The sequence below is a fragment of the Lonchura striata genome, chromosome 9, assembly GCF_046129695.1.
Source record: "Lonchura striata isolate bLonStr1 chromosome 9, bLonStr1.mat, whole genome shotgun sequence".
NCBI lineage: Eukaryota > Metazoa > Chordata > Aves > Passeriformes > Estrildidae > Lonchura > Lonchura striata.
Genome location: NC_134611.1, coordinates 8,709,156 through 8,816,768, shown reverse-complemented (window position 1 = coordinate 8,816,768; position 107,613 = coordinate 8,709,156). Strand labels below are relative to the sequence as shown.

The 107,613-nt window shown below is 44.9% G+C and overlaps 4 protein-coding genes and 1 non-coding gene across 9 annotated transcripts; 4 read left to right on the top strand and 1 right to left on the bottom strand.

Moving 5' to 3' along the window:
- The first annotated feature begins 7,036 nt into the window (after window positions 1-7,036).
- Window positions 7,037-19,219, top strand: TMEM61 (transmembrane protein 61). Of its 3 annotated transcripts, XM_077785339.1 has the most exons (4): window positions 12,324-12,348; window positions 12,840-13,259; window positions 15,302-15,705; window positions 18,131-19,219. In XM_077785339.1, the coding sequence occupies exons 2-4, from the start codon at window positions 13,236-13,238 to the stop codon at window positions 18,414-18,416; spliced, it is 714 nt and encodes a 237-aa protein (XP_077641465.1). In that variant the 5' UTR covers window positions 12,324-12,348; window positions 12,840-13,235; the 3' UTR covers window positions 18,417-19,219. The 3 variants fall into 3 exon arrangements, with proteins under 3 accessions (XP_021398635.3, XP_077641465.1, XP_077641466.1); XM_021542960.3 differs by lacking the exons at window positions 12,324-12,348; window positions 12,840-13,259 and adding an exon at window positions 7,037-7,184; XM_077785340.1 differs by lacking the exon at window positions 12,324-12,348 and having other exon boundaries at window positions 12,715-13,259.
- Window positions 19,220-19,954: 735 nt separating this feature from the next.
- Window positions 19,955-22,770, top strand: BSND (barttin CLCNK type accessory subunit beta). The gene is made up of 4 exons (XM_077785338.1): window positions 19,955-20,131; window positions 21,144-21,223; window positions 21,542-21,775; window positions 22,485-22,770. Exons 1-4 carry the CDS (start codon window positions 19,955-19,957, stop codon window positions 22,768-22,770), a joined length of 777 nt encoding a protein of 258 aa, XP_077641464.1.
- Window positions 22,771-25,012: 2,242 nt separating this feature from the next.
- On the top strand, window positions 25,013-25,083 carry TRNAG-CCC (transfer RNA glycine (anticodon CCC)). Its single transcript has one exon. It is a non-coding gene; the product is annotated as a tRNA-Gly (tRNA).
- A 2,416-nt stretch (window positions 25,084-27,499) lies between these two features.
- On the top strand, window positions 27,500-32,008 carry PCSK9 (proprotein convertase subtilisin/kexin type 9). Its single transcript, XM_031505491.2, has 11 exons — window positions 27,500-27,595; window positions 27,709-27,832; window positions 28,012-28,145; window positions 28,514-28,655; window positions 28,729-28,925; window positions 29,017-29,200; window positions 29,471-29,641; window positions 29,929-30,077; window positions 30,172-30,337; window positions 30,583-30,764; window positions 31,000-32,008. Exons 1-11 carry the CDS (start codon window positions 27,572-27,574, stop codon window positions 31,165-31,167), a joined length of 1,641 nt encoding a protein of 546 aa, XP_031361351.2. The 5' UTR covers window positions 27,500-27,571; the 3' UTR covers window positions 31,168-32,008.
- Window positions 32,009-33,767: 1,759 nt separating this feature from the next.
- Window positions 33,768-95,210, bottom strand: USP24 (ubiquitin specific peptidase 24). 3 transcript variants are annotated; one of them, XM_021542075.2, is made up of 68 exons: window positions 94,718-95,210; window positions 82,635-82,800; window positions 81,591-81,658; window positions 79,991-80,134; window positions 79,367-79,489; window positions 78,445-78,480; window positions 77,811-77,876; window positions 76,256-76,321; window positions 75,352-75,426; window positions 74,477-74,635; window positions 73,271-73,385; window positions 72,660-72,763; window positions 71,403-71,510; window positions 70,834-70,929; window positions 70,571-70,732; window positions 69,328-69,372; window positions 68,652-68,759; window positions 67,910-68,059; window positions 67,132-67,263; window positions 66,480-66,591; window positions 66,138-66,214; window positions 65,162-65,302; window positions 64,956-65,009; window positions 64,655-64,770; window positions 63,895-63,961; window positions 63,625-63,735; window positions 63,170-63,268; window positions 62,921-63,091; window positions 62,249-62,334; window positions 62,012-62,105; window positions 61,588-61,743; window positions 59,200-59,297; window positions 58,393-58,488; window positions 57,796-58,024; window positions 56,817-56,976; window positions 56,397-56,552; window positions 55,786-55,856; window positions 54,905-55,065; window positions 54,429-54,490; window positions 53,881-54,072; window positions 53,517-53,634; window positions 52,087-52,231; window positions 51,285-51,404; window positions 50,931-51,056; window positions 50,631-50,729; window positions 50,335-50,417; window positions 49,982-50,123; window positions 49,567-49,686; window positions 48,938-49,170; window positions 48,398-48,522; window positions 47,691-47,832; window positions 46,653-46,803; window positions 45,564-45,659; window positions 44,819-44,922; window positions 44,622-44,735; window positions 43,785-43,881; window positions 43,442-43,558; window positions 42,726-42,818; window positions 42,322-42,424; window positions 41,344-41,465; window positions 40,760-40,873; window positions 40,450-40,515; window positions 40,117-40,183; window positions 38,426-38,504; window positions 37,771-37,846; window positions 36,958-37,044; window positions 36,382-36,492; window positions 33,768-36,248 (listed from the first exon to the last, which is right to left on the bottom strand). In XM_021542075.2, the coding sequence occupies exons 1-68, from the start codon at window positions 95,021-95,023 to the stop codon at window positions 36,186-36,188; spliced, it is 7,851 nt and encodes a 2,616-aa protein (XP_021397750.1). In that variant the 5' UTR covers window positions 95,024-95,210; the 3' UTR covers window positions 33,768-36,185. The 3 variants fall into 3 exon arrangements, 2 of the variants coding, with proteins under 2 accessions (XP_021397750.1, XP_077641463.1); XM_077785337.1 differs by lacking the exon at window positions 69,328-69,372; XR_013340430.1 differs by lacking the exon at window positions 33,768-36,248 and having other exon boundaries at window positions 36,468-36,492; window positions 40,113-40,183.
- Between the last annotated feature and the right edge of the window lie 12,403 nt (window positions 95,211-107,613).

Here is a 107,613-nt window from a genome sequence, read left to right as displayed (position 1 = left end):
GCTGAATGGGATGCAGGGTGGAGGACAAGGGCTGAGGCAGAGGGGATCCCTCAGTCAGGGCTGGGGACAGGCCCTTGGTGGTGCTGTGATGCCCGGTGTCCCCTGAGCAAGGGATGCATCCTGGTGCCTTTGGGTTGGGGTCTGGAGCAAAACACCTCCGCATCTCTCACCTGTGCATCCCTCACTTGTGCACCTCTCTGGAGGTGTAGGCACCACAGGACCCGGCGGTGCAGTTGTCTCCAAAGTGCCATGCAGCTCCATTTCTAGAATAAAGAAGGGGGCACCTCCCTCCAAAACATGGCTTGCTCTCTAAAACCCTGGCAGAAAACTTCTGTCCGTTATGGACCCATGTGACAGAAGATAAATAAAGTCTGTGAGAAAGAAGAAGCTTTGTTTTTTGAGGTTAAAATCCCTCAAGGGATGTGCTGCTTGAGAGGACAGTGACAGAGGTCCAATGACAGCCCCAGGAGGTCCTGGCACAGCCAGTGCTGTCAGGGACCCTGGAATGGCAGAGACTTTGCCATGGCACCGCTGGCTCAGAGAGGAACATGGAATCAAGGTGTTCCATGTGGACACAGCTGTGGTGTGACACGAGTTCCAGCAGGAGAAATGCTGACCTTGTGCTTTTAGATGATTGATAGCTGGGAGATGGAAACTTCAGACAGGGAGGGATGGAGTTTCAGAGCTCAGCTGTGGCCTGCCAGCCACACCTTTCAGCCCTCTTCAGACACGTGGAAGGCTTTGTTTTGAAGCCCACTTCAGGATTTCATGGAATCATTCACTGAATGGTTTGGGTTGGAAGTACCTCAAAGATCACCTAGTCCCAGCCCTTCAGCCACGGGCAGAGCCACCTTCCATTAGAACAGTTTGCTCAAGTCCCCATGCAACCTGGCCAGGAACAATTCCAGGAATGAAAATTTTAGCACACTGCTTTTTTGGGTTTTGTCCCACTGTTTTTATTGAAGGGCTAGACTGTAAAGACCCATATTTGGAAAGGGTCTCCTAATTTCCAGACTAAATTTATTTATAGCCAAATTATATTTGTTGCATTTGTGCCTCATCTGCTCACTAGCTCTTACATCTGAGCTGATTGATGTTATCTGCTTTTATTTATCAGTTCATCTGCTGACAGAAATTATTCATGCAAAAGAAGGTTCCTATGTTCTAAGAGAGGTTATTTTAACCTCTCTGAAGGACCTAAATAATTATTCCTGCCCTGAATGTGATCAAGCACTAGGCTTATTGAATAAAAGCATCATTTATTCACAAGGGGATATTTATGCCTTCAGCGTAAATACTATTTTGAAACAGTTTTTATGAAGAACAATTACAAGTGTTTATAATGTTTTTCATGTTTTGCTCTTGTTTTTGTAAGGCCCTGGGCAACAGGAAGGTGGTAGGTGACCTCAAAGATCTTGATGTGAAACTCCTTTAAAGCAGAGGAGTGAACCACGTTCAGATTATGGTCAAATTGCTCATGCAGGCACTGATGCCAGGCATAGAAAACACAGGAATGAGAAGGGGACGAGGGAAGGGGAGATAGATATTAGAAACGCTGCTGGTTTTCAATTTTTTTAACTTATTTAGGCAAAACATCATCCAATGATCTATGTAGGCTTAGGAAGACATCATCTGCAAATCTGGCTGGAAGAGCTAAGGTTCTCTTGGTAGCTTGGTGAGATGAAAATCCTTGATTTCTTCAATTAAATTAACATTTTAACTGTGTTTAAGCTGTTAGTGCTTCTTTAAAAAGCAGTCCTTTTCCCTTCTTCTCCTCCCTGCCTCCCTCTCCTGCCATCCCATCCGCCCACTCATGCTGTTCTGGGCATGCTGTGCAGTTACAAGTGCTTCTGCTGTCACTCAGTAAAACAGGTTGGAGAACTGATCTGACTGAAGAATTAAACATTTTCTTTTCAAATCAGTTTTTTTTTTCTGCCTGGATCAGCTCCCTGGTGGAGCTCACCCCATGCACGCTTGTGCTGGGAGCAGAGCTGGGGCCTGGCATTGACCTGGCAGAGCTCCCCATGCTGTAGGGGACAGCTCATCCCAGACTGCCCTGCCAGCCCTGCACAGGACTCTGTTCCTTACCCAGCAGGGCTTGGTGGTAACCATGCAAAGGCTTTTGGATAAAAGATGCAGCTGAACAGGGAGAAGGGACACTGAGTCATGGATTCATAGAATTGTTTAGGCTGGAAAAGCCCTTTAAGATCATCAAGACCAGCTGTGTCCCCCAGCAATGCCAAGGCCACCACCCCAAGTGCCCCATCCACACAGCTTTTAAACCCCTCTAGGGATGATAATTCCACCACTGCCATGTGCAACCTGTTCCAGTGTTTGATAACCCTTTATGTGAAGAAATTGTTCCTGATGAACAGTCCAAAGCTCCCTGGCACAACTCGAGGCTGTTTCCTCTTGTCCTGTCCCTTGTTCCCTGGGAGAAGACCCTGACCCCCACCTGGCTCCAATCTCATTTCAGGGAGTTTGTAGAGACTGAGATGGTCCCCTCTGAGCCTCCTTGTCTCCAGGCTGAGCCCCACCACTCCCTCAACCTCAGACTTGTGCACCAGCCCTTTTCCCACTCTGCTGCCCTTCTCTGAACACACCTCAGCCCCTCAATGTCTTTCTTGTCATGAGAGGCCCCAAAACGCACACAGGATTCCAGGTGTGGCTTCATCAGCACCAAGCACAGGGGGACAATCTCTGTCCTGATCCTGCTGGCCACACTGCATGGTCATAACATACAGAGCATTTGAGCTGCACACAAAAGTAGGCTGAAGGCTTTTCTTCTTTCCATTAGAAAAATATCAAGAGGCCTTCAGTGGCACCAAAGGAAGACATTGAAAAGCATTAAAAAAGCCCATTTTTTCCTTGCAAACTCTCACAGCCCTGGCACTGACTGCCCCAGAGCCACTGCTGAGCTGTACTGGGATGTTGAAAGGACAGGCATTTAATAGGAATAGTTATGAAAACTTATAAAGAATTTTGGAAAGACTGCTTAAATCAATAAACAAACCAGCCGATGGTTACTTGGGGTTAGGAGTCAGCTGCCTTCGGTTTTCCTGCACGTTGGTTTGGTGCAAAGCTTGTTTGAAACGGGAGCGTTTCTGAGGGTTGGAGGGAGGTGGTGCTCAAACTGCTTGTGAGAAGCTCCCTCTGCTGAGAAATCCAAAGTATGTTCAGTCATCCTGAAGGAAAAGCCTGTAGGGGAGCGTGGTGTCCCCGTGTTTACCTGATAGTGCTCAATTGACCAGTTTCCAGATGGGTTTTTGTTGAAAGATATTTATCAATGGGATTTCTATTGCCCAGGACCTGTTTCTCAGGTTTCACAAATGTTTCATGTGAGGGAGTAGAGACATGTGGTGGCTTGAAGAGGAGGAGGGCAGAGGGTACAGCAGCTGTAGCTGCGGTGGCCCTTGGGAAATCAGTCAGAAAGGGAAAATGAATTTTTAGTTACTTTAGAAACTCCCAGATAGCTCTCAGGGGAAGTGGAACACCAACTGAAGGCTTAGGCAAGGTTAGATTGGTAAGACTATTTTAGGTGTAGGTGGACATAGTGTGGAAGGACTTCTTTAACATCCCTGGTGGGGAAAGCTCTCCATGTGGATTGGTCCACCCTGCCCAGCACACTGAGTCCTTGGGGTGACTTTGCTCTTCTTCCTTGCCTTCCTCTGTCCTCTCAAGGCTGCAGCCACCCTGTTCACACTGGAAAGGGCTTCACCAAGAGAAGGAGTAACCGGTGCTGCAGGAATCAAGGATACCTGGGCTGTATCCCATGTGCTCTGACACCAATAATGTCACAAGGCCTCACTCCTCTGATGGAGAGCTACTGTAGGTGGCTGGTGGGATCCATCACCACCTTGGGCGGAAAGAGATGCAGGGTGTGTAGTGAAATTGGGAATACTGACGATGGCAGAGCGTGTCTTGTCCTTCAGTGGCTGTGCTCTGCATCAGGAGGAAAGGTCAGCTGCTGGTCAGCACGTTCACAGAGCCACCAAAAAACCCCCAGTGCTGCAGAATGTACTAGAGCTTTCGTGTATTCTCTGTGATGTGCATTAAATCCAGCTTTACAATTGCCTCTGAAGGGATACCCTGTCTGGGATTTATAAAAAGAATCACTTGTCAAAACAGAGAGCCAGCCTGGGAAAGGAATTCAGCCCTCCCTTCACTGTCACTGTCACCAGGGTAGTGACAATGCTCTGTGGTGGAAATGAAATGGCTGTGGCATGGCAGTGGGTGTGGAGAGGTGGTTACTGAAGAACTTGGGGTTCCAGCACTCAAACTACAGGCTGAGGGAGGTCACACTCCTCTGGGTGAGCAGCGGGGACAGTGAGCTCATGGCAACCATCAGTTGGCTTTACAGCCATGAGAGTGAGGAGGAGAAGTGGGTGAAGAAGGTGTGATGCTCCCCTGTCTCCTTCTGTCGGTGAGATCCTGGGGACACCAACTGTGCTGGGCATCAGAAATGAGCTGCAGTCACTGAAAGGCAATACATGCATTATTCCAGACTCATGGCAACATGGACACAAGTGCCAGTGGCTTCCAGGATGCTCAGGGTGAACTCTGCCACAAAGGCACTCCCCACAGCTGGTGGGGAGCAACTGCAGGGTACTCTCTCCCCCCACTTGCCCCTGGAATCTTCTTGCTTGGAGTGGTAAATGCTGTGGGAACATGCAGGAATCATTTGGTGATGGTGAAGGCTTGCCAATGTCACCAGAGGAAAGCACTACAAGTTGTTTTTCTGTACAGGCCAAATTTTTCTCCCATTTTCAGCTCCCAGAAAACCTGCCTGTGTGTTTAGCCTCCCAGTACTAGATGTAGTTGCAGGCCCTTTTACTCCAAATAAAGCTAAGGCTTGCACTGCCTTGGCTGTGGCCATTCTCTCTGTCTGGTGCTGTCACTCTATCACCTGTCTGCTTTCATTTATTTCAACATTTTAAACATTTCATGGGCCCACTCCCATATAATGTAAACTGATAAAACTCCAGGCCATGCTCCAAAAACATCATTGCAACTGTAGGATCTCTCCCTTTGGGTTTACTTACTGATGCCAAAGAAAAATAGGAAAGCTGTGAGGAAAGCGAAAAAAAAAGGAAAAGGATGGCTGGAAAAAAAGTGTTTAAGATGTTGGTTATGTAAGAGCTGTATAGCTGTTAAAGTTACCTTGCATATTCTTTTAATAAATGAAGAAATTGCAGCCAGATAGTTTAATAATTAAGGGTGACAAAAATATACCATTGTTCCAATAATAAGGAACTGTATTGGTCTTACTGAAGATAAATGGAGGCGTATTTAATGTGGTTCAGTGCTATGCTGATAGACTACAAATGTCCTTTTTTTTTTTTTTCACTAGAAAACTCAGTATGAAATCAGGTCGAAAGCTGATTGCCAGTATTTGTTCCCTCCATGTTGCTCAGCTCCTTTCAACAGCAGATGTGCCTTGGAAGCGACTCCCACGTGTATGGAAGTGAGCAGAAGGAAGCTGGAGGCTTTGAGAAGAGGTTCCTGCCCCTTTCTGTGGAGAAGAACAAGATGTGCTCCCATGTGTGGATCATCTCATGGAGATACAGAACGATTTTCAGGCTGAGGATTGGAGGAACTGACTGGTCCTCAGCTCTGCAAATCAGTGGCTGGAAGAGGTGTCTGCACCAAAGGTGATGAGGATGTGATTGCTCAGTTTCCTTTAACACAGGAAATTTCTGTAGAATCCAGCTTGGCAGACTTGGTTGCAGCCATACCTAGTAAAATGAGTCAGCAATTTCAGTACCTTCTAACACAACCAAACCACAATTTTTTTTGTACTTCCAGTAAGCATCAAAATATGATTGCTGCAGCACCCTGTCCATAGGGAAGAGTGGTCTTTTAATACCCACTCACAAAAACCCTGTGACTCACAAATAAATCTGAGAATGGGTAAATGCACTGATCCTGCCCCCAGCTCATGGTAAACTCCAGGTGCACTTCCAAGCCCCTCATGTGCTGAGCTGCAGACTCAGCTACTTTCTGTCTCCTCCTGCCCTCTCCATCCTTGGCAAGGCCCATTTTCTTTTTAACAGATTGCTTAAGGAAAACATTGAGAAATCAGCCAACAATAAACCACTGTCATCCCAGAGCAGCTAATTACCATTATCTATGGTATCAGCCCAGAGTCTGTAATAAGCTCTGAACTTTTATTGCACTGAGATGTCTGCTTAAATCCAGGCTAATGAAAGTTATAGGGCTGGGATGGATTTCCCTCATGCTGGAACTGGCAGAGGGAATCAGGACAGGAGAGTTTCATCCCTGTGTGAAACAATCAAGAGCTGATACTTCTCTGGCACAGGAGAATTGCCAGGGGAGGAAAACTGCACCTTTTCAAATAAGATGGGTAGACAAAGAAAAGGACAGGATACATTTTGGGGAGACAGATTAACTCTCTGTATCCTGGGTGGCTTCCCAGGGAGGTTGAGCAGGGAAGCCTGTGTTCTCCATGTGGGATGGCAGGTCTCTGTCTCAGGGATGCTGCTCATGGGTGCTTTCTGTGAGGTCCTGTCGCAGCCTGAGGTGCTGATCTAAGTCAGCTGCATATGGTAGATGGAGACCTCTCTTTTCAGTCTGAAGGTAACTAACTTAGGCAATGTCTTCCAGCAGTTTCTTCCCATGCATCTTTGCAAATGCCTGTTACTCACATTCACATCCCCCACTTTCTTCCAAGTCAGTACTGAATCAGTTTTTCTCTTACAGACTGAGGGAGCAACCTGCTCATAAACCTCCATAGGAGAAATCTCCTGCTGGTGCTGCTCCTTTCAGGCAGAAATCAGGAGAACATCATCAGGAGAACATCAGGAGCGGGGTCTCCTCAGAGCCTCACACCACAGAGCTAACCAGTGCGAGGCAAATTCCCCACTGAGGGAGCTGTGGCACTGGAGATGAGTGTTGATATCCGCTGACTCTTTTAATGCCACTACAGAGAAGCTGCAGCCTGTTATTTCCCAAACTCACCTCCTGTCAGTTCTTGCAGAGTTCCAAATTATCTTCAGTTACCTAGAAACCTGTGTAAGGAGATGTAAATGTTCTGGGTTAAAGCAAGGCAAGCTGTGCGGGTAGGAATCACAGAGCTCTTACTGGGTCAACAGCAGATGTTGCAGATGAGCTGTGAAGAAAGCAGACAGGCTTTTGGGCACAGCAGGGCACCAAAGGCATCCCAGGTGAGTATTTCACTGAATTAGAAGGGAATTCCTTACAGGTATCTTGTACAGACTCTTGATGTCAGTGTGCATGCAAGTGTGCGTCTGCTGCATCAAATGTCCTGGGAATGCTGCTCTCCTGGATCCTTAAGTACTTTAGATTTGGAAGGAAGTTAGGCCTGTAGGTAAGTTACTTTTGTGATATAGTAAATCCTCTATGAATCCTTTGCTGTATTGTTTGGCTTAACTGACAACATAAGTTAAATCTCTTAGGTTTAAGTGCTGTTAAGTTTAAGTGCTGTTTATTGAAGAACTGCTGTGCCTTTAGGATATATTCCTTTTTATCCTTACTGTCTCCTGTCGTTTTGTCTCCCCCTCCCCAGCCCAGCCTTCACATAGATAATGTTGTGTTTCTATCAGTTTGGATTGATTGACATTGGATTTTTTGTTTGCTTTTTTTCCTCTCTGTGCTTTAACCTTTAATAACTAATAGAGTGAACCTTGCCAACAAATTTCGTTGTGCTGCTGCTTTTATATTAAATCTGTTTTTGCTGATACCTTAGCTGGTGATTCTTTAAGAAACCTTGTAACCCTCCTCCTCTCAGCCATTCCTTGTGTCTCTCCCCAGGCTGTCATGCTTCCAACAAGATGTTTGCAAGGTTTGCTGGCAGCATTTTAATCCTCAGCCACCTCCCAGCACAGCACACTGATGTGAACAAGTGCTTGTGGGCAGCCCAATGCCAAGGCAGGCAGTGGGATAATGCAGGGGCACTGGGAAAGGAAAACAGCTGTGGAACATCTGGGACAGATGTGTGTTGGACACCAAGGGCTTCACATGTGGTGGCAACCAGAAGAGCTAGATGGCTGCTCCACCCTTTTTCTCTAAAATTTATAATTAATGCTGCTTTGAGCTTCTCTTTTGCATTTTTGGGCTGAAAAATAAACAAAGCCCAACCCAATCCCTGCTCCCTGGAGAGCTCTGTAATGGCTGCATGCAGCAGACATGAAGAAGCACCAGGTCTTGGGGATGTCAGCATAACTGTAGTTCATCTCACACCTCATGCTGAGTTCACTGGGAAGCAAATTTAGCCAGTTTTGTGTTTAATCAAAGTTCTTGCTGCTCCTTTGAACATCAGCATTTGGAATCAAGGATACACAGGAGCTCAGATATCTGATGTGTGGAGTAAAGCAAGCAGCTGCTGTGTTTCAGCAGCCAGGGCATGTCTCCATAGCTCTCTCTGCTCAAGTGTGATAGATGTGACTGACATCAGGCTTGACTGAGGAGCCTACAGGGCTGGAAATCAATGTTTCCTCACTGCAGCTCACACTCCAGCAGAGCTGCAGCAGCTGTGGCATGTAAAACACGCTGCATGGTGGGTTACCCACGTGTAACACAACCGTGCTGCCTCTTCATGGAGAAAGAAAGAAGCTCAGACACGGGGCTTCCCTGAAGCAAAAATCTCCAGGAGCTCAGGAAAGGTTTTGTCTGCCTAAAGGCTGAGCTGAGGCATCAGGATTTAACTATTTTCTTCCCCCAGCCCTTGTTGGGCAAATTTCAAATCCTTTTCAGATTTTGTTGGAAAGCTCCTAAAAAGTTCCTTCTGTCCTCATCTGCAACACAGACATTTCTCTTATGGAAACCCAAAGCTTTATCATACCCATTTCTCTACACAACAGCCCCAAGAGGAGGTGGCACCTCAGCCAGGTGCTCCTGTACAGACACAAGTCTCAGAGAAGGAGCTGGAGGAATTTGAGAGCATTGCTTGTCCATAAAGCCCTCTGTGGATGATGCTATCTGTACTTTCAAAGTCCCTTTCCAAAACTTTCCACCACAGCTGTTCTCCTCAGTGTGGTGCAGATTTACAGGCTGTTGGTTGGCACATCATTACAGCTGAGTAAGCAAAATTTAAGCTTTAAAACACTCAGAGGTTTTGGGTCTAGTGGCTTGCTAGATGATGGACATAGCTAGTGGAGGAACCACAAGAGAAACTGATATTAAACAACTTCATACACATCTTGTTCTCCTGTTATAATTCAAACTCAGTAAAGCCATTGGAACTTAATAATAAGATATATTACAAAGTAAATATTATGGTATGAAAAGGACTTTGGCATTCAATAAAGTCTTGGGTCAAAAACACAGCTGATCTGAAGGAGGAATACTTCTAGGTGAACTAGCCAAAAAATCCACACACCACTTTGAGGTCAGGGGGCTGATCTCCTTTCACATCCAAATGCTTGGCATTTCCTGATGGAGACCACAAAGGAGGGCTCCCAAACCCTCCAGCTGCCCATGCAGCAAGACCTCCACAGGGAGATCCATGTCCAGCTGCAGGTTCAACCCCAAAGGACACCAGTGAATGTTGCCTCATGTGAAGATGTAGGGCAAATATTTTCAAAGCTCGGGTTTGCTGACTGGATTAAGTAGGAGTGCCTGAGCCAGTATATCAACTTGCACGACTAATTAGGCATTTTAAGAAGATGCAAATTAAGGCAAAGATAAACAGCAGGAGATTTCTCCTTTGCTTTCCACGTGCTGGATGCCAGAACTCTCTCCCATCTGCACATCCTCATGGCATCCTCATGCTGCAGCCCCTTGTCAGCCTGGCAGGCTGCACCCAGAGTCTGGGAAAACATGAGGTGTGCCAGCCTCTGGGAATGGCTTCTCCATGGATCTGGACAACATGGACACCTCATGCCTGCAGAGATGTGACCCCTGAAGACACATCAGTGGATCTTTTGCGACTCTGTCACAGGGGATGTGACTAGAGGTTCTTGCTGGGGGCAGCTGGGCATGGGGTGAGTGTCCTCTGTGCCAAATCACTGATGGACACCTGTGGCCTGGCCCAGGTGCCATAAATGAGGATTCTGTCAGGGAGCCTGTGCTCTGGACTTGGTGCATCCAAATTCATTCTTGGCTTGCACACCGACACCCCTAATGAAAAAGCTGGCTTATTTATCTTGATTATACAGGGAAATGTACTATTTTACATGTGATTTGCTGCAGCAGCAAAATTAGGTGAACAATGAATCAAAAAGCAGCATTTTTTTGTGCCAGCAGTGTTGCTCAGGCTCAGCATCCTTACCTGGGGGAGGCAATTACTGGAACAATCTCCTTCCCCGTTCCTCCTTTGTTCTTGTTCTTGCAGGGGCTGTAACTGTCTTTTATATCTCCTTGTTTTCTCCACTGCAGTTTCACCATACATGGGATGTTTCACATATTTTGCACAGATATTCTGTCTTTATTCTGGAGAAGCCTTTTCCCTGTGCCCCATATTGCAGCACCTTCTCCACCTGCAGGAAAGTTCTTAGAGGGGTAAAATGCATTTTGGCCAAGGTGCTGGTAAGCAGACAGAGGTGCTGGTACCACTGACCACTTCCAGCCTCTACCTTGTGGTGGAATATTTGCCCAGACCCCTGGGCAAGGCAGAAGGTTATGGATGGCTATGGGGCTGAAAAACCAGTGTGCTGGCACAAAGCCATCTCACTCTGCAGCCCTGTGCTGGGAATAGCATGGAGCCATGCACTGACACCACCTTAAAGTGCTTCAGATGCTGTTTGACAATCACATTTCAGGTAAGGAACAGAAAAAGTTGTCTTATTGTCCTTTGATAGGGTGACTGCTGATTCACAGTGCCTCCACATCACTAAGTGCTGGCCTTGGGGACTTCTGCCCCATGCTCCTCTAGGATGGAGACCCAACCTGCTGCAGGGCCACTCCTGTGTGAACCAGCCCCCTGTGTGCCTCAGTTTGCCATTTGTGACACTCCACAGTGGCTACAGGTAAATGGAGCTCTACACCCACACGTTCTCAGGTGGGCTAAGTGACTTCTAATCATGTATGAAGCAGATAGGAATTCCACAGTGGGGCTTTGCATCAGTCCCTGTGGCATGCGCAGGTAAACCTTGAGCTGGTTTTGAGCTGGTGAGATGAGAAGCTCCAAGCAGTGCGGGAACAGCAGCCCAGGGTATCCATAGAAATGGCTCTGCCTGCCAGTGATGCTCAGCTGTAGCCCAAGGGCAGCGTGGTGCATCTGTGGATGTGTGGATGTGAGAGTTGAACAGCCATAGCACAGCACGGTACAGCAGCTCTTGATCAAATCTCCCTCCAGCTCCGTGATGAGGAATTGTGCCTGGATCCAGATGCTGTCATACCGACCATCCTGAAATTCAGATCACAGCACCCTCAGCTTGTTTAATATCCAGATGTCCTGAGTGCTGCAGGGTAATGGTTTTAAACTAAAAAAACCAAGTTGACTTATATTAGCTATAAAGAAATATTTTTTTTACAGTGAAGTTGATGAAACACTGGCACGGAGAGGTGGTGAATGCCCTATTCCTGGAAACATTGAAGGCCAGGTGATATGGGGCTCTGAGCAGCCTGATCTAGTGGAAGATCAGGTTGCAGGGGGGTTGGACTACATGGCCCTTAAAAAGTCGTTCCAAACCCTAACCGTTCTATTCCACGAATAAGGAAAAGGGACAATACTAGCGCTTGACACAGAGGTGAGGAGGACCGAAGTGGTCACAGAGCAAGGCTGGGGCAGAGACGCTGCTGTGCGCACACAGGACCGCAGCGATGTCCCAGCCGCAGGGGACCCTGCCGGGCTCTGCATCCTGAACTCCCGCCCCGACGGGACGGGAACGGGCTGCGGGGAGCCGGGAGCCGCCGTGCCGTGCCGTGCCGTGCCGTGCCGTGCCGGGAAGGAGCGGCGGTCCCTGCCCGCCCCGAGCCGCCGCCGCCCCCCGCCCGCCCCCGGCCCCGCCCGCCCCGCGGGCCGGGCTCGGCGGAGCCGCCTCGGCCGGAGCGCGGCTGCCGGCGCGGTGAGTACGGGGGGACCGGGAGCGGGGGACACGGGCACCCCCGGCCGGGCGGACAGAGCCCGCGGGGCCGGGCAGCGCCGGAGAGGGGACGCGGGGCGCTGAGGGGACGCCGGGGCTCTGCTCTGTCCTCGGGAGGCTGAGCGCGCCGGAGTTCTTGGGAGCTCTTCCAAAGCATCGCTGTTACTTTGCTTTGAGTGGGGGCCAAACGCTCCGTGGTGATTAGCACAACAAAATAGCGATTTTGGATGGAGGCAGGAAGGGATCTCCCTAAAGACACGCTCACGCTTTGTTTGGTGCATCTCTGCCCGCCGTTCTGCTGTGATTAAAAAAAGGTCTCCAGCCCCGTACGGAAGGACGGTCTGTAAGTGCCGTGGAGGGACGGGTGTGGAGGTGGATTTCTGCTTGATGGCGGTGGGAGAGGTTCAAAACTCTTTTCTCTTCCCGTGTTGCTTGAAAAGAGCGTTTTTCTGAGTAATGCTTAGTAGACCCTATGAATCACCATCTGCATAACTTTATATGGGGGCTGCTATTCTCAGCGGCTCACTGGAACTATGTAAACTATCAACATTATCTGTTTGTACATGCAACGTGCAAATCTATTCCCCGGAAAACTATTTCAGAGCAGGTCAGAGAAGGAGACAGGGCAGAACAAAATGTCAGGGGCGCTCGGAAAGTGGGGAAAGGCATTGGAGAGCCGACAATTGCTGTGGCTCCGTGAAAACGTGTGCTGGGAATGCTCATGGGGAGGGAGAACTGCTGTGCAGATGCTGAGAGCCCCGGGAGAGGCTGCGGGAGCCTCGGGTCCTGCCCCAGCCTCGCACCTCGCTCCCTGCTCCTTCACTCTTCTTCCAGCGCTTGGTGTGCTGAGAAAACACCGCGAGTCTTTCGGAGAGGCTCAGGAGAGCTGTGGCAGCCCCAGAAGGGGCTTGGCAAGGGGACGGCGCGGTGGCATTGTCACCCAGCGGTGGCAGTGCCACCAGCGCGGGGGAGCTCCCCGCGCTGCGCTGGGCTCGTCAAGAGACAGAAGAGTTTATTCTTTCGAGCTGTCAATCCATCTCCTCCCAGAGGCTTCTCCATCGGAGGCTTCTCCACCTTCCCTCCGCCTCCTCCTCGTTGCCAGCTCTCCCAGATGTGCTCAGTGCTGGAGGCTGCAAAATTCCCCGTGCCCAGGCAGGGGAATCACAGCATCTCCTAAATCTTACCTGGGAATTCAGAGCGTCTCCCAAACCTCACCAGACTGACCCCAGAATGAGGAGAGTGTTTGTGCAGGAGGTGAGCATTTAAACTCTTGGTGCAGGTTCAGTCCAGTGTTTCAGTTTGGAGTGCCCTGACATTTCCACGCAGCTGGATTGAGAGCTTTGCTGTAGGAGTTTTTTTGGGTGACTTTTTTTTTTTTTTTTTTTCTGCTAAACAATACGCTGAAATTTCTACTTGAAAAGAGGCTGCATTCACAGGTCAGTGGCGTTCTTGTTCTCTCCTGAGCATCTCCTGCTGCAAGGCAACCTGAGTCCAGCTCTTCTGCTGTGTCCTGTTCATGTTCAGTGGTGGTTTGGGGATGCTGATCCCTGACAGCATCTGATACCATCTCCAACAGTCTCTGCTCCATCCCAGCTCAGCCAAGCCCCTGCCATTCAGGAGGGAGCATCCAAACATGCCCCCCATAACAGAGGGAAGCTCTGCCTTTTCTCAGCCCAGGAGCATGACTGCCTGCCCAGCAGGTGGCCACAGCTGATGACCACTGGCCACAGCCAGCCCAGGTGGCATTTTGGGCTTGTGACCCTGGGACAAAAGCTGGAGTGAGCTGTTGGGACTCCCACTCCTTCAGCTGTCCTAAATCTCACTTCTCATCAGATTCCTTCATTAAATGTCGGTTAGATCAGATAGTGTTTCTTTCAGTACAAGGTAATTTGGTTTTCCATTTAGTGGGCCCATCTGATAAATACCAGCTTGAAATAATATAATTCCACCTGACCTTGATGGCAACGAGTCCATGCTGGACTTCTGCTCCCTGCCTGGCTCTGGCTCTGCACTTCCAGATCTCAGGGTACAATTTAAGACCCCTCTGTAGGAGATGAGCCCTGCCTGGAGGAGTGGAGACCAAAGCCAGCACATGATGGTCCTGTTACTGACACAGAGGCACAGTGATGAAGGCAAAGGTGACAGCTAAGTGGGTCATCCATCTGTCCACCAACCTCTGCTGGAGCTCCTCCCCTGTCCTGGCAGCTCATGTGCAGCTCTCTGCTGGCACTGCCACCATGACAAACCTTGGAGTCACCCAGGACTGAATCTCTTTGGGGGTGTTAGTGCTTAATTCCCACATGGTCCAAAGCTTTTTGTCCACTGAGAAGTGGGAGCTGAACCTGCATCTTCCTGCTGGGCAGGGAGCAGAGGGCATGGGAGGGACCACTCTGCCTCCCTGGTTAGTTGGTTAGGTGGGAGCTGGGGATGCACAAGCTGAGGGAGCAGATGTTTGCTGTTTGCTGAAGAAAGCAATGGGGACTGAGATCAGCAACCGTTTCTCCCTCCCCAAGTTTTCCAGCACCAAGGAATCTCTCTGCATGTGACATATAGCTGAGAAGGGACACCCAGCAAGAATATGTGGCATTACTTCACCTGTTTGGTTGTCAAACCAACCCCAAACCACCCCGATAGGGAGGGTGAAGATGCTAATAACACCTGCAGGATCAATCTTGACAGGAACTTGAGAACATTTGCACTGGAGCTGACCCAGGCAAGCAAAGTTCTGTGTGCCAAACTTCATGTGGATAAAGATTGAGAAGATTTTTCCAATGTCATCGGTTCTGGAGGAGAAAACAGGCACACTGAGATACACTGATAATTTGGAAGTGATGACATCTTAAATTTATGTTCCTCTCCCCGACCTCTTCCATAAGCCATGCTTAGAAAACCCAGAAAACCCAACTGGCATTACTCCAAGTCTGGGAGGAAGTTTGGAATAAAACCCAAAGCCAAGAGCTATGAAAGTGCCTGGAGCTGGGGTGTCCATCCTGCCTTTGTGCTGCTCCTTGAAAACTGGGATGTTTTTACCAGGCTGTTGGGAAGTTTATGGGTCCAACCTGGTGCTGACTTTGCTCTTCCCAAGGGCTTCCCATCTGAGATGGAAATGCAATTTCCACCTTTTGATGGAATTGTTATCCACCAAATGGATGGAAATGCCCCTTTTGATGGATAACAATAATGGCTAAAGGGGCTGCAAGCCCCGAGGACCTCCTCACTCAGTCTTCCATGAGCTTCTCCCGCAGGTCTTCCATGAGCTTGTCCCTCTCCAACCTGGCACCTTTCTTGTCTTACAGGCTCTCTCATGCCTTGCCTCGCTCTTCTCCCTTCCTAAACCCTTCTCCCGAAGGATGGCAGCCGCCTCTTTCCGCTACGGCCTGACCATCACGGGGGCCGTGCTGCTGGTGACGGGGACGCTGTGCTTTGCCTGGTGGAGCGATGGCGAGGTGGGCTCCGGCAGCGGGGCTCGCCTCCTGCCTCCCCGGGAAGCCGAGGCCGTCCCCAGCTCCTCCTCCTCCTCCAGCGCCCTGCTCCGCTCCGTCAGCTTCTTCTGCTGCGGCATCGGCGGCATCCTCCTCATCTTCGGCCTCCTGTGGTCGGTGAAGGCCAACGCCAGGGTGGTGTCCCGGCGCTACCAGTACCATTTCCCCAGGGACCTGCAGTACTTCACGGCCGAGCCCCCGGAGAAGTGGAACTGCAGGTGGGAGCCTCGTCCCTGCCAGCGCCGGGGTGGGCAGAGGTGGAGGATGGGTCTGGCTGTCACTGCTCCCAGCCTTGTTAGCTGGTGGACTCACAGAGGCAGCAACAACTCTGCTCTGTGCTCTCCTCCTGCCCCCCGAGCAATGCTCCTGCTCATTAATGTCAACCCGAGCCCCACGGTCCCCTCCGTGCCCACCCCCTCCGTGCCCACCCCCTCCGTGCCCGCTCCAGCTCTCCTTGCCCTGCAGGGCCATCACGTGCCGAGGGACACATGTCCTTAGCAGGGCCACCAAGCAGAAGAACACATTGGTTTTCTGGCAGAAGGTTTGGATGTGGGGGTGGGAGGGGAGGGTCACTCAGAGCTCCAGTCCTGGTCTGCCAGGTCTGCAATGCTCTGTAAAGATGAGAGTGTTTATAACACCCTCAATGGAAGCAAAGTCTTTCTTACAAGGGAGTTAAATGGGGGAAAAAATAAGGAAAATAATCCTTAGGATGGCATCAAGATAGAAATGTAGGCAGAAGGTCCTTTATGAAGGCCATTTCAGGGTATAGAAAGACTCCTTACCCTGCCCTGAACACAACTGCTGCTTTTGAGGTTCCCTGAATCTTCCAGTGTGAGCCTGAGATTTGCTTCCACTTTTTCATTTAAAAGGTTTTTGATAAAATATGGGGGGTTTTTTTGGAGACTGCCATGGAAGCAGGGCCAGCCAGCCCTTCCCAGTGCTGCTTTATGGGGTCACAGCAAAGATCTTGGCTCCAGCATAAATCGGGCTCTGGGGAACAGCAGCACTAAGAGAAACTCTTCAGAACATTAAACCATAAAAACACTGTTGGAGTGGGAGGCACATTCCTGGCTCTCCAGGGGTTTCAGTGCCCATCTCTGGGTATCTGTAAGCTTGTGAACAGGTCTGGGTATCTGGGGCTGAGGTTCCTTGTCCCAGGGAGGGACTTTGCTGTGCCCCTGTGGGGAATATCCCTTTCCCTGAGCTCCCAGCTCCCCTGCTGGATGGGATGCAGCACCCTGGCAGTGCTGGTGCTGCAGCAGCTCCTCCAGCCCCAGCAAAGCATCCTGTGCTGGGATAAATCCCCCTCTCCACATTTCCAAGGTGGCATTCCTGTGCAAGCTGAGGCTGGCAAAATCCCTGGCAGAGAAGCCTGGGGCAGTGTGTCTGGGACAGAGATCTGCCAGGGTCAGGATGGAGGCATCTCTGTGGAGCACATGGCTTTTCCTTTGGACCCCCTGTGCCCTCCCATGCCTGCTGCCTCCCCAGCACACTGGGCTGGGTTTCACCTGCAATGATGAGTTGCTTTCAGAGCACCCCAGCTTTGGGGCTGCACCGTGCTGTAGGGTGCAAGCAAGGCCATGTGCAGAGGGCAAAGGTTGTCAGAGCTTTTAACTGTACACAAGCTGTGTTTGCTCAGGAAACCTCTGCTGGAAGTGGCACCAGGCTTGGCCAGAGCAGGGAGGGCTCTGGCTGGCATGGGAGTGGGGTGTGACCATGGTGACCTGGGGTGCCTGGTGCTTGTCCAGGTTCTTGTGCCAAACTGCTCTCTCAGCTGTCAGCAGCCTCTGTTCTTCAAGGGCTGAATTAGGGCTTAGGCATGATGAGGATGCTCTCCTGCCCATGGCACCCTCTTGCAAAACCTCTTGGATGCCAGGAAGCAGCTGGCGCAGTCACCCCGTGGCACATGACACCTCAGCAAAACCTGCCCATGTACTGTCCCCAGTACCAGTGTTAATTGTGCTCAGAGATGCTGCAGACAATGGGGTTGAGGGGATGTTGGGATGCTCCAGCTAATGGGGCACTGGGATGCTCCAGCTGGGTGCTGGGATGTTCCAGTTGGGTGCTGGGATGCTCCAGGGGTGCTGGGATGTTCCAGGGTGCTGGGATGTTTCAGGGTGCTGGGATGCTCCAGTTGGGTGCTGGGATGCTCCAGCCGGATGCTGGGATGTTTCAGGGTGCTGGGATGCTCCAGTTGGGTGCTGGGATGATCCAGTTGGGTGCTGGGATGATCCAGTTGGGTGCTAGGATGTTCCAGGGGTGCTGGAATGTTCCAGGGGTGCTGGGATGCTCCAGCTAATGGGGCACTGGGATGCTCCAGCTGGGTGCTGGGATGCTCCAGCTGGGTGCTGGGATGTTCCAGGGTGCTGGGATGTTTCAGGGTGCTGGGATGCTCCAGTTGGGTGCTGGGATGCTCCAGCCGGATGCTGGGATGTTTCAGGGTGCTGGGATACTCCAGTTGGGTGCTGGGATGATCCAGTTGGGTGCTGGGATGCTCCAGTTGGGTGCTAGGATGTTCCAGGGGTGCTGGAATGTTCCAGGGGTGCTGGGATGCTCCAGGGGTGCTGGGATGTTCCAGGGGTGCTGGGATGCTCCAGCTGGGTGCTGAGATGTTGATGGCGTGCGCTTCCTCTCCCCTCGCAGCACCTGGGACTCCAGTGCCATCCCCACCTACGAAGAAGCCCTGAGCTGCAGACCTGCCCACGCTGCCCCGGCCTTTGTGCAGCCGCCGGGGAGGAAGGAGGAGCTCACGCCGCCCCTGTACCGCTACCTGGAGGAGGACGAGGGCTGGCAGGGCGGCCGGCGGCGCAGCTCCTCCGACAGCGCCTTGTTCCGCCCCAGCCCGGCCCGGCTGGACGCGGCGCAGCCCCGGGAGCCGCGGGCGATGCCGCCGCCCAGCTACGAGAACATCATCGTGCGGGGGCTCTGAGCCGGGCCAGCCCGGCCGGGACTGCGGCTCCTGCCCGGCCCCTCGGCTTCAAACTCAGCCTCTCCCTGCCGGGGCTGGGAGCAGCCTGGGCGAGCAGTGGGAAGGCTCAGCCCGGCTTTCCCGGCCGGCCGAGCGCTGCCTCCGGCGCTGGGGGACCGTGGGCTCTGCGGGAGATGTGTTCAGAGCGTCGGGGGTAGCTGGCATGTTGGAAAGCTTTCATATTTTTAATAAAACCGCGGCTGGTTTCAGAGGCTTTGCATTCCCTGCTCACCCTGGGGAGCTCCTGTCAGGCTGGGAGCTGCCCACTCAATAATAAATCTGCAGCACAGACCGAGTAATTTGGGCAGAGAAAGCCCAGCTCTGTCTCCACCATTCACTTCTCTGCCTTTGCAATGCCCCTCCAGCCCTGTCTCCATCCCTTCCACCTCGCTTCCCTGAACACCGACTCCCCACGCCTCACTTCGTTGGGTGTCAGAGATGCTCAGCGGGTCGTGCCTGTGGTCAGAGCATCCAAGTGCACTCGGTGTGTCAGGCAGCCTCCTAGAAAAGCCATCCCGAGTGGCACAGCCCCTCCCTCCCTGCCCTCCACGGCTGGGGGTGCAGCCTGGCCCAGAGGAAAGGGCAGCTGTGGCAGGGGTTGCTGCCAGTTCCTGCATCCCACCGAAATTCAGCGCTGCCCTGGGCCCCTGTGGCCCCGCAGCACTGCAGAGTGGCTCCCCAGCCACTCTGACATACTGTTTATAATACAATTATTTGTCATAAACCAGGTGTATCAAGGGAATAAAATGAGGGAATAAAACCAATACTGTCTGTCTGTTGGATGTGTGGTGGGGAGGAGATGCATTTTAACACCCCAGCTCGAACTTAAGTGTGCACAGGGCACAGGGACGCTTTGTTTTTACTCTCCCTGGGTGGACCAACCTCACTTCATCCTTTTCTGGCTTTACTTCCTACTTCACAGCCCAGCGAGGCAGTCTAAGCACTCAGCCAGAGCAAGGCAGGGTCTGTTCCAAATCCCCCAGCCTCCAAAAAGAGCCCGGAGCACTCCCTCTTTTCCAGCTGCAGCCCTGCAGCCCTTGAGAACATGCTGGGCCCTGGCATCCCCCCTTGCTGGGGCTGTGCCAGCTCTGATTTATGACCAAGTCCAGCTCCAGTGCCCAGGGCTGGGAAAATCCCAACAGCACCAGCTGGGCCGTGGGTCCCCATCCCTGCAGCCGTGCTCCCTGTTCCCCCCGTCCCTTCCCAAGGTGTGGGGTCTGGCTGAGCGTGCCTGCAGGGAAGGTTACCCGGACACGTGCCGGGTGGCTCCACTGGAGTGTGAACGGTGGGGCAGTGTTTGCATTCATTACAAACCCATTAAAAACTGGCTGGCTCAGCCCTGGGCAGGACCAGCTCAACGTGCAGCTGATCCTCAGCTCCTGGCAGCCTCTGGAAAGAGAAACCACTCCTCTCCTTACGCCGCAGGTGTGTTCAGCAGGCAGCAGCCCAGGTGAACGACTTCCCAAAATCTCTCCTGCTGCCTCCCCCACCCGGAGCCCATGGCAGAGGAGAAGACCTTCCGCTATGGGTTCATCATCCTGGGCTTCTTCCTGGTGATGCTGGGGATGTTCATCATGAGCGTGGAAAAGCCCCAGTACTACATCACCTTCTGCGTCCTGGGTGTGCTGCTCGTAGCCGTGGGCATCACATGGAGCATGTGCCAGTGCTACCCAAAGGTAAGATCCTTCCTGCTGCTGAGCACTCTGCGGGGCTCAGCTGGGTTTGGGGGGCTTTGGCAGCTGTGGACGTGCAGCCTCAGGCTGTGCCTCAGTTTCCCCAGGGGAAGCCAGCTGCAGCAATCTGGAAGGGGAATTGTTTTGTGAGGCTTGTGCCCTGCTGATGCCTGCAGGATGTGCCCTGTGTGCTTCACCCCCTGAGCCTGGGGCTCTGCTTTCAAAGAGGCAGCAGGGAATAATCCCAAGGAAATAAACTTGTGTTCATCTCTCCCACGCAGCCCCTTCCTTGGGGTCCAGGGCTTGGCAGGCTCCCAGGACTGCCAGGAAGGGACTGTGGTGGCCCTGGAGGTTGGAGGGTCCTGGATCCCTGAGCCCAGCCCTGCCCTGGCAGTCTCCTTGGCAGAGGGCACGGCCGGCACGGAGCACAGCCACGCGTCCCTGCCCTGGGAAACGGGGCTGGCAGAAAAGGGCTTTTTCCAAGGAGAGGGCATCTGTAGGACTGATCTGGGCACTGCTGGGTGGCCTGTCAACAACCTGGCTGCCCTCCAAATTGTGGGGGAGCCACCTCAGGATCCAGGACTGGCTGGGGCCTCTGAGAGCAGCTGTGTTCTCTGGGACTGGGGTGGAGCAGAAACCAGCAGCACTCAAAGCCGAGCTCAGCCCCAGCTGGGAGGGAGATGTGGCTTTGCCACCATGCTTGAAGCTCAAGGATGGGACACCCTCAGTGGTCCCTGACCTCTTGACCTCCTGTGTGGGCCTTGGGACTCCCTCTGGGCTTGGGGACATGTGTGACTCCACAGGGGAGAGGCACTGAGAGCAGGGCTTTGCTGGATTCATTCATTCTTCTCTGATTTCCCTCAAAAAAGCCATTTCCAAGGAACACATCCAAATACGGTGGGAAAAGACCCCAAACCCAGCTGAAGGGACACTCTCGCCCCTTTCCCACTGTGAGGCCCGAGGGTCTCCATGATGCCCAGCACAGCCCCTGGGCTCTGCTCTCTTTTCCCCCCAGATAACCTTCATCCCTGCGGACCTCGAGGCCGAGCGGTTCCTGGACCACAAACCCATGGTGCTGCCACAGAAGGACACCGGGTGGGTCCCACAGCAGTGGTGTGTGTGCCCTGAGGGCAGGGTCTGGCACTGCAGCACGAAATGCCAAGCAGGGGTCAGGCTGGGAGAGGCAAAGGCTGCCTGAGCCCCTCCCAGGGCTGTGCCCGAGTGATGTAGAACATCCAGTGGTGTTCCTGCAGGCATCCCCTGGCTCTGCTGCTGGTGTGGGCAGTGACATGGCCTTGATGGCCTCTAAAGCCACTCCCTCAGGTGATGGAGCCCTGTGTGCATGTGCTTGAGCATCTCCCAGCTCCACAGGGTCCGGGTCTGCTCAGCACCCTGTTATCCCTTTGCCTGCAGCTCGATTGCCCCCTGCCCCAACCGAGAGGCCAGCAGCACCTACGAGAAGAGCCTGCCGTCCTACGAGCAGATTCAGAGGCAGGGGCTCAGCTCGGTGCCAGCCCCAGGCACGGCACAGCCCAGACCCTGCAGCTGCTCCCAGCCAGCCCTGCAAGCCAGAGCAGAGATCCACCGGGAGCTGGGAGAGCCCCTCCAGCAGCCGGCACCTCGCCTGGAAACCGCAGCAGGCAGCTGGTACGTGGGGCCTGCGGGATTGGGGTGAAAATGGGGGGACCAGACCCCCAGTATTGGGGGAGGGAGAGGGTGCAGAGGGGTTTTTGCTGCTCTCACAACACCGAGCCTCCACACCCTTGGCCCCGCTGAATGGTGGGATGGTGTCTCAACCCACGAGGATCCTCTGAGCCAAATTATTTCCCCGGAGGAAATGTAGATGGCCTTTGGTTGTAATTTGCATTTTGATGTTTGCATTTTGCTTTTATTTCATTTTATCAATACAAACGATGTCCCTCACAAGAATATCACCAAAGTTCCTGCTCAGACTTTGATAGAAATGAGATGCACAGCACATCATCCTCAAACCAAGTGCCACATATGATGCCCAAGCATTGATTTGGGAGGTCCCAAAGGGCTCTGCAGGTGACTGGGGTCACTGTTCAGGCTCAGGGCATAGGACTTGGGCACCTGCTGAAATGTAACTACAGCTGGGATGGGTGCAATGCTTTACCATCCCAGCTGTAGATTCAGGAAATGCAAGGACAGCCACTACTTCACCCCATGGGCAGCAGGAACCTGGCAGGCAGGTATCCCCAAAAAAGCAGGCACCGAGGGCTGGGGTAGGGACAGACATCCCAGGCCCCTCCAGCCACCCAGCGAGGGGACCGGTGATGCTCCGGGGGAGGGCAGCTCCTGCCCAGCCGTGTTTGGTGTCACCCTGTCCCCGCAGCCCCGCCCGGCCAGCCCCGGGGGATGCCCCGCTGGCATCCCTGCTGGAGGAGATGGACACGCCATCGCTGGAGGGCTCCGTGCCCGGCAGCCCCACGCCACAGAGCCGCACCCTGCCCTGCTCCACCCACCCCGGCCGCCCCCCGAGCAGCTCCCCGGGGCGGGGAGAGCAGCCCCGAGCCCCCTGGAAAGGCCCCGGGAAGGAGGATGATCTCTACTACGGGCTCCAGGAGGAGCCGGATGCTCTGCTCAAGGAGAGTGATGGCCTTTCTGAGCCTGAAAACTGATTTCCTGGAAAGAATGGCCACTTGGCACGGACTCACCTCATGGAGAAGATGCACAGGTCACAGCCTGGAGGAAAGGGGGCTGTCCCCAAAAGTGCAGTGGCCCCAGGATCCTGCCTGTCCCTGTGTTGTGCTGCACCCCTTGTGCAACCCAGCCACTAAGGAGGCTGTCATTTCCCCCAGACCCAAAGGGGGAACACCCTGCTCCTGAATTTAACAGAATATGGGATAAGGCCTCTTTGCCAGAGCCATTTGGGTGGGCATAGAGAAGCTGGGCTGGGCAGGGTCTGGGCTAAATACTGTGCTTGGGAAGGGAATGGATTGGCTGTGCTGTTCGGAACAGGATCAGGTTTAGGTAGGCAAAATCTGCTCAATGCAGGTGGGTTTTGTCAGGCAGGATGTCCTCAAAGTCTTTTTCCCACTTACCCAAGCTCTGCTGAAATTAAAATTTGATCCTGAGTCTCCTGCAGCAGGCAGCCTTCATATCTCCAGGCTGGGAGAGGGGTGATGGAGGTGACAGATGGTGCTGTCCCCTGCACAAGCACCAGCTTCCAGCACTCCTGGGGGCACAAGGAGGAGGACACAGCTGAGCCAAACCCCTGGTGATGGCACTTGAGGTGGTGGCTTTGCACACTGTCTGCTGGGTCAGTGTCAACAGCTGCAGGTGGCTTTGCTGGCTCCCATCGTCCCCAAACTTCCTGTGAATAAAAAGCGTTTGCGCCAAACCATGTGGATGGGTCTCAGCCTGTTTTGTCACCACGACAGGGACAGCACAGGGGCTCTCCACAGCCTGTCCCCAGCACACAGAGATGGCAGAGCTGGTGGCAGCCACAGCCTTTGGCTGCTCAGGACTGCAGGGATCTGTGAGGCTGAGCCCCCCCCCACCCCTGGTCTGGATCAAAGCACGAGTGCATCCAACAGCACGGGGATGCTGAGAGTCCCTTGCTCTGTTTTGGGAAAGCTGGGCTGGGTCTGCCTGTGCCTGGCCCCACCAGGAACCTTGGGAGCACATGTGTGCTGGCAGAGGAGACTTCAGCAAATTCCACAGAATCACAGAACTGAGCTGGAAGAGCTTAAAACCCCTGCAATTCCAACCCCCCGGCACAAAAGCGGGGGAAAGCTGTCCCCCAGCACCCCACAGGGATGTTCTGTGCTCCCTTCCCACCCAGGGAGTGCTGGGCTGGTAAGAGGGCAGGGTGTGCAAGAAAAGGCTGTACCTGAGGTGCCACACCCCTGTGACACTCCTGCACCCTTCACTCACCTTGTGTCACCAAAGCAGCCAGGCAGAAGGGCAGGGAGCACCTACACACTTGGGGTGTTTTTATGGCCAACAGGAGGGTGGGGAATGAAGGCTCCAGTGTTGGCTAAACATTGCCACAGGGTTGTGAGATGTTCTCTAGGGGAAGCATTACCAGACTGATTGCATGGACTCAGCTCCTGCCTGTCCTTCCCAGGCTGGGGGAGTGTGGTGGCTCTGGGAATGCTGTTTGGATGGGGCCACACATCATCCGAGGGCAGAATGTCACTGTGTCACTGCTCCCGTGGAGTGTGGGAATCTGGTGGAGACACAGAAGCTTTTACCTGTAGAACCACAGAATGTTTGGGCCGGGAAAGGACCTTGAAGATCATCTTGTTCTAAGTCCCCTGCCATGGGCAGGGACACCTTCCACTAGACCAGGTTGCTCCAAGACCCGTCCTTGAATGTGTCCAAGGATGGGACATCCACAGCTTCCCTGGGAAAATTGTGACAGTCCAAAGTCCCTCCCTGCTCCCCTGTAGTCTCTGTGCTGGAAAGGGCTCTAAGGTCTCTCTGGAGCCTTCTCTTCTCCAGGCTGAACCCTCTCCCAGAATTTCTTCACAGAAGAGATCCCTACTGCATGGCTTGGCGCTCACTTTCATTTTTGGCAAAAGAAATCTGTTTTTCAGAAGCATTTCTCCAGGCATAGGCAGGGAAGGGGGCTGACAGGGGGTCTGGACCCCGTGGAACCCTTCACGCAGCTGGGTGTGCATCCCCCCATCCCCGGCCAGCATCCCAGAGCCGCAGGACTCGGCTCCCGCGCCGGCCGCGGTTAAACATTGTGGGGCCGGGACATTCCTGCATGGCATTAAGCGCCGGCAGCGGCCCCGGCTCTGGCTCAGCTTGTGCAGGGGGTTCCGGCCGCTGCCCACGCGTGTCACCGTGCGTGGGACCCCGCGGGACGGGGCCGGGCCCAGCCTTGGCGGCCCGCGGGGAGGCGGTGGCAGCGCACCAGTGGTGTAGTGGTATCATGCAAGATTCCCATTCTTGCGACCCGGGTTCGATTCCCGGCTGGTGCAACGCAGGGCTCTCCCGAGACCTCTGGGTTGAATCATTGCAATGTTTAAGATGCTTAGATATGGAGAGGTTTCCCAAAATCTATGGAGAACTTTCGTTTTACCGACGGGATGCTCCATCTGTCCCCGCGCAGGAACGGCAGCAGGGATTTAGGAGCCATTCCCCTTGTTGAGGATTTAGGAGCCATTCCCCTTGTTGAGGATTTAGAAGCCCATCCCCCTTTTGAGGATTTAGCAGCCCTTCCCCCTTTTGAGGATTTCTCTGGTGCCTCCTCAGCCTCTCCTTCCTCCCTCCTCAGCACCAGCCCACCCTTTACACAGACACGCACGCTGGAAGCCCCGCAGAGAGCCAGGGCTGAAACAGAGCTCTGCTGCACAAGGTGCAAATTTTGGGCTACTTCTGAATAATTCTCAATTAAAAAAAAATTAACCTTTCTGCAGATACCCACTCCTGGAGTGTGAGAGCTGGGCTGGATCCCTTCCCAGGCTTGCAAGATCTCCGTGGGTTCCTCAGCACGTGGGGATGCACGTGGGACTGGGGGACCTCTGCCACCCCCTCCCTCCTCTTCGGGCTCCTTCCATCCCTCCCTGGGACACAGACTGTCCCCTGTGCAAAACGAAGGGAAAGGCTGCAGGGAGAGGGGGACTGTCCCCCTTGAGACAGGGTCCCCACGTGCTCAGCTGTCTCAGAAGCCTCCTGGGGCCCCAGTGGTTCACTGTGGGACTTAGGAGCACGGAGGAAGCTGAGCCAAAAATCAGGAGTGAGACCCGTCCCCATGATCAGTGTCCTGAACGCTGACCCCTTCCAGTGTCAGCTCTCTGCAGCAGAGTGGGTGACAAGAGGGGTCTGGTGTCCCTGCAGTTGCGTAAACCAGAGTTCAAGCACCCACTTGAGGTCTCATTACAAAAATCATAATTTCCCCTACAAACTGTTCACATCCATATTAAACACATGCATCCATATGAATCATGCACGCCCTTATAAAACATGCACACCTATGTAAAACAAAGTCCATGCAAACCATACATATAATTATAAAACATGTTCATCCATTTAAAACATATACACATCCATCTACACATCCATCTTCACATCAATCTACACATCCACACACATCCATATAAAACCTATATGTGCATACAAATCATACACATAATTATAATATGTACATAGTGTAAAACATATATTCATACAAACCATACACATCCACACGAATCACACACATCTGTATAAAACATGTGCATCCATGTAAACATTTAACCTCTGAGGAGCTTATAAATAACCAGCTAAAACCACAAATATGTTCCTATTTCCCTGAAAAGCCGGGAGCAGGGACGGGGTTTACCGAAGGTCGTGGGGATGCTGGGCAGTGTGGGATGCCGATGTTGCAGGAGGGCAGAGGTGGGAAGTGGTATGGAGACTCGCGGGAAAACGCCGATATCATCCCGCAAAAATGACATTTGCGATGTGTGACGACTCTGTAAAAAAATGCCCAAACAGGATTAGAGGATTTCACGGGAAATTATTCGTGGAGCGAGGCGGTAGGAGGCACATTAAAGCTTTCAGCCCTTTCTGAAAACAGTCCTTGAGCGGCTGCGCTTTGCTCGCCAGAGCCCCCAGCGATCCGCCGGGACTCGGGGTGAGCAGCGGCCCCATTCGCCCTCTCCCCGCGCCCCCACCGCCCCGCGGCCCCGTTAATGCTTAACCCGCCCGGCTTGCCCGATGGGGCCGGCGGCCGCGGCGTGATCCCCGCCCCGGCGCGACGGGCAGAGCCGCGCCCGCCGCCGCGCTCCGGGAGCTGCGCGGGTGCGCACCGGGGACACAGAGCCGCGGGTGCGCACCGGGGACACAGAGCCGCGGGTGCGCACCGGGAGCTGCGCGGGTGCGCTCCGGGGGCTGAGATCCGCGGGTGCGCTCCGGGAGCTGAGATCCGCGGGTGCGCTCCGGGGGCTCAGAGCCGCGGGTGCGCACCGGGAGCTGAGAGCCGCGGGTGCGCTCCGGGGGCTGCGATCCGCGGGTGCGCTCCGGCCCCTCGGCGGTCGCGCAGGGATCGCTGCCGGTGCCGTCCCCGGCGCCGCGGGTCCCGGCGTCTCCCGGCGCTGCCCGTCGGGTGCGGGATGTCCCTGCGGGCGCTGGCGCTGGTGCTGGCGCTGGCGGAGCTGGTTCTGGCCCTGGGCCCGGCCCAGGAGGGCGAAGCCGCCGTCGGGGCCGCCCCTCCGGGAGCCGCCGCTTTCCATCGCGCCGCCAAGGTGAGGAGCGTGGGGTGGGGGGCAGCCACGCTGCTGCGTGTGTCACCCGAACCCCGGCCCGCCGCTCGTGTCCCCGCAGGCGTCCTGGCGGCTGCCCGGGCACTACGTGGTGATGCTGCGGGCGGGCAGCGAGGCCGAGCTGCGAGGCACGGCCCGGCGGCTGCAGGCCCGGGCGGCTCGGCGGGGACGCCTGGCCGAGCTGCTGCACATCTTCCACCTCCTGCCCGCCTTCCTGGTGAGGATGAGCAGCGACGTTCTGGACACGGTACGTGGAGTGGAAGACAGGGTCGTGGCAGGGGACGGCAGCTGCGGTGGGCGCTGGTGGGAGTGGCAGCCTCAGATTTGGGGGGAAACAGGAGCTTTGTGTCCTCCCCGCAGGCGCTGAAGCTGCCGCACGTGAGGTACATTGAGGAGGATGCCTACGTCTTTGCCCAGAGCATTCCCTGGAACCTGGGCAGGATCGTGCCGCCGCAGCCCAGCTCGGGCACCTACCGCCCTCCCAGTAAGCGCTGGGGTGTGTGAGGGGGGCGACGCTTTGAGGAAGAGTCAGGACCCCTCTCCTTAACTTGAGGGATGGGAATATTCCTCTGCCTCGTGGTGCTGCGGGTCTGGAGCTGCATTTGGGAGCAGCACAGGTGGCCTGTTCTGACCGTGATGGTGGTTGCCTTTCTCCCCTGGCAGATAAAGGTGACCTGGCCGAGATTTACCTGCTGGACACCAGCGTGCAGAGCACCCACCGGGAGATCGAGGGCAGGGTGACTGTGACTGGCTTCGAGAGCATCCCTGAGGAGGATGCCACCCACTTCCATAGGCAGGTGAGTCCTGAGGTGCCACATGCTGCATCCTGGCCAGAGCACCCCCTTGCATCCACCAAATCCTGGCCAGGCTTGTGAGGCTGTCCAGGACAAGGGAGACACTTGGCCGGACCAAAATGGGTGGATGGCTGGATGCTGGGCAGGATGAGCAACAGGAGCTGTGGTCCTGGGGGATACTGAGACCCTCAAGGTGGTCTGTTTGGATACATGGCTGAGTCGGGCACTTTGCAGGAACGTGTTCTAGGGTAGCACGGGTCTGTGTCGGGTAAGAGGGCATCAAGGTGGGAAGGGGTGGGGGGGACGCTGTGGGATTGCAAACCTGCTTTGATGCCATGGGCTGGGGCACCAAACTGCGGTGCCCGTGCCAGGCCAGCCAGTGTGACAGCCACGGGACCCACGTGTCCGGGGTGCTGAGCGGGCGCGACGCCGGCGTGGCCAGGGGCGCCAGCATCCGCAGCCTCCGCGTGCTGAACTGCCAGGGGAAGGGCACCGTCAGCGGGACCCTCATGGGTGAGTGACCCCATGCTCCGAGAGGAGCAGGATCCCTCCCGGAGCTCCCTGCGACGGTGCCTTGTCCCTGCAGCGCTGGAGTTCATCGGCAGGACGCTGGCGGCTCGGCCGTACGCGCCGCGGGTGCTGCTGCTGCCCTTGGCGGGCGCGCAGAGCCCCGCGCTGAACGCGGGCTGCCGGCGGCTGGCACGGCTGGGAGCGGTGCCGGTGGCGGCTGCCGGCAACTACAAGGACGATGCCTGCCTCTACTCGCCTGCGTCCGAGCCGGAGGTACGGGCTGTGCGGGACTCTGCGGTGCCGCCTCATCGCCTGCAGCTCCGGGCCGGCGGCGAGCCCACCCCTGCTCCCCTGTCACTGTCAGGTCATCACGGTCGGTGCCACCGACAGCGAGGACCAGCCTGCCTCCATCGGCACCCTGGGCACCAACTTTGGCCGCTGCGTGGACCTGTTTGCCCCGGGGGACGACATCATCGGCGCGTCCAGCGACTGCAGCACGTGTTTCACAGCGCGGAGCGGCACCTCGCAGGCGGCCGCGCATGTGGCAGGCGAGCTGCGCTTCCAGGGGCAGGGAGGGCTGGCCCTCCGCTTGCTGATGCTGGCACGGGCCTCCAGGCATGCCTGAGCTGGGGGCATTTCTGTGTTCCGTGACTCACGGGTTTGGTTTGTCCCACCCGGGCGCTGCAGCCCGCACGGCGCTCTGTGGGCGATGGGCTGCTCAGAGATGCCTCCTGCCGTGTCTCCGGAGCCCCGCTGCCCACGGGAGCGCTGCGTAGGTGGCTGTGTCCCCTCTGGTTGTCACTCCCGGGCTCTTGCAGGCATCGCGGCCGTGCTGCTCAGCGCCGAGCCCCGGCTGAGCCTGGCCGAGCTCCGCCAGCGCCTCCTGAGCTTCTCCACCAAGAACGTCATGGACACAGCGTGGATCCCGGAGGAGCATCGCCTCCAGACACCCAACAGCGTGGCAAGGCTGCCCACCCGGCTGGCAGCGGGTGAGGACCTCGGCAGAGCTCTGCCCTTACCAGGAACGAAGTGCCGGGGTGAAAGCACGCTGTGCGGGCAGGGAATGTCCCCCGAGCTGTGCCGGGGACAGCAGAGCCTGGCTGCGGCCGCTTGCATGGATGGGCGAGATGGAGCCTGGTCGGTGTTGTGGGCGCTGGGTGGCACTGAGGGTGACACTGTGGGTGACACTGTGGGTGACACTGAGGGTGGCACTGTGGGTGACACTGAGGGTGACACTGTGGGTGCTCCCTGCCGTGACGCCCCGGCCCCGTTGCAGAGGAGCGGCTGCTCTGCCGCTCGGTGTGGTCGGCGCGCTCGGGGCTGGCCTGGCTCGCCACGGCCGTGGCTCGCTGCGCCAGCACTGAGGAGATGCTCAGCTGCTCCAGCTTCTCCCGCAGCGGCAGCCGGCTGGGGGAGCACATGGAGGTGAGCAGAGCGGGGCAGAGCTGCTGGCCCTGGAGTGCCCACTGGCCTCGCAGGGGTGTCCCCAAATGGTGACGCTGTGCTGGCCCATCCACAGGACAAGGACGGGCAGAAGCAGTGTGTGGCCCACAACGCCTTCCAGGGCCAGGGGGTTTATGCCATCGCCAGGTGCTGCACGTGGCCCGGGGCTGAATGCCGGATCCAGGCCAGTTCCCCGGCGGCCGAGGGGGCCAAGTGCTCCCCAGGAGACCATGTGCTGACTGGTAACACCCAGCACGGGCTTACAGACCTTTGAGCCTGATGGATAAGGGCGTTTCTTCCAGAAACACTCTGGGATTTGGGGTAAAGGGTGGGTGTGGTTGTTGGGGTGACACAAGGAAGGGGTGCATGTGCTGTGTGCATGGAGGGAGGAAGGTTCAGGGCTCTCTCGGGACATCCTTGGCACCAGTGCGTGTGCTGGGATGCTGCCATGGCTGCCCTGTGCCAATATCCCCTCTCCCCCGGGCAGGGTGCAGTTTCCACTCCCCATCCGTGGTGCTGGGTGCTGGTGGCAGGCCCGTGGTGGGGCTGGGGAGGGGGCCCAGCCGCTGTGCCAGCAGGAGAGAGGCGATGGCACACGCCTTGTGCTGCCCCACCGCCAGCCTCGAGTGCCGGCTGAAGGAGCACATGGCCCTGGGACATGAGGAGAAGGTAGGGGTGGGCCATACTCCTCTGCTGTGCTGGTGTCTTTGTCTCTGCCTGTCCCTCTGCCACCCTGATGGCTTTCGGGTGTGCTGTCCCAGCCCCGGCCTTCACTGCTGTCCCCACCTGTAATGGGACACCCCGTGCAGCTGGGTGAGAGCAGTCACCTCACCCCAAACTGTGGGGCCATGAGGGATGGGCAGGCCCTTTGCTGGCCCATGGGTGATGACCTCTCCTCTGTTAGGTGACAGTGTCCTGTGAGGATGGCTGGGTGCTGACGGGCTGTAACGCCCTTTCCCAGAGCCCTGGCTCCATGGGAGCCTACGCCGAGGACAATTCCTGCGTGGCAGCCGCTGGCCCTGGCAGCAGCTCGGCTGTGGCCATCGCCATTTGCTGCCGGGGCCGGCAGTAGGGACAGGCTGAGCTGGAGGGGTGGCTCCTGTGGCACAGCAGGGGTGGAGGCTTTGCTGGGCTGGACCAGTGTGTCCCTGGCTCGGTGCCTTTCCAGGCTTTCCAGAACAATCCATGCTCCGACGTGCAGCCGATGCTGTGGAGGATGAACTCGTCTCCCCCTCGCACACAGCGGGGTCAGGATCCAGGGCCACACCCAGGCTGGCTCTGCACCAACTCTCCGAGCATCCCCCATGCAGCTGCAGCCCTGTCCCATCGCTGGAGCCATCCCAGAATCCTTTCCTTGTCATGCACCAGGTCTTCCATAAACACCTCGACAGAACAAGCCATGGTGTTGTCACCCAACGTAGGAAAAATCCACCACTTTTTAAAAGAAAAAAGTATTCTGAGGATGGCTCCCTCCTTTCCTGCTCAGTACCTCATTAGTTGTCAGCTAATGCTGCTTAGCCCCTGGAAAATCTTAGTTTAGTCATTTTTGGGCAGTTTTATAATTGCCTAATCGTATTCCTAGGAGATTTCTTTACTTTTGAGTCAAGTGTAAGGGCTTTAGTTTAAACAGCCTGCTTGGTTAATTAGATTTTTATCTGCATTGCTACAGTCAGCTACTGCTTCATTAGTGCTTTTTTTGTTGTTGAGTCAAAGTTAATGATCTGCTGGTGTTATGTGTTAACAGTTTCAGGTCTTCCCAAGACACATAGAACTGTAGGAAGTTATAATTCCTTACCCCCCCCCCCCCCCCCCCCCCAGAATTAAGAAAAAGCTTTCATAGCACCTTAGTTTTTACATTTGTACCTTAAATATTTATTTGGAGTTTTATAAATAAATGTCTTTTTAAAATAAAATTCATAGCTCTGTGCTTTTGTGGTCCTTTTTCTGGCTTCATAGACATCCCCATGGGGAACTGGTCTGGAAAAGGGAAGGGGGACCCATCCAGCAGGGATTTTGCTTTATTAGTGAGCCAGGCCCCCATGTCGGATCTGATCCCTGTCTGGGATCCAAGGTGCTCCTGGATGGCACCTGGCACCTTTGGAAGCTGGCACAGACAGCACAGGCACCCTTGCCCACAGCTGGGTTGTGCTCTGGACTGTGTTGTCCCCACACACACAAGACCAGAAGTTTGTTTTAACAACAGTGGAGCAGGGGAAAAGCTTCCAGTTGTGGAAACAAACATCACCCAGCTCTGGGAACGTGCCCTTGAACTTGGGTTGCTGTTGTTCCTTCACTTAGGAGCCCCGGGAAGGAGACAAAGCTTGGCTCAGAGAGATGCCAACAGCAGGGAAAGGCTGAGAAGCACCAGCAGCCACCAAAGCTGGGTCTCACTTTTCTCTGTGTTTAGCAGCCTCCTGGTACTACAATATATAATTTTTGTGGTGTTATCTGAGGATAGATGAAAAAAAAAATGAAGTTTGATACCACAAGCTCCAGGTTAACCTGTCAGATTTGGCTGGGTTGGGTGTTTTTCCCAATCCAAAAGCCCCCTGCAGCTCTGTTACTCTGGCTTTAATTGGCAAGAGAAGACAAACCCAGCACAAAACAGCACTTTGAAAGGTTGAAACTAATTCTAACATGTTAACTAAAGCTGGCAAAAGCCCAACCCTAATCTAAACAAATAATTATATAACATGGACATAATTACAGGCCATAATTTCACTCAACTGGAACCTGATTTTTGCACAAAGAGGCAGACAAGAAAAAGGGATGTCAGCCCGAGAGCTCCTGGACAGCTCTGACACTGAGGGTGATTTTTCAGCAGACTCCTTGGGCTGTCACCTCTCAAAACACACATCAGGATTTCAGCTCTGCTGCCTTCCCTGTGAGAGGGGAGGATCCAGCACAAGGTGTGAGCATGTTCCATGTCTGATAAGCCAGACAGAGCTTCCCCAGCTCAGCTCAAGCCTTCATAAGCCTGGTGGTAGAAAACAATATTAAAAGATTAGCCCTTGCTTTGTGCCTTGTACGTGGGTAGGTGGAAAAGCCTCTCACATGCAGGAGAGCAGGGCTGAGCCCAGGGATGCTGATCCCAGGGATGCTGATCCCAGTCCTGGCAGCAGTTTGCAATGCCCAGTCCACGCTCCCAGGACCACCGGGGGGAGCAGAGGCTGGGTCAGGCTGGAAAAGTTCAAGTCCTTGTCCTTAGAGCAGGGAACAAAGGCAGAGTGGGGAGGGAGCTGCAGCTCCTGGATCCCAAATAAGTGAGGAATGGAGCACTAGCTCTGTGTGCACCTCTCTGGCCCTTGTCCCTGCAGGAGGCAGAATGAATTCACAGCCAGCTCGCCCACAAATCTCGGATCTGACACACAAAATCCTTTCTAATCTGCCACTGTGAGCGTGGCCGGGGTAAATCACCCTGCTGAGGTCAGGAGAAGCTGCACAGAGGTACAGATGTGACACAGCCCCAGCACACCCCATGGCATAAGGATATACAGCAGGGCAGCTCCAGGGCCACTCAGCTGCTTCCACTGACGGGACAGGAGGCAAAATAGCAATCAGGGCACCCTTGAGGAGCTCAGCATCTGCAGGGCTGGCCCAAGGAAGTTCAGGATAAGAGGATCAACAGGAGAAGGGTGTAGCAGTGTGTGCACAGTCTAAAGATTACACTAGTTTTCTGTGAAAGGAATAACTTTATTCCATTGACCAGGAATCCCAAGACTGCCTATTTTTCCAGTGCCAAATGTCTATGCATTAATTGGACAATATCTCCCCGAGTGCTCACAGGCAGGCTGTGGCTGCTCCTCACTGAACATTTTGTAAGCTGTATAAAAACATTTTCATCCAAAAAGATTGGCAGTAAAAATTACAACATATAAATGCATCACAATTTACACAAAAACTATTTTTTTTTTCTTTTTGTCGAACTCTATTTTCCAAAAAATAATCTTCAGCAGGTTCAAATGACAGCAGCTGGAAACAAAAATAAGTGACCAAGTATCATCTTATTGCAAATTATAACCACTGACTTTGTACAAGCGTGAGCAGAACTGTGAAAAAGTTTGTATTGGTTTCAAGTATACAGTGGTGATGAGCCATCCTGATGCAATTCCCACCAATGCTTCCCTGGGCCTGAGGCTATCGAGGATGTTGTTTCCATAGGAAATAACAGGAACCTGAAGTGACAAGTGGTGCCAACCCATGGGAACATGACCAGCTTCTCCTCCCATCACCATCACCGCTGTGTACTGACTGCTTGGGAAGATTCATGGCCCATTACCAAAGCATTTGGGGGTGGGGGAAGGAAGGAAGGAAGGGGGTGTCTGTAAGAAATGATTAGTTCAAAATTAATTTAAAATGTGTCACATTTAAAACGTCCCAGCACATCATCGTCAGAAACATTTACAAAATGCTAACTCTGCCCTGTGTCTGTGAAGACATTGTTTGGAAAAGGAAAGTGAGAGATTCACCACGGTGCCCCCCTGCCCCTGCAATCCATCCTACCCCACAATAAGTTATAAAGCTGTACAGCTGACATCACATCCCATGGTTCCTTCCAACAGTGAAATGACTGGTTACTCTCAATATTAGTGCACAACAGTGAAAAGCTGTCTGCTGCTCTGTGTTTTGGCAGCAGCGTGTGAAAAGAAACAAAAAAAGGCACTTTTTGGCTGGTTGTGCCTTTAACTTGGCAAATTTGTCTATTCTGGAGGTACCCAGGCACTCCTTAAGATGTCCCCCGTTTTCTGTGCATGTTTGTTTATATAATTTTCTAAAAGTAAGGCAGAATCCATAAATAAAGGCAAAAAGCAGTGCAGAAAATGTGACAAACACAAAATGTACAAAAGATGAAGTTAGTTGGCACAAAAGAAGCTTGAATCCAGAGCCAGAAATCACTGAACTGCACTTGACATAGAAAACAAAACTGTGCTCAAATCATCCCAACTGGTTTCCAGTTATTTGTGAGCAAATTAAAAGAGCTGTGATATTTTAAATGTTGCCTGGTCAAGTGAAAATATGAACAAAGCCAATTCTTTCTTTCCCTGTGTTAAAATTGCTCTAAAATCTGCACAACAGTGTTCCCAGCTCACTCAAGGAATTATTCATCATATACAACCAATACCAACTTTCTCAGTAATTTCAAAGCATAAGCAAGTGATTGCAGATCCATGACTGAGACTACATTTTTATTCAATATGTCTCCAAAGGTTAAAAAAAATTTAATGAGTAAAACTGCAACACAATTCCTTCTTAAAGTGCTTTTTTCTTTTAAACTACTCATTAACTTTTTCCTTTTTTTTTTTTTTTTTTTTTAATGCACCAACATCCTTGAATAATAAATGCTTGCATACCTAGAGAACAAAGCTTTTCTTTTACTGCCCTTCCCAGTTGTCTGAAGGGTTTTTGGAAGGGTACTGGGAAAGATGACTCATTCCAGAGCTCCTTTACCAAATCATTCAGTAAGGAATCACTCTTCCTATAGAACAATCCTGTTGATCTTTCTCATCAAGAGCTTTACAAATTAGCAGGGAGACATATTAAATACAGAAGTCCTTATGTAAACCCATTCTTTAACTAATATTTTACAATGAAATGTAGGTCATCACACATCTTTACAGAAATTTGAATATTCCTATTCAATATTATCAGAAAGATTAAAAATTTGCCCTCCATACATAAGGGCAATCTGTTTTTTTTTTCCTGTATAAAAACCAAAAGAATTTTTTTTTTTTGCAGCATCACAGAAAAGCAACAGTTTTACATTCACTCATTTAATGTTCACATAAAAATTCAACCACTAGCGTTTGTGTATTTGATAAAATCTTCTTGACAAACTTGGTTTCGGTGTTTTGGACTGTCACAAGCTACTGCAGGTGAAGATGCAGTTTTCTAGAGCATTTGTTGATCTGAAGCCTTCGTGGCTAAAAAATGCTTTTGTCTTTCAGGGAAACAACCTCCTCCAGCATCTCCTCTGGTCCTCTGAAGCCACTGCTCCCCCAGACTCCCAATGGCATCAGCAACACGACTCCAGTTCCAGCAGGGACCAGGCATTGAATGTTTGAGCTGCTTCTTGTGTTCACAGGATCTCCTCTAAGGGTCAACGTCATCAAGGTCACTTTTAGGCTCCCCAATCATCATAGGAGACTCTGAGCCCTTTCAAACACACAAGAGAAGGACACAGTCACTTTGGTAAGATGCACAGTTGTTCACAGTATGGTCAGTGATGGTTCTGACCCAGCTGCCCCACAGAGGCATGCACCAGGGGGTAAATCTGTCCTTGTTTTACCTGCTGCAGGTGCCTCTCTCCGTTCTCATTGGCAGGGCTGCTTTCGGACCCATTGCTGCTTCCAGACTGATCCTTCTCATTCAGCAGGGCTGTGGCATAGGCCAGAGTGTCCTGAGTTGCAAACAGTCCAAGAGAGTGTCAGGGGTCATGGTGATCCCTTCATTTCACAATCATTATTTTTAGAATTATTATTGTTTTATTATTATTGTTTTAAAACAATAGCTGCTGTAGTGAGACAGCCAAGTCACCACAGGTAATTGTGAGTATTGACTAATATCACTCAAGGGGTAATTTTTTCCAGGAACCACAGGGACTGAGCTTCTAAAGGAAAAACAGCCTGAAGTGCACTGAAATATCACAGAATCATTAAGGTTGGAAAAGACCTTTTAAGATCATCAAGTCCAACTGCCAAACCAGCACCAGCACCATGCTCATCACTAAACCATGGCCTCAAGTGCTGTATCCACATATTTTTCGAACACTTCCAGGGATGGTGACTAAAGTTGCCAAACCCAAAGATGCTTCCAAGAAAAGAAGTAAGCAAGTTTAACATCCTGTGCCAGGACTGACACATACCTGTGCTGAAATAGTGCGCTGGAAGGTTTTTGCAGTGGATGTTTCATTGGACACGTTACTCTGAGGAGCCCAGTAATGTTCAGACATCTGCATAAAAAGCCAAGAAAGCCATAAATTTTTCATTTGATTTTTACTTGTGTAAAGCCTCGACCACTTGTGATGGTGGTGAACTAAGACTGGAACAAGCTTCCTGAATCTTCTGGCAGTGAGCTGGAGATCTGGGGCACAGACACTTAAAATGCAGCCACAAAGGTTACTGTCCCTCAGCTGCAAACCAGCAACCAACTTCTGCTGAGCTCCAAGTTTCCAAAGTGTCCTTGGATATTTATGAAACATATGTTGGCCAAACTGTGTTGAGTTTAGAGGGAAGAACAAAAGCTACACGTGTGGGAGGAAAAGCTGTATCAGTCGACAGCTGTGCTTTGTGCAAAGCTGTGATGATTCTGTAAGGAATCCAATCATTTAAACATTCTCCTGCATCAACACACAGGCAATGGAAAACTGCTTTTTTAAAAAAGCTGAAGCCTCCCAACACGAATACAGTGGCACTGAAAGCTTCCCACATAGCAAAGAATAATCACTGCAACCATTCACACTTGGGTTTTATTCACTGTAAATGCATTTATGCCTGGAACACGTGGGGGCTACTGAAGTTCTGGCATTGCATCAGATTAGCTGCATCCAAGTAGTCCTTGTAAAAATGAAGTATTTTGTCTTTAGAGCCATCTCAGAGAGCCATGCAGAGGATGGAGATTATCCATCCATGATTATTGTTGTAAACAAGTGACAATTTCCCTGTTACAGCCAAATTACCTTTTTCTGTAGCCACTGCACAGCCCAACTCCAGTGGTGTGAATTCTCCTTGAAGTAATCTTTTGCAGTAGGGCACCTTGGGAATTGAAATTATATTCATTAGTCAGGAACAAGGCATTCTGGCTAACACAAAAAAAATGTTAGCCAGACTCCTCTCTCTTTGCACTGCTGCCCTCTGTGTGCACTGTTATCACTGCAAACTGACTTAAAACTCTACAGCCCTGTTGATAACAGTATTAGCAAGAGCAATAATGCCTAGTAAAATTTACTCAAAGCAGTTTACCCCACAGGTTCACATATTTCAGAATGATGCTTTATCTGGACATATGCCAAGATCTAAACAAAGAGAATTTAGGACTCATAATATTTAAAGTATCTGGAACAGTTTCCCTATGTTTATCTGGTGCTAATGTCAGACTCCTGCTGTGCAGAATGGCATTTTTCTTTACAAACAGCAGTTAATATTTGTTACCTGAGAAACCCCTTCAGGTACCAACCAGTAAAGATTTCACTTTCTATTGGCATGGGTACCACCAAGACCTTGCACCAGTAACAAAGGATAAAACTGATAAAAAACAGCAGTAGTAGGTTTTATAAAAGTCACAGAGGGACCTAAGGCAGGGTGAGGTTAAACCCTGAAACCTTCATTACTCACTTCTGAGCCAGAGTAACCAGGAACTTGACACACTGGTAGCAACGGCTGCTGTCCACGTGGTTGCTGTGGTGCATCAAGGCTGTGGGGAGAAACACATGGATGAGAAACCACAATCCAGATTTCCATGAACCAGCCAGCCTGGAAACAGAGGTGAAGCTAAAATTTTAAGTTAGGGAATAGAGATTTTGTTTCTACAGATGTAAGCATGAGTATCTGTGTTACACACACTGCTGTAAGTGCTGGTAGTCTCGAGTGCTTCCACAACTCTACTGGATTAAAAATAGAACTGCTGTATTTTCACTTTGATCTTTCAAATGCAGTACCTGAATTTTAAACAGCTCTAATGCAGTTATTCTTCCCCTATAATCCATTCTGTGTTAGATAATCACTATGGTTACATTTGTCTGAAGGAAAAAAAAATTTGTCTGAAACCCCTAAAAATGAAGCAGATCGCCAGCTTCCACCTGGATCAAAGTTTGCAAAGCCAGAGGAATGTTTAAAGCTTCTTCACATAAACAAGCATAGCAGAATTCAACAGCCATGAAACTGTTCCATGGGAGACTCAGGCAAAACCCCAGGCCATTCCTACTAGCAAGTTTTCTATACCATGAATTCCCACCTCTTTAACAAAATTCTTTGACTGAGGAGAAGCACAAAGATTTCCACGGAGCTGCCCCAATCAGATTTGCCACTCAAAAGTTGCTCTGCCCATAGCAGTCAGCGAAGAACACTGCAGTGAAACCTCCAAAGCTGGCAAAAAATTGTTTGGGAACTGCAAATTACCAGTTTTAATACTGTTGAAGCAGAGCAGATGATAAAAATTACAGCACTGCTGTACTACAAATTATGCACAAGCATCCTATTAAGGACCACCAAAACCTATTATGTGCTGATTTCCCTTTCCTGGATTAAAACCAGTCAATGTGAAGGATGCTGTTCAATGCTGTTGTGAGGAAACTTCAAGGAAAAACTACAACTTTCACTCCCAAACCTCAGGGCAGTTCTCAAAGCCTTCAACATAAAAATCCAATCAAACACTTGCACTTCTCTTCTGCAAAGGAAAAAGGTAATGTATTGCCCAAGTTACAGCACAGAATTGGTCCAACTGAGACCAATTTATCCAGAAATTAAAATAATCACTTAGCTATTTTCTTACACGGCTGCATATTTCCTTCTCTGCCATCAGCCATACATGGAAGCTACTAAACAGGGGAGCACTGATGAGAGAAATGAAGAACAAAGCTAAATACTCCTTCTCACTAAATCAGAATCAAAAATAACTGAAGGTGAAGGCCACAATCTGAAGCAGCTCCTCACCCAAACAGCCATGAAGGAGTTGCTCAAGCTGCACTAACCCATCAGAGGGGCTTTCTGTGCAAGCCCACATTTCATTTACACACAAAGATGCTTCTCCTGATGCACATGAAATAAATATACATCCTGATCTGCTCTTATTTAAATAAGTTAGCTTTCTTTCCCAGTTCAATTCCTTTCTAATTTGCCGTTACTCTAACATTCCAATACTTATTTTGGATTTTTTTAGAGCATTTTTGGAATGACAGTGGCTAAATCAAATGTGTCAAGTTTTTTATCCTGAGAAATAGAACAGTTTAGGAGGATTAGGAACCAGGAGATGGAGCGAACCATCACCACCATCAGGGTACAGGGTGTTCACCCACTGGCTTACTTGCCTATTAATCCATTTTCAGTTTCAAAGGCAAATTTGATGCGCTCTACTTGCAATGGGTCTTCAATAACCTGTTAGGAAAGAAAAATATCAACTTAGGTGTGTGTGATGCTGTATCTATTCTATTGAATGGTTTTACCCACCCCCACATGCAAAACAAGTAAGACTGAAGTTTCATGTGTCACTGGATTATCAAGACAGAAATTTAGGAAGTAATAAAACTTCACACTGAAGGATTAAAATATGTGTGGATGTTGGAATTACCAATGCAGTCCCAGCTTTTTTCATTACACACCAATACAGAATCTATCCTGTACAAGTTTTACCCTTCACCTACCAGGATCTCATGGAGTAACTGGAATATGTTTTTTAGTTCATGAGGTGGAGCAGTTTCCAGTTGGGTCTGTGTGTAAGAAACAAAGTTACTTAGATAGCAAAATACGCTGTTGAAGTAAAGAACTTCAAGACATCTTTACAGATTTTTTAAAATTTAATAATTTAAACAGTGAAGGCCTAAGAAAATCCAAACCCCAACAGCCCAGCAAACTGCACTGATTGTTCTGCGGTGCTGTTATAAGACAGACACAGGATGACCAAAGCCTGTGAGAAACATTTATGGGACAGGCTTGTCCTGGTTTTGGGTGTACCTTGATGAAGTGCAGCACAGTGAAGGAGAAGTGCTCGTTGCAGAAGCAGCAGTACACCACCATCTCCATGAGCACCGACAGCGACCCCGTGAGCTCCCGCAGCGCGTGCATCACCTGTGGGCAGAGCACACCCTTCACACACGGCTGCCTTCCAGAAAACAAGTCTGCAACACAATGTTTGTCCTTCCCAGCAAGGATGCAGCTCTTTTCCCCAGTGCCTGCATGGCCCAGGAGGCTGAACCCCTGCCCTCACTGCACTTCTTCAGCTCCTGATGCTCAGCTGCCAGGGTCAAGCATCATCCATTAAGTCAGATCAACTCAAGGCAGCACCTGCATTTGACATGGTAAAAAGCAGCATAGGCCCTTGCTAAATGTGCATAAAACCAGACTGTGCATAAAACCAGGCCCCAGAGCTTAGGGATATACTAGAATATGAAGTGGTCAAGAAACTAAAGGTGCCCTTTTGTTTAGGCTCAAAATAACCACTGTTTTTGCATATTCAGTGTTTTTTCATGAAAGGATTTTTCAAAGGAATACATCAAGTAATTTTTAGGTTCAAGCAGGGCAGAATTTAGAACAGATACCTCCATTAAGTAGGGCTTTCCCTCAGACAGGAATAGCAAGGCTTCCACTTCTTCATGGAGCACCAGAAGTGGCCCTGAAGTGGTGATGCTGAGAGGTGGACGCTGCTTAAAGAGACCAGGAGCTATAACAGCAAATACAAAAACAATCCACTCATAGATTAGTTTGTTCTAACACACTTTGAAGACACTGCTGCTCATCTGGCACCTTGAAATCCCTCATGACACTCAACTCAACTAGTTTATAGTTTGTGTGCTACCACTCCAAGTAACAGATCTCTTGCACACTGAAGTGTCACTTATTTTAGTAACAGCAGACAACAGAACTGCAGGAAGGTCAAAACCAAATGTCCACAGACTATCAGTAGTTTGAACTTTAGTTTTACTCCCAATCACTCTTGCACATTCATCATATCCAGAATATTTATATTCTCCTGTTACCTTCTGATTTATGACTGCTTTCCACCTCAGACAGAAATTAAGTTATTCTTTTAAAAGACAATATCAAATTCCTCCTTCAGGAAACGAAAGATTTTTAACTTATTCTTTTATTATCTTTATTTGGATATTTCTGCCTCTTGTAACAGGTAACTAGGAGAGTGTTTAATTGTTTGTTATTCAGTAGCTTAGTCTAAATACTCCCCTTTAGATTAGCAAAAGACAGCACAAGTCTAAATAAAATACTGCCTGTGAGTCTGTTCAGCCAACAACACAGCTCAATTCACTCACATGAGGAAACACCTTTTAGGCACATGGAGAAGGGAAGAAGGTATAAAACTGTTAGCATCAAGATTTTCATCCCTCCCAAAATACTATCTGTATGCCACAGCCTCTCAATACATTTACAGCAAAATCAGAAGTAATCAAACATATATTAACAATTTCCTTAAATTAAAAATTGTTGTATTTTCCTCAGTAAGTTACTCGCAATCAATGTAACTGAAATGCCAAGTCACCAAAGGACAAAACCACAATTCTTACCAACATTTCTTTGTGAGGAGACATCAGAGTGCAAGACAAGTAGTGCTACAGTGTTGTGAAGATATCCAAACTCACGTGCCTGTGCTGAACTCCACCTGCGGTTCTGCTTGAGTCAAAGACAGATTTAATTAACTTTGGTTTATTTAATCAACTTTGTTAAGCCAAAATAATCTTCTGACAGTCCACCACCATGGTCTTATATTTTGGAGTGGGTAAAAATTCTATTATTAATCAAAGCCATCATGCTCACTTCTGCCAAAACAGTTATTTCCACACTAACTACACATAGGTGGGCTCACATTTGTATGAAGTTTATAGAATAATTGAAGGATTTGTCTATTCTACCATATGAAAAGTCTTTATTCATAATTTAAACATCTTAAAAACATGGTGATGGCCTGTACCTGATTGCTCTGCCGGTTGGGGCCAAGGAGAAAGTTGACCATGTGCCTCAAGGCAGAGTGTCTGAGGAGAAGACTGCTAGCCCTTATTCCCTGCTGTGAAGACAAAAAACAACAAATTACCTTCCTGTGCAGGTGGAGAACTAGTGCTCAAAAGAACAAAAGCAAAATTCACAGGCTAAGACCTGCATTTTCCACTCTAAAACCCCCATAATATCCCAGCACAGATCAATAAGATAAACTGCTGAAGACGTGTCTCATTCTACACAGCACATGATACAAACCAGAGCAGAATCAGCAGATGCACAATAAATGTCTTACAAGAAAAAAAGAAGGCAAAAATAATAGAGAAATAGAAATAGCAAATTCAGTCAGTTATTCTGCTCTCCATGGAATAGAAATCCTGAATGCCTGATTTTTTAATATATATACATTTTTTTTAAACAACTACCCCATATAACCCTTTAAAACAGACAACCAATATTCAGATGCTGGAAATTACATCTTCCATTGCTATATTTTGCTGGTATATTTTTTGTGTGATTTTACCCTAATCCATTATTGAAAGCCATTTATTTAAAAAACAACACAAACCTGATTACTCCTAATAAAATTTTGGAGTTTCACTGTGCTGCAAACCCTTCTATGGATAAAGAACACTAGCTGCTTTATTAATGTCTTAAAATGTAAATAGCCATGAGAAAACAATGTTTTCTTACCTTCTGTACAAAGTTATTGAATAGCAAAAAGTACTGAGCACAGTTTTTACAGTTTTCAGGTACATCTTTATCCAATAAAGCAAGTAGCACCTCCAGTAACTGATGTAGAGTTTTTAACTGTGGGAAAAAAAAAATATTTTGGATGCAAAGAGCTGTCTACTGCTTAAAAACCCAAAGTGTTTCAAATCCCTCCTGGGCAGGAAGAGATGACCATTAAAACCTATTCCAGAAATGAAGAGCTACAGGCAGGATCAGCTCACACAGCTCTGCCTGCAAGCAGAGGAAGAGCCACCAGGGAGAGCCAAGCAAGGGGATGTCAGGAGAGGAGGTGACACTCACTGACCTTCTCCTGATAAAGCAAGGCACTGTCGAGGGTTTTTTCAAGGATAGTGGCCACAGCAACTCGCACCTCCCTCACACTGCATTCCAGGAGGAAAGTTCTGGAAGATAAAAGGTGATGCTGCAAAGAGAACTGGAATCAAAACACACACACACAGCTGCTGTGATTAAATGTGGTGTTTAGTATTTATTATTTTAACAGACCAGATGCATTTTGTATTGTAATTTTGTGGGTAAGTTTTAGCTTACATTCACACATTCCTGTTTGTAGTAAGGCCTGTAATATCCCTATTTTTATTCATTTAAATTAAAAAAAAAAGCTCTAAAAGCACTCATAAAATGTTGTTTTTCAATGCAAATTAAAAGGTAACATTTTCTTTACACTGACACACTTCCTTCAGCATGTCAGATCTTCAATAATTTGTTTTCAAAGTACCTATCAGCTGATCCTTAGCTTGGCAAGAACATCTTTCTAGTTCATCTGTGATCCTTGTCAGGTAAGTATTTAACTTACCCCAACACTTTCACCATATTCTCCCTTCCCACCACTTGTAGGCTGACCACACAAACTTCAGCACATTCCAAATCCCTTCACTGACTTCATCACCTGCATCCTCCTCCATGCACACTGCACCATCTAATTTGATTTTCAACATTCTCAGAAAGCTGCACAAAGAAAATACCAGAAATAAAACTCTAAGTCATTATCTAAAGTGTCTGCTTAAAGAATGTGCACAGTCAACTCTTTGGGAATACATCAGTCCAGACCTGATCATGTTCTGAGGAAGCTTTATCCACACTTGAGACACAAAACACCTCAGACAGAATTACCAGGACTTACTTTACCAGCTCCCGGCCCTCTGGCCCAACGAAATATTCCACCAGCCACTGACAAGCATCAATGCTTTTGGAGAGCAGTGCATCTATGGTGGCAATCCATTCTTCTGTATCAGCCCTTCAACAAAACAGGGACAACCATCAGTAATCCAGGAAGAAAAAACACCTCCCAAAATGAAACCATGTCTTCTGTGTGCATACCTGAGTTTCTTCTTGGTTCGGAGATAGGTTTGGAAGAGGAATTGGACTGCCAGCTGTAAGCTCACCTTTGCCATGCAGGGATAATAGGGATGCTTTACTTTAGTCTGAAAGAAATATCAAATTTACTCCAAAGCAGAAGGAGGCCTGCAGCACACATGCTGTCTCTTAAACACATCAACATGTTCTATTCAAGTTATTTGCTTTACTTGGAAAAAACAAACCACAGCATTTTTCTGTGCTAAGTCAGTCTCCAGTGCTGACTTTGCTACTTAATAAATATACTAAAACAGGAGCAAACTTGCTTTAAGGCCAACTAGGTCTGTGGATTTCAAAAATTTAATAAATGCTCATTGTTTATGACTCAATTTAGAAAAACTTAATTAAGAAACTATTACCAATTAAGCTCTATCAACTTTGAAGTAATTAACAACAACTTTTGGACCTTCCATATGGAGAGGGATTTCTGTCCCTCTAGAGGCTCAGTTTGCATCATTATTAAAGGTATGGTTTATTAAATAAATTTTACTGGGGCAAAATGATGTTTCTCCCAGTACTAGAAAGTTTGCTTTGAGGCAGATGTTATCAACAGCATCCAAAACTACTGGAGGTTAGGAATAGCTCGTCTGGAAAAGCAAAATCATGTCAACTCTTTTCTTTCAGTTTTCCTGGTTTGACCCAAATAGCTTTTGTGGCCATTCTACCCAACATGCTTTGAACATTCTAAGATTAAAATCCAGGTACTCACAGCATTCAGGGAAGCTAATGACAGAACAAAACTGAAGTAGTCACTACTGTATACATCTCTGTTCTTCATAAATTTCAAGTTTTCATCTCTCACCATCTATAAAAGTAAAAGAAGGCAAAAAAATTTTAAAATGTTGTCAAAATACACTTCTCTAACTAAAACTTCATCTTTTATGTAAATGTGTGGTGTTTAAAAATCAGTGCCAAACTTACTCTGTTTTCTTTTGACTCACTACTCCAGCAGAGGAAAAAATACATACTGATGTACTATTTAGAAGATCTTGTATAAAACCAGTGATTTTCTTTCAAAGATATTACAAAGCAACAGATGATGGATTTAATAATTTAGCCATTAAGGGAGAAAAGGAAGAAATTGCAGATAAATTCTATTTTTTGCTGGTTTTTAATAAACAAGCCAAGAGAACATCCCTCAAACCAGAAAGGCTTGCCTAACAAATTTAGATGCAGAGAGCAAGGAGTCCTGGTGTAATTACAAGCTGCAACCACAATAAGGTATTTAAATGCCAAGCCCTTCTTTTTTCAAATGAGATTTTGCTGAAAGACTCTCAATAAATTTGAGCCAAGCTCTGTTCATTGTAATAATACAATCCCAGATACAAGAATGCCCAAAGTGGCTGTTAATGCCTTGAAATGCCATATGGAGGGCCAGACACAGCCTGCAGAATTTATTCTCCCTGTGTGTGTGATGCAGGCTCTCTTCACTGCTCCTCCTCTTCCTACATTCTTGTGAACTCAAGAATTTGAGGATCACTGTAATTTGCCATCATCTCCATTACTCCTGGAGTGTACTCCAAATGAAGAACCTTCTCTGCTGTTGTCTCTCCCTGCCTGCATGCTGACTGCTGCCAGATCTCATGTGTGATTCTTCTGCCTGCAGTTTCTTCAAAGCAAAGAATCGATAGGCCAATTTTGTGAGAAGGTACAGTGAAACTTAAAATAAGTATCACTAAAGAGTTTGTTAATAACTTTATGTCAGAATCCAGAATTACTTTAAAAGTTACCATGTTTCTCTCACTATGCTAAAATGTTATGTGAGCAGAATTTAGCTGCCACTTTCAGTGTGCTCTACCTGATATATCCTCACAGGCATTTTCTCTACAAAGAGTCCCTTTTTTTCTCCTTTTCGAACCAGCTTGGTCAGGATGGAGAGACGGTCACTGTTGGGCCTGTGGGGTCGAGGTGATGACTGGGGTGAAATTTCTGGTGAAGAGGGAGCAGATCTGAAATATCAACAAGCTGAAGGTGAATAAAGAAATCCTATAACAAATCTATAGGTATAAAATACCACTGCAGTCAGAGTGATCTTATGGCAAATTTGAAGACAGCCTGAATATTTCTTGAGGCTGTCAGTCAGCTTGAACTTGCTGCAGTAATAGTATTAAACAAACAGCTTAAAAACCAACCCAAAAAACAGCAATACATTGCTTTGCTGAACAGGAATTACTCAATTCTTACTTGTGGAGAGATGTGGCTGAAAACTTCAAGCTTTCTGAATTTAAGGGTGCCAACCCTCAAGTAAACACCTTGTTTGACCTCAGACCTTGGAAAAGGCTTCAAAAATTGAGTGACAGCACAGAAACAGTGTGTGTCTAGTTTAGATAGCATTGTTGATCTCACAGGGTGAAAAAACTTAGATTTGGCATCTTAGTATATGGTGATATATGGGAGCCAAGATGGAGAATTTTGGGTGAGGGTTAGTTGTCTTTTTTGCACCTTCTTCTTCAAGAATCTGGGTGGTTTTCTCTAATTGGGTGAAAGGTGTCCACGTTGCAGGTTTTGGGCGATCATAATTGGGTTAGAAGCATAAATTATATAGATGAGAACTGTTATATATTATATAGATGATAACTGTTTATTAGATAATTGAGACTTAAATAGCCTTGAATAGACATCAGTTTAGCTCACTTTCTTGACTTGTTAGAGAGAGCTCACATCTCATGAGTTTTCAATAGATAAGGATAACAAACTTCAGAGTGAGACTTCAAAAACAACATCTCCTGAGTTTTATTCACCCTGACTTTGGAGCAAGAAAGAGCCTGGTATTCCGACAGAGGGAGGTCTAGATATCAATATGAGAGAAACCTGTATGGATACAAGAGGAGCTTACAAGGAGAGGTCCTCAGCCTCCTGACGCACGACGCTGACTCGGCTTTTCTTTGGCAGGACAGGGGAGTTCTGGTCGGACACTCTCTGGTAGAACAGCATGTAGGCGTTCCAGTAGCGCCGGCGTACGTCGGGGTAGGGATTTGCTGTGGGGACAAAAGGCAGCCCATGAAGGCCCTTGAAGGTTTAGTACCTTTCCCATTCCTGTATGGAAGCAAAACTGGGGGTACAAGTAATGTGAACTGCAGCAGTATAAATTTGTCAGATCTAAACAACAGTCTGTGTCAGTGATTAAAAGTGAAACAGGTGAATATTGGAAATGTACTTGGAATAAATTCCCTAAAGCATTGGGAACAACAATATGATGCCACACAGTGTTCTATGAAGTCATTCTCACTAGCCTAAAATAAGGGCTGGTTTATGTTTGGTTGTGGTTTTTTTTCCAAACTATACTAACAAGTTGCCATTTTGCTTTTCAACTTCTGCTATGAAGTCTACAAAGTGCTGAATAACAGTGAATATGGCTCAATTCATATTAGGCCATCCACAAGCTGTTCTGTACTTCAGTAAAGGGAAGGCTTTAGGGAAAAATGGTTCAGAAGGATTATTAGTCCAAGTAACTCAAAGTACCTATAATGGACTAAGCTCTACTGCTACTGAAATCAGTATGAAACATGAAGCTACTGTAAATCAGACTATACTTCTGCTTACATTGATCGTAGACTTTAGGTCTGTACTCTCCACCAAAACATTCATATTCCAGGGTTTCATCAGTCAAATCAAATTCTTCAACAACGGTGTCATTAAATTTATACCACTTTCCTTTTCCACATCCTCTGTGATCAAAACGGAACAGAAACACAACAGAAAAAGAATTAATTGATTGTCCCAGTTAAAAAACAAACCACCTTCAATAGCCTAGAAGTGACAAGCTTGAACTCACATTTGTTTTGACAGTAAAAAGAAAGCTTAGTTCAATTGATGTCAAAGTTGCATTTTAAAACATAACCTTGATTAAAACTGTGAGAGGCACATCACCTGCAAGTCAGGAAGCCCTCAAACTGCAATACAAGGAATTAATGAGAATTTTATTCTGTGATGTCCCATCTCACTGTGCCATTGCCTCATGATAGGTGTTGAGAAAGGGAAGAGTTGTTCCAGAGGAGCTCTGGATAGCTCCATGCACCTTCCCAGAACAAGAAGCCTTTAGACAGCTCTCAAACCTCCCCCATGAACCTTCTTGCCCGTTACCTCCTGTCCTTGATGAAGGAGTAGTAATGCCCTGCATGAGCCTGGCCACTGTGGACAATCACACCAACGAGCTCGTAGTTTTCTGTAGGGGCCACTTTCTTCCTCGGGGAGCCTCCTCCTCCTCCTCCTCCTCCCTGGTCTGTGTTCCTGCCGTTTTCCCCCACTTCTGAGGACGAGTCCTGACGAGCCATCCCCGACACAGTGTAAGGCTCCATGTTCAGCATCCAGGGAAACTGTTTGAAGAGATAGTTAGGATTAATCAAGACATTGCAGTGTGTACATGCTTCATGTAATTTCATGAGAATGGTAACAATACTTCCCACATTAGGGACACCAAAGGAAAATATGGAACTTCAACTTCTTATGCCTGCTACACAGATGTTAACTAAAAAACCGTCTTTAAGGAGGTTTTTTGCCTTGCTTTCTGAAAGGACCCCAAGAATGTTGCAAACAAGGAAAACTCTAAGGAAAATAAGTGATTTTCTGTAGCATCACCATGTTATTAAGTGTATGACATACTCAAAATCTCTGCTCAAAGTTTGAGGAAAAGAAGGAAAAATGAATAGAGAGAACAAGAGTCCACTATACAAAGTAGCTGGGGAAGGCACCATAAAGAAAAGTTGTCTTACCCTTATTTGTTCATCATATTTAATAGAACGGCCACTCTCCCAGTCAAAGCCAAATCTCATCAGGTGAATCACCAGCAGGCTGGGTAAGACCTTAATGCAGGTGCGTTTCACTGTAGTTCTCTTGAAAAGAAACAAGAATATCACCTCTATCTGATACCCCAGGCAATCTGCAGCATCCTTCTAGAGATTCACAGTGAAAATCCAGCCATGGGAAGCAGGGTGTCCCTAGGATGACTGGGATACTGCCATCCCTCTAAATTTTTAGTTTACAACATGAGTTACAGGCATTGAACCTCTTGCCTTCAATGTAGCAAGAGTGAGCAGCATCTAAGCATGGTTTCCATAACGATGTAATGCTTAGAAAACATCAAACTGCACATTAATCTGCTTTCACAAAAAAATTAAGAATCAATACCTTTTCTTTGCACTTTTCACAGTAGTATGCATTGCTTCCTTCCAGAACCTCTCCTCTAACAAACTGATCCAGTGATATTTCCAGGCTTTGACATGAAGTCACACCAAGGTTGAGAGCCATGAAGGCTTCCTCACGCTCATACCTAAACTCAAGAAGAAAAACAGATTAGGGTTTACCCAGCTGGCAGGAACCAGACAGATGTTTAGGAAAGAATACTGCATTTACCCCACAGCTATCAAAGCTGTGATGCTCACAGGGGCACTGATCTACTTTCCAGTGCTACTATGACCTACATATTTTAACAGTTTTGGGAGCACATAACTTGGTAAGTGATACACTAAACGTGACATTACCTGTGAGGACAGTCCTTGCAGATCTTCTGATCAGAGAAAATTCCTTGAAAAGTATTCTTAAATATTTGGTCTCTTCCTATTTTCTGTTGGAGATGAAAAGTTAGACATCAGTTGGATATATTACAGGATGGAAGACCAAGAAATCAGTAGGAATTTTAAACTCCTGAATATTGTACAATTACAAAATAAGCCAAATGGCTCTCTGTCTTCTTTTCTAAAGATCAAAGGAAAAAGAGAAAAAAAAAGCTACCAAGGATATGCATATGAACCAGAAAAGAAATTGCTGAGCTTTTTACCTTGAGGTACTCATCCATTTGATCTATAAGACTGGTGAAGAACTCATAAGCATCCTGTTGCTCTCTAACATAAAGTTCCTTATTCCACATCTTGAAAATCTATACGAAATATATTTATATGTTAAAAGGTGGTTGTTCCATATATATATTACCAAAAGTATTTTTTAAAATAAATTTATTTTAACATGTTTTGTTTTTTTGAATTAGAGCTTACTTTATAAATTCTGCAATTGAAAAAGGCTGAATAAATGATTACTTTTTAAGTAGAAAAGCTATTGATTCTAAAAAAAGATGCAATACCTTCCAAAAGTTCTCAGGTACATAATACTGTAGCTTGCTTTCCATCAAATGACCAAAAAGAGATTGAACTTGATAGAACACATTGTCATCAGGATTGTCAGTATCATCATCAATGGAAAGCAAGGCCTGGAAGGAAACAAATAACCTTATTAAATTGGTTTTTGGAAAAATCATTACTATAAGCTGCCATGGCCCACAGCACTACAACGTAAAATTTATGTATTTGTTGTGCATATTTAAACATACACAGTTAACTTTTCATTTTACAGTTTATTTACAAATGATGCTAAAATGAAGTGGTTCAAGTGAAAATAATTCCAAAAAGAGGAATTTATTGGATGCTGGACTAATTACCTCTGGGAGACCAGGCTGCATATACAGCTGCTGGAAAACAGCATTCATGTAACAAGTAGCTCCACCATTCTTGAGTCCCACAAATCCAGAAATGGAGCGACTGTCCACTGGTGGAAGGTACTAGAACGACAAATATGCTTTTTGTCCCAATAACTTTTAAAAAACATGAGATTCCAACAACATTCTATAGCTTTTACAACCACCTTTGTATTGTAGAATCACAGAATGGTTTGAGTTGGAAGGGACCTTAATCCAGCTCCACATTCTGCCATAGCAGGGACACCTTCCACTACCCCAGGTTGCTCCAAGCCCTTTCCAGCCTGGCCTTGAGCACTTCCAGGGATGGGGCAGCCACAGCTGATGTGGGCAGACTGTGCCAGGGCCTCACCACCCTCACAGGGAACAGTTTCTTCCTGACATGTAACCTAAAACTACTCTCTTTCAGTTTAAAACCACCCCTCCTTGTATATGAGCTGTTAAGAACAATTTAATGGAGAACCAGAATACAAATTCTGAAAAGCTGCAAGACCACTGTATGCATTCATTTAAATATTTAACACATTGCACATCAGTGTTGAAAATGGACTAAAATGTAATAAAATTTGTGATATTTATGAAATACTTCTTTCTTACTCAGATAATAACAGACAAAGACACACTGGAGTATCTGCTCCTGAGGAAGATCAAATGTATCTGCATTTACCCTTAGCTGCATTGTGGCATTTTAAATTGAAGATCATGGAAATCCATGCACAGCACTCCAGACCATGCTAACACAAATAAAGTAAGGCTTCTTGCTTACATCAAACTCCTTGGTGAGTGCAGGGTCACACTGGTGGTGCATGGAAAGCAGCTCCTTTGTGATAAGCTGGAGATTGGAGGGTGAGCTATCAGCCAGCATCACCAGCACTTCATAAGCAGCTAATCTGCTGTCTGCTGTGCTGCACCTGGAAAGAAAAACACATTGAGGTCTACTGGCTAGATGACTCAATTATTTCTAATTCCAGAAAGTTGTATTACTCAGAAAAGGCAATTAATGTTCTAAAGAACACTTTGAGTGATGAAACACTTGAGGCACTGCAGAGTACTATTTATTTTTTTATTTCTTGGGGTAAATGGAGAAGATTCCGATGAGAAGAGTGGCAAGAGGAATACTCCTTTAAACAAGTCTTCTTTACTGACACAGATACACTTGCTAACATTCAGTAGAAGGAAAAGGAGGTGCTCTAAAAGAGGACACAAAATTGGTTGCATGTCTCAGGACAGACACTCTCCATCATGTAACACTAATGGAGACAAAATGACTTTTACAGGGAGGGGAACCTGGGAAGAGCTAGACCAGACAACATCCCTTGCTACAAGAGATGAGCTTAGACCTGGGCTTGACCAGTACAAAACCCTCACAACTCAGTTCTTTTCAGCAGTCATTCAACACAGCAGCCCTTTCTTCTGAAGGCCAAAGAAAAGGCTTTATTTACTTTAGGCAAAGAAAAAAGCAAGCTTAGGATGAACTGCAATGGAACAAAGCACTAAGGTGGATCAAGTCCCATTCATTTCAGGATTTGTTAAATACTCCACTGGAACTTTTTTTTGGGTTTGTGGAATGGCAGTGAGGATATGCCTGATCTAACACCAACTACTCAGTGCAACACAAACAATCCAGCTGCATTAGCTCAGAAATCCACATGAGCTAATTTTCACCCACCCCTTCAGATACTGTATGGCCAAACAGCTGTGACAGGAAGGAGAAAGCCCACTCTTTTTTATCCAGTTGATCTATTCTGGGCTACAGCAGCTTTCTCAGGTGGAAGGAGACTTGCCTGGTGTTAGTTTTTTTACAAAATAGGTAAGGAGAAGGGAAAAAGGAAGGAGTGGAACTTTTGAGATTCTCTTTTAGAAGGAGCTTGGGAAGTTAATTTCCTGCTCATGCTCAAATTTAGCCAATTAGTAACAAGCTAAAGGAATATTCTTTGGACTCATGAAATCAGCACTTGGTTGTGCCTGAAGTTCATAATTGATCTAACATTGAAGTACAGAAATGCAAGGATATTGGATCACACAAAAACATAGAAAATGCTATGTATGTAGGAAGTGTAGAAAACTGGAGGAATGCTCCACTACTGGTATTAAATCCTACTGTGTGTAGAATTTAATACTGACATTTGCAATCATGACATTGAAGACAAAACTCAACATAAAAAAAAAAAAAAAAAAAAAAAAAAGAGTTTTTACTTTGGATGGAAGTCTTGCTGACTGATTGCAGCACTGCCTGCTGGGGAATGGCTGTTCAGAATAATCCTGGATGCTCGGAACAGGAAATCATCCAACAATGGCTTAATCAAAGATGAACCTACAACACAGCAATCCACATCTACTGTTAAATACTTACATTATCACTGCAAATGTCAAAAAGGTGTTTCATAACAACAAAACAACTTCACAGCACATCAACAAATGTTTTATCAAATATAAAAATCCTGCTAAAACCAGTCCTTATAGCTCTGTATCACTTCTACTGATGCCTTCACATGACTGTCTAGTCATGTGTTAATGCAGAATTCACAGCAGTCTAGTCAATTTAAAGAGGAATACTCACCAACCATTTCCTTCTCTGCCCCACAGAGTGAAAGGAGAGTCTTGATGAGCCTCAAGTGTCCTGCTAACAGGATGTTATCAGCCTCACTAGTCTCACACTCGGCCGTGCGGTTGGGTTCAAAATTGTCCAGCCAAGTGATCTCATCTTCTAACATGGCAGCTGGGCTTATCTTCAGCTGCTCCATTTCTGATGCTGCAAGGATAAAAAAATAAAAGGAACACAGTAAAAAACAGCAGCTTTGGAAATGTAGAATATAAATACAAAGAATTTCAAACAGTATGGTAATGGTCTAGTTTTGCCCCCATGTGTATCAAGCAAACCTTCCACCAGGGAACTCGGTTCACTTTCCAGGAGGAATGAGCTGCCCTGCAGCTACCCAATGCCAAGAACAGACCATGCCAGGCACTAGCACAGGAGAGCCAGCACACTGGCAGGTCACTCTGAGCTCAAGGTGTAGTAACCCCCTTCTGCAGGCGATTCTACATCTTTTCTACAGAAGGAAGATAAGCTTGTAAGTATGAAGGAATCAGGAGTCTGCACATACTTACATGTCAGGTCATCCAGTAATTGACATCTCAGGTCAAAATATTCTGTACACTGGGACAAAAGTCTGAAACAAATATAAATAGCAGAAAGGTATACTTAAAATCATAAACTTTTCTCTAGCCAGTTGTCTTTAAAGTCTGTGTGCTCTGTCCATCTAACCCAAAGTAGCATAACCACCTAGGTGTGCTTCTGCATGCTGCAGCTTTAAAAAAACATTCCTTCCCAACAGCTACTTCTGAATACTAGGAATCATATTTAATTCTCATTTCTTCCCTCACTTCATAGCAATTCTAGTTAGTTATCAGTTGACAATAAAACAACAATATGCTTTAACTTCTCAGTTACTCCTCTAGAAATTGCAGGATGTCTACTTCCAACACTTGCCAAGTGCTAATCCCTTTTTCCTAGAGCTTCTGTAGTGCTGCTCACTTCAAAATGTGTCAGATTTTCTTCCTCAATGAACACACACGTGACTTGCCTCTGGTTGATTCCTCTCATGATGCTGGTTGGTGACCAAAGAGGCAGCTGGGCCCCAAGAACAACGCTCAGGAGGAACTGGTTTGGCTTTTGTACATCTGGGTGAGCTGATGTGTCTGTCTGGCTAAGGGTGTACAGCTGGTCACAGGCAACGCGACGGATCTGCAACAGCGTCATTGTCAAACACCAGCAGTTACTCAAAGGTTGCAAAAATCCCCACACTCCTGTTATGTCAGAAATCCAACAGAAAAAATGGACATTTGCAAACCAGGCTATGAGCTCTGCACCCACCAGCCAGGGTTTCTAGAAATCTAACAAACCCTGTTCATCCCTGAATGAGAATCTCTGATAAACACAAATTATAAATACAGATAAAGGGGTAAGATGCAATGACTTCATGCAAAATAAATAGATGACATGTGACGAAATGAAGCATAAAAGTCAATAGATTTTAGAATATCCAAGATAATCTTAAATAATAAAGAATTAATTTTAGGAGGGTTATGACACTTGGAAAAAATTTTCAAGATTTCAGAAGTATCCATCAAATTTTACCCAAATCAAAGTTACTTGAAACTTTCCCTAAAGTACTAGTTTTACAGAATTTGTGTCACCAAAATGAGACTATTTTCTTTAGACTAGTCAGCACAGTCCTGTGCATCTCATGGATGAAGCAAGCCTAGAAAATGTAATACTCCACCATTTTCTATCAACCCATCACCAGATACTGGAATTACTAACAATTATACGAAGTTATTTATTCAAATACTTATCTGTGGGAATACTTGCAACAAACAATTTTATGTTCAGACCATATGAAATTATCAAAACATATACATTTCAGAAGGAACATCTAGAAAGTTGTCAGAGGAAGACCCTCACCTCAGCACTTGGTGATCCAAGCAGAATATCAATGATGAAATCAGCAACACAAGGCAAATTGTAAAAAGACCCTGAAACAGAAGAGTACCAGGCTATCTTATGAAAAATAATATTTTAAAATAATTCAGTTACAGTCTTGCATTAAAATACCACAGGACCTAGAGGACATCAATACAGAAAAGCAGCAAAGGCTATTTCCTTATTTCCTTCCCTCACTAGAGGCTGCCACCATGATACAACAGCATTTTCCTTGCCTTCCTGCACCATCAGTGTTTACATTTTCTGTACACAAAGACTCAAGTACTAAACAGAAGCTATGCAAACAGCAGCACGTACAGAATTACAGGCTTCAAAGGCAGTGCAAATATTTATATTCTGGCAGTAAGTCAGTTTCCCCAGAACATTTCACCAAAGCATAGCACTACATGCCTTATTTCAGTCATGGGAAAAAAAAAATCCCTGTAATTTTTAATGGAATGTTGTGTTTTTAGCTTGAGCTGTCTCAGCTAACAAAGCTACAAGTTTCTCTTTTTTTTTTCACTTGACTGCATCCAAAAGCCTCCCACCTGGCTTATACTCCAAATAGTGAATAATCCAATTTTTTTCCATACCTAGCTGCTGACTACGTAGCTGAAGGCAGGTTACTAAGAGAGACAAGGCTTCCCCAGCAATGAGAGCATCTTTGGTGGACACAGACTGCTGCCTCACACAGATCCCAGCGTGCAGTGCCGTGGGCTCCCCTTCGCTTCCTGAACTGCAGTTACTTCCTGCATTAAAAAAACCAAAAAGAACAAGTGCTGTAAATCATTAAATTTTACTCAGATGTTTTCAGCTTTTGGTCAGTTCTCTGCAATTTAAAAACTTCTCTGAATGTCTGATGAATGCACATTGTAATTTAATTGTATAATGTCCCAAGCTGGGGGAGAACGAAGAGGATGAACATCCAATGAATTCAGCTTCAAACTCCTAAAGCGTTCAATTAAGATTAAACCAAATGCTTTTAGATTGGTTTAGGGACACAGTTAACCCACCTGAGCTGCTAAGTCTGTTTCTAATCCCAGCAGGGAAGAGAGTGTTGCTCTCTTTGATGGGCTGACTACTTCCCACGAGGTCCAGGCGTCCTGCAGCAGCAGCCCACGAGAGGCGCATGAAACAAGCCACTGTGGAGGTGAAATCGTTCACCTCCATGGTCTGCAGGAACAACAGACAGCAGTCACTTCCGTGATAATCAACAATCCTTGCTAATCACAGGGATGACAGGAATGTACTTTCTGGATCATGTCAAATTGACATTTACACTTGTTTTCTTCTCTCTTCTCTACACAGGCTCAAGGATTCTTAGGAGAAGTAATTAATTTTTTAATTCCCCATGAGGATAGATACCCTTGCCACTTATCTGGAGGCAGGCATGCAGATTTCAATAGTTCAATCCATTTGGGAAGCACTGCCCATCAACCTAACACAGCATACTTGTCACGTTAAGTATGAAGTTTCTTTCAACTGGACTCAATGGGTTTTCAAACACCATTTTTTTAAGGTAGTGAAAATTAAGAATTTCCTTTTTCTCCACAATACCATCAAGAACATTTAATTTTTAATGAGCTATTTGGAAAAAGCTTGTCCAATTCTTTCTAATTCAAAGTATCATGGATTATAAAGCCACAAGTTCAAGCAGGAACCTTCTTTTTTCAATTCACAGAAAATTAACAAGAGTAAGATCTTAAGAGTAAAGTGTGACTGAAGAGAAATCACAAGTAAGACTTCTCTGTACATTTATTTCTTGTAAGCACTTTTGGGGTACTGCTTTCCTTTATAGTGCCAAAATAATTTATGAGAATATGTTAAAATTCAGATCAAGACTGGAAGACACACTGATGGTCAAGATTTTCAGAGGCTTTTAAATGGAGCCAGGGCAAAATACTGTATAAAAGAATGATTAAAATTCTCAGAGTTATACAGGTGTCATCGCAGATGACCCTGCTACATCAGAACCATCCAACACTTCCTTACTTGGATGGCAACTCTTGCAGCTGGGATGATTTCTTCTACCCTGATGGAGGATCTGTCAGACACAGAGAGCTGGCGGTAGGAGGACTTCTCAGGAGTCCCACAGATGGACATCTGCCTGCTCGCCTGCCGGCTCACGTTGCGGAAGGGCCGCGAGGACAGAGCTTCCACCCCATCCTTGATGAAATCCTCATCCAGCAGAGAGGGCATTGTCTGCCCAACCAGCAAGAACCTGCATTCCCAGAGTAAAAACATCAAGGGCACTGTCTGTCCAACCAGCAAGAACCTGCATTCCCAGAGTATAAACATCATGGGTGCTGTCTGTCCAACCAGCAAGAACCTGCATTCCCAGAGTATAAACATCATGGGCACTGTCTGCCCAACCAGCAAGAACCTGCATTCCCAGAGTAAAAGCATCATGGGCACTGTCTGTTCGACCAGCAAGAACCTGCATTCCCAGACTATAAACACTAGGCTTCTCTTTGAATGCTGCAGAGTGAATGAAACAAAACCCAAAGTACCAATTAATCTTAAATATTGAAAGCTGCATGCTAAAAGCCAAGAAAGTAGCACTTTCTCTAATGAGAAGCAATTACATACCTTGCAAGCTGCAGGCAGATGGAATAGACTCCTTGTCTTGTTTCATAGTCCACCTCTGATGGAATGGAATCTCTCTGCATCACATTCACCACCAAACTTAAAAACAAATCGATAAGACAGACTCCATTTGGAAATGTTTCAATTAATTTGTGTCTATCTTTCCTTCCTTCTATCCACTCAGCTGAGTCCCACTTCAAACTGACTTCTTTGGAGGCAAACATCCTCATTTTCTCCTTTTGTATCTACAGATGGAACCCTTCTGCTCCTGCTGGAAAACGCTTCAAGATCTCTTGGGTAGAGGAGTGCCATGGATAGAATTGGATGATAAATCGCATACAATCAGTATTGTCAGGTTTTCCAAACCACTCACACTGTGCCTCAATTCTTATACGAAGAGTCTGAATTTTCAAGACTGTAATTACAAATTTAATTTGGTTCTCACTGCATGACCTATACTGTGACTCCCTAAAATGCCCATTAATGTCTACACAGAAGAGTACAATGTAGACACTTGCAAATTTGAATTGAAACAGTTAAATGTCAAAAACTATCCAAATATCAACTACTTTAGTATAAGCTACACTTCACAAACTTATTTGTGCCTAGCTTGATTTTGAGATTTAACAACATCTACTCTCTTAAATATGACAGCTACTGGACAGTGGTGAAACAGCCTTGGGTGGATTTTTTTCTCTGAAAAAGAAGCTGACAGGTGTGTTAGTGTGCTACAGTGCAGAAATAGGAAACCACACACAACTGCTAACTAAATAAAGTCCTACAAATTGAGTCAAGGTTTTGAAATCTAACCTCAAACCTCCTGCTCTGAGGAAATTTTCACAGAAAGACTTGGCACAGTTCCTTGCCATTTCATCATCTGCAGTTGGCATCAGCTTGGAGCTCAGCACCTATAACAAACAAATAAGCAGATGTAAACTACTGCCCCTCTTAGTGTTCTTTACCTGTTGAAGTTTGAAAGTGTAACTGAAAAAAATCCACTACAAATGAAGCAATTTATAATACACTTACACAGAACTGTAGTCAGTAAGAGAAATCTCATATACTCAATAAATCTCAAATATTTAGAACAACCATGGCAATGACAGATGTTTATTCTGAATCAAAGCATTTTATTCTCACTGCAGTTTACATGTTAAAGGATGAAGTACATGGAATGTCATATTCTGGGGCTTCTTAGGAGCCCAAATTCTTCTTGGTTCTGGATTTTCAATTCACAGTATCACATAAAACACCCTACAGATGGCTTACTTATTAGTCACACCTTCTGAAATATAGTTGTATTTCAGAAGAATAATACTATTATTCTTCATAAAAGATGGCTAAGGTAATTCTAGAGGCCTTATGAACATCACCACTCTATCATCCCCCCTGTTTTGAATCAGAACTAAATTTTAGAGTGCAAATACACTCAGAAACAGCCAGAAGGAAGTCTGTGGTCTCTATGGGTCAGCTCTCATTTATGTGTATAATCTGTTTCACTTCACATTAAAAAAACCCAACACCCAAACAAACCAACCTACCAAAAAAACCCCCCACAAAAACCCCGAAGCCATCAACCAAACAAACCTGGGCCCTCCCAAAATCCCAGAAAACCCCACAGATATGATTTACTGTCTTGAAGTCTCCTTGGCATGTACAGCCAACAATGCTGCAAACAAAATACATCTCCTTCCAGGTCCACAGATCAGAAGAATGTTTTACAGAGTTCCAGGCATGAAATCTTATCACCCCCTGGACATCTGCAACATTCAATTTTCATCTCTTTCATATGTTCTGCAAATTTCCTGTGCACATTTTTTCAGAAAGCAGTTCAGACTGGTTCTCATCTTTTCACCAGATCACCAGCTGAGGGGATAAAAAAGCACATATTCCTTTTCCTGAGAAGAACCATCTTCCAATTGGCTTGACTGGAGTTGAGGAACAAGTCCACTTATATCATATCTACATCTAATCCAATTTATTACTTCTTATCCCTTGCCAGAAAAGCAGACAATTTATTACTTGCTTTTATTATTTTCTCTGGCACAGAAGCAGCAAATAACTCTCCCATCCTACTGCTATATAACCTGTCAGCTCAACAAGACACCCTAAACCATTTGCCTCGAGTTGTAGAACTTGTCAACATATTCCAAAGACATAATCAAGTATCTTTCACTCCAGCTGTACAGAAAAAGGGGAATCCTAAGGTAGGAGTGTGATAAATGTAGGAAGATGAAGAGCTAACATTAGACTGTGGAAACCTAAAGGGAAGCAACCACAAGAAAATTCCTACAGTAATCTTGGCACCATGAAGGAAACAGAATAATTCTGTATAATATTCTGGAAGTAGTTGGCAATTGGTCCTCCAACTTCAAATTGTTCAAATCACATTTGTTGTGGATCCTTATAAACAGTGGGATCTGCAAGTAAAACTAAACACTGTCCAGCTTTTAGTGTGCAGGTTACTGTGTCCTACCAACAACACCAGCTGAACTCCTGTAATCTTTAAAACCCCTTCTGTGAACTCTAGGAAAAAATCTTTACAGGACCCTATTCAGGGTTTTAGCTAAAGATTTGGGAGAATGCTTAAGGGTAAAAATGATCCATGTATTCTACTCTACCTGTGCAGCCAAAACAGGGCAGAGGCCTCTTGGCAAAAGCTCTGCACGTTTGGATAGTTAAAATTCTTCCCAGCTGAATGCTTTTTAAAAACACTCCTCCTTAGACAGAAAATGGGAGACTTACACAGCACAGAAGTTTCTGACAAATTTAATCAAGCATCATCAATCCAACTTATAATAGCTACCATTAATTTTTAAGTGCCAACATTTATACATATATATATATACACACACAGACACACTAAAAATTGCATATTCAGAGATCTAGAGATTCAAGGAGGAATTTTATCTAAACAGTAAGAATTTGATGTGTCTTTGCTCCTCTCCACTTACTTCAGAGCACTTCTTCCACCTTACAAATCACACAAAGAAGGGTTTGGCTTCTCAGTAAAGTCTCTGAAAGGAACTTTCTGTCCCTTTCATTCTGTGTAAAATTCATATGTATAAAAGCAGAATGTGTCACAATATTTGCATTTTTGATAATGACCCCATCACAGTGGACTCCTGCCCAAAAAACCTAGAAATACTTAACTCTTGCTGCTCAGAAACACAAAAAGCAGCACATTAGTTTTCTTACCTCCAAATTGTAGAGCACTCTGAACGTGGACATGCCTGGAGCAAAAGATCTGAAAAGACTTTCTAGAATTGAACTGGCACTGGGCTGATGTTGGTGTTTTGAAGACAAGGATGGGGATTTTGAGGACTGAGAACTGGATTCTGAAAGCAGTGTTTTCTAGGAGGAAAAAGCCACCGAAAAAATATTTTGAGACTCCTCTGTTTTGCTGTAATTTGAAATCCATTTCCTACAACCCTTGTAATAACCCTCTCACCTCTGGCTGCTTGGAAATAAATCAATAATGAACATTGACTTAACATTATTAAAGAACATTATTTTGCTGTAGTTTCAAACCCTCTGTGTATAATAATCTGATAGGGAATTTAAGGAATCTAGTAGTAAAATCCTTTGTGTAGCTCACCATAATAAATTATTTAATCCCTACCTTTCTTCCCAGGGAATCAAGCTGGTCAAGAGCCTCCTGAATAGCTGGGTCAGTGGGAATCAGGAGCAGAAGCTTCCTCACTCGCAGTGTTATCCTGAAAAGAAGTCAGAAGTTACATGCACAAACCAAGGGCTCAGCCACACTGGCCTGGTGGATGCCTGCACACAGTGGAGTGAGTATTCAAACTGGGCACTGGGAGCAATTCTTTAATATTTAGTAACCATTTAATCTGTTTACCTTGGCTCCTCTAGGTTGGCAAGCTGGTAAAGCATATCAAACACATTACACACGAGAGCCATGACAACTCCAGGGAGGGATTTCTCCTGAGAATTAAGCAGAAATACAAAGGTCTTTTCCTCCCTTCTCTGCTACATGTAAATTTAACAGAGCTCTTCACTGAAGCAAATGGCCCAGATGTTAACCTGACCTACAGAAATCCCAGGTACTTTCTAGGCTGAGACAACATTTACATTATTAACAGTCAATTTTTGAAGTCAGCTGTTACGAAAAGCAAAATACAAAGGAAACCAGGAGTGCTCTGAACATGCCAGTTGATGTTTCTTAGTTTACTTTCATATTGCAGCTTTTTAATAGTGAAAATGTGGAAATCTTTACCCTCAACAAATACACAGTCTCAAAATTAAACCACATGGGTCCTATTTGTTTAAAAGTCCCTACAGAGATGAATAAACACCAAGCAGGTTACCATAGGTGACAGTACAGATTATAAAATCCAACCTGCATGCCCAAGGCAGTTGTGTATTTAGATTGTTTGTTTCAATTGCAGTTTGAAAGCAAAACCAGATTATTAAAGATTGGAAGATCTTACTGGAGCTCCTACTCTCTCCTCCATCTATCCCTGCTTCAGGAAAAAGCTGAGGGAAGGCTTCAGGTCATATTCTGCTGTACCTGTTCCATTGCATAGGATGAACTAAATACACTGCTGCTGTTGCTGGAACTGGTTGAGGAATCTGCAGAGCTCCCTGATGGAGTCCCACTTCCTGATGTTTTTACTGTAAGGATTTGTTCATCAGAGAAACCCAGCTGGTGGAGTAGTTTCTGATCTTTGTTTACTGTTAGCTGCAAGAAAATATTTATTGTTTAGTTCTGGAAAATACTCAATTTCATCAAAATACGAATTCTTTGTAGTTAACATACCAGGCTGTCATTGGCAAATATTTGTATATTTTCCACAGGTGAATTCAACATCTTTGCTATCTTCCACCTGACACTTCCTACAGTTTCATTGCTATGAGCCTGTGAAATTAAACAACATTGGTTCAGTAAGTCTGCTCGAGCAGTAAATGCCAAGAAAAATTAAAATCTTTTGAAAGAGTCTTCCTGCATAGGGTGGTAAAAGTATTGTTCACAAGACTGTCAGGATAGGACAGCACAGAAATGCTCCAATACCCACAGTGAGCAAAAAACTTATTTTTCCCATCCTGGGGTCCACAGACATTACCATGTATATATTTTTAACACTTTCAAGAAGAGTTTTCAGGTTGACTGGAATTTTTATAACCATCTTACTCTATTCATTCCAGGCATAAAACCCACCAAGAGTGGCTACATAGCCAACAATCCATGGCACACACAGGGCTGGGCACACCCACCTCTATGGTGAAGGTATCTTTGGTAGACTCATATGTAACATTAAGGGTTAAAAGATGTCCATGGAAAGAGGCACCATGAGGTAGAATAGTTCGGGGAACAGAGTAAAGGTCCTACAGGAAGAGAAAGATGACAGTAAACATCTCTCTTGAAATTAAGACATTTCTCTGATGGTGGGCAACGAGAGTTGCATGTTTAAATAACTTCTACTGTTTTTAATAAAATTGGAAGTTGTGTTCTTAGCCTTGCCTAGTAGGAAATTACAATCTTACCTCTATTGTTATCACATAACGCTCTGCCAACAGCAGCAGCCTCTCAATTATTACAAGTTTAGTTGACCTAAAGAGAAACATTGAAAACAAGAGTAACTTGTCTTGCAGATTAATTTCCAACGCCCACGGGTAACTACCATGAATTGTCTGGTTTTGAAGGTACCTCCTTAAACTTGGAGTTAATTCAGCAGAAATGAGCAAGGAAAACAGGCCAAGAGGCTCCTGTTGTACTGCTTGAAATGTTGCCAGCTTCAGGGGAAGATTTCATGTTTCTAAAGGTCCCACCCTATGCTCTTATATTTAAGTTACGCATATTCAGGTATGATTAAATTAAGCTTAAGGTCGGAAAAACAACCTTTTATTTCCTAATTTAAGAAGAACCACACCTAAATCTTGCTGCCTCAGAAATATTACATGATTAATAGGCTGGTAATAACCTCTGGGGTTTTTTATTTTGTTGGTTGGTTTTGGTTTTTGGTGGGCTGGAGGCAGGGTGGTTTTTTTTGGTTTTGACCCACTGTTTTGGGCTTTTTTAATGTCTATTTGGCTTTGGTTTTCTTTGTTTCCTTGTTGTTTTGTTTTTAAACACAGTTTTCCCAAAAATCTATGGAACTCCTATTGCATAACAATTGGAATATTCAGTTGAGGAACCACCAGAATTTACAATTGCCAATTACTTCAGTTAGCACTCAAAATCTTGTGGGAAGCAGCTGGGAGCAAATGTATAATGTCATATTTATTCCTTAAGATGTTAGCCTACCTGTAAGGAGACTGAACTGATGTTGCCACTGTAGGCATGGCAGTTGCTGTGAGCATTTTTGTAGCTCTTGTGACAGCGTGTGTTAATGTTGGACCGCCGAGCGCAGAGCTGGCTGCCTGCAACACAGAGCACAGCAAGGGACAGTCAGGATGTCCTGGAAAGCTCAGAGGACAAAAAATATTTGTGGAAAGAACTTCTTAACTTCTTTCTTTAAATGGAACTATCGTAGATAAGTGTTCTTATTCTAAGAAACAGAAACAAAAGGATGTAGGCACAAGAATAATTAAAATTTATCCTTTACCTCTAATCGCGTGTAGCAATCAGCAATGAATTTCTTGTGCAGTGATACTGAGTCCTAAAGGTAAAGTGTACAAATTAATTAGAACTTACACTAAAATCATGGGAGTGACTCATGAACTGACAGAACCCAACAAATCACACAGCTGAACATGCAGAGTAACAAGACTATGAATGTCAAAGCACATTTATGTACAAATATATGCCTACCTTTTTCAATCTGGGAGTTAGATTAATATAGCTGTAATTTATTATCAGTTGAATAGCTTCATTGGCAATTTCTTCATCTGGTGACTCCATTGCAATCTTCCAAATGAAATCCATTCCTATTAATTCCAGTTTTTCTACACTCTACACAAGGAAGAACAACAGTAAAACATGACTGGATTTCTTACACAAGAACCACAGGGACAAAACTGTTGGAAAAGCATCTTTTGATTAAAACTTAAAAATTTTCTTTTCCAACATACTGCCAAACTTTGGCACAGTGTGAAGTTAAACCAACTGCTGCAGATTTGTGTATTTATACAAGAAAAAAAGATTGTTTACTGATGGATAAAGACGTTCCAAAGAACAATCTCAGTCAAGCCAACTGAAAAATTAAAAAATTTAAAAGCATGGAGAAATTTAATCTGGAATGGAATTAGTTTCAAAAAAGTCAACATGGTAACTAACCACACAATAAACCATCACAAAACCTGCTATGATACTTGGCAAAAAATTCTGCATTTGAAGTAAGTTCTCTGTGATAAAGATCTAAAGTGCCTACAGAAAACTACTTAACATATAACCATTAATTTAACAAAACCACTGAAAGATTAGAGTCAAAAATTATAGTAGGTTAGAATTTAAATATGATAAGTCTAACTCCCATGCAAAGAAGAAAAATAAAAAATAATTTTAAAAAAGACTTGCACTGCTAGAATACATGATTATTTAAAGAAAATACTTCAGCTCTTCCACCTCCAAAGTTTTACAAGCTACAAACCAGCTTCCACTTACTGAACTTTAACTGTTCAAATTGTCAGAATTTTAGCTTCAGAATTTAACAATGTTAATGCTACAAAGACAATCTGGTCATTCATACAAACATGACCATGTCAAACAGCTGCTACACAACCCTTGTCTCCTGTCCCTAAGAGGACACAGGTAGGACACAGGAACAAACCTGTCAGAACACACTCACCAGCTGAGTTCCTTGCCTCTTCAGCCGATGGTCACACAGGTTCACATTTTCAAAGAATGTCTTAAATAAACTAAAACCTGAAAGCAAAAAAAAGTGCAGTTTTTTTTTTTTTGTTTGTTTGTTTTTTTTTTGCTGATCAGGTTTAGTTTCAATGTTTAAAAAGTAAAGTTGTCAAATACAGGAGATGAACTTTTCCCTCTGCAACTAAAATAGCTCAAAATGACAAATCTCTTTATTACACTGATTTATAGAACTGGTTGGATGTTTAATTTGAAGGCTTAGGAAGCAAATTTCTGGTATATATTTCAACCCCAAATCTGCTAACCAAATCCATTTTCTTACCATTCATAGTAATTTCATATGATTCCAGTTTAAGAATTTTCTCTTTGAAGAGCTGTTGCTGCACATCACTCTCCAGATCATGCTGCCCTTTTGTAAACCACTCAAAGCACATCTGTGAATGAAAGGCAGACATAATTTTTACCCCACTGTCACATCAAATATTTTAGTTTTATACAGTAAACTATGTCAGATACCACAGGAACTCATCTTACAGAAGTTTTATCTACAGCAAGAGGTTCAAAATCTCATCTGCTGGTAACCTCACATGTTATAGAGCCTGCATTGCAGCTTTAGGGTACTTCATAGTCATCTTTCACCTAAACAATGAGTGTATCCTTGTGTCTGCACCAACCTCCAGGTACCCCTTTTCAAACCAGCATCTTCAACTAATCTCCCAGCCAACGTCCCTCTTCCAGTCAAATTTTGTTAATGTTAACAAAAAACGTTAAATGTTTGTCAATGTTAAAAGAGCATCCTGGCCATAAGTGAACTCCTAACAGTGGCTGCTGTAGCCTACACAAAGCATAAAATGCATGACTAGTTTTGTGTTTGCTACTCACACTCCACATGTCTCAACAAACACACATGTTGCTCATGATCCATTAAAATTCCTTCTGCAACCACAGAAACCAACTTTTCAAGTTTTTCTTACCTCTCGGTCCAACTCACAAACATCTTGGCCAGTTACAAGGCATTCCCAGATCTCCCTGGCACGATTCCAGCCCAGATAAAGGGTGGCTTCTTGCAGAAAAAATGCCAAAAATTTTAGATGTGCCTCCAAATACTGAGAAAGGAAACAGAAACTCAAGCTTAGGATTTTTCTTTCTGAAACAAGTGCTCTGAGCATTCTATTTTTTTTTTTTTTGCAAATTTAGTTGTCAAACAACAGCACAACTTCAAAAAGCCTAGAAACAGAAACTGTTTGTGAGATTTATTTCTATTTTAAACATACTTTGTGGCTACCTTTCTGAAAATAAACACTGAACTCTCCTTGGATTTGCTCTTACTTTGCTGGTGGTGATAGTATTTGACACTAAGTCAAAACTAGCATGGAAAAAATAATTATCAAAGGATTAGCAACAAACTGCTATTTGTGTGTGTGGCTTCTATGTGCTAATTAGAAATCTGTTGCAGGTATTAAGAGCTCCACAACACACTCAAGGGTATCACCTCTACCAGGAACTGAAGATGGTGAAGAAGCTGGAAACTGCACAGGCTTGGCAACAACAGATCCTAGGATGGGGAGATCTACTCTTCACCAGGTAAAGATATTGCTAAGGATCTTGTGTAATTTTGTGTAATGTTTACACAGCTTTCTTCTATATAATAACAAGGGTAAAACAAGCCTTCATATATAAGTAGTAGAACTATAAAATAGTATTCACCAATAAATTTCAGAAGTGAAAATAAGAAGGTAAAGAAATCCGTACCTCCCGGTAAGTGTATCGACCATCCACCAGTGTTGCTGCCACCAGCCCTCCTGGGCCTGCCACAGATGCAGCCAAACGGTGGCAGGATATCAAGCTTCCTGTCACCAACTTCACTATTTCAAAGTTTTTCTTTAAATCTTGAATAATGCTCTTGGCAATAAAATAAAAGAGAGAAAAGAAGTTTTTAAAACAATAGTTAAACAGGGGTGCGCGTACAGCAATTTGCTCTTCTATGGACACACATCTCTTACCAGAAGGAGTCATGAAACCCAATTAGAAGCAGCTATTCCCTTCCAAGCACCCAACCCCCATGATGCTGGTGTTTTCAGCATGTGCTGAAACACAAATGCTGCAGATTGCAAAGTCCCACACCTCCACACAGCCACTCTACAGCACACGTGACTGCTGGTAGTTTAGTTTGTTTTTCCAAAAGTCAATGTCAATTCAATTACAAAGCAGTTGGTCTAAACATTAGCCATTGTTCATTTCTTAACACAAACATGCCTGTTAATTATTCTACAAAAAGCTGAGAATAAAACAAATTAGTCCTGACACAGCAAACAGATTTATACATACACACACACAAAGGGGCAGCACAGCACCTCTACTCCAATAGTTTATGCTACATCACTGAACTACTTTTAAAATTGTTTATTAGCTAATTTTTTTTTCCTAAATTCAAACATCCATGTTTGACAGACCCAACAAAAGTTTCAACAATATTGTCAGCATATAGCCTTACCTTGTCTTGTTTTTGGTAAGTTTGCTTAATAAATGAACGTGTGATTTCGTGGAGCTGACGCAAGGCTGGCACCACCCACACAAACTGAGGATTATTGTGCTGGGACGACTGGTAGCAGGAAAGGTAAAAACAATTACACACTGGTACATGCTCAACAACAGATTAACCTTCCTCTCAGACTTCTGGAAACCTAATTATATCTGTTAAGGCTGCTGTTTCAAAAGAACAGCTACCACCTCTGCTGGCTTCACGTATTTGTTCCTGCTCTCTTTTCAAACACACTCAAACTGCTCTTCTTCACTTTCTACAACAAGTCCCTTGATACACATGTATGTCATTTTACTATCCCTATTATTAACCCCAAAGTGCCAGCTCCTTGCTAGAGAGCATGCAAATTAAGTAGCCAAAAATAGCTCAATTGCACCAGGGAGAGATAACCACCACCTTCCTCAATTACAGGATATGAAACAGGTCTAAGAGGGCATAAAAGGGCAAATCCAGTCAAATGATATTATTTGCTGCTAAAGCAAGAGCAAAAGAAGGAGGAATTTCAAACACTATTTAGGCTTAAGAGACAAGAAATTTCTGATTGGTGCTGCAAGCAGCTCCCTGATAGGAAGCAAAGGATACTTAAGCTGCATTTTGAAAGAGATCCTACAAAGAACAACCCTCCTACCTCATTTTTAGAACTGCTCATCACTTTTCTGGGAGGCTTCATTTTCTGTAAAGTTTGACCACACAGACCAGTACTGAGGTTGCTTGTTTAGAGAAGTGATGTCTGGTTTAAATACTGACAACACCCAAAACCACCTACACACTCAGAGAGGTTGAAGGAACCCAACCATAACAGAGAGCTCTCCACTGAAGACTTCATCACAAATATGAGAAAGCTGCCTTGGCATTACATACCCTCCCAGTTTATGTCTTCATTTCCCTAATGAAGGGAAATAAGAACCCTATGTATTTTACAAGTCTGCTGTATGCTTACCCCAATCCCATCTAGTTTACAATAACAGCTTTTGTTAGTGTTTCCCACTGCAGCACCTATGTAAAAGCCCTTGCCAGAATAAGTAATGAGATTAAGAAAGCATAAGAGAAGATCCAAAAGAAAAAAAACTACAACTTTTACAGACATTGAGAACCCAAGATTTGAAATTCATATTCATGAACACACACACAGAAGTGTGATCAGCATCAAGAATCAACGTACCTCCTAAACATCTAAAATCCTCTACAGATGCAACACAGACAAATCCTAACTTATCATTAAAGAAATTAACAAAAAAAGTACAAGCCTTTTTCTTTATTTACAGCATACTACAGGCTGAAAAAAAGACAGGAGCATTCCTGCAGGCCTGAAGAAAAACTGCCTGCTATGTGAACAGTGCAGGAGAGAATATAAGCAATCTTTTAAGCCATGCACATCTCTGCTGCTACCAGGAAACAGTAAAGGCAGCTTTTGGAATGGCTTCTTTATGTTACAGGAAGAGAGTCAAGTATTTTAAAATACAAAACTTCTACAATTGAAATATTGATTTGCATTTTGAGACTTAACGGTCATGCCAGAACACATGCTTTACTCAAAATAAACTAATCTAGGCTTTCACATGAAAGGGACAGTTAAAATACTGACATACCTTTACAGTGGTTCCATTTGCAAATTCTAACCTTGGGCCCATCCTGGTAGTTTCCCATAAACTGATCACTCCTTGTGCTGAAAATTTGCTTAAAACAAAGGCAAGAGACTTACTATGAGTCTCATGATCAACAAAGTGGCTCACACAAAGCCTACCCCTCTCGAGGACTCCCCAAGGTAAGAACTTACAGATGGGACACACAATTTGTGCATCTTGAAAGAAAAGGGCAACATCGAGGCTAGATAAGATTTCATTTTGGAAAAGATAAAATAATAAACCAACCCTCTTAATATCCTCTATGCATTTGATGATGTAGCTCCTTTTGATTGCCTCTTTCACTGCATAAGCATCACTGAGGATTGTCAGGTGTTCCTCCAAGGCCTGCTGGATAAGACTGCATGGTAACGTTGGAAGATGAGCCAGATCCCAAAGTACCTCCAGAACCTGGAAGAAGAAGGGCAAGGATAGTCAGGACCTAGGAAGTACAGAGGCTAGCAACTCTACATTTAATAAATCAAAAATCCAAAGGAAAACCATCCACTTGCCTTGCCAGTGGTTGTTTCCACTCGTGCTTCTCGGCCAATGCGCCCAATGAGGCTCAGCAGCTTCTGCCTCACTCGGTCACTCTCTGTCTCCCAGCTCTGGAGAGCAAAGAAACCAATGTTAGAGCACCTCTGTCAGGCTGTTACACCTCAAGTGTACACAAAAATATAATCCACAATTACTTTACTGCAGGAAAATCAAAATACAAACAAGTATGTTTCCACCATAAGTATTTCCTTATTTCTGTTGGCTGGGAGTTACAGCACTAATTTGCTCAACTCTTTTTCAAATACCATTAGGGATTAAAGATAATAATAAAATTTCACTTTAAGTCCCTTAGGACTGGCTACCCAATGTACTTAAAATCCAAGCCAATTAGCAATATAGTAGCAGATTAGGTTTCTGGGTTAACATAAAAGTTATTAGTAAAAGTGGTTTTTTTAATAGCAAATTTTTCATTTATATAGAAAATACAAATGTATTCAAGGTATTTGCTTTTCAGTAGGCTGGATGCACAAGTACATCTCATAAATTCTCTTCTTAAGGAATGTAAATTCATGTGAAAACTTACCTTTTGGATTAGAACAAATAAATGATTGAGCTGATCAGAGCTAAACTTCACAGCAGCTGCAGCAATAATGGTGTGTATGTTCTCAATCACAGTGGAGGACTGTCCTGACTGAAAAGGAGGAAAACACAGAAGGTAAGTCTTCAACCTAAACAAGCTAGAGAAAAACATTCATATAAGCATTATCCTACTATTCACACTGAGTGAGAATAGCAGCTTTTGACACAAAAGTTTTGAAACAAAAGTTCTGAACTTTTGAAACAAAAGTCTGTGGTCCTCATATCCCTGGCTGAGAAGTCTTTGGAATTAATTCTAAACCAGAAAACCACAAGTCTGCCATTATTACAGCAGCTTCAAGCTGCTGCAGTGGCAGCAGTACAAACATCACCTTTTCTATTGCTTGGTGAGGTTCACGTGTGAGGTGCTGGATCTTTGAAACTCTTCCAGGCTTTACTCAAAAATGAGCAATACAAAATCTCCTCCCACACGGATGGGAGCACCATGGTAACAACAGCCAGAGAGGGGGAGGAAGAGCTTTTTATTAAAGAATAAAAGTGAGGGAGCTAGAATCACATTTCAACTTTGCTAAGCATTAAAGACTGGCTACCATGCCACACAAACTGCAGAGCTGAGAGTGTTCAATGAGTTTAGTCTAAAATATCAACATTTGCGCAGAGAAGAAAACCATTTCCTGCAGTGGAAGACTAGTTTCTTGTCAGAGTTTCCATGTGTCACTTACATAAACACTCAAACCACCTTCCCCACACAGTAATAAGCTGAATATCCTTAAAGTGAAGGCCAAAAGGTGACTTGTCGGTCAATTATATGTCTGTACAAGAAGGTAAACTGGAATCCATACAGATGGAGCACACGCTCTTTAAAGTCACACTCTGACTTTAAATCCATACCTCCAGCCACAAAGATTAATATCCTAGTTTGGTCCAGACAAATATTCCTGTCACCTGTTTCAGGCTGACAACCTCTTATGCCAGGTCAAATACTTGTGCAGCCCCTTAACACTTGTTGCAAAGAACTGAACTTCATCACAGGATTTAGCAGCTGTGATACAAGAAATTGCCAGAACAATTGATTTTACATGATAAAGGAAATAGAAGGAAGTCTTTGCATTAATTATACTGTTAAAATCTCAACACCTCCACATTGCAACAGAGATGTATAGATTATTTTTAAAAAATCCCTTCATTTGAATGTTTGTTTGTAAGACAGTCTAAAAGCACTTGCCTAGTCTTGATTGCTTACCTGAATTCTCCAAATTTTAGTGAGCTCATCTAAAGATAATTTGCTGCCCAGCAGTTCAATAATTCCCTTTATACGATCACAGTACTGTGCTTGGTCTATATTACCTGTGAAACAAAGGCAACTCAACGAATACATTTCAAACAGTATTAGATACATTACATTTATATAAAAGAACTAATTATTTTAAAAGAGAACAAAGCTATCTCCATTTGGAAGATCTTTCTTTACTGTTACAGACAAGTATCAGTACAAAGAAAAGGAACAAGGCTGTTTCTGGTTTTCTTTTTTTTGCTTCATACATCTGATAGCACACCTACTGAATGTTACTACTTGAGGAGAAAAACACCTCTTTTCTCTCTTTTTTAGAGGCTAACAATATACAAACTGTGAGTAAAAAACCCCAAGTACTGCAGAAGACATCTGCACAGATGTCAAACAGAGGACTAGATGATAGTTACAGAATTTGCAGGATTTTACTTTATTTTGGAGACACAAAAACCTTGAACTCTTTGGTTAATAGTGCTCATTAAAGTCGATTGAAAGGGAGAGATGAGATTTTTCAATTTAAGTAATTAAAAACATGTGCTAAAAGGCTTTGGGAGAGTTCTTACCTTCCAGGGCAATTGACAGGACTGAATTCTCCACGAGCCAATTCAGCAGTCGGTCTGTGTCTATTGCATTCTTCACTGACTTGGACACAGTGCTGTCTTCTATTAATTTTGTTACCTAAAAATTGCAAAATGTAAGACTTTAACAAAATATTCCTACCTGTATCACACACAGAGTGAAATCTATTCAAAAAGGCTCATGATGAAGCTTAAGTGTGAATCCTGAAATACTTTGAGTACAGAGGTGTTTGGGATTTTTTGGGTTGCTTGTTTTCCGCCGGGTGTTGGTTTTTAATTTTTTTGGTTTTGTTTTTTTAAATAAGCCTTTTAAAGGCAAATTCCTAACCAGAAACAGTCAGTCTCTGACTGATACAGCAGAATCTTATTCTCAGTCTGACATAGAAAAGCTGGCCTGTGCTGCCAGGTATCTTTCTACAGATATGCCAGAAGTAGGTTATCTCAGACTTCTGCTTGTTACACTCAAATCAGCGTCCTACTTTTAATCCAGTACTGAACTGATACAGGCTCCTCACTCGAGGGAGAAAAAGCACATTTCTGCTAACATCTTCAAAAGCTGCACTTTTATAAATTCACCAAGGATACATAGCATTTATGATTAAGAACCAAACAGCATTGATGTTTAACATCTCAACATTCTCATAAACGGAGGAGAAAAAAAGGAGCAAAAATGGACTCTGAAACACTACAGTATCCACATACAACTTTAATAAAAAATACAATATAAAATACTGCAATTATGTAGTGCAATGACCTGATATGAGTGGACTGAGACATCAATATAGGTTTAAAGTCCCATTTGGTTTTTTTCTGTTTCCTCTCAGTGAAAGGAGAAAAATGGGATATACCTCAGGTTGCTCAGCATTATCTCAGAGTAAATATTCAATTAATAGCATAGACCACTGCTTATAAATCAATCTAAAATTGTTTTTCTTAGAATAGTGCACTTCTCAAACTGTGTCTAACTGGGAAGCTTTGCAGTGGCTACTAATGCTATGAACAACTCCTGTTATATTTACTTGTTTTGGTGTTTATTTTGAACTGAGCTTTTGCTAAGGCAACATAGCTTGCAAGGAGACACTGCACCATCTCTTTTTTTTAAGGCTTTGGTTTCAGTGGCTTATTAACAACCCATCCTACCCAAACCCATGCTCTCGTGCACACACACAGACAGACAAAAAGCCAACCTACTTCTTTGAGGGAATTCATTTTTGCACTGAAGTGGGGGGATTTCAACATGCGCAGCAGAATGTCCAGCCGCAAGTCATCAACCGCCGTGACCAGGTCAGGCTGGAAGCGCATACACAGCAGTTTGATCCCAGACAAGAGCTCAGGGATACTCACCAGTCTCTGTTTCAAACAAAACAACAAAAAAAGGGACAAACAGAGGCATTGGTATTTTTGCTATTCTGCTATGGATGGCAGTGATTCACAAAGAATAGGTTTAGTGACCAGACCGGTTAATCAAAACACAGTACCTGGTACATCTGAAAGTATTACTTGTACAGTAGGAATTTTAAGATAATGAAACCTTTGGTTATAGCTTCAGATTTGGTAAATTGCTCTGCTTTGGTTCAACAACCTATGAATACTTTCTTGTTTAAAATTAACGATTTATAACTAAGTAAAAAGTCAACACAATTTAATAGAACTAAATGCCAAATTCAGGGTAACGCAGGAAGTAACCACAAGTTACACAGACACTTTACTACCAAATTCTCAGAAGCAAGCAGCTAATTCAACAGTAATATGAATTTAACAGACTGCAAGTCAGTAAATATCTGAGTCAAAGGAGCATTCAGCATGCTGCACAAGGGGCCTAACAAAACCAAAAATATGATAGCAACAGCGGCAAAATATTTTTAAAAGAGTAATAAACCAGATATTTACTGAAAAGAGTATTGAATGGAATTGGATAAATGCATTTTCATTATGTCATTCAGTCAGAATTCAGAACAGGCTGTATTCTTGCCAGTGAGAAGAAAGCTATTGTTCTAATTTACACTGACAGCACTTCCAAGACACGCAGGAAGTTCTTCCTAAATATTTAATATGTAAAACATTACCTTGTCTTTCAAGTCCTTCTCTTCTACATTCTGTACATATTTAATCATTTTATGAATGACTGGATCCAGCATGGGCTAAAGAACGTGAGAAAAGGCATGACAATCACTTTAATGTTTCCTGAAATCAATTGCATTACTCGAAAGACGTGACTGCAGCAAAAGGAAATACTTAGCTGAAAGCTCACCACTGCCTTAGAGATAAAGCAACACCTACACCAAAGATAAAACTATCCTGGTAGCTGTGTCCAGGAAAAGAAAAAGCAATTAGAGTAAGAACCCATTTCAGACTACTGTTTGGTCTGAAAACAGTGGTCTGAAATGCAGGTTTGCAAAAAGAGATAGACTAACTGCCCTCTAAAAACACATCAGTCATTAGGTGCATGTGCCTCTCTTATCCCCAGGGGCTTCTACACTACATCCTCTTCAAATAAAGTCTTTCAGTCACTTAAGTCAACAGTTTTTGGTGGTGAGGGCAGGAGTGAAGCCTGGAGTACATTTGCACATACAAAAACATCCTGGTGATTTTTTTTTCCTGTGCCACAATTTTTGCAGTGTAAACTCTCATATCTATGTCCTTGATCTCAGCCAGAAAGTTAAACTAAAAGCAAAATTCATCCTTCAGGCTGTATTCTTTCCCCACGTGGTTTCTACTGCTGAAGCTTACTAATAGCAGTGGTAAAGCTTCTCACTGCTGCAGATGTAGATGCATGACTACAGATTTCTTGGAAAATGAATCTGAACATTGTCTGAGCCCTTTACTCATCACCCCAGCATGCTCAAAATGGTTCTTGTACTTTCTGCAACGTGAGGTTTGAAGGCTTTTCAAATTAGTCACCAGTTTCACACCAACACAGTTGGAAATTAATTTTCAGTCCTCTTACAAGTCATAACAAAGACATTTTACCTGTACTACAGAAGAGTTAAGATATTCTGCACAAACTCCAAATGGTTGAACTAATGCAGAGATTGCCTGAAAGAAAGAGAGCAAGTATTTAAGTGCATATTTAAGGAATATTTTGATAGTTAGTAATCCATAGGTTAAAAGGCAAATGAAGGTGAACAAATATCACTTATATTATGTGTTTCCAGTCACTTGCAATGATTGTTTTTGGTGTGCAAGTCCTTTACAACAACACATGGTTTAAGAAAGATTTACTCTATGGCACACAGTAGAGTACGTGCTATATATTATATATGGCATACAGTATGTGTTATATATTTTTGTCTGAAATAAAAAATGCCTTCCCAGTTTTCACTAATCTTGGTCCTCTCATCACTCTGTTCAGTGTTCTCTGACAGATTCTGTTTCAGTCACAGAAATAAACAGACGGAAAGGAACATATCACATTTTGCTTGCGCTCTACAGCAATCAGAAGTGTGAATGCAAAATTTAAGGTTAAAGCCATATGGCAAATTTTTTTTCCCAAAGCAATACGTGGGAGAAAGCTTTTGTAAATGTGTCATATACATGTCAAGATCTCTTCAATGCATGATTTTAAAGTGGTATCTATCATCAAGAAATTAAATGTATAAAAGCATTTGTTTGCCAATAAATAACATAAAAATCAGTTTCTTTTCACACTGGATCAAGAATTGTGGAAATGAGTGTGCAGCAGTGCAATCCAAGGCCCAAATTAAGTGACACTGACCCAGATTTCCTTCCTAAGCAAGCAGTTATTAATCATTAAACAAAGTCAAGTCAAAGTTTCTATTACAGAACTGGCATGTAAATCAAGGTTCTCCTTATTCTTCTGTCAAGCTCACATATGAACCTATCTCTATACAATGCAGAAAATATCTATACCCCAAGGAAAGAAGTTGAATTCCCTCCAAATGGCATGTCACTGAAAGCAGACTGATTTTATACTGGGGGACAAGGTTCCAGATGACATAGTTTTCCTTTAGCCTCCTCATTCTCCAAACCTTGAAAGAATTAGAAGTCTCCTGAATATAGGTTAGGAAGCTAAAACTAACCAAGCTAGACTTCATCACCAAAAATAACTTAGCTCTGTTGAACCAGTCAGTTTTAAGACACTGCTCTTGAAAAGTTGTTTAGGATTAGACACTGTCTATCTTCCTAAGGATTTTTTTCCTTAAACAGTGATTTCTGTAATAAATGACATTGCAGCTAAATGCAGCTATGGGTGCAGTAAACAGAAAACCAGGGACATACTGGTGAACATACAACAAAACTACTTTGATTGATGTCTAACCAGAAGGCTGAAAGCTAGCAGAAAGGTACACTAATTTCTCCTCTTCTCTGTGAAGTCTTAATTGCTCTTCAGTCAGGATTCTTATGTACAACCTCATTTGACCCTGACAGCACTTCTCCGGGGCTCTGTGGGAGTGTTGCTCTGGTACCAAAGAAAAGGTAAAAGCACTGCCAAAAGGGACACTGCTGGTTCTACATAAAGGTTAAAATGGAAAGGGAGAAGTTTCATGACAGAAGATGGACTTACCCCAAGTTCAATATCTTCAGAATTGAGTTTGGACTGGATTGCTGAAAATCCACCCAACTCTGCAAACTAAAATAATCAGTATTACATACTGAACTACAGTATTTAGCTTTTAAACAAGAGATTATAGAAAATACTCCACCGACAGTTCCTGAGATGCCAACAAGTGTCCTTTACCATGGACCATCCCATCCAAACAAAGCTTTCTATTTTCATGGGAATGCAGGGGCACACTGGGGAATGCAATGCAATTATACATGGTAGCAGGGTAAGCATCAAGCTAGAAACTCTGTCTTGAGTAAAAATGGACAGAGGGAAGAAAGGCAGACCACATACAGCAACAGCTGACTGGACTGGCACTTTTGCTTGGGGGACCCATGATTGCAGCCTCAGCTGGGCTCTCAAATTCCCCTGGTCATAGATACCATGTTAGGGTAAAGTGCTCAAGGGAGAAGGCAGCAACTCAACGAGCTGTATTTTACAAGGCAGGATTAAAATCTCTAATTTTTTTACGGTTGTCAGAAAAGTGAGGAGTGAAAAAACAAGTCAGGGCAAGGTGAGGAAGCGGAGAAGAAATTATCTCTGAAGACCAATGAATTCAAGTGACAAACAACAATTTTGGTTTACATTTACCTACCCTGTTTACCAGATCCACCAGCCACCCATGAGGTTCCTTGAATAATAAGAATAGGAACAAATTAGCAGCTGCAACATCAATGCTAAACATTTGTCTTCTGAAAAAGACATTTGGACAGACACATTCAGCCCATTAACCCACACTTCAAATGGATGCACTATTACACAAACAAAACAATGCTTGTAACAGCTCCTGTTTTAAGTGTAGCTGGAGCTCTGCTTGGCTCTCATGAGCATCATCCTGTTTTGGACTCTGCCTGACATCACTGCCCATGTGCTGTGGCTACAGATCACATTGTGGCTGCTGACTCACAAGCAACTGTATTTATAGCACTGTAGCAGTGTGGAATATTGCTTTCCCAAAGCAGTGGATATAGAATTTTCTTTCTACGGCCACAAACTTGTTTCCTGAAGGAGAAATCAACTCCACTGATGCTGTTTTGGACCCACCCATGTGGAACAACTGTGACAAGACAGTGCAAACCTCAAAAACTGCCTCCTTGCCAGTGTGTTTGAGTTGAAGATATTTTATCTTTGGCTGTCAGAAAAGCCTGAATTCTCTACTAGAACCGAACACTTGGGAGTTATCCTGGTCATTTCACACTCAACAACCACACAGATGTCAATCCTCAGATACACAGATCCACACGCTGTGTGCTTCATGTCTAAAGCAACACACAGATTGTTGTGCTACCTTAGGCATGAAAGTTCACCCATTTCTAAATGCAGCCTCAAACAGAGAACTGGAACAATCTGAGAGCACAAATTAATGTCTACAGACGAACATACACACCACATCTATTAGCAGTAATTCTTGGTGATATATTTAAACTTTGTGTAACAAATACCTACTAAACAAATAATCTTATCTGAGACAAAGACATCCACCCTAAAATTAGTTTTTAGGGCATGGCCATGCTTACCTTCTGAAAAGTGGATATGGGTGAGACAGCATGCATGTTCCCCTCCCCAAAGACTTCTGCCCAGTTTCTCTGGCACACCTTCATTCGATTCTTGAAATGATATTCATTGTCGGGATTAAATGCCTTCAAAGAAAAGCCCATGGCAATGAACAGGTGCCTTACGCCACTTTCAAAACTTATCTTGATAATTGTTTCAGCTGAGCATTCTCCTGGCTGACAGTTAAAGATCTAGCAAAAAATAAAGTTGAATCCAAGCCCCCTGCTCCTGACTCAGTTCTCAACATATAAAGCATTTTGAAGCCTTCATTCTGTACAGAAAATATCCAATAACCATGTGAGCCAGAGGTCCATAAGACAGAGAACTGAACTCAAAGTATCAGTTTTAAAGAATAAACAGCAAAGTGACAAAAATGTGATATACTTTTTAAACTGCTAGTTTTTAGAAGTTTTGAACAGCACCCACTCCTTTGAATTGCATACTGGATGTAAAATATCTGCAGCAAGTAATGGCTGCAGATTTTAAGATAATGAACTACAACTTAAACAGCTGGAAAAAGCATCAGCTGCATAAATACAAAATGCCAAAAAAACAGATATTAGAAACTGCATCAGAGGGTCAAATACCATTGTAAGCACACCAAGCAGGCCCACGGGGATGGGGTCTTGTTTTACTCTCTCTGCAACCAGGTCCACCAGCAGCATGAGCATGTTGTAGATTCCTTCATGGATTTCGGTTCCCCACTTGTGAACAGCACTGGATGTCAACAGCTAACAAGGAAAATAAAAACAATTTTTAAAAGTCTGAGTACAATCAGAAACAAGGACAAAATGATCAGCTCCTGAGACTGTTTTCTCAGAATAAATGTTTCCTTGGAATGCACTATCTGGTCTGTTTTTCAGATGTTCTTTCTGCACTGTTGGCTTAAGAGTTAATTCAATTTGTAATTTTGTGGAAGAACACCTTAAATCACAGTTTATGACAGAAAATAAAATCTATCACAGTGTTTTCTCCATTTGCATGCACTAGGAGAGATCACAACCTTTGCAAAGAACAACTAATATGAAACAAATCTGTTTGCAGATTGAACACACAAGTATTGAATCTTGAAACAGGCAGCCATAAAGCTGCACTGATTCAGCTGAGGCAACCATTTACCAATTCACACTTTTTGAGCAGCAACTATTGGAAAACAAAGCACATGTACCAGGAGAAAGAGGTATTTAATGCTGCTTCCACCTACTGAAACATGTTCTTTAAATCTGTTTTCATGGTTGTTTATAAAGGACACTTAGCTGCCATCTGCAAATTCATTTAATTTCTGCTGTGTCTGAACAGAAGCAGATAAAAATCTTAATAGTTTAAATACAGTCTTTTTTTTTTTTTTTGTACCATTAATAGAGTTTCTTGTAAATATTTCAGCAAATTCTAATTCAGCACATCCTGAACTTAGATTTCTACAGATTATCCTTCTGGAGGAACAAACTACATTGTTTATTTCATATGCAGAAAATACCAAGTGATATAAAACTATTTTATGTAAGACTAGTACTCTGATCATTAAATGGAAAAAAGAATTTTCCCCTTAAAACTTCTGCCTTCTTTAAATGAACTTATATTCTCAGTATTTTAACACTAGGACAAAGTAACTTTTTAAAGGGTATGTACATGTTTTTATACATATTATCTAAATGCTGGGGAAGAAATTTAGGCAGTACCTAAAGTGGATGGAATAGTGGGAAATCAATTAGCTTGGGGAGCTCTACAGAGCAAATTCACAACAGCCCAGAGAAACACAGGGCATTGAGAACTGGGGTGAAAGATAAAATTCTAAATGGATTGTGAAAAGAATTTATCAACCCTCTGAAGAAATAACAGAAAGTATAATAAATGGAAATCTGACCATGAACTTGCCACCAGTGGCCATATCCAAGGGTTTTTAAACCTCTCTTTGGGCTCTTGTAATTAAGACAAAAAAAAAAAAAAAAAAAAAAAGAAAAAAAAGAAAAAGAAGAAAGCTAAGTGGTAGAGTTGGCCAGAGTTACAGAATTGGGACCTTATATTATTTAAATTTAAATTTCTATGATTTTAATCTAGGAAAATATTTTGAGTGTGATTTTAATCTAACAACCCATTCAGTAGTTGCCTGAAGTCTGGATTACAAAACACTGTTTCCACCACGAGCAACACAAAGAAACATTGAACTGGCCTACTGTACCTACTTACCTTTTTAAATGCTTCGGGCATGCATCTGTCCATAAACCTCTTGCAATTCTCATCAGAATCAGAAAGACCTTTACAGAAAAGAGAGTGCTTTTTAACAGTATTTTTAAAAAATTACTTTTTAAGATGACCTCAGAGACCTTGTTGCAAATTTGAGGGAACACCAACCCAAACTAGCAGTAGTAAACATGCTACTGTTCCTTCATAACTAGCATGCTTTTTAAGCCACAAAAAGCATGACTTGAGAGAACCTGCCTTTCAGAATTAAGAATTAATTTCCCAATACCTTTTACAGCTTTTTAAAGCATTATTAACACTGTAAGTAACTTGTAAACTTCAGAGTTTAAAACTGATACATTATGTGTATCAATTCACAGCCTCCCTCCAAAACCAAATTAAAGCACAGCCTTTTAACATAGATTGGAAACTGAGAAGCAAACCAGAACCACTTAACAACTTCTATTCTTCCAAGAGATGACAACATTCCTTTAGTCTGCCATCAGGCATGACTGAAAAACTTAATCTTGTACTCTCATTATACACCAGTTGTTGGGTGTGGTTCCTCCATAATACTCTTAAACCGAGCCAAAGTACTGAGTAAGAAGAGTCAAATTCAGATCTAATGCAATATAAGCACTTCACCAGGGAAAAATAACCACTTATACAAGAATGGTACAGCAGGGCTTGAGATGACAGCTTGCTTTTATGAATGGAAAATACCCAGCACAAGGAAAAACAAAAAACTCAGTAATTTAGCTCAGAAAAAATGTAATTCCCACAATTATTAGAACATAAAGAAACATGTGTGCCACTTTTTGAAAAAAGCTTTAGTAAACAAATTACTTTAGAGAGAAAGAAAAGAGATCAATGATGTTTTTACAGCATTGGGTAGAACAATTCACTGTTAAACACTTTCCAAGAGATGTGACTGCTGTGCAGGGTGTAAGTAAACAGCAGTAAGATTAAAGTGAAAGGTGCAACTGCCCAACATTCTGTCTGTGACACCCTCTGAACATATAATCTGTGTAATTGTGAAAGGGAACTTACCCAGTCTTGCCAGGTAGGTGGATGCAATTAGGCACTTGCCTAGAGACTCCTCCCTCTTGTAGGGTATGGACCAGTGATCTGTCAAAACTCTGCTCTCCAGCTCATACAAGTTGGTTGTTGGAAACTCAATCCCTTCACCAGAGCAATTCCCATTTTCATCATTTTTCTGCGGGTGAAAAAACAAAGTTCAAGCAAAACAGTTTCCTAGACACATTAAAGGGTTTAGAAAAGGCAGCTGTGCTTGTAACAAGCATGTCAAATTCTCAACCCTGAGGCTACTTATGTTTTTCAAAGTAGAATTGAATATTTCAATTTGAATTGAAGGGATTACATACCTGGATATATTTCATGGAGGTGATAACTACTATGTTTACATAACTAATTGCTAACTAATTGCCTATTTAAGCAGCAAATCTTGTTCCATAGCATATCAGATCCTAGAGCCAGGTAAGTACTTTCAGTCCCTGGAGATTGTAGAGTACAAATTTTGATCTTCATAGATCTGCACGTTAATCCTCTGTTCAACAACTGTAGAATACAGGAATAGTTTACTCTAAGGGAAGTTCACCGCACCCCATCACACCAGAAATATAGGATACTGTTTCAGTACATCAAGATTTTCTTTAACTCACTAATAATCTAAAGAAAAACCAACATCAAATATAGTTGTCCAACAAGTTAATGTAATTGTCCTTCTGAAGTCATAATGTGTTACTTGGAAGGTAAGAGGAAAGAGGCAAGCAGGTGACTACTTTACAAGTCTCCTTGCTCGTGGCACTAAAGAGCAGCTATTTCTGTGTACAGGACCCAGAATTACCCCCTGCTCTCCACTAAGTGCCATATGAGGTAACTGCCTCAGCAGCACCAAAGAAAGAGTAGGCAAGTTATTCATTTATTTTCTTTTGTTTATTTTTTAACCTCCCATAGATGCCAGCTACCCAATGTGTCAAAGAGTTCACAAGGACTACCTTTCCCTGCCTCCACAACAGCAGGCAAAGCCAGCAGGAGAAAGGACAGAATGTCTGGATCAGGCCTGGCAGCGAGCAGGAGCCACTGTCCGAGACAGTGGAAAACAAGAGCAGTGATGGTAACAAGATCCCACTGAGAAAGAAGCCAGGGACATGGAGGGAGAAAGGACTAGCAGGAAACACATTCCAAAGTAAAAACCAGACAGTGGCAGGAAAGTGAATGGAACAACTACTAAGGAATAAACCAAAAGAAAGAGGTGATGGTATACCAAGAACAAAATCAATGTATGCACACAAGTGTGCTTCCAGCTCTCCCACTGCATTTGCTATTTGTAGGATTAGACCTGATTTTAAAAAGCGAATGTGTAATTGACTTTCATCATGGTTCAAAACTATTAAGCCAAGGGAACAGCAATTGTGCAGAGCTTAACCTTTAAAGTTCATGGAGGCAGGCTGGACTTACTAATGTTCTGCAAAGCAGCAGTACAATTTATAGGAGCAGAACACTGCTTAGAAAAAAAAATATATTAGTGTTTGGGAAATTAAGCACTGCCTTTCTCCAATTCCCTACTAAACACTTTGTCCTCAGTTTGTCTTTATGGGAAGTTGTACTTTAGTAGACTTGAGTATCAGCTTCAGAAACTGTGGTCACCTGATCCAGCACTGTGCATGGAAGCCTGATGTAATTCCCATCTAGCAAATCACACCCTGTTTAAATACTTCAGGTTTTGGAGAAGGGTTATTTGAAGGTCTACATGAAAAGACCATGAAAATATTCAGAAGCAACTTTTTTAGGAATCAAACTGTTAATTATAAAGCTTCTGTAAAGAACACCCATGCAGAAAACAAAATCATTTCCTACACAAAACAAGTGTGCAGTTATAAAGAAAGTGCTCACAGTAACAGAGCAGGAATGAGCTTTTAATATCATAAAGACAGACTGAGTATAACTTAAACACCCAATTGCTGGGCATTTAAGGACTGCAGTTCAGCCTCCACCTGTAGCCAAGGAAAGTGACATTTCAACAAGTGTTGCAGAAAGAGAGCAATAGTTGCTTCATTCCCTAGAAGAAAGTGTCCACATTAACTAAATGCTGCGACAGCAACTGGTATAAAGAGGTGCAGAATAGCAATGCAGACCTTCAACTGTAGATGAAAACCTCCTTCTTGTTCTGTTTTCCCATCTACATCCAAGCAATGCTGCTCATTATCATTGCCTGTTTCCACACAAGTGATTGCCAGGGTCCATGACAAAGAAATTCATATGGAAACTGAAACAATACATGTTCTTCACTGTACATTCAGCTCCCACATTATCCTAAATTATGCTGAGAACACATCTGGACTATTGCTAGATTGAGTCTACCAAGAGTGCAGTGAAAAGATGGTTTTACACAAAAAATGAGTGTGGTATTTGGAACATTGCCCTAATAGTAATGGGAACTATTTGCATTGAAGGAGCATGCTTTTGGCACTTTCCAGGAATCAGAGGCAATGAGGCTTCTTGCTTGACAGTGCTCTGCTACTAAAACCATGTGCGGAAAGTATCAAGTTCATTTATTAATTTTAGAACACACGCATCCACATAGCTTCACAGCTACTGTGAAACCTGTGACAGTCTCAAACACACACCCAGGCAGTTTAAAACCCAAATTCTCCTCCAAACCATTAATAAATTTAACATGCTGCATTTCTGGGAGATTACAGCAATGTTCACATTATATTAGTGCAGACTGAGTTGTGTTTCTTAAACCAAATCCACTACAAGAAACAGTCTCCTTAAAGCTGCTCTTTCATAATTAGTGTCTTTCTGCACATGATAAAACCCAAACTGTTCACCACCCAATTTTTAAATCGATTTGGGCACTGCTCTTTAAAGTGAGGGATTTATTACCAGCAGCTGCTGCAGCAAGGTGAAACGTCAGCTCAGTTCTTGCATCATCTTATGCTGGCTGGAGATCTGCACACAGATCTCACACTCCAACACAGCCTGGAGAATTCACTTCTCTGCTGACATTCGCAAATGCCCTGAACACCTATCCACAATTAATGCTCTTTAACTGAGGAGCTCAGGAACTGTCACTGCAAACTCGACTGACAAAGGCCCATGGAGGAAATACAAGATTTTGAAGAAAAATTATGGTATATGTGAAAGTAAATAGGCTACAAGGCCATGTCAGCCTCCCAAAAAGTGATTTTCTCAGTCTTGGCTTTGGGGAATTACATGGTGTTTGTTTACTTGTTTATAAATATATATATGAAGAGCTATCTTCCTCCCCTCAAATAGGTGACTTCAGAATGCTGTCTGCCATTCAATGATGATCTGTATCAGGACTCTGCAATTCTGGCTGAATAGACTTAAACTGGCCCCCAGCATGCCAAGGATTTGTACAGATGTTCTTCCATAGAATAGCAAAAAGGAAAAAAAAAAACCCAACCCTATTCCTGGTAACCAATAAGTCATCCAAACATAAGCTGTTAAAATCACTCTTTTCTGCAGTAGGAAGTCATAGTGCACATCATAAATCTGTGAATATTTCTGCAGCTGAGATAATGAGGCCAACAAACTTTTGCTGACAAACCTTTAATATGGTTTTCCATGCCTTCTGATATATCTCTTACTGCACAAAAGCCCTGAAGATCCCCTTGTTCTAACAGTCTTGACTCTTCTGGTTTATTTTCAAGGTGTGAAAATGCAGTTATGGCTAAACACGCACACAAGCTCCCAGGAGAAATACCCTCACAGGAACAGGTTCATGCACTGATTCAAGATTCCCTCTCTGGGGACCTGGCACCTCCTAGATTTGCTTGCAAGACTGAATAAACAAAATTGGTCCAACATGTGATCAATAAAGCATTGCTTAAACCTGTAGCATAAAACCTTCTACTGAAGAGTAACACAGAACAAAGACTAGCATAAAAAGTGATATATGAATTAACTTTAATTGCCAAAAGGTCACAGTTTAAAGCTTCAAAATGTATTCATGCAGTATTCAGTTAATTAACTCATCAAACACTGTTTAACTAAAGCCACTGACAGTTCCCATAACAGTCACTTTACATAAAATAACAAGGAGTTTAAGACTTGTTTTCATTTTAATTGGCAGCCTTAGTAATGAAATTAAAGTCAAGTCATAATTTAAATTAGTTAATTTGATTTTGATAAGAGGCTACCAACAGAATCTATTCACCATAACTAAATCACATTATGTGCTCTTGAATCCAGTATAACTTAGGAAACAAAACCCCAAAGTCTTGTTTCTTTCAACAGGCAACAGGATCAGACTTTCTAAGACACCAGCAGACCAAGCAGCTAACTCCACCTCATTCCTATCTAAAAAGTAATTTTCACAAAATAACCATAATTTCATAGCCAAGAAAACAGATTTTTGAAGTTTCATTGCATTGTTAAAAAAAACCAATCACAAAACCTTGTTACCATGTACCTACAAACAGGACAAAGTTTAACTGCTCTGAAAAGCAGTAATGAAAAAAACACATAAAGCCAGAAGTAGCTGACAAAAATTTTAGGTCCACCTTTCAGTTTTTATCACAGACATAGTCAACATAAAGAAATCAATTTTCCAATGCTACAGCTTTTCCAGCTGCCAAGTGTCAGCAGGGATGCTGCCCTCTCCACAGCCCTGCTGGACTACTCACAAGTGTTTGCAGAGCATTGCAATGCTCAGGTGGAGGCAAGGTGAGAGGAATACATCAAATACCCATAAAACCAGAATATTTCTCTGTTCTGATGTACTGTGTCCATCAATATGAGGGAGAAGCTATGAATCCTGAAGTCATGACCTGACAGTCCCTCCACCTGCCAGACTATTGATTAAAGCACTTCTCAGTTTCACGCCTGGATGTAAAACCTTTTTTTCTGTTAATTAACTCCTAGAAGGGGGATATTCCATTACCTAGAACTCAAACACAAGTGTAAGAATTCAAAGCCTTTCAAATACCTCAAAGCTACCACCTTGCACTTACACATAAATACTAAGAACAAGGTACTGAATGTTTAAAAAAACTGTCACATTTTCATACCTGTAACCTGTCTGCTTTTTATAAACTGGTATTACAGATGGTTAAAGAACTTCTATCTCTTGTTGAGTGGCAGATGCGGGAATAAAATTGGAGAGTATTTCCCAGCTGCCTGTGGCTGCACTCAGATTGAATCCATTGGACCCACATTGCTAAGAGCAAGCTTGGAATCCTCCTGTGAATATATCAGCATTAGTAAGACTCAAAAAATAGAGTCATGTATGGAATTTCCACATTACGATTCTTATCTGGCAATAAGAAAACCCACTGTGATTTCCTGAATGTTTTACTGACAAACATACATTTACTTGCAAAGTATTGTCACAGTTTTAAACTGTTTTAAGTCCTAAAGAGATAGAGCATCTCACCCTTGAATTTTCATCCAGAGAAACATATTTGGATGCAAAAATTTTAAGTGCAGCAACAGACAGGAATGTTTTTTGTTGTTTATGTTCTGCTAAGAGAACATAAGCTTGTTGGTGAGATACACAGATGTTTTGGTTTGTTCTTTTTTCATAGAAATGAAGCTCTAAAAATTTCTACTATGGACTACTTTACACAAACAAATACAGTCTTGTCACAAGAAAAAATGCTAGTATTTTGTCATGCCAATATAAAAGGACGATACCAATCTACTACTAAAGGAAAATAAATCCTCTTTTACAGACTCCACCTAACTGAAGTTCATCTGGACTATCATCCCATCATAGAAAAACCCAATTTATTTAGTGAACTTTCTTACAGAAGGTTTTAGACACTGACCTTAACTGAGAGTTGCACTAGGACACCATCAAGGATGCATGTTTATACTTAACCCTTTGTAGCTATAAAGGATTGTAACAAATTATAACCAAAAAAACCCTATGGTTCCACCTTCCATGTGCCCCCCATCTCTCACAACCAAGAACTGTGTAAGACTGGGAATAAAAACACATGAATTTGAAAAATAAAAATAAATTCAGCAAAGCTGAGAATTAACTCAGAGTTTCGGAAACATGGTGTGTACTCTCTCCCTGATTTCCAGGGTGATGGTGTGGTGTTACCAGGCAATACTCCCTGATGTACTTGCCTGCTTGTTCAAATATAAACACAGTCCTGAGCATCACAGCAAAACAAAACAACCGAGGCTCTGTAAAAATAGCACTTGAATTAAAACTTCCATTTAACTTCAAAAATATAAGGAGCTTCTTTGCCCTTTTATACTGCTACTACCACAGTATTCATTGAAATCTGAGGCAGAGATTCACTTCAATCACTTTTGGCAATGTATTTTGAAGTCTGGTAAGTTGTAGGTGGGAGAGAGGTCATGGAAAGCACTGTTAGGAATGCCATTCATAAGGAATCAAGGAAAACACTTATCTTCCAAGTGTTTTCACTATTGTCTGTGGATATATTTAAAAACTGACTCCATTAGTGTAACTACAAACAGCCAGACTCAGAGTCAACACCATTATTCCTCCCAACCCTCGAGTTTTCATAAGCACAAAACCTCATGCTTGTTCCAAATAACTCAGAATAACTTAGTGTGATATCAGCTAAACATTGTGCTTAAAAACAATAAAACAATGAATCACAAACACTTAACATTTCAGTACTTAAAATTAAGTCAATGCTTGCATCCTCCTTTGCCAAAACACCAGGAATTAATAGAGAAGTGCTGCAGAACCACTACATAAAGTGTTTACTGTAACATTTGAGTGACCAAAGGTCAGGCTCTGGAAAGGGAAATTAATTCAATATTGCTGCTAAACACTTATCTATACTTTTGTTCTACTGATGCATAGTGAAACAAACCAGAAATTACAAAGCAGCTGATTTTGACAGTGCATAATTCCAAAATCATGACTAACTAATATGAAAAAAAAAATGTCTAAATGCCTCTCAAGATTGTTCTGCTGGGCACCAGAAAAGCCAGAACTGTTGTAGTGTCAGGAAGATCAAGTGGCAAAAAACACTGGGAATACTGGCTTTTAAAATTAATTTTTAATTTGGCCCCTGAAACATATATATCAAAGGCTATTCCTACAGCAGCACAAATACGTGTTTTTTTTTTTCAAAATAAAAGCTTACAAAAGAAACAGCCACTTCCTCTTTGCCCCCCTCATACAAAGAGCTACTGTTCCTTAATCCAAAAGCAATCCAAATGATTTGCTGGAATTAACTTCTAACACTGGCTAATTTGTTTTTATTCTCATTCTTCCTCAGTATTTCACTTCCTTATTAAACAGCTGCCACAGAATAGCACTGTAAACTGGGAAGATGACCAAAAAATGCTTCCAGAGGACATTATAGCAGAAACACTTCCTGCAGCTGAGAATTTGGCTGTACAGAGCTGTCTCCCACCTTCACTGACCCTGCAGGCATCACCTTCACCAATGAACCAGTAATTACACAGTGCTCCTCTCAATCCAGCAATTACTCTAACGATCACATTACATGATAATGACTTTGTGAGTTATTCAAAACAAAGCTTACATTTAAAATTAACCAGCTGCATCTCTCAGTATCACCGCCACTTCCCTAACTTTACGTAGCATCCCTATTAGTCTGTGTTATATCAAGAATGAAACCCAGAGTATTTGCTTTCAAATGCTTTCAAGGAAGTGTTAATGGAATCAGAATATAGAAAGAGGTTCCACACCAGGGCCACTCATTTTTGAAAACAGTGATGCTGAAAACAAAGAGTGCTAAAATACTAATTCCACTTGACATTCTGATGGCATCCAGCCAGGGACTCGATGCCAGAATCCACCACAGAGCTTTATTTGATTGCTTAATTGTTTTACAAGGCCAGTTCGTAGACAAGCCACACTGTAAAACTTCCACATGAGAATGCAAGAAATACTCACTTTTGCAAAGCTCAAGACTACTTACAAGAGAGGAGACTGACTTTAAATGTGCAGAATTGTAGCATGAAATCCATCTAATTTGCTTGAAGGCTAAATACCTTCTTTGTCTTTAAATAAATACAGCTCCTTCCATTCAAAGATCAAAGAACTTCACAAACCTAACGTCCATGGTTCTCCTAATAAAGCACACCCCATTATCCTCATTTTACACATTAAAAGCTAAAGCACATCTGTGGCAGAACTGCTTTCAGTCCTGAGCTTTAATAATGAGGAGAGGAAGGGTTTGAACACCACAGTTCTGCAGCATGACTAGTGAGAATGTTCCTGGCACTGGCACTCACTACGGTCACTGGCCTGTTTTTTTTTCACAAAATCCCTTCTCTTGCAGTCAAACAGCACCTCAAAAGCAATCTTGGACAAGATTAATTATAAATCTTACCTAGTAAAATCTGACATGTATGAGCTTTTGATCCAGTTCAACTAAAAAAACATAAATCAAAAGAGCACATGCTGAAGGGGACAGGAATAGCCTGGGGGTAATATAATCTGTTCATCACAATTTAGCTAAAAGGTCATAGTAATGGCTCTCAGAAGCTGTTTTAAAAGCAAATTAAGGTTGTTTTACTGAAGGTTATACAAACCATTGGTATATGTTTAATGTTTTTACCTATCCCTCCCCACAATTTCAAGTCCTCTAGTCACAATCCCAACATTGTTTAGCTTCCTCTTCTCCACCCCATTCCTCTCGAACTCATTAAAGCCAGCAATTGTGGCACTTGTGGCAATTCATGGACACACTGACAGACGTTGTCATCACACTCATTTATAGTCTTGTCTTAAATTATAAGGATTCAGCAGCAGTTCGTAAAGCAGCTTATCTGTCAGTCAGTTGAAGAGATGAGCATAGCATCCTTCACCCGCCTCCCTCGGCACAGAATCACACTGTGACAATCTGCATGTTGCCTAAGGAATAAACACAGAAACCCCACATTCTTGCCAAATTGCAAGATTTACTTCTGTCAACAGACATAAACACAGAAGTTATGTCAAACACACAAAGTCACCTCTTGGAAAAGCAGGTGACCTCAGTCTATCAGTGTGGTTTGGTGCTACAAAGGGCAAAACTTCCAAGCAGCTGTAAACCTCAAGGTGAACTTCCAGTGGTTTCAGGAAGACTGCACAAATGAAATGAAGCCCCCTTTGCATTTCCAAGTTTGTCAGGCCTTTTCCTTTTGATGAGTTAAGTGTGGTCATGCTAGCAGCATCAATGCCAAAGGCACACCACAGCTATTAAACTGAAACTGAAGCAATTGGGAAACACCAGCCTGCTGAAACTGAAGTTTTAACCTCAGGAAGTTGAAATTTATGCACACCTTCACCTTAAGCCTCATACAGAAAGAAAGCAAAAGGGCATATGTTGGGCTAGCTCACAGCAGATATCTTGCTTCTGCGTCAGTTACTCCAAACTCAGGCTTCAACACTTTCAGACAGCCCTGAAGACCAGCAGCCTGGACCACTGAAAAAAGATTCACACTGATTTTTAAAATCTTATCTAAAGGAAACATGTTTTAACTAGTATGATATGTATCTGGTAGCTGTGCTCCTCTCTAAGAAAACCACTAGACAAGCCTTCCTTTGATCCACATGAATGCTGAACAGATTCTAACATTATGTAATAGAGACCAAATAAGCATATGCAAACATAATGGATTCATTACTGATTAGGGAAAATGTAAAGTGTTTAATCATTCATAGACCTATTCTTATATGCATGCTAAAGTGTGCTCAGACAAAAAAAGCATGTAAATTCAAAGTACAGACCTGTTATACGTGTTTTGAAGAATGACTGAAGCATTCTTGTTATTTTTAAATTGTAACACCTAATCCAAACTTTTGTTCATGAAGCATTAGATTGGAACATTTTACTTGGGGGAAATTTCTAAGAATTCTTCTCCAGTGATTTATCTTCTCTTTATCTCCTGTTGCTGATATATAAAATCCAAAAATCTAACACACCACTTCCTCCCCACTGAATAAAAGTTAAAACTGGTATTATGAAGAGAAGAAAGAATACACACTTGAAGAGCTGTTAGAAAGAGAAATGATACTGAGAGGAAGAAAACCAGAAATAACATCTGAATTACCACAAGACAGCATGGGGTACAATATGTTTCACCATAATGTGTATGACTACAATGAATAATATAGCTGCTTCTGCAATAGCTTTCTGTACAGCTTCATATGCCATAAGCTTCTGCAGAATGGAAAACTACTGATTAACCTGATTAATTACTGATTAACCACTTAAAGAATAGCTGTAGCTTATTAAATGTAATGTTAGATTACAGCTGACAAATAAAAAACCCCAAGAACAGACCATAAATCACTTTCCCCCTTTCATAAAATGTACGTCAAAAGCTGTTAAATTGTACTGCAGTGTTAGACAAATATGCACAGGCAACAGTTCCTGTCTCAGGACTTTTATAGATGTAACTCTTTTATTACAAAAATACTGTTTTGCATACACGTGCAGGAGCTGACAGATGCAAATGAATCCAAATACTAAACTGACGCATGAATTTATATAAAATTTCATGTAGCAAGGCACCTCAATCCTTCTGAAATGCCTGCTCTGTGCAGTGATTTTCCTACATTGAAATGTTTTGACTTCCCTTCTGTGGGTTAAAAAGAACAGAAGTCAGAGCAAACAAGAACGTGAGTGGCAAAGGAAACTATTATAAAGTGTGAGTAAATTTGATCAGAAATACAGGATGAAATAATGGGGAGGTGGGAGAATCCTCTGAGAGTTGTCAAAGTGCCATTTGTAACGGGAACAAGAGCAGGGAAAAAAGTGATTCTCTGAAGTTTACACTGACAGCTTCACTTGAAATGTCACACTGACAAGCCAGACTGTCCCAGCTCTAACTACATCCAACCCAAATGCCAACAAGAATTCTTATTCACTCTCAATCCTTCACAGGAAAGGCTGGACACCAGTTCCCAGGCGCTTCGGCCAGGGAAGTTAAGGAGCAGCTCCGTTCCTGCATGGTGCACGTGCCATCTCACGGATCACCTTACTCCACAAGCACACACCAGCAGCTTAGAGCAGCTCAGGATCTAACCCAGTTAATTCAGGGAGCAGGATCACCTCTCTTTATTCCGTGGGGCTGGACGTCAATACGCCGAGGCTATGGATACGGGTGATCTGTGCAAGTGTAGTTACGCACCAGATACGCCCGTGGATTCGGCATGAATTTATTTATGGACATGTACACATGCATGCACAGGAAGGGAGCACTCTTCTGGCACAGAAAACCCTCAGGATACTCTTTGCTGGAGCCTGGGAGGGGACATCAGTTCCCTGGCTTTATTCCTGAGCTTAAGCATCTGCTTTTGACCACTTCTTGAGCCAGACACTGTGCAAGGTGGCCCTTTGGTATCACACAGAGGGGCTTTCTGCTGTTCTCACCCCTATCAGTCCCACAGTCTGGACACTACTAATTGCCTCTTTTCTTATGAGCACTCTGTGAAGTTTTGGGGAAAAGACCAGGAGGAAGAGAAGGCTTTTACAGGAAAGCACTACAAGACTCTTCCAGACAGCAAGGAGAGCACTCTGAGTGTATCTGCTGGCTGAAGTTCTGGAAGAGGATGGAAGAGAGAAACGCAAACAAGGAGAAGGGAAAGAACCTGGGAAAGGCTGACATTCTCCAGCACTTCTAACTACTCCAGTTTTATTTTATATCACAGTCCTAAGTCATGAGTTAAAGCTCTGTTCTGAAAAACATTTGACCTCACTGGGTTCCTATTTCAGAACTTATACTCAGCTTGCCAAAATAAAACTGTACGTAAAGTCATACCCACACTGCGCTTTCCTTCACATTGTGCAAACAGTTTAAAAAAAAAAATAGACAGCCCTTAGTCACCGGGATTATGCAAGAAGGCACAAGAGGGGGAGCGAAAAGCAGAACTCTACGGTAGCCACACATTCCTGAAATGCCAAGGGAAACCCAGCGTGCGCTTCACCTTGCAGCGATGGCAAGGAACGGGCTGGGGAGCGCGGCGGGCGGGCGGCAGGCGGCGGATGCGGGAGGATGAGGAGCCGCCGGCCCGGGCAGACCGGAGGGTCCCCGGGCAGCTCCCGCCGGCCCCGCGCCCGGGCCGACCCCCGCCCGCGGGGAGGCTGCGGGAGGCTCCCGCGCCCCGGGACCGCCCGCCCGCAGCTCACCTCGGTCTCCACCACTTCGTGGTAGGCGGGCGGCGGGTCGAAGCCGCCCCCACCGCCTCCGCCGTCCCCGTCGCCGCCGCGGGGGCCCTGCCCGCCGGCGGGGGAGCCGTGCCCGCCCGGCGGGCCCTGCCCGCTCTCCATGGGCTCGTAGCCGCCGTAGTGGAGGCCGGGCCGCTCGTTGGTGAGCAGCGCCACGGCCTCGTTGATGTCGTTCTTGGCCAGGCGCAGGGCCTTGCGGATGGCGGCCGCGTCCGAGAAGCCCATGCAGAGCAGCGTGGTCATGTGCTGCTCCTCCTCGCTCTCCATGGCCGCGCCGGGGAGCGGGGCAGGGGCAGGGGCTGGAGCAGGAGGAGGAGGAGGAGGAAGAGGAGAAGGAGGAGGAAGGAGGCCGGGGCCGGGGGGAGACCCCCGCGGACCGAGAGGCGCCGGGCTCAGGCGCTGCCCGCCCCGCGCGCCGCCATGTTGCCGGGAGCGCCGCTCCCCTCCCGCCGCCGCCGCCGCGGCGGCCGCCCCGCCCCGCCCCGGGCCCGCCCCCGGCCCGCCCCCGGCCCGGCCCGGAAGCGGCGGCGAAGCCGCGGCCGGGGAGCGCCCGCCGGGCCCGCGTCACGTGACGGGGGAGGCCGGGGATGAATGGACCGGCGTGGGAAGGGGGCGTGGCTGGGGGGGCGCGCGAGGGCGGCGGCGTCGCGAGGGGAGACGGGACTGGGACCGGGACCGAGACCGAGATGGGGATTGCGGATGGGAACGGGAGCGGAGATGGGAACGGGAGCGGCGATGGGGATTTGGGATGGGAGCGGGAGCGGAGATGGGCACCGGGACGAACATGGGGACCGGGGATCTGGGACCAGGGTTAGGACCGGAGATGGGGATGGGGACGGGGCCGGCGCCGGGACCGGGCGGTGTCCCACGGAGTGCCGGGCTGGGCTCCACGGAGGAGTGTGGGGCTGCGCAGCCCGGCATCGGCTGCCAGGCCCGGCCTCCCGGCGCTGCCGCTGCCGGCGGTGCCGCCGGGAATTTCGGCTCGGGCCCGGAGGGGCGGCAGGGCGCGGCCGGGGGAGGCGGAGGGCAGGAGCGAGCGGCGGGGCTGGCGGGGCCGCAGTGCCCTCGGCTGAGGGATGGGGTGGGTTCCTCGGCCCAGCCAGCTCCCGGCCCCTGCCCACAGCTCCTGCCCCCGCAGGGACGGGTGGCAGTGGAGTGGAAGTGCTGGGAGGATGCTTTGGCTCGCGGGAGCACATCGTGGAGTTACTGGGATTACATTCTTTAAGTGTGTGATTAGGAGGAAATTCAGCCCTGTGAGGGTTGGCACAGGGTGCCCAGAGAAGCTGTGGCTGCCCCTGGATCCCTGGAAGTGTCCATGGCCAGGGTGGACAGGGCTTGAAGCAACCTGTGACAGTGGAACATGTGTCCCTGCCCGTGGCAGGGGTTGGATCGAGATGATCTTTAAAGTACTTTCCAACCCAAACCATTCTGTATATACACAATATACACAATGAAGCAGAGTACAGCCAGGAAAATAACAATTCTAGTGCCCAAAGCAGAGAGAAAGTTGTATATATTCCTTAAACACACTTGGCGAGCTCTTATACTGCACAGAAGTCAGCAGATCTGGATCTCCTGGCACTCTCCCAGGTTAAATTTATTACCTCATTGTAACAATGTATTTTCTGTGTGCAGAGAAGAGGAGGGAGGAGGAAACAGATAAAAGATTTGTCAAGAGCAGTGCTGGTATCTGCATATAAACATTTGGTTTTGGAGGCTCATGTTTTCAGGCAAACTATTAACAGCGACTGACTCTGGGGTTAGGAATCCAGAAACCCCTGTCTGATGTCTCAGATACAAATCACATTCAGCATAAAGGAAAGTTTCAATTGTAGGGGACACAAGCAATATTTAGGTCTCTAACGTGATCTTTCACAGCTTGGTGTTGGTCTTTGAAAGAGACAAACTGAAAGAGATCAGTCTGTTAGACTGGCAGATTTTGGATTAATTTCTAGATTGCAGTATGGCACAAGTGATCTCATTTTCCCTATTTACATTCCTGAAAAGTAATCACAGGTCCTTCTTCTTTCTCAATCCCCTCTGAGCTTTTTTTTCTGTAAGCTGACATTCAGTGGAATGGAGATAATGTGCATATGAGTCTCATCTTTACCTTCTGGATCTTAGGAAGGTCTTTTATTCAGGCTGATCTCCAACTACAAAAGAAATTGTTATGGCCCAATCTTGGCAGGCTTCAGAAAAACTCCAGCACTTCAAATGCATTCAGTTAATATGCAGAATATTGACTCACTGCTTACTCATGTGACTAACATTTAAATGACACTTTCTCATTTTTAAAGGGTATTATAAATGATGGTTTAATGCTCACAGCCTGATGAAGTCAGTTGGCATAATTTTCCCCTTTGATTGCAAAAAAAGGTTTGTAGGAAAAAATAAGAAATTTATTAAATGTCATTATTGCTTTTAAAATTATTTCAAGGAAGTGGTCCTGTAAATTTGTGCTGAGCTAATTAATGAAAACTACATAAGTGATGGAGGAACTAATTGTAATCCCAAGTGACAAAGGAAGAAGAGGATGCTTTACTCATGCTCTGTAGTCCAGCTGTGCTGAAAGAAGTTTGGAGGAAATTCGAATTTACCAGTAGGTGAGAATAACGTGGACATAGCAGCTCAATATAAGTGACAGTGAGGGGGCTGGTTCTCAAAGCATTTTTTACAGGCTTCACTGACAGCACCTCTCTTGAGACTGCTTGAAGGACAAAATCACACATTCCAGCTTGGTGAAGGAATGGGCACATTCTTTTCTAGACCTTATTCAGCCTGGAATTCCCAGTTTGAAAATGTTTTTTTTTATGCATTGCCATGTCTAGAAAAGTTGCAGGGATAAGCAGAGCAAGCTTGTCTGAGAACAATGAAAAGGAACAGTCAGTGATTCTCTGTGGGGCACCAGGAGCTGCAAGGAGAAAAGGAAAGGAAATAAACTGAGAGGTGGAATAAATACCCCTAAGATCTGCCTTTAGATAACTTGGAGTTTATGTAGTTGCCACTTAGATATTACACACAGTTACAAGTTTTTTATTGCCTTACCATGTGGAAGGTAGTAGTTTTCTACTGACTGTGTCATATTGTATATCCTGAGGCATGTCTGACATAAAAAACCTCCGTGTTACAGAAAAAAAAAATATTTTTGAAGATAAAACACTGTTTTGGGAAGTGGTCATGCTGTGACATCAAACCTGACCTTTTGGTTTGATCATGGTGTGGCCAGGTAGAATAAAAATAGAGTGTGATGGAGAATTGCCATGACTTCTGCAGCAATGTTACAGTAGGTGTGTTTGAATAATTTGTCTTTTTAATGAGAATGCTTTTATGCTTTTCTCCATAAACTTGTTTTAAAGCCAGTCCTGTGTTTACAGCTCTTTTTCTACTTAAACAGTGAATGCAGTGTTTCCCCTCAAAGAGAAACAATTCCATTGTTCTGGTGGAACATACACTCACAGTCAAACTAGGAAGTGACTCTGCCTTCTTGAACTTGGAGGTTTCCTTGCTGTTTATAGCTGTTGGGAAATTCCAGCCAAAATCCTATGTACTTGGAAAACACCAATGCCACCCTGATTTTTTTCCCCTCTTTGTTGTACTATCCTAGCCATGATTGTTACATAAATACTCAGGGATTATTATAGAAGGGACCTAAAGTTCATTATGCTGCCACCAAATCTTCAATTTCATGTGTGTTTTACTCAGCATAAATATGGGAAATCAGGACAAAAATGTAATGACAGGATTCTACCATTTATGTGTACATAAGCACAGAAGGAATTGTATTAAAACTGGGGCTACAATAGCTAGAAAAAAAATTCCTTTGCAGTGTTGCATGAGTGAGGAGTGTGTGTGAGCCTGGATGAATCCAACCTCCCCTGTTTGGAAGTATTTTTCTGTCTGATGTTAATGGTTTGGGATGCGAATATAGTTGAATGTCAGGATTTTAAGAAGGGGCTTCTGTCCTCTCTGCCAGATGAACAGAAACACTTTCCACAGGCTGCAGGGTAAATGCTTTTTTATAGACTTGAATTAGATTAACGAAAGAGATGGCAGAGCAACTGATGTCTTGCAGGAAATCTCATCACCCACTGGAGGCAAGAAAGTGACAGGGGAGAAATGTCTTGTTCTTGTACCCCTAAAGATACCAAACACGGACAAGAGGAACATTTGTAAACAATATTTACAGAGGTCTCCCTAATCTGTATTTTGGATGGGAAGGCACTTGATATTTAGTGTAGCTCCTGGTTGGGGCAAAGGATATCTTTACTATGTGAAAAAAAAAAAAAAAAAGATATTGCAGAACAAAGTATTTGTATAGCATTGCAAAGAATTAATTCGGGTTTTCTGAATGATTTTATGTTTCCTTCCTTCCTTCCCCAGTCTCTTCCAGTTTCCTGTTTCTAGTTTATTTATAGCATAATGTAATAAGTGGATTTTAAGCAAGTGCCTTGGGAAATAGAGAAAATCCCCCTGAGTTATTGAAAATCACATTTCTTATATGTAGGTATTAATGAATTCTGTTTGGTTGCCTCTAGCAGAGAGGTTCAAAGTGTTTATGTAGAGAAAACCTTCATAACCCCCCTCCAAGGTAGAGTTGCAATGGAGAAATAAGAAAGTAGGTGTGCAGATGCTTTTGACTCCTCAGGTAGCTGTGCAGCCTCACTCAAAACAGATTTTAGCAAGCACAGGAAGTGTGTGAGTCTGTTCACAAGCACCAGCTGATGGATTCCTGCAACACACTTCTGGACTTGGTCTGTGGTAGGAATTTTTGCTGCCCTCACAGTTTTTGTCCATCAAGAAAAGAGATTTGAGCTGGGGCAGCCACCGAGCCTGCTGTCAGCAATGATTTGCACGAGGCAGCTTCCCGTGGTTTCAAGCTGGGGCTCATGCACACTAGTAATCATAATTACAATATTTAGCTCCAACATGGTGCTTTTAAGATGGGTATCTAACAAGCCTTTTGGGGGATGGAGGGATTACCATTAGCTCCTCAATATGTATTAATGTTTGCAACAGCTACAAACCATCGTGGGGCTGAAAGGGAAAGAAGGTGAACAGATCTTGTGTTGCTGTGCCTCCTCCAGTAAGTCTGTCCCTGTTGTTATTCCAGTGTCCAAAGGGAACAGGAGCTGAACCATGACTGTTTTTCTGCAGCAGAAGCTGGGTACCCGCTGGCCTCCTGAATACAAAACTGGTTTCATACTGTTTCCCTTGAATGGAAACAGCATGACGTGAGCGTGGAAAGAGTGGAACAGTATGTTAAGGGAAACAGGACTGAAAGGAGAGAACAGCTGACTCCAGGGGCTGAGCAGATCTGCCCCTTCTGCTTCACTGTGTGGGTTTGTTTTCAGCTCAGACCATCTTGGGTCTTGCAACACATCTCCACAGCTCTGGGCTGGAAAACGAAACAACTGCAAGGAGGTTGTTCCTTCTTCCTGAAACAAGCTTCTCAGCCTGTGGGAAATGAAAGCTAAGGCTGGACTTCAAAACAAGCTGAAAGTACTCAGATGCAGAAGTGCAGAGTGACGCCATTCAATAGAGTCAGATTTGGAACAGAGCCCTGAAAAAAAACCTGCAGTTATGACTAATCCATTTTTAATGTGTGTGGTTGTAGGTAAAATCACTTCTTTAAAAGATCATTTCTCTCCCTGTATTGGTTACAGTTCTTTACTGTCATTTTAGATAAATGATGTGTTGACACGTGAGTTCAGTTGCAGATGGACTGTAAGGACAGAAGTATTTCTGATGCTGGAGAGGCTCTGGGTGAGCTGCTGGTGAAAGGGAGAAATGATACAAACAGGATATTCAGTGTCAAGCTGCAGCAGCACCCTGAGAGACCCACCCAGGGGCAGGCACTTGAATGCTCACTCTCTCCTGAAGCCAAGTTAACTGAGGAAACTTGACATAATAGTTGAGCGTAGAGCCCTGTTTGTGCAGAGACAAGCTCAGGCAGTGACATTTTAGAAGTGAAACAGTCTGAAATGGAAACTTTTAGTTGCACTGAACAGGTCTGTGAGGCACCATACAGTTTTACAGCGTAGCCTTTGAGTGCTTTTGTTTTGTGCCCGAGCTGTCCCAGCCTTGCTTGCTGGTCCCCTTGCAGGGATCCCTCAATGGTGTCACAGAGCCAGTGATGTTAACACACTGCTCTAGAGGGACCTGTGACACTGTGAATGTCCTGGGTGTTGTGATACCAGCCCAACACTTACAGACTTTGCAGTCTTATAATCAGTAAAGGTGTGAATAGGAGCATGAAATCACTGCAAACACACACTGACTCTGGTGGGGAACAGCACGGACACTGTTTAGGCAGGTAGAAAAGAGCACAGCAAATCCAGTGGTGATGAGATATACTCAAGGACTCCCTCAGCCTGGCTAAGGGTGTGTGGTGTGATGACAGAGCCTGTAGTGACACACAGTGCTCTGAGGATGAAGGCTGCTCCCCATGGTGTGTGTGTGTATCTGATACCCAGGAACAGAAGCAGTTGGTGTTTCCTGGTGTACACTGGTGGTGCAATGTGATAGAGCAGCAGGGAACTCCTTGCTGGCTTCTTGCCCTCTGCAGATTCCTTCTGAATTAGGTGCTGACCTTTAAAGCAAAACCTGCTTCTTCAGTTTCTCATTGTTTAAATTCTGCACTGAAGCTTGAGAAACAAGTCTGTGAAGCTGCAGGTTTTTTTTATTTTTTTTTTTTTAAGCTCTAATTAGTAAAACACATAATAGGTTGGAAGGAGTCTGAAGGAGAGAATCACCAAATGGAAACTATTTTACAGATCTGGTGCTTTTATTTTTCATTTTACTCCATTCCACAACAGTGTGGGCTTGTGTGGTGCTGGGCTTAAATCAGCACTAAAAATTGGTTGATATTAAAGACTGGTCCCTAACCCTCTCCTGCTGTTAAAGGGCACCTCTGCCTCTTGATCAAAATACCACCTTGTTTGCCCTCAGTGATTTGGAAACCCCAAGGTGCTCCTGCAGCCAGGGTTTTGTACTAGAACACTGCAGCTGCTTGGCATCAGCAGGAGCTTGGAGGTGAGAGAGGTGAAAACCATTATCCCGGCTAAAAATCTGGAGGTATTTAGCCAGAGAGGCTGTGATGGAATAACCTCTTTCCCTTTCTGAATGTTTTTAACATTATCATTGCTTCGGCTGAGTTTTCACAGGATTTCTCCATTTGTCATTCAGGCAGATTCTGACATTTCATGCAGATTATGAAGTGCTGGCCAAAGGGCAGCTGGAAGTGGGGCTCAGCTCTGGGTGGGAGGCAGCAGCTGTCCCGTGCCAGCGAGAGGCCTCAGCACAGTGCTTCAGCATCTGCAGGTGGGACTTGCACGAAACGTGAATATTTTTGGTTCCATCACAAGGCTTAATTTTCCAGAAGCATGAAGAGGTTCTTCAAGGCTGTGAGAGCCTAAAGCCTTGGATTTCTCCTGCCTCATCTGCCTGCTGGCACGCACAGCCACGTTGTCCCATTTACAAGGCATTTGATCTGTCAGTGACTCATTCCCAGGCTCCCTATCTGCACCAGCAAGGTGCTTCAGGGCTGAGTCGCACCCATGTACCAGCCCTGTTCCTGTACCCTGTTATCAGCCACTCTTTTCACTCCTGGGGTGCTCCCGGCCTTTGATCTGTTCCCGAATTGCAGCAACAGCTTTTCTTGTTTTTTAATGCTTCAGTACACTGTGCAGGGCCATCAGCCCTTCCCAAATGCTGCAATATCTGCTGTCTGCACGCTGCTCTCACAAGTACATCCAGGGTTTTTCTTGAAAGTGTGAAATAAAACTCTTATTACCCTCAGCCCTCAAACAATCATGGTGGAAATCAGTTTGCTTCAAGATGGCAATTTCCATCAGACACTAACTACATGGCAGTGTAATGATATGGTTAATTATTCTCTTGCTTCTCCCTGCTGCATTTAGCTACTGTTTTTAAAAACCCATGGAACAGAAGCTGTTTACTTCATCCTTACAGCACCTGGTGCTGTGGGCTCTGACCAGTCTGTAAATCCTAATGTTACTGAGCAATCCTGAATCCTGTCTTCCAGCAGAAGTCCCTTTTTTGCTGACCAGGCTGGATCTAGTTTAATTTGAGGCTGATTCTGTCAAAGATAGAGACCCCAGTGGAAATAAAGGTGCTCTGTGTGCTGAAGGACTGAAAGAGCTTTCTGTGTTTTACAGTTGATTTTTTTTTTTTTTTTGAGTGGCAAATGGGCAAAGGCAGAGACACACAACAATTTAAAATGTATTTGCTTAAAATCAGCTAAATTCATAGTAATTGTGGAAGAAACCAGTAGCAGCACCTGAGCTGGTTCTGCTGGACGTGGTGCTTATCAGATGACCTAGCAAGACCTTGCTGGCTTGTAGGATTTGGGGCAGAAACTCCAGCACAACAAGCACATTCCTTAGAGAGCCTTATGAGCAGCCAGCTCCTGCTGATGTGGTTGCAGAGCAGTGATCCCACTTGTTTTGTCCCTGCACTCAGGGGTGGGCCTTGGCTGTGCTGTGGGCTGGAGGACAGACAGACAGACGGACAGACAGATGGACAGAAGTGTTTGCTGCACTAGCTCATGCACAGGGAAGGCTGTGGCTGTGTCTTTGTCTGCTCATGGGGTCCAGCCAAGTGGCACAGCCCTGATCTGCAGCACGTCCCAAACTCCGAGTCCTGACCACGGCACGCTGGTCCTGGTGGGATTTAAGTGATGAATCTCTCTCCTTCCACTGGCCAGGTTGGGCTTGTTTTGTTTATGCCTTGAAACCTCTCCTCCCCCTATGCTGTGATCTGTGCCAAACTGTTTGGCAAGTTAGAAGCTCTGCCTGCTGCGTGGGCAGGAGAAGGGCACAGCGTGGTGCAGAAAATGTGTGAGATGTGGTCCAGGCATGTGGGGAGGACGAGGCGAGGGCCTGAGGCATCATTTGTGTGCTCAGTTCATGACTTGCCCAGCCTGTTTCACAGACCTGTAACTAATGATCCTTGACTATGTTTCAGGCCTGGCCTACAGTCACTAATTGTCAGTGTCCTGGGGCTTCTCCCAGGTTTTAATCGTCCCTGTTAATATGATGGATGTGGGAAGAAAGAACACGCTGGAGAAAGGTGGCAGTGTTTTCGCTGCTGCCATTGTCATTATCAAGGCTGCCATTAAAGCTGCTTATTGGCATTTGCCCTCCTGTGAAATGTGCAGGTGAGCTATTTATAAATGTGCAGAGAGATTTTACATCTCTAGCTTGTGCTCTGATCTAAGAGTAATCCTCACCAGCAGGGCAGAATCTGTCCAGTATTGCAAAGGAGGTTAGTGGCAGAGCTGGAAATAATCCCCCACTTGTGAGCCTCAGGGTTGGATGGGGTGGATTTCTGGGGGCAGGAGAGGAAATGGAGAAGCAGCATGTTGCTTCCCCACTAGCTCTGTCTGTTCCAGTGTGATCTCCCATCCTCAGGGCAGAGAGAAGCACTTTTCCTGTTGCACAGCCCCCTCTCCTGTTCTCTGCTATTCCACACAGCAAAAGCACTCGGCTCTCTCCTGGGCTGCATCCAACCTTAGCCTTCACTCGCTTCTCCTTTTCATTTCTGGAGCAGATTCATCCTGGTTTTTAGGAGGGAATGGCCCTTTTCCTGGAGCAGTCCAGTCACAGGCACGCAGGAGTTAGTGTCTGTACTTCTTAAAAATTCTTCTGAAAGTAGATACAGCTATTTGCTTCCATTATTCCTCTCCTGCAAACTGCAAATGACCTCCCCTTTTAAAGCATGCAGTTTTCTGAAAAGCAAGATTAACGTAGCAGGATTATTAGTGCATCTGATTGTCTTTTACCTTTCCACATTAAGACTTGTTGGCCTAATTACAGACAATAATAACAGAGTTATTATATAACAGAGAATCTTCTCAGCCTGTCCTGAGAGGGAACATCATTCTTCTTCCTGACTCCCAGGTCTTGTTTGTGATATTGTCATTCCTTGCCTTCATAAACTTGTTTGGAAGTATCTTATATTCAGCTTAAGGATGCTGATTAATGTTATTTCCAGAAAATTTGCTTTCATACCTGTTACAAAGTTTCCCTGTTAACATCAGTTTGACATGAAACTTTAGTAAACCCAGGAGCTGGAATTTGATGATCCTTGTGGGTCCCTTCCAACTCAGAAGATTCTGTGATTTTATGTAGTTGAGGGAAATTATCTACCTTTGAGGCTTGCACCTCAACATCCAAAAGGCTCAGGTGGGATCGCACGGACACGGATGCATCCCAACAGCCTAACTGCTGTAAGGAGGTTAATGTGATGTGGCTGTGCTCAGGAAAGGAGATATTCTTGAGATCTCCTGGCCTGCTGGCAGATCTGCAGGACACACTGCCCTCCCTTGGCCGTGGATCTGGGCTGAGGAACTTGCCTTTCCTGAGCATCCCTGTGGCCATGGAAGATTACTGGAACCTGGTACTGGCTGTGATTTATAAACTCAGTCAGAGGTGCAGACTTTGTAGGTGATTCCAACATTCCCTCCAGGAGTTCATGACAAGATTTATGTGAAGCTTCAGCACTGTGTGAAATCAACTGTGAGAAAAATAACTTAGGAGTGATTTTATCGTTGTATGCAAGAAAGTGATGTAAGAAACCACAGAAATCTGCTAGACTGATTCTTGAGCATGCAATGGAAGACTTTCATCTGGTTTCGCTTGTAAATGAAAGTTTTATGTAAATGTTAGAAAGTCATAATTATGACATAAACCTTTCAGAGAATTTGTACTTCCAGATGTAATGGGGATGTGGGAGCAATCTGGGAACAGAGGCTTGTTTGAAAGAGACATCTCTGACTTACCCCTTTTGAGGTTATGCTCACTCAGAGCCTGTCCCTGGTGCTGTGATTCAGTGTGAGGCTGAGCTCTGCACTGGTCCATGCAGGGATTCTAACAATTGGGATGAAACGGAATTTCCCATTTTCCCCCATCATTTTCCCATTTCTACTATTGTTGTACTTCTTCCTGCCCTTGTGTGGGTTATGTTGTCCTGGCAGAGTCTGACATTGTATTCAACCTTTTTCATGGCCCGGATAACCTCATTAACATTCTCTATCTCTTTTTTTAAATTACTGAAATTTCATGTTGCAGCAAGATGGAGGTGAGGGGGAGGAAAATCAGCTGTTTCTCAGTATGATAGTGTTCTTATGTTTTGTCTCTTATCAAAATAATTACTATCAGCAAGAAAACTCTCTGTGACTTGGAAGTGCATGTACTCAGAGCACATACCCTTGGAAGAATAGGAGCTGGAAACAGGCAGTGCTTGGGTCACAGTGTCTCAGAGCAGCCACTGGTTGATGGATATCTCCATATTCACATGGAGTCACAGGGCTAGTTCTAAAAAAATAAAAAATAATGAAACTGTGATCCCAAATATCTCAGCTCTCTTACCTGCCTTGCTCATGGGGTCAGGTCCCCTCACTGTGCACACAAACGTGGGCTGCAGATCACCCTGTGTGCCTGAGCTCTGGGGAGCCCCCAGGGATTATGCCCACAGTGTGTCAAACTCCAGGCAAAGCCAAAATCTTAACACCTGCGCAGGCAATGGGAGGGTTGGGTGTTTGGTGCTGCTGGGGAGTTCCTTCACATCTTCCAGAAACTGCCTGCATCCATGAACTGCTGGAGAAGGCTGAGGAAGGGCTCAGGGAACTCTCCCTTGGAAGCAGAGGTGAATACCAGGGCAGTTACCCACATGGGAAAGTTTTGTGTGCTCTCAGCTTGCTTTGGAAAAAAAAAACTCCTGACATGTCTCCGTTTAGAAACTCACTGTCCTGGGGCACAGGACACCTCCTCAGCACTCTGCTAGTTACTTTCTTATGCTTTTTAAAGGAAAAAAAAAAGTCACTTCTGATCTACAGAACCACACAGCAGAGAGTGCGTGTCCCTGAAGAGAATTCCCAGCCCCAGATGTAAAGAAGCCTGACTGCACAAGGTGTTCAGAGCAAGGGGCATTCAAATGATGTCTCAGTTTGCTTGCCTTTTGCAATTTCTTCTCAAAAAAACTATATTATTTGTGCCTAATTCTTACAGATGGGCCTGAGGTGCCTAATTTTGGTTTCTGGCAATCCTGGGCTGGTAGGTGCAGAGGGACATTGGGTTGACATGGAACCGGTTACCTGACCCAGTCCTGTTGTCCTGTGCCAGCTAAACCTCAGAATTAGGTGTGAAAACCTCTGCTGGCTAACAGGGCTCATCTGGCACTCACCTCCCTGATGCTGGGGAGCACGGGGCAGTCACACTGGCAGCACCCTTGGCATGTGGGTTTGGTGAGCAGGAGAGACACCCCATGGCCTTTTCTGGAGTCTGCCTTTTCCTTGGCAGCCTGCAGGTTTTCTCAAGCCAGGATCTACGCCTGGCATTCTTACTCTGTGGTCCCCCGGAAATCAGTTTATGATGAGAGGAGCTGAAGTGCTGGGAAGGGAAAGTGTAATAAAAATATTTCAGCACAGATTTGCCATCTTTCTAGTGATTTACAATTTCTGAGGTTGGGCCTTTGAACCAGAACTTTATTTAAAACTGTAATGAAAAGGAAAAACAATCAGAGAGGTGTGGGGTTTTTTTCCCCCTCTCATTTTTCTCTTTTTCTTTTTCTTTTTCTTTTTCTTTTTCTTTTTCTTTTTCTTTTTCTTTTTCTTTTTCTTTTTCTTTTTCTTTTTCTTTTTCTTTTTCTTTTTCTTTTCTTTTTCCTTCTTTCTTTTTACTTTTCTTTTTCCTTCTTTTTCTTTTTCATTTTCTTCTTCTTCTTCTTCATCATCTTCTTTTTTATAATCTTAATTTTGTCTTTTCCTCTTCCTCTTCCTCTTCCTCTTCCTCTTCCTCTTCCTCTTCCTCTTCCTCTTCCTCTTCCTCTTCCTCTTC

Coding starts and splice junctions, on each gene's coding strand:
- TMEM61 (XM_021542960.3), top strand. CDS start 7,047: ATGTTCTGGGTTAAAGCAAGGCAAGCTGTGCGGGTAGGAATCACAGAG. Junction 7,185..15,301: donor GGGCACCAAAGGCATCCCAG/GTGAGTATTTCA, acceptor CTTGTCTTACAG/GCTCTCTCATGCCTTGCCTC. Junction 15,706..18,130: donor CCGGAGAAGTGGAACTGCAG/GTGGGAGCCTCG, acceptor CTCCCCTCGCAG/CACCTGGGACTCCAGTGCCA.
- BSND (XM_077785338.1), top strand. CDS start 19,955: ATGGCAGAGGAGAAGACCTTCCGCTATGGGTTCATCATCCTGGGCTTC. Junction 20,132..21,143: donor TGTGCCAGTGCTACCCAAAG/GTAAGATCCTTC, acceptor TTTTCCCCCCAG/ATAACCTTCATCCCTGCGGA. Junction 21,224..21,541: donor CTGCCACAGAAGGACACCGG/GTGGGTCCCACA, acceptor CTTTGCCTGCAG/CTCGATTGCCCCCTGCCCCA.
- PCSK9 (XM_031505491.2), top strand. CDS start 27,572: ATGAGCAGCGACGTTCTGGACACG. Junction 28,146..28,513: donor CCACCCACTTCCATAGGCAG/GTGAGTCCTGAG, acceptor TGCCCGTGCCAG/GCCAGCCAGTGTGACAGCCA. Junction 30,338..30,582: donor AGGAGACCATGTGCTGACTG/GTAACACCCAGC, acceptor TCCCCCGGGCAG/GGTGCAGTTTCCACTCCCCA.
- USP24 (XM_021542075.2), bottom strand. CDS start 95,023: ATGGAGAGCGAGGAGGAGCAGCACATGACCACGCTGCTCTGCATGGGC. Junction 76,322..77,810: donor CTGAAGATATTGAACTTGGG/GTAAGTCCATCT, acceptor TCTTTCTTTCAG/GCAATCTCTGCATTAGTTCA. Junction 48,523..48,937: donor TCCTTCATCAAGGACAGGAG/GTAACGGGCAAG, acceptor TTTTGATCACAG/AGGATGTGGAAAAGGAAAGT.